Here is a 121,896-nt window from a genome sequence, read left to right as displayed (position 1 = left end):
TGCCAGGAATGCGGGCTGCCCCAGCTTCTCTCCCCCCACCCCACCCCCCCGCCCCGCACCCCCCCTGCATTCCTCAGCAGCTACTCCCACCTGGCAGGGCAAATTATACCCCAGCCTGGCAATAAAAGCCACTTTCCAAAAAAAGAAGCTTTAGGGCCGGGAGAGACGCAGCTAACTCCCTCACCCCATCCATGCCTGACTCAGGAGGCGGTGTCTGGCCCCGAGGCAGCAGGGCCCTGGGTCCCTTTAAGCAGGGAGTACAAATTCCCATCCCAGTCCCTCCCTCCTGCTCTTCCTGACGTCAGGAGGAGGGCGTGTGTGAGTGAGTGAGTGAGGGGCTCGAGGTGCCGCATGCTCACACACACACACACACACACACAGCCGTACACACAACACATCCTCAGACCCGGCCCCTGCTGGCCAGCTCCGAGGGCCAGAGAGAGGCAGAGTGCTGAAGGCGGCTGCGGGAGGCGGTGGCTGGACCTCGGCTGCCCCGGAGAGGTAAGGGACAGGACGGGGCGGCGAGGGCACACCAGCTCGAGAAACTGGCTTTGGCAGGGGCCAAGCGGGGTGGTAGGACACGACGGGGCTGGGAAGGTGGGTCCCTCCTCTGGGGCTGGCCCAGCCCCGTTCAGTTTACAGAGGAGGGTGTTGGAGGGTTTGTGGATGAGCCCACCCGGTCCTCCCTCCTCCCTCCTCCCTCCCTCCTCCAAGCCCCCAAGGGAAGCTGAGGCCGTGTGGCTCCCTGTGAGAGCGTATGTGTGTCTGTGTGTGTGGGTCTGTGTGTGTGGGTCTGTGTCTAGGACTTGTGTCTGGCCCAAGAGGCAGAGAACAGCAGACACCTGCCAAGCCGCAGCCTCCCGTCTGGGAACCGGGGGAAGAGAAATGACTGGGGAATAACTGGGCTCCTACCAGATGCCAAGAGGGGTGCCGCAGCAGGGAGCATGTGTCTGTCCCCCTGGAATTTGGGACTGGGGCCCGGGGACCGACCATTTAGGGCAGGCAGACAGTTGGACCTGGAGCAGCTGTGTCGTCCTGACTCTATTTCGTCCCCAATGCGATGGGGATAATTGTGTTAATGGGCTTGGAGAGGCGGCTCCATGTAATTATCTTCGCCTCGGAGCAGCCCCCACCCAGAGCTCTCGCCTCTCCCGAGGCCACTCCTCTCCCCTGTTTGCTGGTCTCGCTCTGACCTCCACCCTTGCCAGGGTGCAACCCTGGGGCGGCGGGGTGGGGGAGAGGCGAGGGTGCTGAGCCCGGGGCTGCTGGCCCCCAGCTGTGGGATGCGGGGACTCGGGGCAGCCTGGGCTAGCCCCAAGTCCTTGAGTGGCCTGCCCGGGCACAAGGAGTCCGGGCAGAGATAAGGGGTGATGCTGGCACCCGCAAGGGAGACAGCAGGTTCCTGCCAAGCTGCCAGCCTGCAGGCTCTTCCCAGGGAGAGGGGAGGGACGCGGAGCGAGAACAATAATAAATACAGAGTGTGAACTGCTGCATCCGCTGGGGCTGGGGGAGGGGAGGAGGAAGTGCGCCCGGGAGGAGGGTGGGCAACCTCACTGAGAGCCTGGCACCGTGCCCACCTGGATGTGCTCCAGAATTGGGCTCTCGATGGGGAGGGGCAGTCTGCAGCCCCCTGGAGAACGGGGAGCCAGTTCCCCAAAACTGACTCCATCCCAGAGGCCCCTCCAAATTCTGGATGTTTCCTTCACCCAGACTCCCCCCGCCTACCCTCACCATTTCCGTGAAGTCCTTTCCAACATCTATTTCCCATATCTGTCCCACCCCTCTGGATCTGTCTGCCCTCCACTCCAAAAAAAAAAAAAAAAGATCTAAGCAGGAACTGGTCACAGAGAGGCCTGGGAAAGACCGAGGGACAGTTTGGGTCACAGAGTCCCCTCCCAGGCCTGGCAGTGTTCACGGATGCCCACTGGCCATGGAGGGGCTCTGGAGGGAGGAATAGGGGGACCTACACAGCCAGCCTGCGGGGAGGGGACACCCCCAGGCGGGTCTGGAGGCAGGGCCCCAAGATTGGCACCAGCAGAGGGCGCTCCGGGCTTGGGTGAGAGGGTCGCGTCTCGGGGTCGCCACCAGCACAGCCAAGTCCCAGAGCCTGGTGGGAAGGGGGCTTGGGGCAGTTGGGGCCCGGGTCCACGCAGAGCAGCCAGGTAGGGAACAAAAAGTAGTGGGGGGCTTCTCCCCTGCTCCAAAGCCGGTGGAATGATGGTCACTGGGGTAGCGGCTGGCACCCCGGAGAGCTCTGGGCTTTGAGGTCACACTGATTTGAGTTCAGCTACTGTAAGTGTGACTTGACCAATCCTTTCCTCTCTAGGGGGCTCAGAGTGGGAAAGTGACTTGCTCAGGGTCACACAGCCTGGCAGAGATGGGATGTGAGCACGGCTCTTGCGGGGCCCATTCTGGCATCTTTACCCTCACTGGTGCCAAGGAAGCCCGAAGGCCTTCATCAGGGCGGCCCCTCCCCCAGGCAGTAGGGGCATGTGACAAGGAGAGTGAAAAGGTCTCCATGAAGCTCAAATATAGGCTGGGGCAGCCCCTAACCCCCATGCGCGCGCGCGCACACACACACACACACACACACACACACACGCGTGTACGCACGCGCACGCACACGCTGTAGGAGGGGGAAGAACCAGGTTTAATTAGGTCACCTCCAGCTGCTGGAGCAGCTTTGGCACTGAGGTATTTTAAGGACTGTCTGGGTGGCTGGGGGAGGGGAGGGGCTGGGGAAGTGCCAGCTTCTGGCTGGTGGTCCTGAGGCTGTTTCCTCCTGCTCCCAGGACCACCCCAACATTCAGAAAGCCCTCCCACCGCCATCCCGTGCTCCGTGTCCTTTCCCTTTCTACGCCACTGTACCCTCTCCTGCCCCTGGCTGCTCCTGCACGTGGGGGCTCAGGGCTGGGACATAACTCACCGGGGGAGTTGTTTTTAGGCTTGCCAGAGTTGGCAAGTGACTCACCCAAGGTCATAGTCTGAGTCGGCACAAAGCCAGAAATAGAACCCCAAGGCCCGACTCCCCAGTTTTTCCACACCCCCGTTCTTCCTTCAGCAGCGGAGGGCAGGCGATGTTGGAGAGCTTTCCTCCCCCCTCCCACAACCTCAGGTGCGGAAAGCACCGCCCCTGACCAGCTGTGGGACTCCAGGAAGCTTCTTTCCTTCTCTGGGCCTCAGTTTACTCTACTGAAGAATGGGGCTAATAACAGTCATTGTCACGTAGGGGTGTTGTGGGGACCACCTGAGGAAATGGGGCCAAGGACTTGGCAGAGCACGGCCATGTGGCTAACGATCTATATGTGGTCGCCGTGCCTCGTGTCACGTTCGGACTTCCCACGCTGCGCCTGGTCAGTCTGGTCCCCCCCCCCGGAGGCTGGGGCTCTCTCCTCCCGTGCCTGTGGTCCCAGTGCCTGGCATGCAATTTCCTTGCAGTTACGTGTGTGTTTTTGACAACCTCAGAGGACAGTTGGACTGACCTTCGGTAGGCATCTGGGCCAGTGATGATTCAAGCAGCTGAGGAGAAAAGTGAGGCTGAGAGACGGTCAAGGGCGGGCCCCAGGTCACCCAGCACTGAGGGGTTGATCCAGTCGGCTTTCCCTACTCTGCCCCAGACAAGAGAGATTCGCACGGTCAAGAGAGGACTCTGACAGCCATTTCCCGCCCCGTCTTTTTGGGGTATCTGAGAACTGGAGAAGCCCCAGCACCAGGACGATGGTCACCTGCTGACAGGGCTGAGTCACACTGTATCACGGCCTCGCCTCAGGTTACCTCTGCATAGCCCTGATGTTCTGGTTTTACCTCCCCTAGTCCCTCTGTCCGCAGAATGGCCAGGTTTGGCCTTCATGCAGGGAAATGAAGACAAGCGTGGCCGGGAGGGGCAGAGCCGGAACACATGGACAGGGAGACGTGCCCTCCCAGGTGGACCGTGGATACAGCGGCCCCTCAGCCGCTCCCACACGCGGGACAGCTGCTACTAATAGCCCTCGGACAGATAAGGAAACTGAGGCTCAGAAAAGAAGGGTCACTGGCACCCAGCCCAGGCCAGATATGGTCCCGACCTGTCCTCGAGCCTCCAGCGGCCAGTTCTGAAGGGCTTCGTTCTGGGCCACACGTGCTCCCAGACGCTAGGACCGAGTCCCCTGGGGGCTGGGCTTTACCCTGAATTGAAACAAACTTTCTTCAAACTCATGTGTTTCTCTGCTTTTGGAAGTTTATTTTCCCCTTCAGTTCTCAGGGAAAGGTCTTTCAGTAAAAACTCCAGCCGTGTTTTGGCTGAACCAGGAGCAGAATTTAAGAAGAGCACCATTTGCTTTCAGATGAATCTGGGCTCTTCTCACTCACCTGCTGTGTGACCTTGGGTGAGTCACTCCACCTCCCTGGGCCTCGGTTTCCTTAGCTGTAAAATAGAAACGATGGAAATTCCAACCTTTCAGGGCCACTGGGAGATTTCCGAAGGGAAAGTGACCTCTCTAAAGACTCTTGCACTAGATACAGCATTCAGACAATAAAAGCCTGTCTTTACTGGTTCCTTTCTGCGGCAACACCCTGGGGAGAGAGTCTGAACTGGAAGTTTGCTCTGTGTCCCCTTATTCTCTTCTGGCAGGGCCCGGAGAGGGGAAGCCTGTCCAAGGTCGCGCAGCAACTCAGTGGCAACGCAGGGCCTGAACTCAGGGCTCCAGAGTCAGATCACCTCGGTTCGAGTCCTGGCTCAGACATTAATTGCTGTGTGGCCTTGAGTGAATGACTTAGTCTCTCTGAGCCTTAGTTTCCTCCTCGGCAAAATGTAGTCATAATGGCAGCCACTGAAGGGGCGGCTGCAGGAATTAATAAGGGGGAAGCTCTGAGGGGCAGGGCAGGGACCTGGTGGGTGGGCAAGACCTTGGGGAACAGGAAAGAGGAGAGTGGGGATGGGCTTGGCTCAGCTCAGCTGGGGCTCTCGTTCCTCCCACTCCCTCTTCCCCCTAAGCCCAATTTAGCAGCCCTGTCTGGGAGGGGCGACCTCTCGCCTGCGCCTGCTGTTCTCCCCGCAGGGCCTCCCATTTCATCCTTACAGGAGCTCTGGAGGACGGGTTCTGGCACTCCCCGTTTTCCAGAAGAGGAGGGAGATGGGGGAGATCCCAGAGCAGCACCCTCTGCCCACCCCCGGAGGCGTCCTTTTCTGCATTCTCCAGCCCTAACTCCTAAGGACCAACCGTGGGCTGCTTGCACAGAGCCGGTGTTTGGGGTGGGGTTGAAGGGCCGGGAGCAGCCAGTCCTGTGGGGCCAGAGGGCAGGGCAGGAAGGCCTATCCCTGCTCTTATTCCATTTTGGGGAGGGGAAGGAAGAGGGGCCTGCCCTCACCCCTAACCCTGGGTAATTAATCAATGCATCTCTCCCCCTTCCTTACAAGAGGCTTCGGGTCGGGAGGCCCGGCTGGCCTGGCCAGAGCAGGGCCTGGCTCAGCTGTGTCTCCCTGGTAACGGCTGTGGGCTGCCTCTGCCCCTCCTCCCCACGACCTCCCAGCACCGGCTGTCACCACCAAGCACAATACCAGCTCTGGGAAAACTGTGCAGTGGGCAGGCTGGGACTGCCCTGCTTTCTGGACAGAAGGAAGGGGAGCGTCTGTCCACCTGCCACCCCTGCCCAGGTGCGGAGGGGACACCCGAGTGGGCACTGTGGAGCCCCGAAGTCTCTTGCCCTCCTGGCTCTGACATCTTGGGTAGTTTTGCTGCCCGGTTTCCTTTTTGATAACAGTTTTATGGCGATATAACCCACATACCGTATGATTCAACCGTTCAAGGTGGACGAGTCAGTGGTTTTCACTATAGTCACAGAATTGTGCAACAAGGTCATGATCAACCTCAGGACATTTTCATCACTCCGGAAAGAAACTGCACCCATTAGAATTTACTCCCCATGATCCTATCCCCCCCAATTCCTGGCAACCACTGATGTCCTTTCTGTCTCTGTGGACTTGTCCATTCTGGACACGTCACATGAATAGAATCACGCAATGTGCTTTCTTGTGGCTGGCTGGCTTCTTCCACTCGGTGTAAGGGTCTCCAGGCTCGTCTGCGTTGCAGCAGGTGTCAGGACTCCTGTTCCTCTTTACGGCTGAATTATATTCCGCTCTGTGGCTAGACCACGGTTTGTTTATCCGCTCGTCTGTTGATGGACTTCTGGCTCGTTTCCACTTTGGGCCTGTTGTGGACAATGCTGCTGTGAACGCTCAGGCCCAAGTTCTTGTGTGATTGCGTTTTCTTCTCTCTAAAAATGGGAATAAAAATGCCCAACCTGGCCCGGCCTCCTGGAACAGGCTCGGAAAGAAAAACCCCACGTCAGCTTGAGCTGTGAGGGACCAGCTCTCCTGGGTGGAGAGGCGTGTTGGGGGGCGGGGGGGCTGGGGAGGAGGAAGGCGGCCTCTCCACCTGGAGGGCCGGCAGAACCAGCTCATGATCCTGACCCAGATGGGTCCCACTTGCTGTGTGACCTTGAGTGGAGGCCAGGAGACCTGCCCCACTGTTGGATCTTGTGACTCCTCCGCTCTCCCATCCCTTGCCACACTGCGTGTCAGAGCGATTCTGCCCTGGAAATTCTAGGCCGGAGCGGGGGTGGGGCACAAGATGGAGGCCAGAAATAGGGTTGCGGCTCAGGGATTTACCTCCGACACTAGGGTCTTTGGGGGAGGGGGGAGGTAGTGAAGAACAGGGCTGAGGAGGCAGAGAATCCCGTCATGCTCATTCCTGCACAACTGTAGATTATGATGGGGCCTCTGGGAAGGCCTAGGCTTAGCCAGGGCTCACCAGAGCTTGTGAGGGAATGAGGCAGGGTTTATCAGCTGCATTATACAGATGAGGAGACTGAGGCCAGTGGAAGTACTCTCCAAGGTTGGCGGCTGGTACATGGCAGAGCTGGAGGGCTCCTGGTCCAGGTGTCCTGCCTGGCCCCACTGTGGCCCCGGGCTCCATCCACAGCCTGGCTCGGTACACTGCGCTGTCCTCCCCAGGGTTCCACGGCAGCGTCTCTTAGGGTCTGAGACTTCCCAACCCCCGTGGGGAGAGAACTGTGTTCTCTAAACATAGGGTGAATTTTTTCAAGGTCATCCGGGCACTTAGCGGGTGACGAGGGAATTTCTATTGATGAGCATTGACCATAGCCATTCATTGGGTATCTCTGAGATGCCGACGTTATCACACACTCCGTCAGTGACCCCTCAGCAACCTTGCGCAGTAAGTATTCTCAGTCTCACTTCGGAGCAGAGGAAAATAGGGCAAAGGCAAACTCACCAGCGTTCCCAAGGGCTTACCATGCCCTGGTATGGAGAGAGTCACTGAGTCCCGACAGCAACCTCGCCGTGAAGTGAAGACCAGCACCAGCCCCATTTTACAGAGCAGAAAACTGAGTCCAAGATTAAAAGTGTTGACCAGGGCAAGCTGCATAGCCAGTTAGGGGCAGGAGGCAGGATTCAAACCCAGGTCACCTGGCTACAGAGCCTGCACTGCCACCTGGAACTGTGGAAGTCACCAAGTGACAGTGACGAAGCTGAGATTCGATCCCAGGTGTGTGGATGTGAAGCTGCTCACACTTGGGCCAGACTGTGTTCCAGACCGTCGCTGGCCGCTTTCCCCATCCCACCTCCCAGGCCCCTGGAGTTAGAGAACTGAGCCTCAAGCTGGAAGGACTTTGAGGTTAGTTTTAGCTTGGACCATCCCTTGTGACCCAATACCGTGGACGGGGGACTTAAATGACAGTTTAACACTCACAGTTCTGGAGGCTGGTGGCCCAAGATTGGGGAGCCAGCATGGTCTGGTTCTAGTGAGAGCCCCCTTCCTATAGACAACTCCCGTCTCGCTGTGTCCCCGCATGGTGGAGAGGAAGCAAGCTGTCTGGGTCTCTTCTCCCAAGGGCACTAATCCCATCACCCCCACCCCGCACCCCCCTCCCACCTCACCTGCTCCTAATGGCTTCCCAGAGGCCCCATCTCCAAATACCACCACACTGGGGTTAGGACTTCCAGATATGAGTTTTAGGGGGAAATAATTCAGCCCAGAGCAAGGTTATAGGACCATTTTGTCTTTCTGGGAAGGATTCTGAGTCAGTGTGGGGCCGTGAGTGGCCTGAGGTCACTCTGTGAGGGTCGGCGAACAGGCCCGGCCCTCCAGGCTCGGGCCTGGTGTCCAGAAGCCGCTCAGCCCGGCCCACACTCAACTCTGCCTCTTTCTCCCCCTTCCAGACGGAGCCCGTGGCTGGTGCGGCTGCCGAGCAGGGCCAGGCCGGGCCCTGCCCGCAAGGACGCCCAAGCTCTTCACCGGCCCCTGTGCCCGGGAGCCCACCGGGCTCTCTCGCGGGACCTGCCATGACTTCAGAGCCCACGTCGCCCCCGGTAGTGCCCCCACTCCACTCCCCCAAGTCTCCTGTCTGGCCCACCTTCCCCTTCCACCGGGAGGGCAGCAGGGTCTGGGAGCGGGGCGGCGTCTCATCCCGGGACCTGCCCAGTCCTCTGCCCACCAAACGGACCAGGACGTATTCAGCGTGAGTACCTGCCCCTCGCCCAGGCTCCGGGGATCTTTCCCCAGGACAAGGCTCCAGCCCTATCCTTGTCCAACCCCTGTTGTCCTCACTCAAGGACAGGGGAGCTGGGTACGGACCCTCCAGAAACTACTATGTTCATTCATTCATTCTTCACTCCACTAAGATCTACTGAGCATCTGACTAGGGCATCCGGTGATGAATAAGACAGTCTCCGCCTATAAACTGTCTATAATCCAGAAGGAATTTGTCTACAGTTCACCTCCATCCAGCAGGGTTGGGAGAGACGACACAATGTCAGGCATCAGGGGGGATGAGGTCCTAGCGGGTTTGGAATACGTGTTATGTGAAGAAGGAAGTTAGGTGTTCGAGGTACATGGGTCAGCCTGGACCAAAATGGAAGCAAGGACTGACCTCTGGTGAGGGGTGGGCGGGCTAGACAGAGACCAGCCTTGGGCCTCTGGGGTAGGTCGCTGGCTGGGGTCACATGGGGGAGGCGATTTGGAGAGATCACAGAGAGACTGACTTGCCTTGGCCAAAGGAGAGATTTTTTATTTTTGCTTTAAGTTAGCCCTACCCCCAGCATAGGGCTTGAACATACAACCCTGAGAGCAAGAGTCACGTGCTCTACCGACTGAGCCAGCCAGGTGTCCCTAAAGGAGAGGTTTTGGATGGGACTAGTTGTCCCGTGTCCAACCCAAGGCTGGGCACAGAGCAGATGCTTGATAAATGATGAATGAGTGGGTAAGGGACAAATAAGTGAATAGGATACTGTGACCTGAAAGGTAGTGAGCTCCCCATTTTGAGAGGTATTCAAGTTCAGGCTGGGTATTCTTCACTCAGAAGTCTTACAGCAGGAGCCCATGTAAACCTGAATCGTCTCAGGAGGAAAGGGTGCTCTGCACAGAGAGGGGCACTGGCTGGGAGTCAGGAAATTTGCTTGCTGTGTACCCTGGGAGAGCCAGTTCCCCTCTCTGGGCCTCAGTCTCCTTATTGTCCAATGGGACCATAACAGAGCATTACCGTGTGCGGTTTCTGGACTGGGGAGGATTTTCCACAGCCCTGGGACAGGCTCTGCAGGCAGACATGGCCAAGGAGGGCTGTGGGAGTCCAGGGAGGGGAGTCCCCAGACCACAGCTCTAATCCCCCTACTCTTACCTCAGGACAGCCCGGGCCTCGGCTGGCCCCGTGTTCAAAGGCGTCTGTAAGCAGTTCTCACGCTCACAGGGCCACGGCTTCATCACCCCCGAGAATGGATCCGAGGACATCTTTGTGCATGTATCTGAGTGAGTCCCTCCCCCACTACATTCCTGGCTGGGCCCCTACTGCAGGGTCCTGGCAAGGCCTCTAGAAACGCCTCTCCAGGCCTGTACCCTGGCTGGCTGAAGTCTGTGTCCCTGGCATCTTTCTCCTCCTGTCGCAGGGGCTGCTGGTGCGTGGGAGGGGGAGCAGGGGAAGGCTGGGACCAGGTGGGGAGGGGACATCCTGGCCCCAGAAGCCCCGGGAACTACTGGCTGAGCCCTGGGATCCAGCATCACGGGAACTGAGAGGGTGGGGCCAGCCCCTGGCTTTTTCGGTCTGGAAGGTAGATGGGCACGGGAGACATGACCTCGGCCTGGCCCCCAGCCCTGGTGCCAGGCAAGACCTGGGGAGGGCACTGAGCATCTCTAGGCCTCCAGACCACCCTTGCCTTTCGTGTCTCAATCCCCAAACAGCACAGACAGGGAGGGACCATTTCGGAGTCCCATTTTACAAGTTAGAGAGCTAAAGCTCTGAGAAGGGAGGGGAGGCAGCCCTCAGGCCAGCCCGCAGCGGGTGTCTGGGAGTGGGGCCCGCTGCTGGGCTGACGCCGCTCTCCCGCCCGCCAGCATCGAGGGGGAGTACGTGCCCGTGGAAGGCGACGAGGTGACCTACAAGATGTGCCCCATCCCACCCAAGAACCAGAAGTTCCAGGCCGTGGAGGTGGTGCTCACCCAGTTGGCCCCACATACTCCCCACGAGACGTGGTCCGGCCAGGTCGTGGGCTCCTAGGCTGGGGGGCTCACGTGTCAGCCGCCGGGCGGGTGGGGAGCCACACAGGGTAGATGGGCAGCTGGGGGCTCCAGGCCCCGCTGCACTGGCTGGCCCGGTCCCCTGGGCAGCCTCAGCATACACGTCTGTCTGTCTGTGCTTGTGGCCGTGAGCACGTGCCTCCATCCGCCCCCGGTGACCCGTGACTGTTGCGTGAGCTGGACCAAAGGGGAGGCCCCCAGCCCCGCCTCTGTTTGTCCGCTCTCTCCTTCCCCTCCCTGCCACATCCGCACAGGACCCTCTCGCCCTCCTGTCCACTGAGCCCGAGGGCCTGCGTCAGGCCTGGGCCCGGGAGGCGGGGGGCACCGGTGGGCCCCGTCCATACAAGCGTGTCGCCCTTGCCTCTGCTCCAGTTCCGGCCCAGGGACCAGGCTCTGCTTGTGCTCCTTACACCTCCCACCCTGGGCTGGGGCCTCCCACGGTGGCCTGCAGCCCTTCCCTCAGAAGCCAAGCCAGTGAGAGCTCTGGGGGCGCCTCCCAGCCTCTGGCAGGGGAAGAGGGCAACCCTTGGAATCAGACCCCTCCTCACTGCCACAGGCCCAGCCTCCCTTCCTTCCACCTGCCCTCTCCTCTCGGCATCCCGGAGAGGCAGGCAAGCAGGAGCTGAGGGCAGGTGGTGGTTTTGGGGTCTCAGTTTTGCCGGCCATGCTCCCTCTGCCTCCTCAGCCTGGCAGTGGCTCTTTGAGCTCAAGGCTGTGTCCCCTCCCCTGGGCTGCACTGAGCCACACCGCCACCACTCGGAGACACAGATCTGTGGAGGGGTGGGGGCACGTCTCCCCTGGCTTGGACGGAACCATCCCCTTCGCCCTGACCCACAAACTCCACTGATGCTCTGCCCATGCCCAGATGTGGCTGCTGAGGACCCCACCAGGCAGACACGTGTCCCCTCAGACAGGGCCAGGCAGGGGCACCCACAGGCTGGCCCTCAGCCCAAGACCACTAGCCCCGCAGCCCCTTGCTGGACCCTCTCCCTGAAGCTTCAGCCCTTACTGCTGGTCCCCAGTAGGCCAGCGGCTGGGGGGGTATGGTCCTGATCTCGTGCATTGGGTCCCTTAAGGTGTGTGCGTCTGTGTGTGTATGTGTCTGCGTGCATTTGCTCTCGGGTGGGGGGGTTGGTGTGGCCTGGGAGGCCAGAAAGGAGAGGCTTTGCCTCCACTACCCCCGCCATCACCACCACACTCCTTCCCAGAGAACACACCATTTGATGGGACAAGAAATGGGGGTCGAGAGAGGGCCTGCCAGGGACAGTGATCCTTGTGAGACTGGGTCTGTGAGTAAAACAGGCTCAAATGCCCAAGATGAGGGGTATCTGTTTAGAAGGATCGCCAGTACTGCATGTGCCCCGAGGCCCTCGGGGTAGCGATGAGCTGGGGTACGTGCACCACACCTCGGTCCCTACCAGGCTGGGGGGAGATCAGAGCTGCTGAGAAATGAAATGGCCCAGCCTGACAACCTGGTCTGAGCTGGGCTGTTCGGACAAGGCCCGAGGACCTGCCCCAGAGGAACAAGGACTCCCTGGCTTCCTTGGTGGAAGGTTTAGGTACAGGTTTAGGTACAGGTTAACTCCTGGGAGCCCCCTGAGACTCCCTCCTTTGAGCAGATCCCCCGTTTTTAAGCACTAGCCAGGACAGAAGATGTGGTAACATTAGCGCCAGGGCTGCCTGGGAGGCAGGGGGCGGCTGTGCCCCTCCAAACCCATGGTCCCGCAGTGTCCAAACCGCCTGGACCCACCCCCCCCCAACTCCCATCCTTCCTAACACTGGCAATAAACCCTCAACTGTGACTCCGCCTGGCCCAGAGCTGCCTCCGTCTGTCTGAGTCCTGGGGGCGGCGCTTGGGGAGAGTACCCCAAACTTCACCTGTTTTAGGGCTTCAGTGGCCCACGGTCAAGTGGGTTGAAGACTTCCTGTGTGACCCAGCAGGGGGTCAGGGAGTCCCTGCCAGCTCTGCCTCAGCTCCCTCACCTGCCAAGAGGTGGCTGGGACATCGGTGGTTTGTGATGGGGGCCAATTTCGCATTCAGACAGAGCGGACACCATACCTTGTTCCAGGAACTTTAATGTTTGAGAGAGAAAGTTCTGGCAAATACGCACCTTCCCCGGTGCTCTGCACCCTGCCTGGGACAGGCAAGCTGGGCGGGCTCTATCTCGTGCCAACATTAGCACAGACCTACTTGCGGCGTAGACCGAAATCTGTCCTGTTCACAAGTACAAGCAGCAGCTGTGGCCAGGGCCATCAAGGTGGAGGACGGAGCCGGTCCCTCCCGGAGCTGACTAGCTGGGGACGGTTGTCCGTGCAGACCCTGGCCCTGTCAAGGCAGGCCTTGCAGCAGGTCACAGGCAGGCATCCTGAGCCACAGGAGGAGGGGCCCTGGCACCCCCCAACCCCCACCATCAGGGCCGGGGGCTCTCTTTAGGCCTGGGGGGAGCTCTCTGAAGTCCCTAGGAGCAGGCATGGGCCCTGGTCACGCCTCATGCGCGGTCTCTGGGAAAAAGATCTCACGGCATCGCTGTACCGTATCCTGCGGAGAGACCACGCTGTGGCCGACGGTCCGGGGGTCAGCGTAGATCTCGAAGTCATTCCCACCCTGCGCACAAGGGAGGGCGGGAAGGCGCTTATGTATGTGGTGCTTGGAGGAGGTTCCCAGGGCTGAGGCCCAGCGTGTGCCCTGCCATGGGGTCCCCTCCCCACACTGGCTCCTGCAGAGCTGCCTCTCCTCCAGCCCCCCTCAGAACCACCCAGAACCCCACCTTCTCAGCCTTCACCAGATCTGCCCTGACTTGCTGTGTGACATGGGACAAGCGTCCAGCCAGCTCTAGCCCCAGCCTTCCAATCTGTGTAATGGGGCTGAGGACCACTGGCTATTCTCCAGGGCTCTCCCGAGGGAGGTTTCTGTTCCCCCTGTGTCCTGGCCTTGACCTGGGGGTGACTTGGAGTGGAATACACCTTGGCTGAGCCATACTCACGGGGCTGGTCTCGTTCCCAAAGAAGTGGATGGTGTCGAAGCTGTCCTGGTCCAGGCTGTCCAGACAGTAGCGCTTGTCCCAGCCCTCAGGGAAGACGTCAAAGCTGATCATGCCGCCTGTGGGGGGTGGCAGACGAGGCTAACAGTGGGGTGGCCCACGGGGTGGACTTGGCCAAGATCCTGCATTTATGCCTACATAGAGCCAGGCACAGGGCCTGGCAGCCTCAGGCTCCTTACTGAGAGCTGTGATCCTGGCGGGCAGAACAGGCAGTGAACAGGCCAGGCCACCTCAGGGCAGGGGGTGGAGGGCCGGAAGCTCCCCCAGCCAGATCTCTCTGGGAGGGGACACTGAGCTAAGGCCTGAGCCAGAGCGCCAACTGCAGGGAAGCAAGCACAGTCCCCAAGGCAGAGAAGGGCACAGAGTGTCCCAGTACCAGAGGCCAGGGCAGTGCAGGGGCAACGCCATGCAGGTCCTGGGGTCCAGCATGGTCGGCTTTCCCAGGAGCATCCCTGGACACTGGACACTATGACGGTGGTGTTGGACAGCCAGAGCCTGAGAAGAGGCTGCTGGTGGCAGAGGTGTGAGCCGTGGTCAGATTCCAGAAACATTCTGGATGCAGGGCCCTGGGACTTGCTGGGAGACTGCCTTCGGGAAGGGGTGAGGGAGATAAACACTGAACAAGACACTTTGGTTTTTTGACCTGAGCAACTGGGTGAGAGGCAGGGCACGGCCTGGGTTTGGGTGGGGAGGACAATGGGGCAGGAAGGCTTAGGCCGGGGCTGGCTGCCGGGCCAGGCTCTCAGACCCTCCACGCGATGAATGGAAGCACGTACCTCGAGAGAACCTCAGCCCTTTGCCAGCAAACTCTGTTTTCAGGGCTTCCACGAACTTCTCCCGGATCTTCTCCTTCTGCAGGAGGGGAGGGAGCACACTCAGGCTCCCAGGGTTGCCGTGTGCCAGGCCCTGTGCTGGGCACACAACTTGCCGGGGGCTCAGAGGCCTCCAGGTGGATACCATGATCCCCACTTTACAGATGGGGAAACGGAGGCTCAGGGAACGGCTGTGCCTTGTTCAAGGTCAGCCAGCCTCAGTGGCAGGGCCAGGGCCTGAATCCAGAAAGTCAATGACTGAACTCAGGGGGCGGATCCCGTCTGTAGGGGGTGTGGGCAGGGTATCTGAAGGAGGCCTTGGAGCGGGGGCATGAGGAGAAGTTTGAGGGGACGGGCTCTGCCCAGCTCAACAAAGCAAACCAGATGCCAGAAATGAGTGTGAGGAGCCAAGAGCACATGGAGCCCTGTTACTACGTGGCCGTGGCCATGGCCGTGGCCGTGGGTACTCAGAGCAAGGTCAGCAGGATGCCGGGCACAGCCATGGGCCCAACCACATGGCGACGTGCGCCGGCTGGACGCCTCCCATGGGCAGGGGGCTGGGGGCCTCAGCAATGCCCAGGAGCCCCCATTGCCCCCCACTCCTCAGGCAGGATCTTGAAAGTCTGCAGCGTATCTAGAGACTCGGACTAAGGAGACATGCACTCGAGGACCCCTGGCCTGGCCCTGCTGGGGCCACAGATGGCGGAGCCATGTAGGGCCTAGAGGGGCAGCACCTTGGCTGCTGTACTGGGGACCAGCGCCACAGGACGGAAGGTTCATGCAGTGCTGGCTCGCTGTGCCCAAAGCAGCAGCAAGAGCCTGGAGGGACAGTCAGCTCACAGGTGGCCTGGAAGGGAGCCTGCACACATCCTGGGGGACCAAGAGCCACTGAGGATGCTGAAGCCTGGGAGTAGAGTACCTGGGACTGCATTTTAGTCAGTCCACATTGGGTAGGACTGGAACGGAGAGAGGCAGGCAGTGGCCAATGGTCTGGGACCTAAAGTGGGCCAGGGAGGACATGAGCTATAAGGCCAGATATGGCCGAATCTGAGACAAAGGCGGGCCTCCTGGGTTCCAGGCCTGGCTGTGTGACCATGGGCAAGTCGCCTGACTTCTCTGAGCCTATTTCCTGAGCTAAAGGATGGAGAGATAATGAATGAATCCTACCTCTCTTTTTCTCCTAAAAAGCAGAGAGGTGGGATGTGAGCCCCCTGCCCACTGTGGCCTTACTTTCCCAGCAGGCAAGTGGTCCCCCAGGGAGGCCAGAGTCCCCCCACCAGAGGCCACTTTGTGGGCCCACAGTTAGAGTTGATGGGGCCCCAGGCTCAGAATAAATGTCAAATGTCCCCACACAACCCAGGATGGGTGTACTTCCGGTCTCTGGAGAATGAGCCCCCTGTGTCCAGTCTAGCCTTAGCAAGGACCAGCACTGTGACCTTGAGCTAGTCAGCCTATGGCCTCAGTGTCCTCGTCTAAGGAAAGGGGCTACCTGCCCTTGGGATCTGAAGGACTGAAGGAGAAGAAAATAAATGGGATCCTGGCTGGTGTAGGTCACACAGATCAGGGAGTCTGTGCCTTCCCCTCATACCGGAAGGGGGCGAACAAGAGCCAGAGAGACAAGAAAAGACCCTGGAAGCTGCTGGAAGGGTCAGTGTGTGCCAGACTTCCAACTCGCCCAGTCAGTACAGCCCATGGGATGGGAACTGTGCTCACCCCCACTTTACAGATGTGCAAACAGAGGCACACGGTAGCTAGTAAAGCCACTTTCCAGGCTGCTCGGCAAACAGGAGGTGGAGCTGGGATTGGAAACTGGGTGGCCTGAGTAGGGGCCACCTCTCAGTATGTGTGTGGGAGGGGTTCTCTGCCAATGGTCAGTCTTCACCACCCCAAAAGCAAAAGCCTCCGTGCCTGTGGGCAGTGCCTCCCCTAAGCCTTGGGACATGGACTGGGAATGGGGGTGGGGGTCAGTGAGCCTCCCTGAGAGTCCCACCCACCCTCAAGGAAACCTCACCCATTCCCTATGTGACCTTGGCAAGTCATTTCCCCTCTCTGAGCCTCAGTTTCCTCATTCATAAAATGGGACACCACCACCTGTTTCATTCATTCAGAAAATACTTCTCGAGCATTTGCTACGTGTTGGGCACGTGCCAAGCTGGCCCTTAAGGAGCTTACAGCTTCCGCGGGGGAGACAGTAACTGAGATTTGGAAAGTAGGTGAGAGAGTGTACCAGAGGGTGGCGATGGCTGCCTGGGGAGAAGCAGGACAGGAAAGGAGCAGGGGCAGGGGTGCCAGGTTAGATGGAATGAGAAAGGGACACCTGAGCAGAGGTGGAAGGGATGGGGGAGAGGATAAGCACAGCCCTGAAGCTGTCTCCATCTCCACCTGCTACCTCTAGAATCAGCAAGGAGGACGTGGTTGGAGCAGAGACAGCAAAGGCCAGAGAAGGCCAGAGAAGGCCAGAGACGGGCCAGTGGCAAGAGGCTTGGATGGCCTTACTCCTGAAAAGGGGGGGGTGGGCGGTGCGGATGACACACAAAATAGCAGGGGCGCGTGTGCCGGAAGGCGAGAGAAATATTGGTATGTTCTAGAACAGATGCACAGAGAGAAAGCTGAAAGGGTGGGTGTGGGCTGGGCAGACCCCTCAGGGCTCAGGGCACCAGGGGAGGGGCTGGGGCCCTGCTCAGCTGGCAAGGGGAGCGCTGGAAGGACTGTAAGCAGGAAGTGGGGGGAGCTAACATGCTTTAGAAGGTTCTCAGTGGCAAACCAGGCACGTAGGAAAGACGTGGGAATGCCTAGACCATGGCTCGGGATGGGTGTCCCAGAGGGTATTGGTTGAATCAGAACTACCGCCCCCCTCCCCCCCCCCCCGCACTGATCTATCTCGCTGATGCGAAAGAAAGGCTCAGAGAGGCTGAGTGGCCGAGGTCCAAGAGCCTAAGGCAGCGCGGCGGGTGCTACCTTGTCCAGCTCAGAGAACTCGATCCGCTCCTCCAGGGTGCAGCTCCGGCCGATGGGCGAGATGTTCAGCATGCCGTTCCGGAACTCGATGAAGGTTCCGCTGGCGGTACAGGGGCAGGAGGGAGGGCAGGGAGCCAGAGAGAAGGACAGCCCTGAATTCAAATCCAGCCCCATCTGGGACACCACTGCCTCCTCAGACCTCACGCGGGACAAGAATCCACACAGCGATAAGCTGGGGCCCCAGCGCCTGCCGGTGGCATCCGGGAGACCCGGCCCTGTCCTCCCTCAGGCCTGGGACGGGGGTGGCGGGGCCGGATGCAGGCTGGGAGGGCTCACCGCTTCTTGGGCAGTCTGAGCAGGGCCATGTAGCGCAGGCAGAAGTTGATCAAGTCCTGCAGCAGCTCCTCCCCGAGATGGTTCTGGATGGTCTGGGCAAGGAACAACGCAGGGCTCTGAGGGTGGCAGGCATAGTGCCCTCCCCCGGCCCGGGACCGAGGCACCAGAGGCTGTGCCACTATGGAAAAGTGTCACAGGCTGAGGCTCTGGGGGGCACTGACCTGCTTGGAGAGCAGTCGTCCATGCTTATACTGCACGGTCCCATTCTCGGCAAACACATAATCAAACTTCTCAATGACTTCAGGGCACGTGGAAGTCGGGAAGAAAGACAGACTGTGAGACCAAGCGCCCAGAGCCAAGTGGAGAGATAGAGCTCACACTCCTTGGTTTGGCATTCAAAGCCCATTTGTTCTATCCGAAACCTGCTTTTCTCTGCTCTTCACCTTCAACTTTTTTTCTAAACAAGCCAACAAGTCGGTCACACCTCTGGGCCTTTGCACACGCAGGTCCTTCCGCCTGGACCGCCCTCCCCCCTCCAAGATCCCGCTCCCTCCTCTGGCAGCCTCTGGAGACTCCCCAGCAGAGGGCGCCATTTCCGCTGTGCTCCCACAGCCCCCACCGTCCTGGGGCTCCCACTTTGTTTTATAGTTTCCATCACTATTCTGCAAGGGTAGCTGCATGGGGGAGTTTTCAGCTCTGGCAGCCACAGTAAATGGCTGAAGGGGGCAAGAGGAGAGGCTCAGGGAGCACAGCCAGGAGGGAGCCTGGACAATGGAGGGGCCCTCGAGATGCAGAGGTGGGTCCTCAGGGAGATATTTTGAGACTTGCTGATGGGATGCACAAGGGGGTAAGGCAAAAGGTAAAAGTCAGGTAAATTTTCTAGTTCATGAGCTGGTGGGATGTGCCTCAGTTGTGCAGAGACCTGGAACTCAGCTGAGAACAGATGCTCTGGGGCAAAAACAACTTCCCCGGGTGACTTCAGAATCCTTCTCTGTTCAGTGGGATAACCGTGCCCACCCTACAGTGTGGCTGTCAGGATCCAGTGAAAAGAAGTCAACACAGGGTCATTTTCAGTAATGGCAGCCACTACCGACTACGAGCACTTTGAACCTGAGACTCAGCAGAGAGAGCTGAGAATGTCAACTACTCCGGGGCAAGATTCTGCCTGCTTTCTTCCCTGCCCTTTCTCCAAAGCCTGCCACAGTGCCAGGCACAGGGCCAGGACTCCCTGTGAGTCAGTGAGGGAGCTATCTGACTGTTTCCTCTACTCCCTCTGCCCCACAGAAGCGGGGCTGGGTCTTTGAAGGCGCAAGGGTCCTGGGACCTCCCGAACTCCCCCCACCCCCATCCGGACTGTGGAGCCGGCTCTGGGTGCTCCTCCTACCTTCGTCCCCATCTCCCAGCTGCTCAGCAATCTTAGAGTAGTCGGAGCCGCCCACCACACCGATCTGCACCCTACCACGCAGCTTCTGCAGGAAGGCAGCCACCTCAGGGTCAATTTTCTGCAGGGGAGTGGGGAGAGCACAAGATTTCTGGCTGTCAGCAGGTCTGGGACCTCACTCAACCCACACGCAGTGCTCAAGGGGGCCCATGTTCCATCTGAATCCGGGGTAGCTCAAGGTTAGAACTCAGACCTCAAAAGGAGACGTCATAGATTCAAACTCTCGCTCAAGTCCCTCAATTGCAGATGGCTCCCAGGCAACTGACTTTGCTTTCTCTGCCTTAGTGACTGTCCCATCTGTAAAATGGGGATCATAATAGCAACCAGCTGGAGGCGGTCCGTGCTAAGATTAAATGAGATAGTGCATCCTGATCGCTTGGAAACAAACAAGCAATTCACTGGCAATTAATCACATGAAGATTCCCCAAGGAAATGAAAACTAATGAGTTACACTCCATGTTTTCAGGTTTCCAGCTATTTAAAGCCACAATAACTATAGGGAAATGACCTCGTCAAATTCTGCCACTTAGAGTGTAAACTGGTGCAGCCCCTTTGTAGGGTAATTTGGCAAGAGAACTTAAAATGCATTCACGCCATCCCCCAGAATTTCCACTTCTCTTGCCTGGGTGTATATGGAGGTTCACTGAGGTGTGGTTTATCATAGTGAAAACCTGCAAACAACTCCTAAGCTTGTCACCCAGAGAAGAGTAAACACCTGCTCTGAAATAGTGCCCTGTGGTTACAGAGCAAGGCAGGCCTGTGCTTCCAACAGGCGACAGTCCCTAAGACATGCTGTTAACTGTCCAAAACAAGTAGCTCAGCACAGAGTTTACCTGAGACTCTCTCTCTCTGCCCCTCCCCCTGCTCTCTCTCTCTCTCAAATAAATAAACAAATCTTAAAAAAAAAAAAAAAAAGGCAAGTTGCAGGAAGGCACACGCACTATGACACTACTCATAAAAAAAGGCGGGGTGGGGGGTGAGCACCTGGGTGGCTCAGTTGTTAAGCCTCTGACTTTGGCTCAGGTCATGGTCTCAGGGTCCTGGGATCGAGCCCCGCATCAGGTTCCCTGCTCAGCGGTGGCGGTGGTGGGCAGGGGAAACTGCTTCTTCCTCTCCCTCTGCCCCTGCCCCTGCCCCTGCCCCTGGTGGGTAGGGGGGAGGGCTGCTTCTCCCTCTCCCTCTGCCCCTGCTTCTGCACTCTCGGCTCTCTCAAATAAGTAAATAAAACCTTAAAAAAAAAAAAGCCTCACAAAAACTGCTTAATATTTGTTCTGAGCAAACAGAGGTCTAGACAAAGGTCTGGAAGGAAATCACAGGACAGGTAACCTGGGCTGGAGGTGGGTCTGGGATCCTGACGTGGTCAGAAGGGACTTCAGCATCTCTGTTATGTTTTCATTCTTCACAAGAGAATGTGTTTGTGAATATGTGTATAATTAAAAATTAGCTTTTAGGGCACCTGGGTGGCTCAGTCGTTAAGCGTCTGCCTTCAGCTCAGGTCATGATCCCAGAGTCCTGGGATCGAGCCCCACATCGGGCTCCCTGCTCAGCAGGAAGCCTGCTTCTCCCTCTCCCACTCCTCCTGCTTGTGTTCCTTATCTCGCTGTGTCTCTTCTGTCCAATAATAAATAAAATCTTTTTAAAAAATTAGCTTTTATTTATTTATTTAAGTAATCTCTATACCATGTGGGGCTAGAACTTAGGAACCCCAGATCTAGTCACATGATCTTTCGACAGAGTCCGCAGGGTCCCCTGGTAATTAACTTTCAAGAGCACTAAGGACAGGGCTTGGCATTAACTGGTGGACAACAATAACACAGGAACGGGCTGTTGGGTCAGTGGAGCAAAGGGTCAAAGGGAGGGGTTGGGGCTGTGCCTTAGACCTTGCTACCCTCCCTCCACTCTCATCTTTCTCCCATCCCTGAGGACCCTGGAAGCTACTGGAGGCAGAGCAGCCTGACTTCTCCCTGTGCTCCCAGAGCCTAATCCAGGGTCTTCCAGTAGGGAAGGGGGGGAAAGGAGGGGGCATTTAGGACCTAAGAGGGGAGGCTAAGACCTGGCTTCCCATCAGCCTCTGCCTTGCAACCCAGCCCTATGGCTCCCTGCTCTAGGGGATCCCAGGTGTCCCTTAAGGCCCGACTGGAGGGTGGAATAGCCTCAAGCCTGTCCAGAAAGAGGCCTCCTATGTACTATCCAGCCGGTGAGAATCGGTCTAGGGGCTCATCTAGGGTGAGATCCAAAGCTAGAAACACTGAGCGCGGGGCAGAATTTGGAGGATCAACACAGTGACAAGTCTTTAGAAGAGTGGTACTCCCACCCTCCCTGGGCCAGGACACCTTCACAGTGACCAGACCAGGCCCGGTGACTCTCACCTCCGGGTAGGCGGAGCCCAAAACTCCTCCGAGGAGGTACAGAAGCCCTACCTGCCTCCACAACTGGGGGTGGGAGGTGAAGTGGCAGAGGAGCTCGAGAGATCAGACCTAGGCCCGGGCCTGGAAAGGTCAGGTGGGATGGCTTCACGACTCCCGGACTCTCACTAGCCAGCGACTCTGATGCTCGGGTGCGCGCCGAACCCTGTCTAGAACCCTGGGCTCAGATGCCAGTTTCGGCTACAGGTGCGTCCTAGAGGCGGGAGCCCGGGCTGGAGAGGCGGGGGCGTCCGGGGACCAGGCCTCAGCAAGACGAAGCCTGAGCGGGGGGGTAGGGAAGCTAGGTCCCCGCTCGCAGTCTCCTCCCTCCAGAATCCCACCCGCTCCGACGCTCCCGGGCAGAAGGTGGGCGCAGACATCGGGGGCTGCGACATGGGCGGCCCTGGGGCGTCAGGAGCCGGGGACCGCTGCATCCCACACTCCGTCCTGGGGTGTCCAGCGTCCCCGCTTTCGGCCTCTGAGCGTCCGCGTGACACTCCCGACGGCAGCTGCTGAACGTCGGGGCCTTACCTGGCGAGCCGGCGTCAGGGTCCCGTCCACATCAAACAGGCAGAGGACGCGCTCCTTCCTGCGGGCGCCCTCAGCGGAGACCGCCATGGCTGCAACTCCGCCCGCGCGGCCGAGGCCAGGGATGCAGCCGCCAGAGCCGCTTCGAAAAGAGGCTAGACCAGGCGGGGCCTGGGAGGGGCGGGGCCACGCGGCCCGCCGGCGGGTGCCAAACTGGGAGGGGGCGTGGTCAGGGCGTGATCTCGGCTGGAGAGGGACAGCCCGGACGGGGCAGAGGCGGGGCCTGAGCTGACTCAGGAAGGCCGGTTCTGATTGCACCGGGAGGGGAGGGGGCGTGGCTTAGGGCGGAGCTGAGCGCGGCGGGTTGGTCGGACGGTTTCAAACCAAACGGAGGCGGGGCCTCGGCCCAGGCCGGGCGGGAAGTGATACAACCCGGAAGAGAGGAGCGGGGCCAGAGTCGCTCCTTCGCGGGAAGATTCTGATTGCATCTGGTCGAGAAGGGGCTGGACGGGGGCGGAGCCTCAAACCCCGCAGTGCAGTGCAGGGCGGGGCGGAGGCGGGACTCAAAGAACCGGCGCTGTGTCCGACTCGCCCCGCCTGCCATCATCTGTGACTCACCCGCCTGTTGCTAATGCCTTTGCCCTACAAATCTCAAGATTTAGGTAATCACCTGATGTCCTTTGCTCAGGCTCTGGACTTTGCCAGATGGCCTTCGCCGATTCTTACTCCCCTGCTGTCATTGTGTCCACCCCATGAGGCCCCGTTCATGGTCCACCTCCTTCAGGAAACCTTCCTGACCCCTCTGTTCACAACTATTTCACATCACATTGACTTTACGGTTAGCTCTAGGTTTTCTTCCCCCCTTCACCACTACGTGACTTTGGATAAGTCACTTCACCTCTCTGAGGCTCTGCGTCTCCACCTATAAAATAGGAAGACTACCACCTGCTTTGAACGGTTGTTGTAGCACCTGCAAAGAAATAATAAATGAAAAAGAGCCCACATAGTACCTCGCACACAGCAGACCTACTCCAGAGGAGAATTTCTACAGATGTACTTGGTATTGTTCCTGATTAAACAGCTACTGGGACATCAAAAGTCTTAAAAATGGGCAGACCTTTGAGCCAGCAATTTAACTTGTCGAAAATAAGGGAAAATTTGGGGATTGGTTAACTTAATTACGATCCATTTATGAGATGAAGTGCCATGAAGCCATAAAACCTGTGTTGTAGAATATTTAACATGGAAAGAGCATTAAAATGGAAAGTAGCAGGCTGTCTCCAGGAGTGTTATCATGGTGAATTTTAACGTTTTTCTCCCCTCGGAAATGCATCGACTGCAGCTTCCTCTTTTCCAAGACTCTTTTTTTTGGCTGGGGCTTCCTTCCACACTGCCAGAGCCCAGCCCACCCCTGCTTCCCTCTGTGCTCCCCAGGGGTGTCATTCAGCTTGACGGTATGCCTGGATGGGCATCTTTGCTGCACCCGCCATTCTTGTCCTGACGCCTGTGATCAGCCCCGGCAGTTTTGGTCATGCAAAGACACACATCCACACACCTATGAGTGGCACGTCAGTGCACCATCCTTTGATAGTTGGGTTTTGTTTTTCTATTTTTGTCTCAGTAGCTGCAGTGGCCCGGGAAGACCATGGAAAGCAGAGTCAGGAAAAGTGTAATTTGGTCCCTGGTAACTGTAAGGACTTGGACCGGTCACCTTTCCTGACCTGTTTCTTCTTCTGTATAATGGAGATGTAATCGGCACCTGCTATGACTATGAACAGTGAGACAGTAGTGATGGAGTAGTACGCAAGCTGAGGACAAGGCCCAAGCTGACATCCGGCAACCCAACCCCCCCCCCCCAGGAGTGGGGCGGTGGGATTTGTGTGACATTCCTCCAGGAAACTTCCAACTATTTTCATGTTAATGCTTTACTAGAGGGAAAAACAACCTTAGCTTGATAATAGCAAGGACTCCAGTATCCTGAGGGTCCTCTTAAGCAATGAAAATCCTTTTGGACACCTCCCTTTTCTCTCTTTTTCCTTACCCCCAACTTCCAAGTAGAGAATCAGCCGGCCCTCACAACCCTAGTGTAGCCCCTCTTTCTGCCCAAGGGTCCTGTCCCCGTGCGTTAAGAAAATCACCTTTTTGCACCAAAGACATCTCAAGAATTCTTTCTTGGCTGTCGGCTCCCAACCTTGACGACATTCCAAAACTCCATCAACAGTAACTGTTATTTCTTGACCCCTAGACTGTGCGCTAGGCACCACACTGGGCACTAGGCCGCGTATCTTCATTCATTCTCAGAGCAGCTGTAGAAGGTACTATTGGGTTTTTTTTTGTTTGTTTGTTTTTTAAAAGATTTTATTTATTTATTTGACAGAGAGAGATCACAAGTAGGCAGAGAGGCAGGTGGAGAGAGAAGAGGAAGCAGGCTCCCTGCAGCGCAGAGAGCCCGATGTGGGGCTCGATCCCAGGACCCTGAGATCATGACCTGAGCTGAAGGCAGAGGCTTTAACCCGCTGAGCCACCCAGGTGCCCCAGAAGGTACTATTGTTGTTGCAAGATTTATTTTCCTTCGGTGCCCATGGTCCTTGGTCAACACCGCTTTGAAGAATGAAGACGTAGACCAGATGAAGAGTGGTGGGCAGCAACGCAAAGTTTATTGAGCGGTAGTACAAAGCTCCTAAGGAGGGAGGAGACCCAAGAGGGTTGCCACCAGACTTTTTTTTTTTTTTTTAAAGATTTTATTTATTTATTTGACAGACAGAGATCACAAGTAGGCAGAGAGGCAGGCAGAGAGAGAGGAGGAAGCAGGCTCCCCGCTGAGCAGAGAGCCCGATGCGGGGCTCGATCCCAGGACCCTGGGATCATGACCTGAGCCGAAGGCAGAGGCTTTAACCCACTGAGCCACCCAGGCGCCGCGCCACCAGACTTTCTTAAGTCCAGGGGTTTTCATGGGCTTGTTCACGGGCTGGATTTTTTTTTTTTTTTTTTAAGATTTTTATCATTCGCCATGGAGAGAGAGAGAGAGAGAACAAGCAGGCAGAGTGGCAGCCAGAAGCAGAGAGAGAAGCATGTTCCCCGCTGACCAAGGAGCCAGATGGGGGACTGGATCCCAGGACCCTGAGATCTTGACCTGAGCCAAAGGCAGCGCCCTAACCGACTGACCCACCCAGGCATCCACTTGACAGGCTGCCTTAATCTGATTAATCCTCCCCCTGCCTGTCACCCAATCAGGTTTTTGTCATTTATCTGTCATGTGGAAAAGGGTGGAGGGCTCCTTACAGGGTGGGTGTAGAATCCTTTTAAGGGTGGTTTCCTCTTAGGGTAGGGGGTTTGGCGGGGAGCCTTGGCCCTGTGGGCTTTTCTTCCGACAATCCTTCATCACTGTCTCCACTTGGTGTAGAAAAACAAATGGGATGTGTCCAAGGCTTTACAAAAGCACCTGGCAGGCCCCCAGGGCTGAGACCAGCATGGGCAGGTAAGTAAGGTGAGTGACCTGCCACAGGCAAAAAACTTAGGAGAACACCAAAATAAATATAAAAATAAATGGCATTTTAATTTAAAATTTTTTTAAAGATTTTATTTATTTATTTGACAGACAGAGGATCACAAGGAGGCAGAGAGGCAGGCAGAGAAAGAGAGGGGGAAGCAGGCTCCCTGCTGAGCAGAGAGCCCCATGCGGGGCTCGATCCCAGGACGCTGGGATCATGACCTGAGCCGAAGGCAGAGGCTTTAACCCACTGAGCCACCCAGGCGCCCCAGATTTTTAAAAATATTGTTAAAAATTAAATTAAGGGGTGCCTGGGTGGCTCAGTGGGTTAAAGCCTCTGCCTTCGGCTCAGGTCATGATCCCAGCGTCCTGGGATCGAGCCCCGCATCGGGCTCTCTGTTCCTCTCTCTCTGCCTGCCTCTCTGCCTCCTTGTGATCTCTGTCAAATAAATTAAAAAAAAAAAAAAGACTCTCTTTAAAAAAACAATATTTTTAAAAATCAAAATTAATGCAAAAGAATCCATGATGAGCAGAATCTCAGAAAAAAATTTAAAAGACAGGATCTACAGGGGTATCTGGGTGACACAGTTGGTTGTGCATCTGACTCTTGGTTTCCACTCAGGTCGTGATCTTGGATCCGTTAGATCCAGCCCCAAGCTGGACATCGTGCTGAGCGCAGAGCCTGCCTGAGATTCTTTCTCCCTCTCCTTTCCACTTGTGCTTTCTCAAATAAATGCACAAATCTTTAAAAAAAAAAAAAAGACAGGATCAGTAATTGCGCCCTGCCGAGGAGCCATATTCAAGCTGGGCAAAAGAAAAAAAAATCTGCCTTTTTTTCCCAGGCCCTGTGCCAGAGTTTGGTTCATTCATTAAACAAATGCATTGCGCTACATGCTGTCCTGAGTTCTGGGAACACTGTAGAGAACAAAACAAGGGCCCTGCCCTCAAAAAGCTTTTGTTTTCTGTTGGATACAGACAGCAAACAGAATCATCTCCATAGGAAGGGAAACCCAATTCGTTCTCCTCCTGCCCGTCCTGTTCCTCCTGCTCCATCCGGATCTGGTCCCTGGGACTCTGGGCACTGGCAGGACCTGAGACCCCTGCCAGGGTCCAGGAGTGTAGAGCCGGTGGGTGGGGCTGGAGTGGCGTGATTAGTCTCTCATATCTCACAGCCAATACCTGTTCCATTGCCCAAGAATTCCTAAGAACTGATTGAATGCAGATACCCGGGCCCCGCCCCCGCGGTTGGGATCCGGGAGCTGTAGGATGGGGCTTCACAGGGCAGGACAGGGTTTTGCCTCCTGTAGATTGGGTCCACAGCAATAGCACACCTGTGCCTTAGACCTGCAGTGAACTAGTTTCCTAACAAATACCTTCCACAGTTTTTTTCTGAATTCTCATCTCAACCAGAGGGAGTGGCCCTTGTGGCCACCCGTGTGTCCCTTTAAGAGAGAGGCTTGTCCCTGGCAACTGGTACTCAGGTGGGGCCCTGGAGTGGCCCTAGGGAGAGGGAGGAGTAGGACTGGGGGAACTGGGACTAGAAAGACAGGCCAGAAGGCATTTTCAGAGCACCAAAGGAAGCCAGGCCTATAGAGAGGGGGCCTGAGACCCTAACCCAGAAGGTTCCTGTTCAGGAAGGCAGGCTCTGGCTCTGTGGCGCCAGGCATCTGACTGAGGTTTGGAGGTTAGCGCGGCTTCCATATCTGGTTTGGACACTGTGGCTCCTACCCTGGGTGTTTGACTTACTTTTGCCAAAAACCTTGGGAGGTGAGTACCCTTATGTCAATTTCTAGAGGTCAATACTGACACCAGGGAGGTGAAGCTGGCTTTCCAGGATCACAGTGTAACCAGGATTCACATTCCATTCTGTTCCTCTAAAGCTTGTGTGTTTCCCTGCCCCCCCTTGCTGGAAGGTCAACTGTCAAGGCGTGCTGAGTATAGGGGGTATGGACCCTCTTTCTGCCTGCCTGGAGTGTGACTTTTCAGGGGTTGCAGTCCCAGCCAGTGGGGCAGTCCTGGTGTGGTGTGTATACAGTCAGACTGACAGCTGCCGGGGCTCCCCCGACACAGCCCTAGGGTGACCTTGGGCAGGTCTTTCCCACTGTCTGAGCCTGTTCCTCATTTACAAATGGGGCTACCAGTGCCAGCCTCCCCCAAGCAGTCAGGAAGATGAGGGGCACAGGGAAGGAGGTGTGCTACAAGAGGCTTTGCAAAGAACAATCCGGGCTGGTTGCTGGTTCTAATTCCCTCTGGGTTCAGGGGCAGCGGGAGGCTGGGGGAGATTGTGGATGTTGGCTTTTTTCCTCCCTATTTCAAAATGTCTGCTGGGGTTACATTGTTTTCACAACAAACAGTGCATGGAATTAAACAAGTGGAAGGCGCATGCTCAGAGGTGTTTATGGAGGGGGTGGAGGGCTGTGGCTGGGTTGGCACCAGGCCCCCTTGGGGCCAAAGCCAGTGGGGACAGGGATGACACTGCCCCACCTGGAGGTGGGGGGCAGGGGCGGCAGCCCTCCCTACCCCCACACCTGGATCAGGGCCCAGCCCCAGGACTGAGGACTTGGCGATTCACTCGATTCACTCCTCGTCTCTGGAACCAGAGGCAGGGAGATGAGCCCCACTGGGAGGGGTGGCAGAGACTATCTGAGCCACAGTCTTCATTCTACAGATGCAGAAGCTGAGGCCCAGCGAGGGGGAGGCCTTCATTAGGGTTATTTGAGTCAGAGGCCTGTATCCAAGTTCAGGTTTTTTATGACCTAATCTCCCCTTCAATGTTGGCCCCCCCAGGAGATGCTGGCTCTTTGCCAGGTCCTGCACTGGACGCTGTGCTCCCAGGTGATCAGAGCCAGGCCCTACCCCTGGAGGATGCCCTTGCTAGTGGGAGTGTGCCAGGAAGCGGAGAAGAGTCCACTCTGGGGTGGGGAAAAATCAGGAGGGTTTTGTAGAAGAAACGCTGGAGCTGGGCCTTTAGCTCTGAGTAAGGGACAGCTCACCCGATCCAGCAAAGTGTAAGTGAAGGAGGGGTTTGAAAGCGCTTGCAGTGATAGGGCCCTGTACTGGCTGCAGGGTATGGGGGTTGGAGAGGCCCAGGGTCTGAGAAGGGCCTTGATGGGGTACCTGGGTGGCTCAGTGGATTGAACATCAACCTCTGATTTTGGCTCGGTTCATGGTCTTGGTTGTGAGATCAAGGCCTGTGTCGCTGTCTGTGCTGGGTGTAGAGGCGTCTTGGGATTCTCTCTTCGCTTCTCCCTCTGTTCCTCCACAGTGCCACCTGGTGCCCATTTTTCTCCCTGCAGCGTGACCTTGTAGGGGCTCTCTGGGGGCGGGGTGTGGGGTGCAGGGGGAGTCTATGGAGCAGAGATATCTGCAGGGGACTCTGGGCTCCCAGGCAATGCTTCAGACCAAGACCAGTCCCACAACCCCTGCCCCCTTCCAAAGCAGCCGGGCTCCATGGTCAAGGTGCTCACATTCAGAGATGTACCAGGCCCCTCCTGGGTTCTCTGCTGCCCTCTCAGGCCAGAGCCCCTCTGAGCTTGAGGAACCATGGGTCTCACGGTCCAATCCGCCAGCCTGGGCGGACGTCCTCCTACACCATCTTCCCACGCCAGGGCAGGTCCAGCCCCCACGAGCGGCCTACTCTTAACTACTGGTTCCCTCAAGCTTTGGGGAACTTTGCTGGAATGTCCGCTCCTTAGAGCTTCCTCTATCCAATACCACCACCAGGCACCATCTCTCCCTCCTCGATGGTTCTCCTCCCACCTTCCGGGGCCTTACAGGTCCTCACTACATGCTGTGAGAGAACAAAGGCAGGCAGCACAGAGCAGGTCTTCAAACCCACAGCAACATGGGCAGAGATGTTCACAAAATCCAGTACCTCGTAGGATGATGGAATTTCTGATGACTTTTTCCTCTCGTCTTTGTACTTTGTTTTGTTTTTTTTTTAAATTTTTTAATTTTTTAAATTTTTTTTTTAAAGATTTTATTTATTTATTTGACAGACAGAGATCACAAGTTGGCATAGAGGCACACAGAGAGAGAGGAAAGGAAGCAGGCTCTCCGCTGGGCAGAGAGCCCGATGCGGGGCTCCATCCCAGGACCTTGGGATCATGACCTGAGCCGAAGGCAGAGGCTCTAACCCACTGACCACCCAGGTGCCCCCCCCCCCCCCCAGCCCAGACTGTTTTCAAAACAGCAAATCGAGCATGTCGTTTTTTGACCTGCAAGGCCTGGCACCATCTGACCCACCGGCCTCTCCGGCCTCCACACCTTCCACCACCGCCTCGGCTCTCAGGCTCCAGCCACTCCAGTCTCCTTCAGTCCATCCGGTGTTCTTTACACTTGCTGCTCCCTCTGCCCGGAATGTTCTGTCGCATCTGTCCTTTGTCAGTTAGGCCTCAGCTGAAACACCGCCTTGTCACATGGCTTCCCCCCATTCACACACTCTGCTGCCACCTGGTTTTAATTCCTCCCCAGGGCTGTGCGACCTCAGATGACCAAACTTCTCTCCCCTTTTTGTCTCCCAACCTCCCCAGAATAGAATCCCTGCCAGGCAGGGGCCCTGTTGGTCCTGCCCACCCCTGCACCCCCGGCCCAGAGCCCAGGGCTGCTTTATATATGCTCGGGCTACGTGATCTCGGAGCAGGCACTCTTAAGGACTCCTGCCTCGGAACTTGCCAGCAGTCACGGGGTGGGGGGAGAAAACAAGGCCAGCCAAAGCCACCTACCCTGTGTGTCCTCTGGAGAGCCAGAACCGCCTTCTCCAGCTGGCGTGCTGCAAAGACTCAACGCCTCAACAGCGAGGTCTCACGGGTGTGGTGGTGAGAACACATGACCTAGACTCCAGGCAGGGCTCAGCCAGGGGCCACATGGGTAACTTCCTTTCTCTGCACCTGGCTCCCCAGCTGTAACAGGAGACCCGTAACCTCATCTCAAGTCTGTTGCATGTGAAAGCACCTAGCATAGGCTCAGCCTGTGGAAGGTGTTCGCTCAAAGTGGGCGAGTACCGGGGGACGCTTAGAGAGCTCTCCACGCACCCCGACACTTGTTCAGGGAGGTCGCGGTAGCAAGGTAGGGAGAGATCCCTAAGGCCGCAGACCCAGCCGATAGCCAAAATGAAACCAGAAGGGAACACACCTCGGTGAGGTCAGATGTCCTCTGATGGCCCGCGTCCTCGGGGGAGTGCTCTGAAGTTGGGGCCAGCAGATGGGGCTCTGAGTCTTATTCTACCACGGGTCACAAGGTGACACTGGGCAAGTGATATTCTCTCTGGGCCTTTTCCCCATTTTTGTAAACCAATGGTGAAACTCAAGCATTCTTTCCTGCTAGTGTCACTTTTTTTTTTTTTTTTTTTTTTTTGCTAGTGTCACTTCTTATCCATAAGGCTTACGACCAAGCAAAGGCAGACTATCCAGACTCAGCAAGGTTAAGCTCAGAGGCAGACAGGAGCCTGGCTATGTTGGACGCGTACCGTGACCCTGAGGCACTACACAAATGCGGCAGGCAGAAATGAGTTTATTGCATTAGAAAAAACACCAAAGAAACCAGCAAACACCTCCATACGAGACAGTTATTAGTAGTTTGACTTTAAGGGCGAAAAGGAATCTCAAAGGTACAGCTTTATTTTGGGGAGGGGTGATGGTCTCATCCGTCCTCTTTCCCTGTTCCTTTAAACCAATGGACCTCCATGGAGGTGTCCGCTGTATGATACGATTACACACATGGTTCAGTTTTCACTCTGCTCACCTCCGCACACCCGTGTGGAGCTAGCTGGTCACAATGAGCCCGCTCCTGGGGTTCTGGGATTGACCAAGACATGTGAGGATGGGGTTAGGGGTCGTAGCCTGAGCCCAGGCTTCCAAAATGAGTGACAGGGGGACTTGGAAGGGGAGAGAGAGCTTGGCTTCCTGGAGAGCTCTGAGAAGACCCCACAATCCCCAGGGCACAGGCATTGGCACGAGTGGCTGCTGGGCATGTAGGGGGGCTTTCAATGAACCCAGTGACTCAGTCTCTCAGGGTAGCACTTTGGCTAACTTCTCCTGGGCCTGGAGTGACTGCTATTAGGAGTGAAGCCAGCTGAGCCTGGATATGGGGGAGAAGAGGGGAGGAGCCCGTGGTGCCCAGTGCCCTCTGGATAGAGCTGAGAGTTCTGGAGCAGGAGCCTGGAAGAGAGGGCTAGGCGAGGCAAGCCGGAACAGGAGAGAAACTGGGTGGGAGGCAGGGCGAAGGCCTCCACCAACAAGCTGCCCTCCTGGGAGAAATCCAGCCTGAAACCCATTCTCCATGAGCCCAATTCTGCCAGTAGGTCCACATTAAGTACAGTCTCTGCTGGTTTCTGCTCTCCAAAATGACCCTTGACATCAAAGCTGGTCACTGTGGAGGTGCCCCCGGGCAGGTCACAGACCAACACTAAGGGAGAAAACCATCTTTTCCTCTAGCTGAGACCCCAGTGGTGCCAACTGCTAGGACTAATGGCAGAGACAGGAGGGGATGAGGCCAGAGATGAGCAGCAGCTTTCTGAAAAGCAAAGGCACCTGCTATGGGCCAGACCCCAGGAAAGAGAACATAGTTCAAGTCTGAGAAGTGGCAGGAGCTGTGGCGGGAGGAGCCCACAGATGCCAGGGCTGGGACTCAGGGACCCGGCAGTTCTACGACCCTTCGCCACACTCACTGCCCCAAAACTTAAGAGAGGCACGTGAAAAAAAGGAATCAGAGAGCCTCTCCAGAGAAGAAACGTCCAGATTGTTCCTCCCTATAAGCTCCTGCAGCAGCTCATTAGGAAGGTGCCCAGGCAGGCTCTCAACAATGCATCCTTAAAGTCATAACGACAACGGAAATAACATGTGCCTTCAAAACACATTGAGGATAATGTAAAAAATCTCTATTGGAAACAATTCACAATCTTCTTGCCACCTTAATTCTGCATTATTATTCTTTCTACATCAGGGATATTTTCCTAGAGCAGGGAATCCTTCCCCCTTGGTCCCTAGCCGAATATGCATATTGGTTTGGGCACTGGGGCGGGGGGAGGGGGGCGAGTGGGTACAGTGACTGCAAATAACCTACATTATTACTTGTAGACAAAAGGCCTGGGTCTCTGGCGCTCCAGCCTGAACCTCCACCATGACAGGCCAGCTACGCCGAGGAAGAGCAGCCCGCGGGCAGCTAGGCAGGTTCTCCAAAACTGATGTCAGAGGATTGGCAATCGGCAGGTGGAAGGAAGAATGGCTTTATCCTGTACTCTCTGGCCTGACACTTGCTGTCACTCTCCCTCCATCCTGAGGCTTCCGGTCGCGGTCGCTCCAGGCCTGGCCCTGTGGCCTTGCTTGGGGGTAGGGAGGGACGGTAAGAGAGGTTGTGGCTACGGAGTTCACTTGGGTTGGGTCAGTCTTCCTGAAACTGGTCTCAGGTGCACCAAGTCCTTTGGTTCATTTAAAAAACCAGAGTCACTGCTTCCGGGATGTCGCAACTGGTGCTTCACGGATGTCGTAAAACTCACCCGGGTCTCCCAGGTGGTGACAACCTGGGTAGAGCATGGGCGGTCTCTGGAAAGAGGTGCTAGGTCGGGGCTCCCCCAAACTGTGCCTCTTGCCTTCTGCTTAGACAAACCCCCTCCCTTTCTCCAGTGCGGGGGACGCTCAGGAAGCAGTGTCAGAAGTGAACTCACAGACAAGACAGCCTTAATAAATTAGTATAATACTATTAGAAGGGATGGCATTTTGTTCTGTTTCTTAGCAGCATTGTCCTACATGCAGCCTGATGACATCCTTCCCTGGGAAATTTAAAAAGCCGTCCCCTGGTTGTTAGCTCTGATGTAAAATTATAAAATAGAAATCTGGTAGGGTTTGTTTTGTTTAAAAAGGAAAAGCCCCTGTGAGGCAGGGCGGTCCCATGCAGTCCTGTTAGCTTTGGCCGTTGGGTGGGCCCACGGGGCTCCCTTCAGGAGGCTGAATCCTGGGGTCCAGGAAGGTCCGCAGGGCCTGTCCGAAGGGCCTGTGGAGAAAAGAGACCCAGGGGCTGGGGTGGGCTGGGTGCAGACCATCACAGCTGCGCCCACGGGGGCAGGGGTGCCACCAACCAAGAAGGAGGACAGCACAGCCTCATTCAGTTTTGTCACCTGTCCCGCAAGCGACGTTCATCGGGGGGGGGGGGGCTCTCGAGATAGTCTGCTCTGCCCTTTTACCCTTGGGGTCCCCGCCTCAGTAGATGCTGCCATCTTAGTACCTTCACTGCTAGATACTGGTTAGCTTGGTGGCCTGAACAGGCTGGCGACACACAGGGAACTAGAGCTTTCTGACCTTTCTGTACCAGAACATTGCCAATACTGGAGTCTGAGAGATTTTCCAAAATTCCTACAACCTTGCATCAGGGACCCACGACACATCCCAGTTCTGGCCGCCTTTTGCTTCAGTGGACAGTGCCCTTTTTGAAAATCGAGTCCAGATTTGAAGGGAATGAAGCATTCTCGAGCATAAACAGATGAAACCAGGATATATTAGCCCTAATCCAGACAAGTCCTGGAACTCCACGCATCAGATCACAGTAGCAAGAACATTCCAGCTACTTCTACTTGCTTAGGGCCCCATAACCCAGATCCCTTAGCAACGCTTACTACCTCGGACCCTTAGCAAGGCTGTGGGGTTCAACACAGCCACTGAGGAACACGCAGGGAGGGCCAGGCCCGAGAAGGCTCTCCCCACCAGGACACAGCAGTCCTGTTTCCTCTGCGAGTTTTTCCTGAGGGGTTCCCACCCACGTGTGGAAAACACCTCACCTTGCCGAGCCTGCTAAACCTGTCAGGACCTCTGGTGGATAGGGCCCCAGTTCAGGAGAAACTGAGTCAGAGTCAGCAGGTGGGACAGGGTCCTGGAGTGGGTAGAGGCTGCCTTAACATAATCAACAGCCAAGATAGGGAAGGGTATGATGGGTTTGGGTGTGCGTGCCCTTTTAGGGGACATTTGAGACTGGGACGACTACATCAGATGGGAGGGCTGACCGGATGCTGCAAAGGCCAGGAGGAAGTTGTCTTTGAGGGCCTCAAAGAGCTCATGGTACAGAGGAAGCAAGACCAATAAATGACATTTACAGAATAAGCCACCATACCAATGCTCCGATCTATCCTTCGCTTGTCCATCTAAAAGTGTTTTATATTCATGTGCTTCTGGGGAGGGGTCTGCCTCATGAGCAACATGACAGACAGATGCCAGGATGGTGTGTCAATGCCCGAGCTAGATTCAAGCGGGTTCCTAAGTCCTGCGGTTGCACTCAGGCCAGGGCAGAGCGGGTCTGACTCCAGGGAGGGTGAAGGTCGCACAGGCGGGGACCAGGGACTCAGGGAATGGTGGCCTCCCCTGCTGGCAGGTGCCCTCACAACAGGGTGCACCTCCCATGGGAGGACTCCGCTGAGAGCAGGGGAGGGCAGACGTGGGCCAGACACACGCACGGACCGTGAACAGGGGTTTCTAGGGCAGGGCCAGAGACCGAGGCCACTTACGTGGACAGAATTTCAGAGGGAAGGTCGGTGATGTAAGAAGGGATCTTCCGGCCGGTCAGGAACTGCACCACTTCGTTGGTGAAGGTGTTACAGTTGTTTTCAAAGACATTGTAGGACTCACTCCTGTGCGTTGTGGGAAAGGTTCGGAGAACAGATCAGAGGGGCAGCGAGCACGTATGTGCAACAACTCAACCCAAGTAACGGCATGGCGAGCACGGCTGAGTACGAGCCCTGGGATTCTCCTTCTCTCTTACACTCCAGAGGGCTGCTGGATTTGCCACCGTGGACCGTAAGACCCCCATTTTTAAGGGAAGGAGGAAATAAAAATATATGACTCCTCTACCGTTTCAGGAGAATCTTCGTATTCACCAAAGCAGAGCTCAAGCGTTACAGCTGAACGCTTACAACCGCGGGTTAAAGCTTCTTGAAGAGAGAACCTACTCAAGGTTGCATATCATCCCAACCCCTCCACAAACCCCGTTTTTGACTTTTCAGGACAAGGTACTTGCCCAGTATGGGCTGTGAGCAGCAGCTGCTGATTTGAGTTGGGAGGAATAAATAGCCCTTCCTGCCCTCAGAGTTTCGGCAGAAGGTATACTGGGATGGACTACCAGCCTTGGAGCAATGCTGAGCTCTCCCTGGGGGCAGAACTGCCTTCTCTTCAAATGTATTCAGCCAATACTGGGCCAGATCTTGTGCTGAAGTGCTCTAGGGGATGTAAGCTGGTGGCTGCCCTCCAGGGCCTGTTGTCTAGTGGGGGCACAGACCTGACTAACCACCACCCGTGTCTCCACTCACCGGAACAGAGACTCCCTCAGGGAGGAGAGGTACTCCTGAAAGAGTTCTTCTGTGACTTCCGTGCTCCCCACATCAACCACAGAGTCTGGGGGCCCAAGCAACGTCCCTCCCTAAAAGAGCCAACCCAAAGAAAGTCATTAAGTCACCATCTCCACTGAATTTTTTTCATGTGGCTTCCCATGGAAGGCCACCAACGCTCTGTTCCAACAACGTTTAACTTTCAGAGCACCCAGGGCAGACGAAGAGTGTTATTTCCTATTGGATCAAGGCTGCAACGGTTTAGAGCTTCCCGTCAACCCTCCACTGCCACGTGCTGGCCATGGGGCTAAGAAGCTGGGCTGTTGGTTTCTGGCGGGGCCCGGAGAAGCCGAGTCTCTGGCTGGTCAGACCCCTTATGCTGTCTACTCATCTGGCTGATTAAAAAAATAGAAATCCAAAAAAAAAAAAAAAAAGAAAGAAAGAAATCCAGACCCTGAAGTCTCCCTTTGTCTCCAACATGCCTGATCCCAAGGACACAACAGGATAACCAGAAATGGCCAGCACTTGACAGGCCATCTTTCTAGGCCTACATTTAAGGGTCTACAGCCAGTTTTTTTCTTGTGACACACTTGATATCCCTGGGAAGACTGGGAAAATGTGAAGGACTCTGAGAGATCTGGTGGGCTGGCAAATACTTTCACAACTCAGTTCTATTTTCATCTGTGAAGATAATCTAACAATGGTGATAGGGTTCCCCAGGCAAGGGAGTTAATGGGCCACGGAAGGCCTACGGAAAACCCTCTGCCACGGGTTAACAGAGTGCCATAGCAGGCCAAAGGAGAGACTGAGGCCAAGGCGGAAACTGGCCACGGGTGAAGCAACAGATCACTGGGGAGGACAGAGCTGGGGAGGGGCTGGGGAAGTAAGGGAGAGGACTCCTGAGCAGAGTTCCTGGAGAAGATCATTCATTCATGCAACAGCTATTAAGCACCTACTGTGTGCGTGACATTGTTCTAGGCACTGGGGAAAGCGTGGCGAGCAGGGCAACTATGGTGGTCCAAGCATAATGGTCTCAGAATTATAAGAGACTGAAAGGTCACTAGTTGAGTCCCTATTGTTCACTCATATGACAAACGTGCACTGAGAACCTACTAGATGCTGGCCTTACGCTAGGCACTTGGGGTACGATGGGGACAAAACAGATGAGATCCTTGCCCTCATGGAGCTTATAGTCTAGCAGGAAGGCAGACAAAAAAATCCCATAAACCAATGCATAATTATGAGCTGCGATAAGGGTCTTGCTGGAAAAATACAGAACGCCACCAGTGCATACACGACAGGAGACCTTTCCAGTCGGACGGGTTTGGGAAGACTTGCCTGAGAGACTAACACTAGCTCAGATCTGAAGGATGGAGAGGCAGAACCAGGTGAACGATCAGGGAGGTGAGCTGAAGTGAGAGCTTACGTTCCAATGTCCATGGACTGTTCCAGAAATGAGAAGGGGGTGGGGGTGGGGAAAGGCACCACCTGAAAAGGTCATGCAGAGCTGGAGACCGAGACCAGATCAGAGAGGGCCCGGAGGCCAGGCTAAGCTTGCTGAGTTTTATTCGAAGAGCAGTAGGGGGAGTTCTGACAGAAGCAGGGGAATGCCATGATCAGATTTTCATTTTGAAAAGATCACTTCGCCCCCTGGGGGAAGTCCCGATGGAGGAGGAGCAGAGGTACTGCTGTGGTCCAGGCTAGCTGTGAGGGTGGCATGGACGAAGGTGAAAGCTCTGGAAACAGGGGAAGAGATGAAGAGAGAGACTGACTTAAGATACATTTACAAGGTGGAATCAACTGGGCTTCATGAAGGATTTGTTAGAGAAGATGGCGAACCGGTGAGAGGAAGAAATCAGAATGCCTTTCCATTTATAAGTACCAAAATGAATGGTTGCCTGGTCTTTGCTTGACTACCTCCTGTGAAAACCCTTAGACAGCTCGGAGAGGAATTTCTTGGAAAGATGCATGGACTTTAGAGGCAGAGAGTCCTGACTTATACCCTGGTGCCACTTACTGGCCCTCTAACTTGGGCCAACAAACTTTACCTCTCAGAGTCTCATCCTTCAGCTGAACACTGGCTGAGTTCCTACTATGAGCTAGGCACTGAGCTGGTGACGGGGACAGAGGGCGAGACACAGTCTCAGGTCACAAGGAGCTGACACACAGTTCCCTGCAGAAGACTCAGGAAGGGTTCATCTACCATATCACACTCGGTGGGACCCAGAGGGACCCCCAAATGCTGAGGGAGCAGAGAGGAGGCTAGGGAAGGGTGTTCTTTTTTTTTTTTTTTAAATTTTTAAAGATTTCATTCATTTACTTGACAGACAGAGATCAGAAGTCGGCAGAGAGGCAGGCAGAGAGAGGAGGAAGCAGGCTCCCTGCTGAGCAGAGAGCCCAATGCGGGTCTCGATCCCAGGACCCTGGGATCATGACCTGAGTTGAAGGCAGAGGCTTTAACCCACTGAGCCACCCAGGTGCCCCCGGGAAGGGTGTTCTTGAGCTGAGTCTTCAGGTAGTTACGAGGAACTATGTCATAGGCTGACATCCACTGGGCTAGAAGCCAGACATACAGAGCGGGGACCCCAGGGACCTGAGACTGGGGAAGGGTGTGAGGGAAGCCACTCACTGGGGGACAGCTGGAGATGCCGCCAACGCCGAAGTAGAACTCATCCTTGTGCACAACTATGGAGGTGTGCCTGCAATGCGGAGAAGTGAGACGGTAAGCCAGAAAACTTAAAACTGGTCTGAGAAAAAGCAAATACCACACTGGAAGGAGAGTAATTTCTGCCCAAGGATAGGACTTACAAGGTCAACAGCCTTATGTAACTAACCAAAGGCATAAATATCCTGCAGAGTTTCTCATCTTTGGCACTATTAACATTTGGGGCTAGAGAACTCTTGACTGGGGGGCTGTCCTGTGTATTCTAGGAAGTTTAGCAGCATCCTGACCTCCCCCCACTGGATGCCAGTAGCACCCCACCCCCACCAGCTGTGACAACCAAATCCACTTGTCTGGATTGTTCTCGGGGGCAGAACTGTCCTCCTGGAGAACCGTTGCTATAGATCATGTCAGCAGAGGGGAGGCCCTGGATTCATCCTGATACTGAGAAACTGTTAGTGAGATCAAGCTCTGCAGACCAGGTGTGTTCCCAGACTTTTAAAACTAACAGGAGCAGTTAACCTGGACCCTGCTGAGGGCCAGACCAGATGAGAAGTGTGGACCTTTTTCAGGGGAACGCGGTCATATTACTTGGTCTGAGTCAAACAAAACAAAGGATCCTTCTGGTCATTCCAAATGTCAGCAGGCTCTAGGAGTCCAGGTGAAACACTGATCTACGGTTTCCTCCTTCATGGAACTGAGAACCCAGCTACCATCTTGTCCGACAGGGATAGATCGAGTACAGAGGCACCAAAGTGGATGAGTTTCAAGACAGACATGTGGGGCCCTTGAGACTTCTGTAGTTAGAAAGCCTTGGTTGGGGGGGGTGGGCATGACATCATCCTGCCTTTCTTTAGAGCAGGGTTTCTCAACCTCAGCACCACTGCAATTTTTGGGGCTGGAGGTAATTCTTTGTTGTGACACCTGTCCTGTGCATGGTAGGATGTTTACAGCAGCAACTCTGGCCTCCACCCACCCATCAAAAACGTCTCTAGACACTGCCAAATGTCCTTGGGGTGAGAGTCAGGGCACAAGATTACCCCTGGTTGAGAACCACCACTGCTTTAGAAGTTAGAAGTTTGATGACACGGAGTGCTGGGTTTCAAGCTGGAAGCCACAGACAGGGACCTGAAACGCCTAGGTACTGCTTTGTTTCAGAAACTAGCCAATCAATGTAGAGTCCCACCCAACTTACCAGATGCCTTCCAGTTGTTTCCCTGTGGAGAAAAGAAGAGATTTAGCCACTTGGGATCAGACTAAATGTCCTCTCAGCCTGAGTAAATTCAGACCATCACTCTAATCCAGAGTAACCCAGGGGGCACCTGGGTGACGCAGTCGGTTAAGTATCTGACTCTTGGTTTCAGCTCAGGTCATGATCTCAGGGTCACAGGACTGAGCAGGGTTTGCTTAAGACTTTCTCTCCCTTGGGGTGCCTGGGTGGGTCAGTCCTTAAGCCTCTGCCTTCAGCTCAGGTCATGGTCCCAGGGTCCTGGGATCGAGTCCCGCATTGGGCTCCCTGCTCAGCAGGAAGCCTGCTTCTCCCTCTCCACTCCCCCTGCTTGTGTTCCCTCTCTGGCTGTCTCTCTCAAATAAAACAAACAAATAAATAAATAAATCTTTGGGTGGGGGCGCCTGGGTGGCTCAGTCTTTAGGCATCTGCCTTAGGCTTGGGTCATGATCCCAGGGTCATGGGATTGAGACCCGTAGCGGGCTCTCTGCTCTGCGGGAAGCCTGCTTCTCCCTCTCTCTATCTGTCAAATAAGTACAGAAAATCTTAAAAAAAAAAAAAAATCTTTGAGTTGGGGGAAGAATTTCTCTCCCTTGAGGCAAAACAAAACAAAACAAAACAAAACTCCCTCTCTCTCTGAAATAAATAATCTTAAAAACAAAAACACCCAGAATAACCTATTAAAAACCTCTTGGGAGACTTTCTAGGAATGCAGTCCTCCTCCAATAAGGTCCTTAGGTCCTCATACAGGTATGTCGTGTTAACTAGAATGCAAGATAAAAAACACTAGTACAGATGTACCCCAATTTTGTGTCTGCTTTTTTCCCCCCTTCAGGGTCAATTCAACTTTGCCTTTTTATTTTTACTTTTTAAATTTTATTTATTTACTTTTAAAGATTTTATTTATTTATTTGACAGGCAGAGATCACAAGCAGGAAGAAAGGTAGGCAGAGAGTGAGAAGGAGAGGCAGGCTTCCCGCTGAGCAGAGAGCCCAACGCCGGACTCGATCCCAGGATCCTGGGATCATGACCTGAGCCGAAGGCAGAGGCTTTAACCCACGGAGCCACCCAGGCGCCCCAACTTTGTCTTTTTAATTTCTCTGTCTCACATATAGAGACAACAGAACAATGGTATAAAAACGCTATCATCCACTTCTTCCTTGAGCATAGGTGAGGTGAAATCCTTCAGGAAATGACAGAGCAAAACTTGACAAACACCATCCATCTGAATAGTCAATCCAGATGTATTCTATACCTCCACATGGCAGAAATGATGTTAGGTATGGAAATGAAAATATAAACAGATCACTCTCCTGCCTTTAAGGAGCCCAAAGTCGAATGGAAAGAGAGACACACACACAACTAAGTAAAATACAATGTTGATAGGCTCTAATTATAGAGTGGTATAATTACAGAGTGGTAAAAATAAGATGTCATATATAATAAAGATAAGGAAACTTTATAAGGGGCAATTCAACCAGGGAACAAGTAGGGGCAGGAGTGGACCTTTCTGCCGGAGTGATTATGTACAAATGCACAGTTGTGATAAAGACAGGTTAGAGAAAAGAGTGCAATGATGGTGACAGGAGGGAAAGGGGCTAGCAGGGGCGCCGGCAAAGTAGAGTAAGCCCAGACAGAAGGCTGCCCTACACCGTGGGGGCATTCGTGGTTGTTAGGCTGTAGAGTGCTTCGATTGGATCCATGTTTTTATTTTTTTATTTATCTTTTAAAAAGATTTTATTTATTTGACAGACAGAGATCACAAGGAGGCAGAGAGGCAGGCAGATAGAGAGAGGGGGAAGCAGGTTCCCTGCTGAGCAGAGAGCCCGATGCGGGACTCGATCCCAGGACCCTGGGATCATGACCCGAGCCGAAGGCAGAGACTTTAACCCACTGAGCCACCCAGGCACCGCTGGATCCATGTTTTTAAAAGACATCTATGTCTTGTAAGAGAACTGTAGAGGTGCCTGGGTGGCTCAGTGGGTTAAGCGTCCAACTCTTGATTTCAACTCAGGCCATGATCTCAGGGTCATGAGACTGAGCCCTGCAACGGCTCTGTCCTCAGCAGAGAGTCTCTTAAGATCTCTCTCTACACCCTACTCCTCCTCCCCTCTTGAAACAATAAAATAAAACACAGCATCACAGTGTATGGTACCCAGAATTTTGATAAATGGAGATAATACTAGGTACAACGGCCCTGGGGACAAGGGTAAAGACCTCCAAAAGAGAAATTTTACCTTAGGGCTTGTGGTAAGATCTAAGAAGAGATTTCAGTATGTAGGGAATTAATATGAAATACTGTGTCTATTTTCAATAAAAACATTTCATTCCCTGTTAGCGTTGCCAGGCTAAATGCAGTAACAAGGAAAAGAAATGTAGCAGAGTCTGTCTCTCCTTCAGTTAGGAGACCTGTGTGCTTTTCACTAAAAGACCTGCTACTTTGGCCCACAAGGCCCAAACGGACAGAGGGATTCAGGCTGGGGTTTCTGAGGTCGCTCCCTAGACTGTGGGGCAGGCTCTGCCCTTATCCAAACTGAGCTGAAACCCCACAGAGGTGGCTGAGAAACAGACTGGATGCCACACGGCACTGGTAACCCATTTAGGACAAGCGTCTTCAAATGCAGCTTCAGCAGACGTCCATCCTTTCTTATCCTACTCTCAGTTATCCTTATTCTCACAACATCCTTATGCGGTGGAGTAGGGCAAGTATTTACTAACATCATTTTACAAACAGGTAAATAAAGAGGCATGGTTTGTCCGGCATAAAAGCAAGGAGGAGAAACCACGATATGCCAATGTACTCGTTGGAGCAGTTCCGGGAGAAACGTAAGGACAGTTGCTCAGCAGCCTGTTCTTGGGAGGAAAAGAACAAGGGCCACAGTCTCCTCTGTCAAGTGACAGCCATTGGGAAGTGGAACTAAACTGATTTTTTAAAAATTTTGTTGGCCAGGGGCGCCTGGGGGGCTCAGTGGGTTAAACCTCTGCCTTCGGCTCGGGTCATGATCCCAGGGTCCTGGGATCGAGCCCCGCATCGGGCTCTCTGCTCAGCAGGGAGCCTGCTTCCTCCTCTCTCTCTGCCTGTCTCGCTGCCTACTTGTGGTCTTTGTCTGTCAAATAAATAAATAAAATCTTTAAAAAAATTTTTTTTTTTTTTGTTGGCCACACTGGGGCGGGAGTGAGTAGGAGGTGGTGATTTGAGACTGAATTAGGTCAGAGGGCCATTTTGGAACATGAATTAGGCTCAGTGGATATTAGCACACTACAGAAGCAGATTATTTTCCCATTAGGATTTCGTCAGCAGGCCCAAGAGTGCGTGGGTCAGATGCCCGCATGTCTCCAAGCTTGCTGGAACATCTAGGGCACGGATTTCAAGGGCTATGAAGTACGCACATGAAAACAAATGGAAGGCAGGGATATCAGTCCTGTTTCCATCAAGAGTAACAAAGAATGCAGAGTGAGGTCTGCATTAGTCAGCATTCCACTGACTGTGAAAGAGGTGAGTTAGTATACAAAAGCCAAGGAGAAAATACTGCATCCTGGCATGGGTGGCACATAGACATACACGCTGATTGTAGGACAGGCTCGAGATCAGCCCCTGGAATACTGCTGGTGTTCAGCAAATGTCTTTTTGGTGATGGGGCAGCACGGGGCTCTGTGCAAGTAGCATTAGGTCACTGGTATAAATCAAATGCAGCCCTAGCTTACCTCCCAAATTCCTCTAATGATAGTGTTTTTATTTATTTTGTTTTAATTCCAGTTAACATGCAGTGTTATTGATAGTGTATTTATTTTTAAGATTCTAATTTTTAAGTAATCTCTACACCAAATGTAGGGCTTGAACTCACAACCCGGAGATCAAGAGCCACATGCTCTACCTACTGAGCCAGCCAGGCACCCCTTGATAGTGGTTTTAATTGGCAGTGCTTTTTTTTTTTTATTAAAACATTTTTTAGGTTTATTTACTTATTTTTAGTACTCTGCACCCAGTGTGGGGCTCGAACTCACCACCCTGAGATGGAGCGGCATGCTCCTCCCACTGAGCCAGCCAGGCGCCCTTAACTGGCAATGTTTTAATCTGTTGGTTGGCTCAGCATCTGCCAGATTACCAGCAACGTGAAGGGGTTAATGTTAATTTACAAAATCAGCTTGCTCTTCTCTGGGGCCACTGGATAAATATTGAATCTAGGTGGGAAAGAGGTAAAAGGAAACATTTGTATAACATAAGTGGGCCTCTGGGCCAATATTGTAAAGAAAAAAAAAGGCTATTGGCAGGAGGGCTTTCCCTTCCTTTAGGCAGAGAAAGGTTATCACAAAATCAAAGCAGTACATTGTTAAAAACTGAGAGGGTATTTTATTATTATTTTTTTTTAAGATTTTATTTATTTGACGCAGAAAAAGATCACAAGTAGGCAGAGCGGCAGGCAGAGAGAGAAAGGGGAAGCAGGCTCCCTGCTGAGTGGAGAGCCCGATGCGGGGCTTGATCCCAGGACCCTGAGATCACGACCTGAGTCGAAGGCAGAGGCTTAACCCACTGAGCCACCCAGGCGCCCCAAAAAACTGAGAGGGTTTTTTTTTTTTTTAAAGATTTTATTTATTTATTTGACAGACAGAGATCACAAGTGGGCAGAGAGGTAGGCAGAGACAGAGAGAAGCAGGTTCCCTGCTGAGCAGAGAACCTGATGTGGGGCTCGATCCCAGGACCCTGGGATCAGGGCCTGAGCTGAAGGCAGAGGCTTTAACCCACTGAGCCACCCAGGCGCCCCGAGAGGGTATTTTAATGTTTAAAAAAAAGTAGGTTTAAAACTACTTGATATTCCAATGCTAGGATTCCCTGGAGCCAGTACAGGATTCTTTCCTCATAAAAAATAACTGACTTAGGAGTCCTTTTCCTCAGTACTGAGAGAGTTCCCTTTAATCCTTGCTTGTTTTCCTTAGTCAGGCCTTGTAGCAATGCTCTGAGGTAGGTCTGCAACATTCCCCCATTCAGCCAGGCTATATTTACTGAACACCCGTCACTGTGCTAGACTCTGGATAAATCTACAGAGTTCTTGGCCCCCAGTGGAGCTTCCAGTCCAGTTCTGGGGGTGTGTGAACACTGATGAGGAAATAAGCAATTATAGGGGTGCCTGGGTGGTTTAGCCAGTGAAGCATCTGAAATTTTTTTTTTTTTTAAGATTTTATATATTTATCTGACAGAGAGATAGAGAGCACAAGTAGGGAGAGTGGCAGGCAGAGGGAGAGGGAGAAGCAGGTTCCCCGCGGAGCAAGGAGCCCAATGCAGGGCTTGATCCCAGGACCCCTGGGTAGATGGTAGATGCTTAACCGACTGAGCCACCCAGGTGCCCCAGCAACTGACTTGATTTCGGCTCAGGTCATTATCTCAGGGTCATGAGACTGAGCTCCAAGTTGGGCTCTGTGCTGAGTGTGGAGCCTATTTAAGATCCCCCCGACCCCAAACCCACCGCCCTGTCGCCACCGCACCCTGCTTGCATGTGCTCTCTCTCTCTAAAACAAGAAAACAATTATGAAATAGAATAATGAATGCTATTAAAGTGGAGCATAGGATGTTATGAGCACATACTGGGGACACGTGACCAAGATTTGTGGGGTAGGGGTCAGGGAAGTTTTCCTAAAGAAAGAGACATGTTGAGACCTCGAGGATGAGCAGAAGTTAGCCAGGCCAAGCGAAAGTATTATGGCAGACAGCATAGCTTTTGAAGAGCTAAGATGTGCTGAACAGGGGGTGCCTGGGTGGCTCAGTGGGTTAAGCCTCTGCCTATGGCTCAGGTCATGATCTCAGGGTCCTGGGATCGAGCCCCATGTCAGGTTCTCTGCTCAGAGGGGAGCTTGGTTTACCCCACCCCCCCAACTGCCTACTTGTGATCTCTGTCAAATAAATAAACTCTTTTAAAAAAAAGTTTTTATTTATTCATGGGGGGGGCGCATGCACACAAGTGAGAGCAGGAGCTGGGGGAGGGTCAGAAAGAGAGGAAGAGGCAGACTGCCCCTTGAGCAGGGAGCCCTAGGACCCCAGGATTAAGACCCAAGCCAAATGCAGATGCTCAACTGTCTGAGCCACCCAGGCACCCCTCAGAATTCATGTTTTTTACTTCATTACTATTTGTATTACAGAATTAAGCAAAGAACTGGGTATAAAGTAAAATCTCAAATATTCATTAGATTGCATTCTGCCAAGAAATAAATATGTTCTATATCCTTCTGTCTTTAAACCTGAGAACAATTTTGAGATAGGCTTCTGAAAAAAATAAAAAACAAATATAACCCTGGGATACGTGCATGCACACAAAACTTTAGATTAGAAAACAATCAACGAATATAATGTATTCTTATTACAATTAAAAAAAAAAAAAACCAAGCACCTCTGCATTTGTCTCTATGTCCTTTTTTTTTTTTTGTCTCTATGTCCTTTAACACTGAAAAAGGTCATGAAATTTAAAGAACAGCCAAAATTATCAAGACGAGGAACTTAAAGGACAATTATTATAGCTAATTATCTTAGGCAAATGGTACATTACGAAAAAGAGGTATAATCAGCTGTCTGTTAGAATGCTAAGGATAAATCTGGGACCATTTCATGGTGAATGAAGGACAGTCGACCAGAAATACCTTCATGCGAAGCAATTATTCTAGGAGACTGGACATTGGACAGGATAAAACTGTGGAGTCTACACTGTTTGGAGGAGAAGGGAATTACACTAGGCTTTCTCCAGTCCAGTCATGACTGTAATAGAGCTAGATGGGGTCTTTTTTTTTTTTTTTTTAAAGATTTATTTATTTGTTTATTTGACACAGAGAGAGAGAGAGAGAGAGACAGCACACGCACAAGTAGGCAGAGCGGCAGGCAGAGGGAGAGGGAGAAGCAGGTTCCCTGGGCTCCATCCCAGGACTCTGAGATCATGCCTTGAGCTGGAGGCAGCCACCCAGGTACCCCTAGTTGGGGTCTTTTAATGAGGAACCATCATAACAAGAATAAGGTACAACTGATGAGGCCACACTAATTTAATATGGCAAAATGAGTGCGATGAGCAATGATCATAAATTCATGATTATGAATGGCACAGAAACACTGAACCCAGATCCTTTTCTCATCCAAATTTGAAACACTTGACCAAAGATGCTTTTACAAACTTGAAAAATTATAAAGGGACACATTCCACAGTAGAGGTCATATAACAAAATGATTGACAACATGAGTCCTGAAAGTCAGAATGCTTGTGTTTATAACCCAGCCCTGCCACTTACCAGCTGTGTGAGCAGGGACTAGTTTCTTTTTTGGCGGGGGGTGGGGGTGGGGGCAAGTCTCTTAACGCCTTATGTCTCAGGTTCCTCAAATGAAAAATGGAAGTAATCACAGGACCTACCTCACAAAACTATGGTGAGGATTGTAACACACACAAAGTACTCAGAAAAAAAGAGTGTGGCTCATGGGAAGTTCTCAACGAATGCAAGCTATTAATATGCTTCTAGAAGTCATATAGCAAAAATCAGGAAACAAGTGGACTTTTTAAAGGTTCAAATATATTTGGGAATGGGAAATCAATACACTGGGACATACCCAACTTTAAGGTTGGTGATGTCTGGACAGGGTGAACCAATAAGGCAATGTCCATTTTCCAAAAGTTTCCAACTCTAGAAAGTAGTGATTATTAGCTTTGATAATCCTTTCATTACTTTTGCAAAAGGCATAAAAGCAATATGGGGGAAAAGGGATAGAGAAGAGAGAATCAGATTTGCAGGCAAGGTGATGTTCTCAGAAATACCATTGCGGGCAGATGTGCCAAACTGGTGAACTCCCCATTTTTGCCTGTCACGCTTCTAGGATTTCTCATCTATTAAAAAAAGTAGGGGGAGGGGGCCTGTCTGGCCCTCCCCCTTCAGTTATGGCAGCTTTCCCTTCACCCATGATACTCCACAAAGGACTTCTTTCAGTTCCAGGACAAGGCCAGGCTCTATCCTACCTCCGGGCCTTGGCAGATTGATCTTCCTCATGCCTAGAACACTAGAACTCCCTCACCACCCTCCTGTGACTACTACTTGATCCTTGACTTCCCAACTTAAGTCACTCCTTCTGATACCCTTAAAGTCAGGTTTCTCTTGTTACTTTCAATCTCAGCACCCTGTTTGCTTCTTGCACGGCCTAACACTTATCACATCCCTGGTGAGCAGCTCCAAGATGGCAGTGAACATTTTGCTCATTATATTGTCCTCAGTTAAGCTTAACCCATGGACTAGCACCTAGTAGGCACTCAAAAAACAATCTATTGAATAAATCATGTAGCAGTGACTCACTAAGGGCATTTATAGCTATGACCAAAGTAACCAAATAATGGCTCCATTCCAAGAAGTTTAGTTAGAACTTGACTGATGTAATCTGTTAGTGATCAGCACCTTCCTCCATGACTTTGTAAGTTTTGCTTTCAACTTTGCCTTAGTCATTTTAACAATTGGTGACCTGGGCCCAAACTTCTAGCCAACAATGGCCTGGCTACATAACAATGATCTGAAGAGCTTATTAAAAATGCAGATTTTTGGATCAAAACTCCAGAAGATTCTTATTTAGTACCTGTGTAATGAGGCTCTAGAATCCATAAATTTAAAACTTCGCTTATTTTGAATAAATATATGTGTGCAGTACACAATTCGAAAGGTACAAAAAGTTTACAGTGAAGTCTCCCTTCTATTCCTGTCCTCTGGCATCAAGTTCCCCTTCCCATAAGTTACCACTATTTCAATTTCTTATGTATTCTTCCAGATAATTATCTGTCTACAGAAGCATGTATAAATCCTTTGCTTTAAACACACCGAATATTTAAAGAACTGTTCCAACTTTGTTTTCTCTACTTCCATTGAACAAAACTTGTTGAAAGCGAAGTGATCTGTATTTTTAACAAGCATCCCAGGTGATTCTGAGGTAAAGCCAACTATCAGTAACCACTCACTGGCCCAGGGTTAAGAGATTAAGCACAACTCACTATGATACACCAGAAACTCAAGGACATTGAAAAGATGCCTCCCAAGTAGTCTTGTTACTTGACTTCGGTCCTCTTGTCTTACCAAGACGAACTAAAACACTCTCTAATGAGTCCATAAAAGTAAGGAAAAACTAGCCATTCAAATGGATGTTGCCAAAGCTGTTCAATTTTTCAATTCCTGGAATCCTTTCCTGCCCAGAATCAACTGAAATCACAAACGCGACAACTTCTATGTTAGAGGAGACCTTTCGGTATTTGGGTTATAATGAGGTTTGACATGCAGCGAACTAGGTCTGATGTTCTCTCCTGGTCGGTAAGTAGTTTAATGGAGCACAACTGAAATACGTCCTTTACTAATCCTTACTGGCATAACAGTATCCAGTCCACCCCTAGAATTGCTTTCTAACCATCTGGACAAAAGCAATTAACTTAAAAACTGTTGAGAAGACCGCACTGTCACTCGAGTTCGGGCTCCAGGAGCAGACCTGACTTCACCGCCACCTGGGAGCCATGGCTGGGCCCCCGGGCGGCTCTAGCTTCCTACTCCCATCTACCCCAGAGATTGCAGAGAGTGTCCTTTTGGCACGGAGGGAAGGCTCTCTAAGGGCCACCCGGGATCTCCGCAGTGTCCCCTCCACCACGAGGGGCACCGCGCGGTAGGCATCCTCATCTCCCCTACACTGGGCGGAGGAAGGAGTGTAAAGGGTTCCCCAAGTGAGGCAGGGGAGCCGCCGGGCTGCAGCGCCGGCTCACCCCACGGCTCGCAGGGGGCAGGGGGAGGGCGTGACTCCTCCATCCCTTCCTCCTGGATTCAAACGCGAAGTCGGGAAAGTGGCGCTCCAGGCGCCCGAACCTCAGACCTCTCCCTTCTCCACTCGCGCTTTCCTGCATCCTCTGGGCCCCGCGTCCCCACCACGAGCCGTGGTCCAGGCCTCCCTACCTCTGCCGGCCGGCCCGGCACCCTCTTGCCCGCCCCCAGACCCCTCACCCAGCATGATGGGGCTGAGCCGCCGGGCCAGGCCCTTGGACAGGTCGTACACGTAGAGCTTCACCGGATAGAGATTCGGCGGCTCCATCGGGACCCGTGGCGGCGGCGGCCACGAAGTCCCTCACGCACCCGGCAGCGGCTTGGACCTTCCCGTACCCGACGGGGGTGGGGAGCGGAGGGAGCGGGAGGGACCGAGCCCAGGCCCGGCCTGAGGGGCGGGGGAAAGGCGGCCCTGCGCTACACGCGCCCCCGCGCCTGCCACCGGCAACGACTACTGTGAGGTGACAGAGCCGGGACGGGCAGGGTCCGCGCGGAAGAGGGGGCGGGGGCGGGGGCGGGGGCGGAGACGCACTCCTGCGCATGTGCTACCGTCCCGACGGACGGCGGGGGGCGGGGTTTCGCGGAAGGGGGCGGGGCTTCCGCGCACCCGGGTGGATTCGTTCGAGACAGTAGTGGAAAGCGGGTAGGGGGGGAGTGGGCGTGTCAACTTGAGGAGGAATGTGCGCACTGTGCGTGATGACGTAACGGACGTTGATTGGGAGCGCGAACTGGAGCTGGTGCGAGCGTGGCGCCCCGCCTTTTGTCCAAATTGATCTCTTCGTTGTTTCTAAGGTAGGTAGTTCGGGCTTTTCGCTTTGTCCCTTGCTTTCCGCCCGGGGCTGGCCTCAACGTGCTTCGCTCACTTAGTCTTGCGCGCCCCTCTAGCCTCCCCGCGAGGCAGCGTCAGCTCGAAGTGTGCAGACCGGCGGGGTAGAGACAGATTCCGGTCCCCGTCCCCTCCTCCGTGGGAGGCGGCACCTGGCCTTGAGGCCTGCCTGCAGGGAGACCCTCTCGCTCCGCGTGGCTGGCGGAGGAGTTGGGGGAAATTTGGGGGCGGGATGAGCACAGTGGGTCCGCTAGAGGATCTAGTACCCTGGAGCAGGAATTCCGTAGGTCCACATGGTGCTGGAGGCCAGACGGGACCTTCAGGTTGGGCTGCCCCAGCACCCCAGTCAGTCGGAGGGCCGCCACCAGCCCTGAAGCGGCCCTGAGGGATAGCGGAGGTGAGGCTGCCGCTGGAATGATGCCCACGGCCGTATACTAATGCATCTCAGTTACTGAGAGCTCTGGAGGCAGCAGGATCCAGCATCCACATTCCTCACCAGTAACCTTGAGACTTTAGGGCTGATCTCATAGGAGCCTAGAAGTCGATATTTTTTAGGGTTAAATTTGCTTCTTACTGATCATAACTTTCTTTCACCTGAGCAGTAAACAATATGTCAGGTTGGGAGTCTTATTACAAAAACGAGGGCGATGAAGAAGAAGAACAAGAAGAGGGACTTGAAGCGGGTGGTGAGTGACTTTAACGTGTGCGCGGTTCTGTGTATAAGACTTTCCCTGTCTCTGCTGTCTAATGGCTTACCCTGCTCTCCCCAGAGAATCTCAAACGCTTTTCTCCCTTTGAACTTTGCAGAGCTATCCAAGGCTCTTTTACTCAAGTCCTACTCCAGTCTATGAGACATTTGTAGCCTTCAACTTTTACTGGGTTCTGGTAGGTAGACATCTGTTGAGCTCCAGTCAATGACCCTGAACATTGGTATCTTTTGTCACCTTAGGTGGCTCAGGGAAGACCCTTCCTCACCCAGGAGAGTTGTTTTACTCATTGTAGGACCTCGGTATAAAAATGTCTTCACCCTACAGTAACTGCAGCAACCAAAGCGAAAACGTGAGCAACACAGTTACAAGATTCATTCCCTCACCATGGTCTCCATGGTGGAGTCTATGGGAGTCTATGTTCAGGCAAGGTAGTAACACAAAGGATAAAGGAAGAGAAGTAAGGGGTACATGTAGTCTACATACTGGTGAATTTAAGTCCTGGGTAAAAAAACTTTAAAGTGTTTTTACTAAAAGCGAGAAACACAGGAAACATATAACATAAAAGAGAAAATTTGCTATAATCTATATATTCTACTGCCCAAACGCTACTACTGCCAGCATTTTGACGTTTTGCATATTTCCTTCATTGAAGGAAATTTCCTTCATCTTTCATTCTGATATTTCTTAACTATGTATGTCTGCTTCTCTTTGTGTCTGATTTTTTTATAATCATAGTGAATATATGTTTTTTCATTTTAATTTGCACCAGTCTTCTTCCAAAAACAATTTTAAACATAATTTTGTGTTCTGCCTTTTTTTCTTACTATATTTTAGATATATTTTCCCATGTAACTACATATATGTCATCTTTATAACTCATTTTAAAGGTACTGTAGTTTTTTTCAGTCTGCTTCCCATCGGACATTTTAGTTACTTCCAATTTCTTTTTTTTTTTTTTTTAAGATTTTATTTATTTATTTGGCAGAGAGAGAGACACACACAGCAAGAGGGAACAAAGCAGGGGGAGTGGGAGAGGGAGAAGTAGGCTTCCTGCTGAGCAGGCAGCCCAATGTGGGGCTCGATCCCAGGACCCTGGGATCCTGACCTGAGCTGAAGGCAGACGATTAACGACCGAGCCACCCAGGCGCCCTGTTTTCAATTTCTTACTTTAATGAACAACACTATGGAAAATTTCGTATAAGGGGTTTCCCGTATCTTATGTTCTTTAGATTGCTAAGAGGTAGAATTCACTGGGTCATGATAGAATTTTTGTACAAACCTTAAGAGACTCTTAATCTCAGGAAACAAACTGAGGGTGCTGTAGGAGAGGGGGTAGGGATAGGGATAGGGGTAGGGAGGGATGGGATAGCTGGGTGATGAACTTTGGAGAGGGTATGTACTATGGCGAGTGCTGTGAATTGTGTAAGACTGATGAATCACTGCCATGTACCCCTGAAATAAATAATACATTATATGTTGATAAAAATTAATTAAAGTAAAAAAAAATTTTGTTTAGGGCTCTTGACCCATAATCGCCATATTGTTTTATAGGTGGGCAATTACGTTTATTGTATTAAAAACAGCAGTGTGAAAAAAAGGGAGACAACCAGACATTTTATGTGTTTCTTTTTTTTAAAGATTTTATTTATTTATTTGAGAGAGAACATGAGAGAGAGATTGAGCAAGTGAGTGAGCAGGCATGGACAAGCATGGGGGAAGGGCAGAGGGAGAAGCAGGTTCCCCATTGAGCAGAGATCTGGACTGAGGCTCGAGCACCAGGACCCTGAGATCGTGACCTGAGCCAAACGCAGACACTTAACTGACTGAGCCACCCAGGAGCCCCCATTTTATGTGTTTTTATAAAAAACTCAGCATCGCCTATGATTCCAGAAAGGAAAAAAGAACACCTGAATCTGATGATGAACCCTCTCTAGGTCCTCAGTAGGAAAGACAGAGGATTATGTTAGTTTATACCAAAAGAATGCAGTCAGCAAAATCCAGAAGGTGGAAAACTGTATGTAACACAACATTCTGGTTCTTTGGCAAATAAGTTATAAAACACAAAAATGGAGGGGTATCTATAGATTAAGGTTTCAAAAACTTATTTTTTCTAAGTAGGCTCCATGCCTAGTATGGAGCCCAACTGGGGGCTTGAAATCACGACCCTGAGATCAAGACCTGAGCTGAGATCAAGAGTCAGATGCTTAACTGACTGAGCCCCCCAGGTGCCTCCCAAAACGTTTTTTTTTAAGTCAAAACTAGTGTTTAGGAATGTTCACTAGGATGATAAAACTATAAAGGAAATAAGGAAATGATTATTGAAAGTCAGGTTAGTGGTTACTCTTTGGAGGAGGGTGGTCATTGTAATGGGCTTTTTTCTGTTTGTTTTACATGAATAATAAACATGATAAATATGACCACAAGTACAAACATTTTCTTCTGTTTTTCCCCCCATAGGAGAATATACATACTCAGGAAGAGATAGTTTGATTTTTTTGGTTGATGGTTCTAGGGCCATGTTTGAATCTGAGGAAGAAGATGAAATGACTCCTTTTGACATGAGCATCCAGGTAAGACTACCTTCTATTTAATTTTGAAAAAGGAAAGAAGGAGAGGAAGAAAAAAGTATTAATACCACTCTAAAAATTATGGACTCTTTGAAAAATTTGTGAATGATCAGTGTTGGTTAGCCTCTCCCAGGATGGCTGCATGTACTCTGAGCTGAAAAAAAAAAAAAGGTAGCAGCGCCGGAGAACAGACCCATTTTATTTTGTGTTTGAACTTCAGACCCTAGGAATACATTGCTCCCACTTCCTGTGTTAGTTAGCCCTGGTGGTACAGAAGGGCTCCTCCTCCTGTAAAGATGTGTATGTGAAGGAAGAAAGGATGTTCCAACAGTTATGGTGTTAAATGAGTCCTCTTCTCATTGGTATTTGGAAGCTGAGTATTACCCATGGCTGAAAAAAGACTGCAAAAAGACAACCCAATTTAAAAATGGGCATAGGATTTGCAATGACATTTTTCTAGAGATCTACAGATGGTCAAGAAGCCCTCAAAAGGATGCACATCTTTAGTCATGAGAGAAAAGCAATCTAAAAGCAAAGCAAAACCATAGTGAGATATCCCACCCACTAGTATGGCTATATTTTAGAGGGGAAAAAAAAGGATACTAAGAAACGTTGGCAAGGATGCGGAGAAATTGGAAACCTACGTTGCTGGTGGGAATGTGAGATGGGTCGGCTGCTGTGGAAAACAGGATGGCAGTTCCTCAGAGAATTAAACATAGAATTCCCACATGACCCAGCAGTCCCTCTCCTAGCTAATTACCCAATAGAATAAAAAACGGATTCAGGTCCTGATTCTGTCACTTACAAACTATATGAGGTCAGAAGAATTGCTGAACCTTTTGGTATCTACCTCCTCATCTGCGTAATGGAGAAAATAGTAGTACCTGTCCCGTCAAGGCGTAAATATTTGGTTTTGTTCTGTTTTGTTTTAAGATTTTACTTATTTGAGAGGGAGAGAGAGCACAACCCAGGAGAGCAGGCGGCAGAGGGAGAAGCAGGCTCCCCACAGAGCAAGGAGCCCGATGTGGGGCTCGATCCCAGGACCTCGGGATCATGACCTGAGCCGAAGGCAGGCGCCCAACCGACTGAGCTACCCAGGCGCCCCTTGTTCTGTTTTTTTTTTAAGATTTATTTATTTAAGAGAGAGAGTGTTAGCAGTGGGGAGGGGCCGAGAGGGGTAGAGAATCTCAAGCAGACTCCCTGCTGCGTGAGGAGCCCAATGTAGGGTTTGATCTCACGACTTGAGCCAAAACCAAGAGTCTGACACTCAGCCAAAGGCGCTGCCCAGGAGCCTCAATATTTTTTTTCTTAAATTGAGGTATAGTTTACATAACATAAAATTAACCATTTTAAGGTACACATTTCAAAGGTTTTAGTCATTCATAATGTTGTGTAACCACCACCTCTGTGTTATTCCTGAATGTTTTGAATGGATAAACAAAATGTTTATACATACCGCAGAGTACTACTCAGCCCTAAAAAGGAGTGACGTATTGAGACCACAAGGTGGATGAACCTTGAAAACATTATGTTAAGTGAAGGAAGCCAGACAAAAGGTCACACATTTTGGGATTACATTTATATGAAATAAAAAATACATAATCCATGGAGAATGTAGGTTGGTGGTTACCAGGAATGGCGATGGAGGCAGAGGCACGGGGGGAGCAATTACTTAATGGTAAGAGTGGTGCTTGCTTTTGGGGTGATGAAATTATTTTGGAACTAGACAGTGGTGGTGGTTATCCAGCATTGTGAATGTACTAAATACTACTGAATTAATTAATTTTAAAATGGTCAATTTGGGGACATCGGCTGGCTCAGTAAGTAGGGCATGAGACCCTTGATCTTGGGGTTGTGAGTTCAAGTCTCACACTGGGTATGGAGCCTATTGAAAAATAAAATAAAAATGGTTAATTTTGCTATGTGAAGTCCACCTCCAGAAGATTACCATTTCTTTATAGAGAAGAATTATAAATTCTAAAGACTTAACGGCATATATTATGTTTTATATTTTTAGAGTTTGGAGCCAAACAGAAGCCTCTGATGTTCTAATTTGTATACAGACAGTTCTTTGTAGTTGGCAAATCAGAATATCTTGTATCTAGAAAAAGAATTAATGAGAATAGTCCTTAACTTTAAAGCAGCGGTTTTCAGAGTCATCTGTAGGCCTTGTTAGCACGGATGCAGAGCCTTACCCCAGAATCAGAATTTCTGGTTCTGTAGATCTAGAGCTGGGACCAAAAATTTGCATTTCCAGCAAGTTCCCAAGTGATGCTGATGTTGCTGGTTTGGAGATCACTCTTTGAGGAGGACTGCTTTCACCTTTTTGGGATCGTGGCCTTCTTTGAGGATGTGGCAAAAGCTATGTACCCCATCTCCAAAAAAGATACACTCATACTTCTGCATGTAATTTCAAAGGGTTCTTAGAACGCTTGATGCCTAAAGGACCCAAAAGAAAATGTATTACTATGTAGCAAATAAGTGAGACATTCACAGATGAATATAATGTATTTGATAAGCAATGAAAAAATATTTTCTCAAAAAAAATTTTTTTTTAATTTTTAGAACTTAAAAGAAGCCCTCACCAAAGTTTTGTAAATGTTTATAGACTGCTCAAAGTAGATAAAGTTGAGGGGACGGAAAGTACAGCAGAAGGGACATAGTCAGTGGTACGGTAATAGCTTTATAGGGTGACAGGTGGGAGCTACACTTGTGACGAGCAAAGCATAATGTACAGATTTGTCACATCACTATGTCGTACACCTGACACAGGTAATGTTGTGTTACGATATGCTTCAATTAAAAAAAAAAAAGAGTAGGTTAAAATACTTGTAGAAACAATTACTAGACAGGATTTTCCTAGAATACTGACATCTTTAATTGTGTAATTAAGCAAATTTTATTCTAAAAGATGCTGTTAGGGAAAAAAAAGATGCTGTTAGCAGTTAAGGACTTCCGGTTGGGCCACATCTACTTATTGTTAGCTTAAACCTTTCGCGTAGGTAATTATTTTACATAGGTACCTTCTGTTTCTTGGTCTCAGGCTGCTTGAGGGAAGATCAGATGGCCTGTCCAAACTCAGTCAGTTAAGTAAATGACATCAGTGGGACTCACATCCAGGTTTTCTGATTCCAATGCCGGGCTGTTTTCCCTTCTTACAGCAGAATTTCCTCCCTGACTAATAAGTGTTTCCAGTTCTTTGATTTCTTACGGTAGGAACTACTCATACTTCTATATACTTAACACACTCTGCCTTTTGTTATAGCATAATATATATGCCCATCCCTCTCACGGATTCATGACTTTCCTGAAGGTAGGAGTCAGGCCTTAATCTAATGCCATGGACAGATTCAGCAAATATATTAAGCATCTACTATGCCCCAGGCACTTAAGGAGTTTAAGATTTGTGGTAAATTAAATATTAATTGAATTTTTATTTTGATTTTATCAGTGTATCCAGAGTGTGTATACCAATAAGATCATAAGCAGTGATCAAGATCTCTTGGCAGTGGTGTTCTATGGTACTGAGAAGGATAAAAATTCAGTGAATTTCAAAAATATTTACGTCTTGCAGGAGTTGGATAATCCAGGTCAGTAGAGGCGTAAGATCAGCTTTTCCCTTAAACTGGAAGGTCACTGCCCTGAACAGAGAAGGATGTGGAGAAGGAAGTAGATGACATGTTGACTAAGACTATGCTTTTCTGCAGCAGGGGGTTCTTCCTGGGATGTGCACTTTGTGGGTTAAACACTTCTGGGGTGAGAACGGGACCTTGGCTCTTCTGTTTGCCATATAAACGGGGCATTAACTCTGTTCTGATTTTTCTGCCTGTTTGACTCCCTGTCTCTGATCAGGTGCGAAACGAGTGCTCGAGATTGACCAGTTTAAAGGGGAGCAGGGGAAAAAATATTTCCAAGACCTAATTGGCCATGGATCTGACTACTCACTGAGTGAGGTGCTCTGGGTCTGTGCCAACCTCTTTAGCGATGTCCAGGTCAAGATGAGCCATAAGAGGATCATGCTGTTCACCAATGAAGATGACCCCCATGGCCATGACAGTGCCAAAGCCAGCCGGGCCAGGACCAAAGCTGGAGATCTCCGTGACACAGGTTGGCATTTTCTCTGTTCTTTTCTGTTTTTTTATTTTTATTTTTTAATTTTTTTATTATTATTTTTTAAGATTTTATTTATTTATTTGACAGACAGAGATCACAAGTAGGTAGAGAGGCAGGCAGAGAGAGAGGAAAGGAAGCAGGCTCCCTACTGAGCAGAGGGCCCAATGAGGGGCTCGATCCCAGGACCCCGGGATCATGACCCGAGCTGAGGGCGGAGGCTCAACCCACTGAGCCACCCAGGCACCCCTTATTTTTATTTTTTAAAGATTTTATTTATTTATTTGACAGAGAGATCACAAGTAGGCAGAGAGGCAGGCAGAGAGAGAGGGGGAAGCAGGCTCCCCGCCGAGCAGAGAGCCCGATGTGGGGCTCGATCCCAGGACCCTGAGATCATGACCTGAGCTGAAGGCAGAGGCTTTAACCCACTGAGCCACCCAGGCACCCCTATTTTTATTTTTTAAAGATTTTATTTATTTGACAGAGAAAGAGGGAGAGAGTGTGCATAACCGGGGGGAATAGCAGACAGGGGAGAAGCAGGCTCCCTACTGAGCAGGGAGCCCCATGCAGGGCTCTATCCCAGGAACCCAGTATCATGACCTGAGCCGAAGGCAGACAGTCAACTGACTAAGCCACGCAAGCACCCCATACCTGTTCCTTTATTTTTATTTATTTATTTATTAAAAAATTTTTTTTAAAAAAATTTATTTATTTATTTGACAGAGAGAGCTCACAAGTAGGCAGAGAGGCAGGCAGAGAGAGAGGGGGAAGCAGGCTCCCCACTGAGCAGAGAGCCCGAATGCGGGACTTGATCCCAGGACCCTGAGATCATGACCTGAGCCGAAGGCAGAGGCTTTAACCCACTGAGCCACCCAGGCACCCAGCCCCATCCCTGTTCTTTTAAATCAACACTTAATCTTATTGCTTCTTTGTAGTTGATGTCAAACATATGTTTTTTCTCCACTGAGCGTGAACTGAAAGAATAAAATGAAGCTGGGGGAGACACCTACGTAACATTCCTACTGAAAATGATGAAGCCATTTGCTTTCTCTCTCTCTCTCTCTTTTTTTTTTTTTAAAAGATTTATTTGTTTTAGAGAGACAGAGAGTATGTGTGTGTGATCGGCGGGTGGTGGGGAGGGCAGAGGGAACGAATCCCAAACAGACCGCCCTGTGTGTGGAGCCCGACTCCAGGCTCCAGGCTCGAGCTCACGACCCTAAGATCATGACCTGAGCTGAAATCAAGAGTCAGATGCTCACCGCACGGAGCCACCCAGGCGCCCCAGGGCCATGTGCTTACTAAAGGGCTCTACTAGAGCGAGCTTTTCTTGACTTTTCATGCTACCATGCATGGTGATGGTTTAAATAAGTAAGTGCTCAGGGCACCTGGCTGACTCCGTTGGTAGAGCATGTGACTTTTGATCTCGAGGTTGGGAGTTCAATCCCCGCGTTGGGTGTGGGCCCTATTTAAAAATAAAATTAAAATATCGAATAAGTTGCCCTTATAGCAGCTGATTCCCTTAGCGCGTCTATAAGCCCTAAAAATGTTAATAACCCATCTAGTTCTTTGCGTATTTGGCCTTAACTGAAAAAAAATTCTCGCTTGCTGAAAGTTGTTTTCCTTGCCCCAGGTATCTTCCTGGACTTGATGCACCTGAAGAAACGCGGGGGCTTTGACATATCCTTGTTTTACCGAGATATCATCAGCACGGCCGAGGATGAGGACTTAGGGGTTCACTTTGAGGAATCCAGCAAGCTGGAAGACCTGCTAAGGAAGGTCCGCGCCAAGGAGACCAAGAAGCGCGTGCTGTGCAGGTGCGCTCTGAACCTGGGCCAGCCGCCCGTAAGGGCCCTGGCCGGTCGGGAGCACCCAGCTGCTTTGACAAAGCTTCCCTGGCTCCTTACCTCTGGGCGGTGCCAGCCAGTGTGCCTCACTGAAAACTCGCTTTATCTCAGCCTAGCATGTTTGCATATGTGCTTCTCTTCCTCTGGCAAGAGCGGGTAGGCTCGTTCTCCAGAAGAACACAGCTCTCCACTTCCTTGGGGTAAACAGTTGTGGCCTCCTGCTGTCCTCACCTGCAGTCACTAGTATGTCGTCTGCTCGCTTCTCTGTAAATTGGGGATAACAGTAATACCTGGTCTAGAGCAAAAACTCAGGAAGTGCTAGTTATTGTCACTGGTGTTGCGTTATTCTGGTTTCTTACAAACTTGAGATCAACAGGAACCAGCTTATTAAATCACCTTCTCTTTTTAAAAAATTTTATTTTTTTAAAGTATTTTATTTATTTATTTGACAGACAGAGATCACAAGTAGGCAGAGAGGCAGGCAGAGGGGAGGGAGAAGCAGGCTCCCTGCTGAGCAGAGAGCCCGATTCGGGGCTCGATCCCAGGACCCTGAGATCATGACCTGAGCCGAAGGCAGAGGCTTAAACCAGGCGCCCCTAAATTACCTTCTCTTAGAGAACTTTGCCCTGAGAATCGCAAGGGCTCCCCCATGTTGCTTTTGAAAGGTTCACATCAGGCTTTTGTTTTAGCCTAGGTTCCTCAACATAGGGGAACATGACCATTGGTAGTTTTTGAGGAGTTTTCAGGAGTTACTGGACAGTTCTGCTAGAAAACCCATGAAATGATTTTAGGGCAACCACACAGCAGCCCACTGCGAAGCCAAACTTGTGATCTCTCTCTCTCTCTGTCAAATAAATAAATAAAATCTTAAAAAAAAAAAATGTAGGTCCTGGAGCCAGGTCGGCTTGAATTGTAGTCCCGGCCTTTCTGCAGGGCAACCTGGGACAAGTCACGTGACTTCTCTGGACTTCCGTAGAATGGGGCAAACATGGTTCCTCCTCACAGGACAGCTGCATTGATTTTTTTTTAAAGATTTTTCTTTATTTATTTGACAGAGATCATTAATAGGCAGAGAGGCAGGCAGAGAGAGAGAGGGGGAAGCGGGCTCCCTGCTGAGCAGAGAGCCCGATGTGGGGCTCCATCCCAGGACCCTGGGATCGACCTGAGCCGAAGGCAGAGGCTTTAACCCACTGAGCCACCCAGGCGCCCCTGTATTGATTAACCCAGATAATCCAGGCAGAGTGCGTGGCATAGTAATTATTTACAAATGTTAGTATTATTCTTTGGAAGAATGGTTACAGGATACTTGATAGGAATAATACACTGGAACTGTTTGAGAACTAATAACGCCTTAAGGCTAGAAAATGATTAATGTTCTCACTATAATCAAATAATGGAATTATTTTATCGCATGGTTATTGTGTGCCGGCACTGTCCTAAGTTCTTTGTTAACATACTAACTTTTATCTTTATTTTTGAAAAGATTTTATTTATTTAAGAGAGAGAGAGAGAGTACTGGCGAGGGAAGAGGAGGCAGAGGGAGAAGCAGGCTCCCCGCTGATCAAGGAGCCCACACAGGGCTCGATTCCAGGACCCTGAGATCAGGGCCTGAGCCGAAGGCAGATGCTAAACTGACTGAGCCACCCTGGCGCCCTTATTTTTTAAAGACAGAAAGAGAACATGTGTGAGCCTGGTGGGGGAGGCGCAGAAGAACAGGAAGAGAATCTTTTTTTGGTTGTTTGTTTGTTTTAGAGAGAGTGTGTGGTGGGTTTGGGGGGTGGGCAGAGGGAAAGCGAGAGAAGCAGACTCCCCGCTGAGTGTGGAACCCAGTGTACCTGACATAGGTACCTGATCTCACATCCCCTAACCCTGCGACTGTGACCTGAACTGAAATCAAGAGTTGGACACTTAACTGACTGAGCCACCCAGGCACCCTAAAGCAATCATTATTTTTATTACAGTACACTCTTTATCATTATTTTAAGTATTTAACAATTATTCTGAAACTAATTTTTGTGATCTAGACTCTGAGATAGTATTATAGCAAACTCTACTGTATTTTTTTTTTAAGATTTTATTTATTTATTTGACAGAGAGATCACAAGTAGGCAGAGAGGCAGGCAGAGAAGGGGAAGCAGGCTCCCCACTGAGCAGAGAGCCCGATGCGGGGCTTGATCCCAGGACCCTGAGATCATGACCTGAACCAAAGACAGAGGCATAACCCATTGAGCCACCCAGGTGCTCTGCAAACTCTACTGTATTATTTAAACATGTTATATTTATATTTGAGGAATTTGGACTGTTGGGGAGAATAAAACAAGGCTTGGGTACCACAAAAGAATTTTAGCTAGGAAATCATAATCTTCCTGTCTATGGTTTTTTGTTTTTCCCTCCTCCAGGTTGAAGTTTAAGCTCAGCAAAGATATAGCACTCACTGTCGGCATATATAATATGGTCCAGAAGGCTGTCAAACCTTTTCCGGTGAGGCTTTATCGGGAAACCAATGAACTAGTGAAATCCAAGACCCGGACATTTAATGTAAATACGGGCAGTTTGCTTCTGCCTAGTGACACCAAGAGGTCTCAGGTAGGCCTGCCTTCTTACTGAATTTTGTCCCATTGAAGAGTTAACAGGGAGGGAGACAGTGATTAGCCTAACCAGTTAAATATTTTTCTGTGTATGCGTCTTTGTAGCTAGGCTGTTAGAACACAAAACCATTCCTGTTTGGAACTCTGGCATCTAGACCTTTTGTTTTAAAGATTTTATTTATTTATTTCAGAGACAGTGAAAGAGTGAGACAGAGCAGGAGTAGGGGGAGGGGCAGAGGGAGAGGGAGAAACGGACTCCCCGCTGAGCAGGGAGCCCAACACAGGGCTCCATCCCAGGACCATCATGACTTGAGCCGAAGGCAGATGCTTAACTGACTGAGCCACCCAGGCACCCCAATAAATAAAATCTAAAAAAAAAAAAAAGATTTTATTTTTAAGTAATCTCTATAGGCGACGTAGGGCTTGAAGTCACAACCCCAAGATTTAAGAGTTGCATGCTTTTCCAGCTGAACCAGCCAAGCACCCCAGTGTCTAGATCATTGATACTTTGACAGCTAGAGAGTTAGAACCAGCATTTGAAAAAAATGGCAGCAGAAACCTTGGCCCTTGACCCGTCTGCATTCTGCTTTAATAGTCGAATTTCTTGCTTGGGTACAGTAGTAGAAAATGCTTTATCGTTAACTAGGGAGATGAGCTAGGGAAGCTGTTAGGTGTGAAGTGAACTTTTTTTGAGGGGGGAGTTTTTTTCCCCCAAGTCAAATTTTTTCCCATGCTTTGAAATGATATACACGTGCCTTTCTTTTTTCTTTCTTTCTTTTTTTTTTTTTTTTAAGATTTTATTTATTTATTTGACAGGCAGAGATCACAAGTAGGCAGAGAGTCAGGCAGAGAGAGAGGAGGAAGCAGGCTCCCTGCTGAGCAGAGAGCCCGATGCGGGGCTCAATCCCAGGACCCTGAGATCATGACCTGAGCCGAAGGCAGAGGCCTTAACCCACTGAGCCACCCAGGTGCCCCTACATGTGCCTTTCTTAATCCAAAGGACAGACTAAGAATGTAGAACATTATCTTTCTTCGTTCTTTTACCTTTGTTCACTCTGTGGAAGGATTGGATGTCTAAAATTAAAATCAAATGAGTCATCCTTTTTAACTATGCAAAATGTGGGAGAGAATCTGAGATTTTTTTACCTAAGTTCAGGACCTAGAAGGATCAACTAAGTGACTAAAATTAAATATTATTTTGATTCAACTCATGAGATATTTTTTGGAGCACAAATCTCAAGCTGGAGTGTTTTGCCCTACTTTTGGAAGGAGAAGACTAGAAATTTCCTCTTTCATTTTGGAAGTAACTAGGTACTCATGTTGGTTTATTCATAGGCAGTAGCTCTTCTGGTCATGGAGTTTCTTTCTTTTTTTCTTTTTTTTTTTAAGATTTTATTTATTTATTTGGCAGAGAGAGACACAGCGAGAGAGGAAACACAAGCAGGGGGAGTGGGAAAGGGAGAAGCGGGCTTCCTATAAGCAGGGAGCCTGATGTGGGGCTCGATCCCAGGCCCCTGGGATCATGACCTGAGCTGAAGGTAGACGCTTACCGAATGAGCCACCCAGGCGCCCCTTGGAGTTTCTTTCTTGATCCGGTGTGCCTTCGAAAAAACTTGAGGGCTCTGTTTTGTTCATTAAACTCAAATTTGACTCTGTCGCTAAGTTCTGTTACCAGTCATATATCTAGGACCACAATCCAAAATTAAAGTTTGGAAGTAATATTTAATGTGCGTGTTTGCTCAGACCTACCCCAGTATGTGACATAGGTCTTCTCGATCGGTAGGCGTGGTTTGAGCTTCTTTTGTGGGTCAGGGACGATGCTGAGGGTTGGGTATATGTTTACTAAGGGAAGAGATAAATGCCCAAAGAGAACAGCCTTAAGCACCAGAGAGATGGTGGCTTATAGCCCAATTCAGTTATATAACCTGGAGCAAGTTATCAACCATCAAGACTCAGTTCATTCATCTGTAAAGCAGTTTTTAACATCTACTGCCTCGGCTGGACACAGGAGATAAATTGCATGACGAGTGTAAGATGTCTGGCAGGCACTCAGTTACTGTTCATTCCCTGTGGTAGCAGGAAGATGTCCTTGGTGAGCCATCATCCTGTTCCTTAGAAGAAAGTTGATTTTAACTTGCTAGTGTCGTGTGGCAGTCACTTTGCATCTCCGCGTAGCCTGTGTTTGTGGCCTTCGTGTTCCCCTTCCTGTAGAGCTATGGGAGTCGTCAGATTGTACTAGAGAAAGAGGAAACAGAAGAGCTGAAACGCTTTGACGAACCAGGTTTGATTCTCATCGGTTTCAAGCCCTTGATGATGCTGAAGAAACACCATCACCTGAGGCCCTCCCTGTTCGTGTACCCCGAGGAGTCCCTGGTGAATGGTATGTCGTGTGGACCGAGGGTAAATGAATGAGTCACAGAAGGCAGTCCTGCTTGGAGCCTGGATAGGACATATTAAGTCACACGTGCTCACATAAGTGCTCACATAAGTTGTGGAAATTTGGGACTAAACAAAGTTAAAGGTATTTCTTTAGGACCTATAATGCACTAATATGCTTTGTGAATATCCAGGGGGGATATGGAATTAGAACTTTTAAAACTTACTTCCTATGGAAGTCTTCCTTTGAGGCATCAGATGGAGAGTTAAAAAAAAAAAACAAAAACCCAGTTTCTCCCCTAGTGTTGGCAATTAAAGATGCTGTGAACTAGGTCATTGTGTTTGTGCTGTCCAGACCTAAATTCCTCTGTGCTATAGCTAACCGGCCCCTGGATTTGACCTGGCTGGCTTTTATTAGTAACTGGGGCTTATAGCATTAGTCTAAAGATAGTGGAAGTGAACTGATGTTAATAATTCACACTCCGAAATGGGTGTTTGAGGCATTTAATCTCTCATTGCTTTCCTTTCTCTTCCTTTCTGGGCCTCTGCTGCCCCCACTTTCCCTTCAGCTCTGGGCTCATCACACTTTACCTAATGAAGTATCATAAGAAAGTATCATTAAATGAAGTGTCATTTAATCTTAATCATTTAATCTTTTAATCTTAATCATTTAATCTTAAATGAAGTATCATTTAAGAAAATGGAAGAGAAATCGTAGGCTTGTAACATGGGCTACGAGGGAAAAGAGCAGGAGATACCTTTAGGATGCAGACTCCTCGGATGTTTGTTTTCCAGGGAGCTCAACCCTGTTCAGTGCCCTCCTCACCAAGTGTCTGGAGAAGGAGGTCATGGCAGTGTGCCGATACACCGCCCGTCAGAACATCCCTCCTTATTTTGTGGCCTTGTTGCCACAGGAAGAAGAGCTGGATGAGCAGAAAATTCAGGTGACTCCCCCAGGTATGTGGAAGAGATCTTTTCAGTGCTTCTGAACCTTGCTCAGACTTTGGAATCCCTTATAGGCTCCTAACTCAGACCTGCTCAACCAGAGTCTCCAGGAATGGGGTCTGGGAAAGGTATAATTTTAGGGTTTCACAGGTGAATTTGATGCAGAGCCAGGTAAAACTGCCAAATATGGTTGTGCAGTGCACGGCATGAGCAACTATGCAAGGCAGCTCTGCAGCCACCATTAAAGAATTGGCTGCATAGGGACTGTTTGCAGGTTACTGACAAAGTTTATGGCGCAACTGCTGCACCTTTACTAAAAGCCATTGTTTTTGTTTTCGTTTTTGTTTTTTAAAGATTTTATTTATTTATTTGACAGACGGAGATTACAAGTAGGCAGAGAGGCAGGCAGAGAGAGAGGAAGGGAAGCAGGCTCCCCGCTGAGCAGAGCGCCCGATGCGGGGCTCAATCCCAGGACCCTGAGATCATGACCTGAGCCGAGGCTTTAACCCACTGAGCCACCCAGGCGCCCCACTAAAAGCCATTGTCAGACACCTTTGCAATGTTTGGTGTTTGGTTTATCCTCTGCATATACTAAGGCAGTGAGGTATAGCAGAAAGACCATGGGTTTTGAAGTCAGACTTATTCTTACGTGTGGGAAGGTTTACTTTCTCTTATTTCAGGCCCTTCTCTGCCACTCATTACCTGGCCGACTTGGGCAAATCATTTAACCTTTCGACTTACATTCTATCTGCAAAGATGAGAATTCTGGAACATCTTCCTTTTCAGGTTGTTTCCCATTTGAAACAAGTTATTAACTGTGAAAGTGCCTAAGACAATAGGCCACGCTAATAAAAATAAACTATAAAGTAATTCTTCGAAAATGTTATATTTGGGTTTTTTTTTTTTTTTGAGGTTTTATGTATTTATTTGACAGATAGACATCACAAGTAGGCAGAGAGGCAGGCAGAGAGAGAGGGGGAAGCAGGCCCTCCACGGAGCGGAGAGCCCGATGCGGGGCTCGATCCCAGGACCCTGGGATCATGACCTGGGCCGAAGGCAGAGGCTTTAACCCACTGAGCCACCCAGGCACCCGAAAATGTTCTATTTGTAACCCTGGTCATCAGGGTTCTGAGGAAGAGCTCTGTGTGACAGTCCGTAAGCGGCTGTCTCTCAGCTCCAGATCCCCCCCCCGTTACGCTCGGTGCTGCTGAGGCTGATGCTCTCCAGACCCAGTTTCCTCCTCCGCCCCCCTGACTGTCAGGCTGTGTCAGTAGTGGGTGCTCGTGGGAGCCTCGGGCAGAGGAGAGCAAAGGGGCTTGTTCCTTCCTCTTGCTCAGCGCTGTTGGCCTTGCCGGCAAGGGCCCTTCCCCTGGCAGCGGCCGCTGGTTCCAGTCCAGATTTCCGAGTCTCTCAGAACCTGTTACAGGAACAGCCTGATAACCTTTCCTCTTTCCCTCTAGCGTGGGTTGGGGGTGTGGGAGCCGAGGGGAGAGGCTGAAGCGCAGAGGAGGGCCTCCGAAAGGGAGGGGGCGCTGCCCAGCTGGCTCGGGCTGTGTCAAGAGAGCCGGAGGCTGGAACCGACCGCCAGGCGGGTGAAGGGCCCTGGCGAGGAGCCATGGCGGGGGGCGAGGGCGGCAGGGACGGGAGGGCACGGGAAGGGGTTCTCCTCCCTCCCTGTCCGCTCTGCAGGCTCCAGAGGGAATCGGTCGGGCAGATGCTCACAGGGGTCAGTTGATAAAGGGGACGCAGGGATGGCAGGGTCCCAGCCCCAGGGTTACAGGTCGTAGAAGGGCGAACTGGGAGTTGAGAGACAAATAGATGACAGCTCTGTAACTGGAACCTTCCGTAAAGGCAAATCTCAGAAAACCTTTCCCCCTTCCTCAGGCTTCCAGCTCGTCTTCTTGCCCTACGCGGACGATAAGCGGAAGGTGCCCTTTACTGAGAAAGTCACGGCGAACCCAGAGCAGATAGATAAGATGAAGGCTATCGTTCAGAAGCTCCGTTTCAACTACAGGTGAGCGGTGGGTCCCTCTCAGGCTTTCTTCTGGAACTGTCTCCTGAGGTGAGAGGATTCTTTTACTCCCAGACTGCTGCTGAGTATGGGGAGAAAGAACGTTCAGGTCCTTTCCTCTCCCTATGTCCCACCTCCTCTCCTTCATCTTGTTTTCATACTTCCACGGCCCTGCCTCCTCTCTGTCTCTCTCTGCCCTCTGCTTCGCGGGACAGATGGGCAGGTGGTGTTTGCCTTTATTTTATTTTACTTTTTTAAAGATTTTATTTATTTTGTTTGACAGACAGAGAGAGAGATCACAAGTAGGCAGAGAGAGAGGGGGAAGCAGGCTCCCCGCCGAGCAGAGAGCCCGATGCGGGGCTCGATCCCAGGACTCTGGGATCATGCCCTGAGCCAAAGGCAGAGGCTTAACCCACTGAGCCATCCAGGCGTCCCGGTGTTTGCCTTTAAATTAGCTTTTGGATTCCCAATAAACTGAAAATTGGAGAGAGAAAAGTTGGTTCAAGAGACAAGATTCCCCGCTGTTTGATTTGGGCTGTTTGCCTCAGCCAGCCCCAGGCCTGAGCCGCCTCAGTCGGGTTTATTGAATAATTTTAAATTATTTTCAATGTTTTAATGTATTTATGCTATTATGACTATTTCACTAGAAGTGACAGCTTCGAGAACCCGGTGCTGCAGCAACACTTCAGGAACCTGGAGGCGCTGGCTTTGGACCTCATGGAGCCCGAGCAGGTGGTGGATCTGACACGTAAGAAGGGTCGTGGCGGAGCCCCGTGGGAGGTTCTCGTAGCGCTCTCACTCCAGACCAGAAAGGTGGCTGCATTTCCTAGCACCCTCTCCAGACCTAGCCTCCTTGTTCCGGCCATGTCCGAGAGATGTTCTAGAGCAGCGTAAGCTGCTGCAGAGCTGATTCGGCTGGTTCTGTCAGGAGAGGAGAGGAAAGTACCAGGCTTCTGAGACCTGCCTTTGAACGAGGCCACCTCATGACTCCGTGTTGGTAAAAGTAAAAAAAAAAAAAATAACAATCTGTAACATTTATTGAGCGCGCAGTGTGTGCGCTGTTGTCCTGTGTGTCGTTGGCTCATTGAGTTCTTGTAACTGTGACGTAGGTGCTGCTGTCGAAGGAAGTGGTGGGCCGAGGCCCCGAGTGGTGGGCAGTGGATCCAGGTTTAGAGTCCGGGGAGTCTGGCCCGGAGCCCTTGCTCGGCCCTGCGGTGCCCGAGAGGATCCCCCTCATTACCCTGCGGCGGGGAGATCGGCCGGGCCCCCTCAGTCGAGCCCTGAGCTCGCTGCCCATCCCTTTCTTGATCGTGATTCTCTTACCTATTTCCCAAGAGCGCATGCGCGGTTTAGGGATGTCAGTACATGCCCAGCGGGAAACAGACGGGATTTAATGAAGGCTTTTGACAGGGCTTGAAAAGATCCGAACAATTCGTGCGACCCGCTTAGCTCCCCACTTACTAATGATCTGTCTTACACGAGACCAAGCATCCCAGCTGTGAGAGCTGGGAGAGCCAGTGCCCCCCCCATGCGGGGGTGGGACTGTGAGCCGGATCTGGCAGGAGGGCAAGGCTGGGGTGACGTGGCCCGTCTTCTTGGTGGCCTTGAGGTGGCTCAGGAAGTAAGCGGCCTGCTCTCCAGCAAGGTGGTGAAGGACGCGGGCTTTGGAAAGAGCTGATACAGATTTGAATCCCAGGTCTGCCACGTACCAGCTCGAGTAGGCTTGGGATCTCATTCATCTCCCTGAAACTCAGTTTCTTTATAGGGAAAATGGGGACAGTGTGATTCCTGTAAGGGATTAAGCACATCTCGGTCCCAGGGCTCAGGAAGTGCTCAGGACACAGCAGTCCCCCATTCCTCCGTAGCATTTTCAAAACCCTTTCAGCCGCGCTGATGTTTCCTCTGACTCCTCAGCTGTTGGTTATCTGGTCTGCTCCCACAGCCTCCAGCGTCCCCTCAGTTCCCTGACTCCCGAGCCGTGTCCCCAGCCCTGTCCTTTCTGCGAGGCTCTGGCCGGGACCGCAGCCGCCCTGCCCAGCGGCCGTCATGCCCTGGGACCCGGCTCTCCTACCGCTCAGACATCCCACAGCTTCGACTCTGTGCCCTTTTATGTTCTTTACTCACTTCTAATCTGGAGCGTCTCTGCTTCCCTCTGGCGCAGTGAGAGTGGTTTTCTCTTCATATATCACTTACTGAAGACTTAAGATTGTTTCGTCACTTTCTCCTGTTGGCTTTGGGACGCCGTGCCATCTTGGTTTTTCTCCTGGGCCCACGGTGACCCAGGACTCCATTGCTGGGCCTGCTTCCCTTTTTCCTCCTCCAGACAAGGGAGCACTCTAGATGGACCTTGGGCCCCATCTTTCTCTGTCACTTCACGTCTCCCTAGGTGGCCTCCGCAGGCTACCGCAGTGGTTCTGAGGGTGCTCCTCGGACCAGCAGCACTGGCATCGCCTGGGAACTTGTCAGAATTCCACTATTGAGCCCTTTCCCAAGACCCAGCAATCTGTGTTTTACAACAAGCCTTCCAGGTGATTCTGAGTCATTCCCCCACCTCTAGCACGCTGGTTCTCAACGTTGGCCATACAACAGGATCGTCTGGGGGACTTAAAAAAATCTGGCTCGTTAGGCCTCACCTGAAGACCAGTTAAATCAGAATCTCTGGGGGGAAGGGTTTGGGCATCAGTGGTTGTTTTTTTGTTTTTTGTTTTTTAATTTGACACAGAGATCACAAGTAGGCAGAGAGGCAGGCAGAGAGAGAGGGGGAAGCAGCATCAGTGTTTTTAAAAGTCCTAGCTGGGGTGCCTGGGCAGCTCAGTGGGTTAAGCAACTATCTTCGGCTCAGGTCGTGATCCCAGGGTCCTGGGATTGAGCCCCACATCGGGCTCTCTGCTCAGTGGGGAGCCTGCTTCCTCCTTTCCCTCTGCCACTCCCCCTGCTTGTGCTCTTTCTGTCTCTCTCTCTCAGATCCTTAAAAAGAAGTTCTAGGTGGTTCCCAGGCTGAGAACCAGAGTTCTCACAGATGCTTGTGTAGTCTGGGACACGGGGCTTCTGACTTGGCCGGTTTGGCTGTGACGTTGTGCCAGGAGCTCCCCTCAGTACTTAGCAAACGTGGCCACGTGAGGAGATGATGAGACTCGATCTCATGTCTGCCTTTGATGTGACACAGCTTACGTCACAAGCCCCACAAACCATCTCTAATGGTAAGGTAACACCAATACTGTCTTTCCCCCAGAGCTGTCTTGTTCCTTTGTAGCGGTCTTGGGGAAGGCCCCTGCCTTCCCAGCCGGCCACCACCTCCGCCCGGCTGCCCCCACCCCTCACGTTCCGTCTGTATGTCCATCAGTTCTGCAGCTTCTAAGGTTTATGGGCCCTGCTTCCTGCCTTCTGTCTCACCCTCATTCGGTTCATACTCCACAAACAGCTCCAGGGGAATCTTTCTAAAATACTAATGGGATTCTGTCGCCGCCCTGCCCATATTCCTTCGGAGTTTCCCCACTGTTCGCAGGATAGTGTCAAAGCCCCGGGCAGGCATTCAAGGCTTCCATGACCTCGCCGTGAATGCCTTTCCGGCCTCCTCGCTGGTCCTCCCCTCCTGACCTTCTGCCTCTAAGCTCTATGTCATCTGCCCTTTCTTGCCCCTATGCCTTCTGCTTGGAATAATATCTGCCCAAGGAAGAGCACTCAGCTTTCTAGACCCGGCTGCGAAAGTTGTTCCTGACCCCTCCCGTGTTCCAGTGTTTCTCGTTCGGTCCCTTCATGGCATTGCCACCTACTGCATTTCTGTTTTCACCACCTCCTTACCCTGACCAGACTGTAAGCCCACTGCGGGCGCAGACTCTTGTTTGAAACCCCACAATCCAGCCCCGTTCGTGACTCTTACCACTCCCAGCTCTATGGCCTTGGACAAGTCCTTCAACCTCTTGGCTTTCCTCTGTAAAACGGGGAGACACATGTACCTACCCTCTAGAGGATTAAATTAAAAAACAAGTTTAAAGCATGTAGAAGGGTACCTGGCTGTAGTACGTGCTCATTAAATGCGGTTGTTACAAGGTACTTGATCAATATTAGAGAGGCTTCACGAACGTAGTCATGGCCAGATCAGGTGGCTCCTCCTGGACCCTTCCCTGACTACCCCCAGCCCCAGCAGTCAGGTGCTTTCTCCTCCAGTCCCCGTAGGCTTGGAACTGGACAGAAAACCAGGGCTTGTGACTCACCTGGCCACTCTTCCTGTGTTTGGATTTTCTAGTGCCTAAAATTGAAGCAATAGACAAAAGACTGGGCTTCCTGGTGAGTGAGTTTAAGGAGCTTGTCTACCCACCAGATTACAATCCTGAAGGAAAAGTTTCCAAGAGGAAGCAAGGTGAGGAGCTGGGTTGTTTTTTAAAGTTGCCTTTATGGTCCTATCACAGAGGGTCATGTCCCTTCGGAAATTTCTATACAGGCCTACGCATTTCACACAAACGTACGTATTTCTGTTCACATTGTTTTCTAGTTTATTTTGTTACGTAGGTACATACGGTCGGTACGTCACTGGATAGATGTTCACAGTTTATTCAGCTGAAGGGCAATGCCATTCAGCTTTTCTTGATGGATATGCTGCAGTGAACATGAACCCTTGTTGCGTTCCGGTGTGAGCGGACCCACCACTTACCCAGGATAAACTCCTAGCAGTGGTATTGCTGGGTCAAGGTGTCGCCATTTAAAATTCTGATCGGAATTGCCAGTTGGCCTCTGAAAAAGTGATGCAGTTTATACCCTGTTCGAGAAAGGGTGCATGTATCTCCCTACATTTCTCACCAGAACTGGACCTGATACACTATTTCTTTTTTTCACAAAGAACACTAGAGGGAAAACTATATCCTGTGTTCATTTGTAATTCTCCAGTTAGAAATAGTTTTGTTTTGTTTTTTTAATTTTAATTAAAAAGAATTTTTTTTTTCATCTTAAATAAACTCCATGCCCAGCATGGAGCTCAGTGCGGGGCTTGAACTCACGACCCTGAGATCAAGACCTGCGCAGAGATCAAGAGTCGGACACTTAACTGACTGAGCCACCTAGACATCCCAGATGAGATGTGATTTTCTTGGACTTTTTTTTTCTGTGAACTTCCAGGGATTGGCTCTAACCATTTTTTCTATTGGACTATCCTTTTTCTTACCACGAGACCCAAAATACTCTTCACTGTGACTGTCACCTTTTTCAGGACAGCATGTTGTGAGTTCCTCAGCATGTGACAATAGTTCTGGCTTAGGCTATAATTTGGGGGGCTATTTTTGGTCTAGTAAAGCCAAGTGTGGGCCTTGCTTGCCTAGCAGCCCTACAAGGAAGTGGAGCGGTGAGAGCCTAGGTTGGTGGCCATGGAGCGTTCTCTCTTTTGCATCAGAAGTGACTCGTATAGTGTCGTATAGTGTATAGTGCCCTGTGTGAACTGCTGTCCTCGCTCTTCACACTTGTGCACACCTTTGTGATTTACTTGTTGATCTACTGCCGTGCGCACTTTGAGATCACCTAGCATGATGTCTAAGTACTTTACACAGCCCTTGGTAAGTGCTTTTTGAATGAAGGAAGGAATGAATGACTTACTCAGAGTGAGCACCAATTTTGGGTAAATTGTGGCACTTAAACTACTTTGAACTCCCTTCTTGGTGTGGGACAGTTTTGACTTTATGCTTAAATGAAGCTGCTTTATCAGAACACCCTCCAGGGGCGACTCGGTGGTGCAGTTGGTTAACCGTCCAAATCTTGGTTTCAGCTCAGGTCCTGATGTTGGGGTTATGGGATCGAGCCCCATGTTGGGCTCAGTGTGGAGTCTGCTTAGGACTCTCTCCCTTTCGCTCTGCCCTTCCCTCCCGCATTCTCTCTCCCTCTTAGATAAGTAAATCTTTAAAAAACCAAAAACCACCCTTCTGTGGTGTTCTCGGTGGACATCACAGCCTTATGGAACATGGTTAACTGCAGCCCAGATCATAGGAGGGTCCCTGTGCAGTGTAGCTGGGATGCTGCTGGTGGCATTAACAAGTCACTCCCTCCTGACCTTTTCCCCCAGATGATGAAGGTTCTGGAAGCAAAAGGCCCAAGATGGAGTTATCTGAAGAGGATCTGAAGGCCCACGTGAACAAGGGCACGCTGGGTAAGCTCACTGTACCCGTGCTGAAGGAAGCCTGCAGGGTGTACGGGTTGAGGGGCGGATTAAAGAAGCAGGAGCTGCTGGACGCACTTACTAAGCGCTTCCAGAACTGACCAGCCAGCCAGCCCCCCTCCTCCTGCACTCTAGCCAGGCTGCCTGGTTTTGTTCTCATCGAGTTGAAACCTGTTTCTCTTGAGCCAGGAAGAGTCTGCCTGTTATAAGCCAAGGACTTTACATTTATGAGACGTTCCGTTGCCATGGAAACAGCATGGCCTTCTCACTTTGCTGTGCTTTATTGTCTGAATAAAGAGCCTTAACTTTGTACTATATACTGTTCTTTAGCGTGACGCGGAAGCATGTGTCTGCCTCACATCCAAAGATCACTTGCCTCTGGCTTGTTAGCTTAATTTTCTCTCCCATTAGGAACATATCATCATGATAATGGAAGCAAATATCAGTGAAGGTAGGGGACAGCGTGACAATTAAGGACAGGTGGATATCCTTGAGGGATGACAAGCCCTAGCAATATTCATCCATGCTCTGGCCTCCCACCTGTTTTCCCTTTCATTGCGTCTCAATATAGATCTAAAGATCAGATTTCTGGAAGCAGTAAGTATGTAACATTTCTAATCCTGGTACCACTTGCTTCATCAGTAAATAGCCCCCTTCATGCTGCTTTAAGATGTTAATGTGACATTCAGGTATATGAAGATACGTACATTTTCTTTCTTTCTTTCTTTTTTTTTTTTAAAGATTTTATTTATTTATTTGACGGAGATCCCAAGTAGGCAGAGAGGCAGGCAGAGAGAGAGGAGGAGGCAGGCTCCCTGCTGAGCAGAGAGCCCAATGTGGGGCCCGATCCCAGGGCCCTGGGATCATGACCCGAGCCGAAGGCAGAGGCTTTATTTAACCCACTGAGCCAGCCAGGTGCCTCTATATGTACATTTTCTGTTGCCCTGAGGATTTGGGTACCAACATAAGTGAAGTGAGTTATTTCTCCTATATTTCAGGGGAGCTGTAGTAAGATGAGGAGAGGTCCCAGGAAGAGGAGCAGGGTAGGGTGTCTTTCTCTTTGTGTCCCCTGTCCCCCTCACATGCCATCCCTCTTCTATCCTCCCTGTCCCTTTCCTGCTCTTTCCGCTCTACTGCTTTTGAAGAATTAGCCTGAGAGAAGGAAGGAAAGCATCTGGAAGGGTTTGCATACTTCAAGGATGGCTTGAGATTCAGAGTTCGTAGGTCCTGTGTCACTGTCACTCTGTCAGTCTGTGTCAGAGTGAGCATCTCATGAGACATTGGAGGGGTCAAATACTCTTGTAAGAGATTTTTTGGTTTTAGATGCTTTGGTCTCTGAGGATTATAAGGTTTGTTTTGTTTTGTTTTTACTTGGAAAGCAGATGTTACGTTCTTGTTTGCCTTTCTCTCTGCGGGAGAGAGAACTTAATTCTCCAGTTAGAAGAGATGCTTTTGAAGACACAGCAGGATGATGCAAAGTCATTTAATATAGTCAGTGCTTGTTCTTGTTGAGAAATTAGACCAGCCCTCTTAAATGCAGTATGCTTGGAAACCCTAAGTTTAGAGGATGTTACTAATACTACAAAGATAGATTTGAATCTAGGCTAGTCACAAGTAGGAGAGTAAGAACGAGTACCATTGCTGGGCCTTTGTTTTAAACCCTGGATTTCCTGGCTAGTGAGGAGGAGCCCTAGAGTGAAATCCAGGCTTTTCTATGCACTCCTGAGGGACCTTACTCAAGTCCAGGCTCCTTTCCCTCAGTTCTGTTTTCAAAGTGTTGAGAAGGAAAGAGCTCAAGGTAGTGTGATGTTAGAAAAATAACCATCCGAGGTCTGTGATACACAGCAATGGTATGATCTCTCTGAGTGAATTAACCACCTTGCCTTCCCTGCTCTTGATCCTCCAGGAGAGAAGAAATACAACCAAAGCGTAATTTGGTGGGGCTTCTGTAAGCTCCTAAATCAGATTTAGTGAATGTGCATCTTGGCTCCCTCCCATACATACAAGTGAGCGGGAGCAATTTCTCTGGCATTTTCGAGCCGCAGTTTCCTCACATTTATTATAAGAATGATACCGCGGAATAGTGAAAATGAGAAAACATGGAACACACGCTGCTTAGGTACTAGCTCTGAGCCTTCTAACCCCTTTGGCTGCAAACACGCTTCAGTCCACCAGGGGGTGGTGACGTGCCGGGGTTGGGGGGTGGGGCGGAAAGCCCAGTGGCGATTGGCCGCGCATGCGCGTCCCCGGCGGGAAGGGTGGGGTCACCACGTCCTGGTGGATTGGCCGGCAGCCTGGGCCGGTGATGGAGCCGCGGTGGGCCCCAGCTGGAGAGCACAATACCTCTGGCCAAAGCTACAGCAAGCGAAGGTACGCGCATGTGCACTTATACTTCCAGGCCAGATGCGAGGGAACATCTTCTGGTATGTGTTTTAATGTCTTATTAAAATATCGGAAGAAAAGGCAGGACCACAAACTCGGGGGAGAGATTAGTCATCCAGAAATTCCAACCTCAGTTCCGTGCAGGGGGCGGGAACACACCCCGGCTATACTCGGACGACTATCCAGCCTTTCTAGTTTGAGCGCAAACTGTCCCTGAATGTGGAATAATTCTTACTGTAACTGATTGCACCACCTGTGAAAGGCAGTCCCACGTGGGATTTACTTCTGGCCACTCTGAAGCAGCCGGGGACATTGCCCGTGTGGGCCCTGCCAGCACCTCTGGTGTTCTGCACGACGCTGCAGTTTTGACATGGCCATATTCATCTCTGTGTTGACGGGACAGCCTCACCCTCTCAGAGTCACCAACCCCCACAACCTTAGTTGTCTGTTGCTGTGTAACAGATCAACCCAAAACTTGGCTTAAAAACAATGAATACTTACTGTTTCTTAGCATTTCTGTGTGTGAGGAATCTGGGGAGCGGGTAGGCTGGCTTGAAGTCAATCATGAGGTTGCATTCAAGGTGTTGGTCAGGCCTGCAGGCCTCTGAAAGCTTCGCCGAGGCTGGAGGATCCACTTACAGGAAGGCTGATCAATCTTTTTAATTTTCTGTATCTTGTTTTGACATCTGGGACGGGAGGGTGCTTATAGGCTGGGGGAGAGACTGCCCCTCCCAAAGCTAGCTAGTTTCTGAACACAGTAAATGATGTATTTACCAGCATGTGCCTCGTGCAAGCCAGACACCTTACCAACATTGTCCCTGCCCTCAATCATCCCAGAGCCAGCTCCCAGGCAACTCAAAACCACTCTTAGAGCTCAAAGCCCACCGGCATTGTTCAGACGGGCGAATCCCAAGCTGTTTACTCGGTCCTGCCTTGCCTTTGCCACAGAAGCCCAAACAAAGCCTGGCTTCAGCTTTCCCCTTGCTCTTCTACCACCCGACCAGATCCTGGATGCTTCCCCTGTGGCTCTGTGTGGTGTGGCATGCCCCCCTTCTCCTGGGAAATGTGAGTGGTAAATTCTTCCAACGGCATCAACCTCTTCTCCTCTTTAATTTGTACTCACCTCTGTAAATTAAGATCCTGTGAGTACAGATGAGACAGAAGGTCATTGCCATGGCGGGCAGTTAATGCTGGCTGTTGGCTGGAAGCCTTTGGACCCTTCACAGGTTGCTTAAAGGACTTTGTAACACGACTATGACTTCCCTCATAGCCAGGGATCCAAAGACATGAAGGCAGAAGCTGTAATGTCTTATGGAACCTTGGAAGTCACATCAGTCTGCCATGTTGGTCATGCAGTCCAACTTGGGGTGGGCTGAGGGCCCACAATTCACAAGGGAATGAATTCCAGGAGGTGAGGATGACTGGGGCCCATCTGAGAGGCTGGCTGCTATAGGATATCGTGGGAAATATTGACTGGCTACTCTCTTTTTCTTCCTTTGGAAGAGGACAGGCAGTGATACCCACCCACCCAACCCCCATCATAAACAGATACATCTGCTAAGTCAGAGGTGCATACCTGATTTTTCAAAATGTAGCTTAGCTGACACTGAGAGGGACTCAGGGATACCAAGTGTCTAGAACAAGCTCCCCTTCCTTCCTCATCAGTTTGGGATTAAAAATAATGGAAATTTATTGTTTAGTACTTAACATGCTACAAATGACCTTTAGCAAGGTCATTATTGCAAATGTAAAAAACATTCCTTAATCATGGGTCCTCTCAGGAAACTTAGGCTAAAACAGGAGTTACTAACCAGTGTTCGTTTGGGGTCAGAAGACCCTTTCGGACCTGATGAAAGCCACTGGATTCTCTCCAGAATGTTTATATGCAAAATTCTGCTACCAACTTCATAGATGGCTGGATGGAAATTACTAGATGTCTTTGCTTGCATGTCTGGCTTTAGGAATTACTCGTTCTCCACTTTTGGAGCATCTGTGTTAGGGCATCACCATGGGTGCTAGGGCATCACACAACTTCCTGCTCTCTCATGAGGGTAATAATCAGAAAACAAACCCGATACTAGTTAAGGACAAGTTAAAAATCGAATGTTGCAGCGCCGGGGGAAAGAGGAGAGATGAGGTAGTTTGTACCTCAGGTCCTCCATAAGTGATACTTGAATCAAGACTGGCATGAGGAGAAAGCCACCAGTGCAGTAAAGGAACACCAAATACGAGAAGAAAGTAGGTTTGGAGTGTTCGAGAAACCAAATGTGAAACACTGAGGGAAGACAGAACATGGCGAAGTGGCAGGCACAGGACAGGCAGCAGAGGCCACTAGGAGCAGGGGAAAAGAGCCACTTTTTTCCCAGGATCGCAGATGAACGCCCTGCCCTTTGAAGGTTTCCGTTGTGGCTGTGGCAACTGGGTTAACACTCAAGGGTCAACTGGGCACTAGGGGTGAAGATCCTAGGAGTCCCTGCCCCACCCCACTCCTTAGGGCTCTAGTGGAGATGGCTGTTTCCACCTAGGTGGAGATCCAGACTTCCTGATTTTTTTTGCATCCCCTGAATTACTTCCGTCTTTTAAAGTATAATTATAAATGTATGGGCACAACAAAAGACAGTAAGCATCTCAGACCCCACCATCCACAGATATAAAACTGCTTGGGATGGGATAGGGGTATGTAAACATTGGAGTGAGCCGGGACAAAGGACTAGCCCAGTAGGCACAGAACAGGCCTTCGCAGGATGGGGTGGTTTCCAGGTTTCCTGCATATGCGCCCAACCTGGTCAAAAAGACATTAAATAAAATCCTCACTTGTCCGACCATTATGGTATCCAGTAGAAGAGGTAGAAGAGGCAGGTGAGGTGGCAGGGGCTTCGATCATCACCTATCCCTCCCCCCATTTAACATATGCCAAAGGCTACTAGGAGCCCTCATTCTGCAACAGTTCTCAACTAGGGTGACTTTGCCACCGGGGGACATCTGACACTGTCTTAGAGGTGGGAGACTGGTCCTGACTGCTGGTGGGTAAAGGCCAGAGATGCTGCTGAAAGTTCAGCAGACAGGGCAGCCCCCTATCTTGAAGAATTCTCCAGCTCCAAAACGTCAGCGGTGCTGTGGCTGAGAAACCCTTTGTAGCCTGAGAGCAGCACCTCAGTGACCAAGTCTGTACAAGACACTTGGAGCGACTAGAGATCAACCGAGATGCTGGCTTTTCCACACCTTCTTGGTACAAAGTTTACGAAGCCGTGACCATTCTGATGATGCTAAGCAGTCCTTTGTTCAGGCATTAGCTGGATACATACCAAGACTCACACTTATCTTTAAATTGGAATATGAATATACTTCTTTATTAGGATGCCCACAAGAATGACACGCTAGCACTGTCCTTCTGAAGTGGTAAAGAATACATACATCTGACCTACGTCGTGGCAGGAAACCGGAGTCAGGGCTCTCAGAGCTGGTACCAAGTGTCCGCTGCAGACATCTCCATTCACCAGAGAGGATGTTTCCTTGATTCCAACGTCTGCTGTAGCTTCCAGTCAGGTCTCTGTGACTTGCCCAGACTTCTTCATTCCAGCATCAGCTGACCCTCTTTTTTCTAGCCCCTCTGGACTCCTTCAAGACCGAGGTCAGCTGCCTCATGTCTACCTGGCCCAGGCAGCCTCTGGAACTCTGCAGCACATCTCTTTGGTATGCTGCTGCCCCGCCACCCTCCGGGGCATGGCTGGGAGTTGGGGAAGAAGGGGAGTAACATCACGTGACCAAAGCAGACAGCAGGGGTATACTGGCAAATGACTCTTGGACATACACCTAAGAACCTCACGGAGTACATGCTTTCTCCCCAAATGATACATAACTCCCCGAGGGCAAACACATATGGAATGATTCCGTACTCCAGGCACAAGGGATACAAAGTGAATGGTGTGTACATCCATCATGCCCTACACACAACAGGAAGTTAGCGCCTGAATGTTGGAACCAGATCTCTATCCTGGCTCTTCCCTGCCTTTGAATGGTGTCATCACTCTGTTTCCGCCCGTTTTCGGCATTAGTTCATTTTTCAAAAGAGAGGACGGGACGGCAGAGAGAGTAGAATGAGAGACCGGGGGTGAGGTGAGGGATTAATATATGAAAAACAACCTATAAAACAAAACAAAAATAATACAAAAATGCAGACCCCAGATTTAGTACTAGAATACAATGAGAAGGGAGTTGGAGAAACCACACGCGGACGCAGACAGTATGATACACAACCCCAGGGGGAGGATTCAGTGAGGAGTGGGGCAGAGGCCAGGGGTTTAGACTAAGAGCCTTTCGATGGACTGCTGAATGGACTGGATCTGCTGCTTCAGCTGGGAGCCTTCTTTGATGGTGACAGAACAGGCGATGACAGGCCTGGACACCCCGCAGGCCCGCCCCAGGGCCTGCTTGGAGCGCACAAACACGTAGGGCACGTTCTTATCCTCACACAGTAGCGGAAGGTGCAGGATGATCTCCAGGGGCTCAGCGTCTGCAGCCATCACGATGAACTCAGAGATGCCTCTGTTGAGGGTTTTGGTAGCTGAGGAGAGGAGGACAGGAGGTCAGTAAATGATTGAGGGGGTGTGGGGGGTGGGCACGAAAGCTATAACAAAGCAATTTCCAAGAAAAAGAAACACAGGTGCAAGAAAACTGGGCAAAAATCCCTAGGCACAAGCAATTCTGTGTGTCCTGTAGCGGCCCTGGGAAGTGATAAGGGATTTAAGCATCAATTAGCCATCCTCCATGCCTTTCTCAAACCCTACATTAAACCCATCAGTTCTGTGAACACACATCCTGAGACAGACCACTTTTCTCCTCTCCTTGGCTACCACACTTGCCCAAGCCACCACCATCTCTTGCCTGGTAGACAAGAACAGCTCTCACACAAGCTCTGTAGTACAGCACTTCTCACGCTCTGCGATCAAGGAAGGATCCAGGGTTTTACCATCCCAGTTTGTCATGAGCAATATTTCTGGAAAGCTCACACCACATGCAACTTACCAAGCAAAATCAGCACCCCACAGCATTGTTTAACCACTGCAGCCCAGTGCTAGGGCACAGTTTTTGTTAATGCTGGAGTACTGATGAGACCAGAGAGTCTGGAGTCACAATGGCCATGTCCAAATCCTGACTCTCCTACTCATCAGAAGGTAAATGCTGCAAAATGTTACCAACTGGTGGAACTAAAATAGTTCTTAGTCCATTAACTTTTAGCATCTACTGCCAAAATGCTGCTCTTAAGTCCTTCCACTGGTTCCAATTAGGAGTATCCAGCCCTCTTTCCAAACTGGAAATCTAAGCCAGAGACAGGGTCTTTATCACTCTACCTGAAGCATTCTCCAGCTGCCTTACCTTCATTGGCTCCTTTCCGAAGCTGCTTGTAGTTACATGATTGCTGAACAAGGTCCAGTAGTTTCTTGGTAAGGTGGGCGTCTGCGAGGGGGTAGGCCTTCGGATTCACATCAGCCTCAGTCTGTGGGATGCGAATTGGGGGTGGGGGAAGTCATTAAAGCATCAGTTAAACTGAACCAGAAGTTGTTCCAGACAAGTCACAAAACACTTCAGTTAACAACTGAGAGAGACAATGATTAGCTTGAAAAAATTTTAGCAATTACCCAGTCCAATGATGTACACTAAAGCTTATATACTTTTATGTGCCTCTCTTTTCCTTGGTAATATTAAAGCAAATGGATTACAAATAGGTTCTCTTGGTTCAGTATCCACTTGAGTCATACATATTTACTGAATCAAAATGAAAGTATAATTTATACAAATGTAGCACAGAATTTTCTCTCTCCATTCCCCATTCAATATTCAAACCTTCCTCTGTCCTAAGAATCCTGGTTTCCAAAACATCTTCTCTCCTTTATCTGACCTGTTAATACATACAAAATGGCTGGTGCCAACAAAATGGTTGGTACCTCTACCAACAAGCTCACCAAGGTTGAAATTTCCTTTTGTTCTTAGAATATATCTGACTAGGGCCGTCTATATTATATATATTCATCCATACAGACAGTATTATATTCAAGTTATTCCATTTTTTCCCTGTGGTTATCAATCTGATATACAAATTGGGTTCCTTTGTATTCAGCTTGCTTAAAGAACTAAGATCTTACTTTTCAAATCTGTAAAATACCTACATGTTTTCAAAGTAAAAGCTATGTTAGTGAGCTAAAAGTGTTCTGAAAACTGGTAAACGGTAAAGCATATATTATTCCCACCTTTCCTACACAGACTGTATCACAGGGTAACAAATAGAAGCCAACATTCTCTTGTATCATTATTCCACCTAATAAAGAAGGACTGATTCAATCAAATCCCACCATCCTGCAACCCATATTCACCAGGTAATTAACTCAGACATAAATTAATGGATCCAGACACTGATTAACAGCCACCAACATCGTAAGATGCCATGTGATCAGTACCCCCCTTGAAGAACGAAATATCTATGTTCAGGTAATCTTGCGGGGGGCGGGGGGGGGGGGAATACAAATGAGAAGAAAAAAATCTGATCAAGCCTTTGATTCTAATATTAGATATTTACTGTTACGGAATTATTAAATTCAGGGGAATTATAATGGCGTTGCAGTTGCTAAAACTTACTACACATACTTTAAAATCCATGAATAAAACGCTACGTCATTGGCTTTGCTTCAAAATAACCCACGTACGGAACGAACTGGGGGGCTGCTTATACCATTCCTTCCTCCTCACCCCTACCTCTCGAGCTTAACAATTTTCATGAATTTCTCATTTGTTTTCCCTAGGAGTCTTTTTACAACTATTTTGCACATAAAATTCGGCAGCACTCCACGCTATCATCACGAGCAACAAGCGGTTCGCCCCGGCGGTCCGGTCTAACCCTGGTTCTGGAGGCTGGACCGCGGCACGCGACACGCGGCACGCGGCACCGCAGTTCTAGGTGGTGACCCCATGGGTGACGGCCCGGTGGGAACACTCACCATCGCGTCCGTCTCGGTGGTCTCCTGCTCGATACCGCAAGGACACAGAAATGACCCACCCGCAGGGAAGCCGGAAGTGATGTAGGGATGACGTCAGCGGAAGTGACATTAAGAGCGAGACTGCACCAAAACGCCGGGTCCCTAAACCACTGCAGTGGTCCGAGGATGAAGTGGTACTGAGTGAGGGTTGGAGATCCCGGAAGATGTGGGGAAAAGGTCTTATAACTGGTCCGGTGTTCTCCATACACTCTAGAATCAGCTTCTCAAGGCCCATAAAAATCTGCTGGGATAATCTGATTTGTAGATTTGCTATAATCCCAATTGCGGTAAAACTTTTAGGATGCACAATCTGTCAATCACTTTATATATACTCAGTACCTACCTTTCCTTTCCTCCCTCCCTCTTTTTTTTTTTTTTTTTAAAAGATTTTATTTATTTGGCAGTGAGAGAGGAAACAAGCAGGGGAGTGGGAAAGGGAGAGAAGCAGGCTCCCTGCAGAGCAGGGAGCTCCATTTGGGGCTCGATCCCAGGACTCTGGGATCATAACCTGAGCGGATGGCAGACGCTTAACGACTGAGCCACCCAGGCACCCTAACTCAGCACCTTTCAATAAGGCTTTACGATTTTCCCAGAAGGCTTAACATCTTTTAGATTTACTCCTAGATATTTCAGGCTAAGAAAATTTACTTTATTAAGAAAAAAATTCCCTTTATTTCCTACTGTATTAAGAATGTCTCTGAAACTAATGATGTACTATCAGTTGGATAACTGAATTTAAATAAAAAATTTTTTAAAAAGAATTTCTTCTTTGTTAAACGAATTGGTGTTAAATTCTATCAGATTATTTTTTGTGCTGAGCTGACGCAGATGAAAAAGCCTTTTTTCCTTTAATTTTTTGAGTTTTTCTAATGTTAAACCAATGTTGCATTCCTGAGATAAAACCAACTTAAATAGGCTTTCTTATTTTATTTTATATCCATTAGCTAATGGACTTAAGGTTTCTTGGTGGGGAGGAATGATAAAAATGTTCTAAAATTCTACAGCAATGGTTGCACAACTCTGTCAGTATATGAAAAACCACTGAATATACACTTCAAACAGATGATGAACTTTTTATAGTACATAAATTACCTCAATAAAGCTGTTTTCAAAACTAGATATAGGATTTTTCTGCATGAAAAAAACTTTAAATGTTTCTTTACTCTTCAGTTTTATTTTGAGTTTATTTATGTATAAAAGATTTTATTATTTATTTGACAGAGAGAAGTGAGAGAGTGCGTACAAGTAGGGGGGGTGGGAGAGGGAGAGGAAGGATTCCATGCTGAGCAGGGAGCCCAATGTGGGGCTCAATCCCAGGATCCTGGGATCAAGACCTGGGCTGAAGGCAGATACTTAACGGACTGAGGCACCCCTTAAGTTTTATTTCTACTTAAATTGTTTTGTTTTTTTTAAGATTTTATTTATTTATTTGACAGAGATCACAAGTAGACAGAGGCAGGCAGAGGAAGCAGGTTCCCTGCTGAGCAGAGAGTCCGATGTGGGGCTCAATCCCAGGACCCTGGGATCATGACCTGAGCTGAGGCTTTAACCCACTGAGCCATCCCAGCGCCCCTAAATTGGTTTTTGATACAATTTTTTCAGGCATTTATTCACTTCATCTCAGTTTCTATATTTATATGTATCAAAGTGTTCATAATATCCTTTTTAATATCTGTAGATTATGTCTCCTTCATGTTCGCTACCGCATACTTACACCTCTTGTGCTTCTTTTCTTTCTTTTTTTAAAAGATTTTATTTATTTATTTGACTGGCAGAGATCACAGGTAGGCAGAGAGGGAGGCAGAGAGAGAGGGGGAAGCAGGCTCCCTGCTGAGCAGAGAGCCCGATGTGGGGCTCGATCCCAGGATCCTGAGATCATGACCTGAGCCGAAGGCAGAGGCTTTAACCCACTGAGCCACCCAGGCTCCCCTTGTGCTTATTTTCTGGATTAACCTCACCTGAGGGGACTTTTCAAAGAAAATCTTCTGATTCTGTCTTCCCAGTAACAATTGGATCTATTTGCTTTTTCAATAATTTCTGCTTTTGTTTTGTATTTTGTCCTTTTATTCTTTTCCTACCTTTTACAGTTCCTTTCCCTCCAACTTAAGCATTTTAAGTTTCAGGTAATATTTTAGCTAATTCCTACATGCTCTGGTGTGTGGTATTCTCATTCTTTGTAAGTTGTTTTCAAATTTCCATTACAATTTTATTCTTTAGATTCACTATGACCACTAGATTGAGTTTATTGATGGTGTTGTTCAAATCCTCTATTATCATACTGATGTTCTGGCTTTACCATCTATCATTCATATACTTAAATGCTATATAATTGCATTTTTATCTATTTCTTCTTGTAATTATGTCATTTTTATTCACTTTATTTATTTTTTAAGATTTTTATTTATTTGACAGAGAGATCACAAGTAGGCAGAGAGGCAAGCAGAGAGAGAGGAAGGGAAGCAGGCTCCCCGCTGAGCAGAGAGCCCGCCGGGGGGCTCGATCCCAGGACCCTGGGATCATGACCCGAGCCGAAGGCAGAGGCTTTAACCCACTGAGCCACCCAGGCGCCCCCACACTTTATTTTTTAAGCCACTTTATCTTCACAGATGCTTTTTTTTCTTTAAGAATTTTATTTACTTGGGGCGCCTGGGTGTCTCAGTCATTAGATGTCTGCCTTCAACTCAGGTCATGGTCCAGCCCTCATTGGGCTCCTTACTCAGAGGGAAGCCTCCTTCTCCCTCTCCCACTCCCCTGCTTGTGTTCCCTCTCTCTCTCTCTGTCAAATAAATAAATAAAATCTTAAAAAAAAAATTTTTAGGGGCGCCTGGGTGGCTCAGTGGGTTAAAGCCTCTGCCTTCAGCTCAGGTCATGATCTCAGGGTCCTGGGATCGAGCCCTGCATCGGGCTCTCCGCTCAGCAGGGAGCCTGCTTCCTCCTCTCTCTGCCTGCCTCTCTGCCTACTTGTGATCTCTATCAAATAAATAAATAAAATCTTAAAAAAAAATTTTTTTTTTAAATTTACTTGAAAGAGAGGAAGAGGGAGAGAGCAAGCAAGCATCAGCAGGGGAAGGAGAGGGAAACAGATACCTCACCAATCCCAGGCGCTGGGCCTGATCCCAGAACCCCATGATCTTGACCTGAGCCGAAGGCAGATGCTTAACCAACTGAGCCACCCAGGTGTCCCTGCCTTTCACCTTAAACCCCTATTCTATATGTTTACAGAGGCTACGCCACACCTTTTAACTTGGCAAACATTTACCATTCTTTTTACTTTAATGTGTCTTACTGGAGCACTTGGTCTCTTTCTATATTTATATAAGTACTGATATGTTCGGTTCAAATACTTCTTTTGTGCCTTCTATTTGTTCCGATTGATATGTTTCTTTTTCTTTCCTTCCTTTGGGTTTATTATTTTTCACACTACTATTCCATTTACTGGTTTGGACATTTTTTTTTTTAAAAAGATTTTATTTATTTATTTGACAGACAGATCACAGGTAGGCAGAGAGGCAGGCAGAGAGAGAAGGGAGGAAGCAGGCTCCCTGCCAAGCAGAGAGCCCGATGCGGGGCTCGATCCCAGGATGCTAGGATCATGACCTGAGCGGAAGGCAGCGACTTTAACCCACTGAGCCACCCAGGCGCCCCATGGTTTGGATTTTTAGATCTGTATTCTTTTAGTGGCTACCTGAGAGATTACAACACATGTCTTTGACTTCTCAAAATCTAATGTTCATCAACAATAAAGGATCCAGTACTTTAATTCAACTCCAAAAAGTGCTCGCTTCAGCAGCATATATACTAAAATTGGAACGATACAGAGAAGATTAGCATGGCCCCTGCGCAAGGATGACATGCAAATTCGTGAAGCGTTCCATATTTTTATAAGAGACTCTTAATCTCACAAAACAAACTGAGGGTTGCCGGGGGGAGGGGGGTAGGGAGAGGGTGGAGGGGTTATGGACATTAGGGAGGGTATGTGCTATGGTGAGTGCTGTGACGTGTGTAAACCTGGCGATTCACAGACCTGTACCCCTGGGGCTAATAATACATTATATGTTTATAAAAAATAAAAAAATTATCTTAAAAAATCATTCCGAAAAATATACTTCAAAAAACTGTTACGTATTTTTTTAAGATTAATTGATTGATCGATCTATCTGTCAAAAAGAAAGCACAAGCAGAGGGAGTGGCAGGCAGAGGGAGAAAACAGGCTCCCTGCCAGAGTAAGGAGCTGGTTGCAGGACTTGATCCCAGGACCCTGGAATCAAGACCTGAGCTGAAGGCAGATGCTTAACCAAATGAGCTACTCAGGCATCCCTATCAGGTATTTCCAATACAGTTCCAACAACCTATCTCCGGAATTTAGGATTCTCAACTCTTAACAAAATATTAAATGCATAAAAAGGGAAGAATCAGGAGCCCCCCAAACCATCAATCAACAATAAAAGGTCAGCTCATACATAGTAACTGAAATTTGCTTGGTGTGTATTTATTCACCTTTTAATTTTTTCTGAAGGTTATTTAAATGGACTGAAGGAATAAAATCATACTGCTAGCTAATTTTCATCCCTAACACGATCCCTTTGGTCTCCCTGTACACCAGAGAGCCAAAAATAACCCGCAAAGTTTTGATTTAACAATAAACACTGCATTCTCATTAATACCCTACCAAATATTAGGAATAGCTGTTTAACATGCATTATCTCATTTAATTTTTTTAAAAAAGTTTTCTTATTTGAGAGAGAGAGAGCACGAGTGCGCGAGCAGAGTGGAGGGGCAGAGAGAGAGAATCCCAAACAGATACTACCCTGGGCATGGAGCCAGACACGCTGCCTATCCCAAGATCCTGAGATCAGTACCTGAGCAGAAATCAGTAGTCGAAGGTTCAAAGCACCGAGCCACCCAAGCGCCCCTGCGTTATATCATTTAATCATGAAAACATGCTCATGCATCGTTATCCCCCTTTTACAGTTTAGGGAAACTTCTCTTAAGTTCAGGTAGAGACCACCCTATATCAAAACTTTTCATGGAATTGCATAAGATGAGTTGGTTTCAAGTTCTAACCTCAGCCACGTCCTAGCTTCACAAAATAGGGGGTGGGGAGAAAGCGAGGGGGAAGATGCCCACGGGATCCAAGCTCCGTTGGAAGGATTAAACCTCACCACGGAAGTGGAAGCTCTTTGCAAGCTGTTCCTTCCTTACCAAGTGCTAAACAAAACTAGCTACCAAGCTACAGGAGTTGATTAAAACGTGGAGATCACCAACAGCTTAGAAAAGTTGCACGTGGTAATACCAGGACCTCTGACTTGGGAGACGACCGCCCCAGTGAAGCCTTTTCTCAACCCAGGCCGAGGTTCGGGGTCACTCCACATTTCCCGCAGCCCCCAAGCGCCAAAGGCTCCTCCTCTAAGTCCCTGGCACGTGTAACTCGCGGCGGGCGCAGACCCACGGAGACCTAGATCTCCCCCTCCTGAACATCACAAATGGGGAAGTGGTGTAGAGCAGACTGATTCGAATCCCGGGTTCCACACCATCCTTAGCGATTCCCCCCTTCCCCCGCCAAAAAGGAGCCACGTTTTCTCACCCTACTTCCTACTCTGCCCCACGTGGGTAGGTCTCTCTCCCACGTTGGGCCAGGACTCCTCCACTTCTCCGACGCTTTCGGCCACGCGCACTGAGTGTTGTCAAGTACCCCCGACCACAGCAGTCGCGACCCTGAGGCTTCCCGAGTTCTAACCTCGAGCGGGGCTGTTGGGGACCCCGGGACTGCCGAGTTCTAACTAGGGGGCCGGGAGGCTGGGACTCCGCGGCCGTCGGAGATCTAACCCCGGACCGTACTGTCTAGACAGCGTAAGTTCTAAGCCCTCGCAGTCCAGTGAGTGACCCGAACCCAGAGTCTCCCGCTTCCCAGCCCCGGCGCCAGGAGCACGCACTCACCATAGCTGCGATTCCGCGGTCCCGCCACCCCTTGGAGCGCAGGCGACGTCAGAGCGGGAGCGCGCGCGCCTCTGCCGGAAAGTCGCGCCGGAGGAGTGGAAATGGCCGCGAGTGGCAGGAAGCGGAAGTGACGCCACTAAAGCGGGCGGATCTCGTCCTCTAAGGTCGCCCTATTATCGCGTAGGTTCTGGGAGAGGGGCTGTAATTTGCTATTTTTGTTTTCGTTATACTGTAACTCTTTGGCAGGAACAATGAATTAAACTTGCGTACACACACGCACACACACCAACGGGTTTCAATGGTGTCATCGTTCCATTGCCTGTTTATCCTTGAGCACATTCTTGTGCTTTTAAAATCATCTTTTTGACTCTACACTGGTGAGGGAATGGTATGGAGATAAGATGGGTAATCCTAAACGTTTTCCTGCATATGTAGATATCCTTTTTCTCTTTTTAAAGATTTTATTTATTTGAGAGAGAGAGAGATAGCAAGAGAGCATAAGCAACGGGGAGAGGGAGAACCAGGCACCTTGCTCCTGAAGTGGGTCTGGATCCGGGTTGGATCCAGGACCCTGGGATCATGGCCTGAGTGGAAAGCAGATGCTTAACCAACTAAGCCACCCAGCCACCCCCCTATTTAGATATCCTTGTTAAAATACTGGTGAGAAATGTGAAGTCCACCAGAAATGGTATCCATTGAGTAGGGAATTCAGGAAGAAGAGCAGGTTTGGGGGTGATGGTTGAGTTTCCATCAGGTTGAGCTTGGAGATGTCATAGGACACCCACTTTCTTCTGCCCAGCATACTGCTCTTTTCTCTATGCTGCTCCAAATCTCCATTATTTAAAGCTAGACTCCTCCCTCACCACCTCCAAGAAGTCTTTAGGGCCCTTACTCATTTCTCTCCTACATGATGCCAAGCACATCTTGGGACTATTTGGATCTAGCCAAAACTAGACCATTATAGGCTAGTTCCAGTTAATCATTTTGGAAACCTAGAGGTAGAGCCCTAGCAGGATCTTTTGGGAATCATGCAGCAATCTCTTCACTTTACAGCTACCAAGGCTCTGAGAAGGGAAGCTACTTGCCCACAGTTAGAGAGTGAGGCAGTGGCTGAATCAGAACTGGGCCTTGGGATTTGGGCTATTGTGCCGGATTACTTCCACCACATCTGGCTGCTTTGCCTGAGACAAGTTGTGGTACGGGGCAACAGAATGGGTTTGAACTGCCTCCAGGACGGAACATGAATTACGTAAAAAATGGCTCCATTGAACTTCACCTCATGCAAATCCTAGAAAAATTGTCAAAGAACAAAATTTGTCTCCAAATTAAGAAGATGATTCCTGTGTAAGAGCAGAACCTGTGGTTTGGATTGTGCTGCTCACTTTTCAGATCCTGTTTATGTTTCCATATTAATGGAAGATACCAACCACCATTATTGGGGAATTAAACATTATTCCAATTTATAGTCATAGATGTGTCCTTATCATTTGCTTTTTAGATATCCTTTATAAACAATTTCCAGTTGTTACTTGGCTTACCTGGCATCTAGGACCATCATATCACAGGTCTCCTCAGTAAAGACTAATGGGGATGTGAAGTTTTTAGTACTATGAGTAAAGAGACAGCACATCTCACCTAATTGTTTCCCAACTATATAATGACTCAGTTTCCAAATTCTCTTAAAGCTAGGTCACACTTTTGATTTTGTTGTTTCTCTTGCTAGTAAGTTCATAAATGTCGACATATGCTCAGTATCAATCTGTCTTATAAATTTGTCCTTTACCACACTTCTGTGCTTAAAAACCCAAGTCCTTTTCATGGCTTACTAGGCTCCTCTCCACCAGTCCCCACCTGCATCCCAATGATAACAGCTCTACCCACCTTCTTCTTCTACCCTGAGAACACCCCAATTTCTCTAACCCCGTCCATCAACCTTTGTTGAGAGGAATGTGCTCCACTGTTTTGCTAAGCTAACTCCAATTCATCACCTCTTCAGTGAAGCCTCCCTGATCACCCAGACCATGTAACTGCCCCTGCTGGGTGGATCCACAGTCCTGTGTCCTTACCCGTTACAGCACCTGTCAACCTTGCCTTTATTCAGTGCCCACCTTTCCAACCACACCAAGAGCTCCATGAGAGCAGGTCTTGTAGATGCCTTGGGTACTTTGGATACCTATCTGCTAGCACTATGCCTGGCCCAAAGGCAGTGCCTGTTTCACTTAGGGATTTTTGCTGGCAAGAAACCAAAAAGGAGTTTGAGAAAAATTCTGTTGTGGAGCCCATAGATTCCACAGGAGTTGGTTGTGAGAGCAGAAGCAGCCCTACAGTCTCACTCCACTGTCGGTGCCCTCCAGCCAAGGACTAGCAGGAACACACCTTATAATGTTATTACTTATTGCATCAAGGGAGAATGCACATTGTGGGCAATGATAAGCCTTCTCAACAAGAGGGTGTTAGGAAGGATTTACTGTAGGATTTGTGTTGTAGTAGGTGGTTTTAGGGAGGGTTCAAGAAATTGAGGAGTTTGCTCTGGGTTAGACGCCATCAGGCAGTGTGAATAATTCTGTGATTGGGCATCTTTTTTTTTTTTTTTATAAGATAGGTAGATTTATTTATTTATTTATTTATTTTCGAGAAAGAGAGTGCACAAGCAGGGGGAGGGGCAGAGAGAGAGGAAGAGAATTTCAAGCAGACTCTCTGCTGGATTTGGTGTCCAATGCAGTGCTCAATCTCACGACCCTGAGATCATGACCAGAGCCAAAATCAAAAGTTGGCCACTTAACCAACTCAGCCACCCAAGTACCCGTATGATTGGGCATCTTAATAATCTTATCTACAAGGTGGAAGGAATAAAGTGGGGCTAAAGCTGTAATTGGCAAAGAAATAACAGTCACTCATGTTAGCCAGAAGAAGGGGAATTTGGTGATTTTTGTGGTTCCAATACTGTTCATGTTTTCATCTTTGTTCAAATGGGATTAAAGAGTGGTCTTGTTTTTTCGTCTTGATTATCACAGAGTGGTTTTGTCTGATGTTGATAATCTAAGAAATTGTTTATGTTGAGCAGGAGAATACCAAGACCCAGCTGTGAGTGTCAAGGCATCTCCCACCAATACCAAGTCTTAACTGATAGAAACGGGCCAGTTCCTAGCTGTCATGGCTGCTTTTCTTTCTCTTTTTTCACCAACTTCCTTTCCCCACCTTGAATCTCTGATCTTGATATTTAGAGCCCTGGCAGAGAAAGCCTCATTGGCCAAGCTTAGGTCACACCTCCATTCCTTGACTGTCCTGGATCTATGAGAGAGTATCAGATATATGCTGGGGTGACATTCAGCCAGAATACATCATGTGGGATACTGGGTTCTTAAAATAGAGAAATACATCCCAACTGGTTGGCAAGTAGGTGATGCCCCTCTCCTGGGATGCTCAGGAACACTTACAATGCAGCTATTAAAGGGCTAAGGCCTGGCCCATCCAATTGGCTGATGCCCTTTCCTACTCCACTATTCAATATTTTGAATACAACCTTTGGGCGAAAGACAGTCTTCAGGGTAGCATTTATTTCTCTACCAACATTGATTTATTCCTCTACCAATCCTGAGATGGGAAAAGTAACCCCCAACAGAAAACCAGAATACTGTGAGCAAAGAGGAAGGAATGCTGGGTGTTCAAACAAGAATACACATGTTCAATACAGTGTTCATTACTAAATGTTTGGCATTGGATAGACAGATGGACACATGGATGAAAGTATCTGATGGGAAGAAAGAAATCATACAAACCGCAAGTTACATCACCCCATCACATAGGGAGAAATGTAATCTCTTCCCTCCAGAGGATGGGATATCTAAAACAAATTCTTCCTTTTAATTCCTTCTGGGCAGTTCCCCAACGCTGTCCTTACCTGCACTAAGGGCATGTTAGCTCTGGTGCCAGGTTCAGGGGCTGGAACGGAGGCTGAGGCTCCTTTGTGAGGTAGCCTCAGTGACAGGAGTGCTGTGAGGCAGGGGCTACCTCACCCCAAACTGGCTGAGTCAGCCACGCCAGTCCTGCCCTCCAACTCCCCAACACCACCTGCTCACCTAGGCTTCGTCATGTTGCTGCCACTGCTGGGAGCCTGTGCTGTGGTGGGGCCATTCCAGGGCCCTGAATGGGAGCCAGTGCAGGGCCTGCTCTCTGAGGGTCGCAGCTGCAGGGACCCTCGGTGCTGTGGCAACCTGCTTGTGCTCTGCCTCTTTCTGATCTGGCAGGTCCAGCACTATTGGCACCAAGTCACAAGGACCCACCCCAGCACGCGGAAGGTCATCAAGGTGAGCAGACCCCACACACCTCCTCCCCTCGGCACCAAGACTGTCTCATTCACTTGTTATGAGGACTCTGTTCTATGCCCTATACCAGAGATAAATCACAAGGAGGAGCTTAAGGCTGGTCAGGGAGAGCATCACCAGACCCCAAAACCCACCAGTCACCCTGGTCTCTCTCCCTCATTCCACACATTCAATCCATCTACAAGTCCTATGGGCTCTTCTTGCAAACCACATCTCAAATCTGATCACTTCTAGAAACCTCACTACTGCCCCCTGGGCAAACCCTCCCTCATATCTCCCCTACACTGTATGTAGCACTGTCTTCTGCAGTTCTGGTGGCCTCTCTCATCTAAGCACAGACAATGTTCCACTCAGCCAACAGGATTATCTTCTTTCTTTCTCTTTCTTTTCTTTTCTTCTCTTTTCTCTTTCTTTCTTTTTCTTTCTCTTTCTCCCTTAAAATTTTAATTCAGGGATAATACATGTACATAGAGCGCATGTGTATAGATCAATGAATTTTCACAAACTGAATACATCCATGTGCAGCATCCAGCCCAGAAGCGTGCAGTCACAACTATGCTGATTCCTAATAACATGGACTAGTTTTGCCTGTATGATGATGCCATATGGTAGCTATTCCTTTGCACCTGACTTAAAATCATGCTTATGAGCAAGAACCAACTTTTCAAAATAGATCATACCACTTTGCCCCTCAAAACCCTGCAACAGTTCCTACAGATACACTCCCTGTCAAACTCAGGAAAACAATTCAAACTCCTAACCTTAAGTCCAAGGCCCAACATGATCTGTCCTACATTTCTCTCTGACCCCATCTCCCAGCACACTTTTCATTACCTGTTCCATTCTGGGCATAGGGCCCCTTGGTGTTCTTATACACATGACCTTGTTCTGATCTCAGGACCTTTGCACTAACATCTTGCCTATCGTTTCATTCAGGTTTCCAGTCAAATGTCACCTTCTCTGAGAGGTCTTCTATGACCACTCTGTCTAAGGGAGCTAGTCCCATACCCAGTCAACTTTTATTTCCACCAGAACACTTTTCAATACCTAACATGTTGTATACTTGGTTATTGTGTCTTCCATGTCTGGAAGATAACTCCCAACAAGGACTTTGTCTTGTTCATGCTGGTAACCCCAGGATCTAGAATAGTGCCTGGTCTGGAGTAAACTCTTTGTCTTTCTTAAATGAATGCCCTAAGGGAAGTGATTCCCTCCTTTCTGAACCCAGTATCCTCATCTGGATAATGGACATTGTAATTCTGATCTGTGAGAATTACATGAGACAATGTGTGAGCAAAGATTTTGCTTCTCCATTCTAAACTACAGGTGACGCAGCAGAAGTGGACAGTGCCCCCCGTGAGACATGACACTTGCTTCAGGATGACCCCTGAATTCTTCTTCAGTCCTAATAATTTCAACGACCTGGATGCTCATGTCCAACAATGGGTACAAAAGAAGAGACAGGAATACCGGAGGGGCCTCCAGGAATCATGGACCCAATACCTGCTCTCTCGGCAACATCCATTTCAGGGCCCACCTTGGGATTTCCACACACCTACTGAGCCCTTCTTTTGCACCACCTCCCTTTCAAGCACCTGTATGCTCCCCCAGGACAGTTCTTGGGAAGCATGGCAGGTACCCTGGTGTCTCGGTGATGAGTGGACTCACCTGATTTGCAAGTCACTATCCCCTGCCCTGGACTGGTACCAAAGGATGGAGCAGCTGCTGGTCCAATCCCAAGAAGAGCTGGTGTCACTGGAGCCTGTTGTCAGCCTGAGATCTCCCCTCACACCCATGACTTTAGCTACCTCTCTCTCAAATTTCCCTTCATCTCAGAGGCTACAGTTCTGCTCCAGAGACTTCTTGCCTGATCCTTCCATCCAACAAGTGGGAATGTCCACCTGGAAGTCCTGGGGATGCCCACAAGAGACCTGGGTACCAGGGAGGGAAAACCAGATGCTAGGCAGGGAGGCTCTAGGGTGGGTGAACCAGACAGAGAGCAGTGGGGAGGATGCTTGGGAGATTCAGGCAACTGGAAGGCAACCCCCAGTGAATTCTGAGATGGAGGATGGTGCAGAGACTAAGGTCCTGGCATGGAGAAGTCAAAGACTAGTAATAAGTAAAACCGATGGAGATATCCTGACACCAGGGTCAAAGAACCGGGACCAGATGGGAATTGGGAACAGAGCCGAAATTCAGGAACTAGGGAATAGAAACGAGAGGGAGGCTGAAGGTGAGAATCCTCCTGGAATCCAGGCACATATGGTAGAGCACCAGGAACAGTTAAGATGTAAAACTGATGCAGAGACTCAGACACCAGAATGGGGGAGCCAGGATAAGAGTAGAGATGAGGATGCTGTAGCCACCCAGGCACTTGAGAAGAACAAGAAAGAGGCCAGAGGAGAGGATGAAGGAGAGACCAAGGCCCAAGAATTGGAGAAGCAGGACCAGAGTGGAAGTGAGGATGGTGAGGAAAGCCAGGTGCCAGGATGGGGAAAACAAGACGAGATTCAAGATGATACTGGCATAGAAATTCAGGCACAGGAGAGGAGAGACAAGGCCCAGGTTGGAGGTGAGAGTGATGTGCAAACCCAGGTATTGGGGAGGGAGAACCTGGGAGAAGTAACACAAGAGAAAGGTGTGGAGACCCAGGTCCTGGGGTGGGAAAAACAGGAATGTGTTAGACGTGAGAATGTTATAGGGACCCAGACCCCAGGGCGGGAAGAGCAGGATCAGGGTGGAAGTGAGAAATCTGGCAAGATCCAAGCATCTAAGGAAGAGATCTGGAAACAACTAAGACACGAACTTCTAGCGGGGTGGAGAAACCAAGGCCTGAGAAGAGGGGAGGATGCTGGAAAGACCCAGATCTCTAGAAGGAAGAACTTCAGGGAGATAAGAGAGGAAGACTGGGTGGTGATTCGGGCGCCCTGGTGGGGAAACAAGAGACTAGTAGCAAGTAAAATTGACAAAGACTTTGAGATACCATGTTGGGGGCATCTGGACCAGAGTGGAAGTGAAATAGACAGAGAATGCAAGATACCATGTTGGGGGAATCAGAGTGGAGGTGAACTTAGGGCAGAAACTCAGGCAACAGAGAAGAGAGATCAGAGAAAAGATGGAGAAGAAGATGGTACAAATACCCTGGCTCCTGAGGCAGAGGACCAGGGACAATTAAGACATGAAACTCTTGTAGACACCCATCCACCAGAGAGGAGGAACGAGGAGGAGTTTGGAGATGATAATAGAATAGACATTCAGGCACTAGGGAAGAGAAATCTGAGAGGGGTTAAAGGTGAAGTTGGTAAAGAGACCCAGGAACTTGGGGAAGAAGACCAGGGTCAGTCAAGCAGTAAAATTAATGGCAAGATTCATACATCTGAGTGTAAGAATCAGGAATACATTAGAGGCAAAGATGGTGCAAACAACCAGGCACCTGAGCCTGAAAAGAGGAGAGAATTAACAAGTAAAATTGATGGAGAAACTCATTCAGCAGAATGGAAGAGAGAGGAACAGGTTAGAGGCAAGATAGGTGGAAACACCCAGGCATCTGAGACCGAAAAGAGAGGAGAATTAACAAATCAAATTGATGGAGAAGCTCATTCAGCAGAATGGAAGAAAGAGAAGCAGGTTGGAGATGAGAATGGTACAGGAATTCAAGCTCCAATAAAGACAAGCCAGAGAGAAGCTGTAGTTGAAAATGATACAGAGACCTGGGAACATGGAGAAGACGACCAGAGCCAGGTAAAAGGTGTTATTGATAGAAAGATCCATTTACCAGAGTGGAAGAACCAGGAGCAGACAGGAGGTGAGAATGGAACAAAAATTCAGGCTGGAAGTGAGGATGCTGTAGAGACCCAGAGGCCTGAGAGAGAGAACCAGCAACAGTTAGATAGTGGAACTGGGGAGAGTCACTCACCAGGGAGGAGCAATTGGGAGAAGAGGGGAAAGGAGGAGGAAAATCAGACATTGGGGAAGAGACATCAGAGAGAAGCTAGGAGTGAGGGTAGTGGAAAGACCCAGGGACTTAGCGGAGGTTCCCAGAGACTGATAGAAAGCAAAGCTGATGAAAAGAGCTGTTCATCAGAGTGGATGAACCAGGAGCAGATGGGAGGTGAGAATGGTGCAGACACTGAAATACAAGGGAAGAGAAACCTGAGAGAGACCACAGGTGATGATGGTACAGAGGCCCAGGCTCCAGGGGGCGATTACCAGGGACAGGTAAGAAGTGAAGTCGATGGAAAGATCCAGATACAAGAGCTGGGGAACCAGGACAAGGTTGGAGATAAGGACGCTGCAGAAATCCAAGATGCTGGGAGCCAGAGAGAGTGCAGAGCTGAAGAGGCTGGAGGACCTCACATTCCAAAAGGAGGAAACGAGGAGCAGGTCAGAGGAAAAGATGCCGCTAAAGACGGTCTCCCAGTTGACTCTTCTGGGGGCGAGGGGCCTGGATATGCGGCCATGGAACGGCAACAGGCAGTGGCCTCTGCTCCCCGTCCTGAGATGAAGCCTCTCCCCAGCTGCAGTCAACTTTCCCTGCACGCCAGTGCGGAGGGAGAGCATATGGTCAGCCAGAGCATGGCCTCTGCCAAGAAGCACAGAGTGAGGGTCAGGCTAGCCTCCCAGCAGGCCCCACCTGAAGCCCTGACAAGCCGACAAAAGGACAAAAGGGTGGATCCAGGGAGCACTTCTGGCCGGATGCGGCAGCTCCAGAACTTACATTCTGGAGAACTTCTGGCTGCTCCCCTGGGCCTGCCCTCTGCCCGCCCCTCTGTCTCATGTCGCCAAACCTCCCAAGCTGCCGCAGCTCTGGTGGGTGCTCCCGCTGCCCTCACTGTCCTGCCCAAGTGGCCAGTCCTCAAAAAGAGCCAACAGCTCCTCTTGGAGTCCCTCATGCGACGGAAGATTGCACACCTGAAGTGGGGCCTCCCCAAGCGGATCCTGGAGTCCCATTTGCTCTTTAACAAGTTAGGACCATGCCCACTACCCCGTGCTGGGATGAGGCTCCCTGGATTATACACAGCCTGTGAGCTCCAACGACAGCAGGGAATGCACTGTGAGGCCCAGGGCTGCAGGTCAGGCCTCAAGTCAAGTGAGAGATCCCGGAGAGTTCAGCCCCCAGAAAGAAAAAGCTCAAAACTTCCTACACGGGCCAGGGCTCTAGAGAAATGTGGGTCGTATGGGTGCAAGCCCATGCGCATTTCCATCCATTCTGAGAAGCCTGGGAGAGTCAGGCCACCAGGAGGCACTAGAGAACCACGGGACATCCCAGAAAAGGCTCCTAGAGCCAAGGCTGCTGCCGCTTACAGGAACTCCAGGCCCGCGGCACAGTCTAGGAGCTGGTGTGGCCAAGAGCCTTCCAGTGAGAACAGCAGGGACAGGAAAGTGGCCAGGCCAGGAGTCTCCCAGACGGCAGAGAAGGCTTCCTGCAAAGTGAGAACCTCATATTCCAGGACAGGCCATGACGCCTGGAGGAAGGAGCGCATACCCCAGGAGGCCCCTAAGCCCCCCAGACTTAAACGTCAGCAGCCCACACATGGGAGAAGAGAAAGCCTGGAGGCTGCAGAGGGCAGAGGGGCTGGGCAGCAGCCTTCCTTCCGCTTCACAAATACCTCCAGCTTCAAACATAATTTCCACTCTGCTGCAGCAAGGTTGAGCGCGACCCTTTTAAACAAGGTATCCTGGTCCCCACACCGGGCCAAGCCTCAGCACTCAGCCCCCAACCTGACTCTGCAGGATCCTGATCCCACCCTGCTTTCCAAAGTGAGTGACCAACATACAAGGAAGGATAGCCCTGGGGTCTATATTTCTCTGAAGACAGACCTTCAGTCACCAAGTCATTCCTGTGCCGAGGCTGTTCTTCCCAAGACAAAGTGCTTCCAGGGTCAGGGGGAACCTGAGAACCTACATGGATCCCTGAAGAATCCATCAGCCCCCCAAAAGTTTGGTTTAGTGAAGCATTTGAGATGTTTTCTGCTCCAGCATGGCTTTAGAAAGTAGGGTGCAGGCCCAGGGTCCTCAGAACACATAAGAGAAGGCATGAGTTGTCTGCTCACCCTCAAAGCTTCTAATAAAATTGGTTATTTGGGCCCTGTGGGGTTCTGCTATTTCTGACACATGTTTTCTGAGTATCCGCTTTTGGAGATTGGAATACTTTGTAGGTGGGGTAGAAGCCAGTCTACTCTGTGGTATTGAAGGTTTTGGGAATGTGGGTCAACCCAATGTCATCATCTCCTAAACACATTCCTTTCCCTAGCTCCTCCCAATAGGGTATACTGAGGTTTCTATCATGGCTCTGTCCTGCCCTGGTCCAGGCTAATTCTGATTGAGGTGGGATGCTCAAACTGTTTGTGGGAGGGGGGCTGCTCTGCACTGGACACTGATATGCAAGTCTTTTGGTCACAAGGAAGGAAACTGATTATGGCGCATTCCCCCAGCTGGAACTCTGCTGTCCATGAACATACTTCATGGAAAAGCCATCCCCCCTCCACTTCTCAAGCACTGTCAATCATAATTACTTATTGTCTTGCTTGTCTCACCAATGGGACATCCTGGTGATTATTTGTTTTAATCAAGCCTGAAGCTTCTGAGTCAAAAGACACGTCTTATGATACTTCTATAGGCAGCTTCAACATGTGGAAGTAGATCCTATATCCTATATCCATGAATGCTGGAGTTAGGAATTTAATCCAGGTTTTCTCCCTCCCTCTTCTTTATCCTCCCTCCCTCCTTTTTTTCTTCCTTCTTTTCCTACCTTTCATTTAGTTTTCCTATTCATTGTAAAACCCATACATGCTCATTGAAGGAGGTTTAAAAAATTCAGAAAAGGAAAAATAATCCATAATCTTATTACCCAGTTACTGTGTGGATGGTTTTCTTGCTACACATTGCTACCTGTATGGTGTTTCTTTTTTTTTTTTTAAGATTTTTTTATTTATTTGACAGAGAGAGATCACAAGTAGGTAGAGAGGCAGGCAGAGAGAGAGGAGGAAGCATGCCTCCCGCCGAGCAGAGAGCCCGATGCGGGGCTCAATCCCAGGACCCTGGGATCATGACCTGAGCCGAAGGCAGAGGCTTTAACCCGCTGAGCCACCCAGGTGCCCCATATGGTGTTTCTTATAGCAATTCATGCCTACCTCTACTACAGCATTTACACTGTGATAGGCAGGCTTTTTAAGAAAGCTCCCAATGCTCCCTACCTCCCAGTATCCTTGCCCTTGTATATTCTCTCCTTGAGTGTGGATTGGATCTAGTGGGTCACTTCTGACAGCTAGGATACAGCAGACATGATGAAATGTCATTTCTGAGAAAAGGTTGTAAAGTCTGTATCTCCATCTTGGGCATTTCTCTTGTTCCCTTGTTTGCTCCCTAAGGGAACTCACCCTCCATGTTGTGAACTTCCTATGGAAAGGCACATATGGCAAAGCACCGAGGAGAACACTGGAAAACAGTTTTCAAGAAAGGGAGGTCCTCACTTAGCCTTCGAGGAGCTGAATCCTGCCACCAAGCATGCGAATGAGTTTAGAAGCAGATCGTTCAGCCTTAGAGATGACTACAACCTTGTGAGAGACCAGGGTCACTTAGCTAAGCTGTTCCTGGATTGCTGGTGCACCCAAACTATGAGGTCATCCAGGCTTCTTATTTTAAGCTGCTAAATTTGGGGGGCATATTAGTTTTCTACGGCTATTATAATGAGTTACCACAAACCTGATGGCCTAAAACAACTTCTGGAGGCCAGAAGTGTGAAATCAAGATATCAGAAGGCCCTCCAAAGGCCTTGAGGACAATCAGTTCTTGCTTCTTTCTAGCTTCTGGTGGTTGGTTCAAGTATTGGTTGGCTTGCTGCCTCTGTGGTCACACTGCCTCTTCCTTTTACTCTGTTGGGTCTCTTCTCAAGACACTTGTCATTGGATTTAGGGTCCACTCTATACTCCAGGATGATCTCTCAAGATCCTTGACTTAATCACAACTGTGAAGATAACTTTTCCAAACAAGGTAACATTTACAAATTCTGAGGATTAGGATGTTTTGTAAATCTGCTCTGGCTGCTATAACAAAATACTACAGACTGGGTGGTTTAAACAACAGAAATTTCTCTTCTCACAGTTCTGGAGGCTAGAAGTCCAAGAATCAAGGTTCTGGTTGATTCACTTTCTGGTAAGAATTTTCTTCCTGGTTTGCAGATGGTTGCTTTCTCACTGTGTCTTCACATGGCCTTTCCTTGGCACATGTAAACTGAGAGAGGCGAGAGATCTCTCTTTTAAAAGAAAAAAATTATTTTTAAGTAATCTTTACACCCAACGTGGGGCTCAAACTCACAGCCCTGAGACCAAAGTTCACATGCTCTAATGACTGAGACAGCCAGGTGTCCCTCTCCCTCTTCTTGTCACCAATCCTATGGTATTAGAACCCCACCCTTAACAATGTCTTTTAACTTTAAATACCTCTTAAAGGCCCTCTTTCCAAATACAGTCACATCAGGGGTTAGGGTTTCGACATCTGAATTTGGAGGACACAATTCAGTCCAGAGCAGATACGGAGATATATTTTTTAAGGTCACCATTCAACCCATCACAGGGGGTCATTTGTTACACAGCAATAGATAACTAACACTCTATTGCAATAATTTGATCATCTGTCTCCTTGACTAAACTTGAGGACAAGAATTGTCTTGTTCACTTTTGAATCCTCTAGCTCCTAGTCCAGTTTCTAGATCAAAACTCTGTCAAAAAGAATAGTTTGTTGACATTTTTAAAATATAAAGGATAATATTTAATGATTTGGAAGATACATATGATATCTTTTTCTCTGGAGGAAGCAGTTCACAAACTTTGTATGCTACTGTTGTAAAAATGTGTAGACTTGGGGCTCCTGGGTGGCTCAGTGGGTTAAGGCCTCTACCTTTGGCTCAGGTCATGATCCCAGGGTCCTGGGATTGAGCCCGCATCAGGCTCTCTGCTCGGAGGGGAGCCTGCTTCCTCCTCTCTCTCTTCCTTCCTCTCTGCCTACTTGTGATCTCTCTCTGTGTTAAATGAATAAATAAAATCTTTTAAAAAATACATTTAAAAATGTGTAGACTAAAAGAAAATACACCAAAATATTATTTTTTTATTGCCTTCACTGAATATGTACTACTGCTATAATGTACTTAAAATATGTTGAATAAATGTTGTTTGCTTATTTATTTTACATATTTTATGTATAATTCTGCATCTTTTGTGCACAGAATTTTAATGAGAACTAGTCCATGTTAAACACCTACTTTTCTCAAACATTTCATAACACTACATTGAACAATAAACCCTTGTTTTCTGAACTATTTTGCTATGAAATAATTTTTTTGCACGCAGTCACACTCCTTCTGAATGTAGAAAACACCTCGTGAACTTACCTCCTTCACCATTAGCCAGTTGCTGGACACTCAGGTGCTAGATAAATCCTTGTAGATGGATAGACTGTTACTGCTAATACATGCCACGATGAACGATTTTTCCTTCTGCAGTGTTCCTTGCGCGCTCACAAAGTCTCAAGGGCCGTGCAGCCGTCTGTGAAAGGGCATCTTAAGGGAAACGTCTTAGACTCGAGAAAGGGGTCACGTTAGAGTTAAAAGAATACTAACAGCTTTTAGATCCCTGAGATTGTTTAAGTTTTTAATAGTAGAAAGAGATTCCTTCCTTTCCTTCCTTTCGCAAGGCTAATGATAGCTTCTTTATAAATATGTTTCAACCTATAGCGCGGTAAAGGCAAACGCCTACGAACTCAAGGAGCAAACTGCTTTGTCCTTTGCGGGACACTCGTGAGTCCTCGCACCTACCACACGTTCTCAAGGGCCGCTGCTCGCGCGAGATTGCTCGCGCGAGATTGCGTAGCACTCGGGTTGCGGTTGCGCACGCGCATTACTCCCCCTTCCCCAGCGAAGGGAAAGGGGCTCTTTCAAGTGCGCTTGCGCACACGCTGCGCGGGAAAAGGTGGTGGAGACATGTCTGTGAGGGACGCGGCGGCAGGCCTTCCCGGGCCTGGGAGGGACGAGGACACGACGCTGCTCTTCGAGAGGGCCCATTACAGGCATGACCCGTGCTGGCTGCTGCCCGTGCCCCCACGCGTCTGTCTGGCCTGCATGGTGGAGCTGCTGCCGGAGCCCTGCGTATCGGTACGAACAGAGGCAGAGGCTCCGGCATCTCCCTCACCAAACAGCCTTCCCTCGCCAGACCCACTCCCTAGAACCTGACGCACCTTCCCTACACCGGGCCCAGCCGCTTCGTTAACTTGACCCCGTAAGCGGGCCTGCTCCCTCGCTAGGCCGGAGCTGCCTTCTTTGCTGTACTATCCCAGCCTCAGTTTACCCCGCAGGCCGTGCTGCTCGGAGCAGAGTGCCGCTTTCCAGACTAGCCCCTGCGCCTGGCTCTGGACCACAGCTGGGCCTATTCCTGTCCCCTAAGCCCGTCACCCCTCCAGGATGCGCTGGCTCGCATGCCCGCCTTCCCTTCCCTTCTCTGTAGCTGCCCTGCTCTTAGTTGCCGTCGCCATGTCCCACGGGCCAGGTGCACGCACAGTGGAGGCTCCTCATTCCCTTCCGATGTCTTAGGGTGTAAATGTGGGGGCTGCCTTGGTCTCTGTGATGGCAGGGGTGACAGGCAGAAGTTACAGCCAGGCAGAGTGGGGTGAAGGGGAAGAACTTTCTAATAAGCAGAGCTGGCTGAAAAATGGGCTTTTCCCCTCACTGCCTGCCCACATCTGTAGTGAGTTTTTTTGGGTCCGTGGAGGCATCCAAGAAGAGCTTGGGAGATCACTTTTCTCTCAAATTCATGAGAGGGGAATTCGTGCCTTGGAGGGAAGAGGGGTGGGCTAGATCACTGGTTCTCAAGTTGTCTTCTTCTCAGGATGCCTTTACACTTTTGAAATGTGTTGAGGACCCCAAAGAGCTTTTGTTTATGTGGGTTGTATCCACTGATATTTACTGTATTAGAAGTAAAAACAATTTTAAAATACTAATTTAAAAATACTGCTAAGTCCATTACATATTAGCATAATTGGTTTTATTGTGGCAAAATACACATGACACAAAATCTACCATTTTAAGTGTACAGTTCTGTAGCATAAGTAATTTTTTTAAAAAGATTTTATTTATTTATTTGGCAGAGACAGAGAGAGGGAACACAGCAGAGGGAGTAGGAGAGGGGGAAGCAGGCCTCCTGTGGAGCAGGGAGCCCGATGTGGGGCTCGATCCCAGGACCCCAGGATCATGACCCGAGCCGAAGGCAGACGCCCAACGACTGAGCCACCCAGGCATCCCTGTAGCATAAGTAATTTAAGTAAAAATAATGATATTTTCCAAAACAAAAAGGTAGTGAAAGGAATGGCTCATTTTTGCAAGTGTCTTTAATGTCTAGCTTAATAGAAGGTAGCTGGATTCTCATATATTTCTGCATTTAATCTGTTGTGTATTATTTGTCATATAATCTTTGAAAAATTTCACTGTATGCTTGTGAGAGAATAAGAGTGAAAAAACAAACTGCATCTTAGTATTATATGAAAATAATTTTGATCTTTTGGATTCTCTGTAAGGGTTCTGGGCACCCTCTGGGGTTCCTAGGCTACCCTCTGAGAACTGATAGTTCTAGCTGATAATATTTGAGATTTCATTGAGACCAGGAGTTCTGAGGCTGCCATTCCTTGATAGCGAGTCAGACATAAAGAGATAAATAAGACTGTTAATAGAGGAAAATATGAGAAGGCTAAAAATTACTAGGATTTTAGTAGCTAGATATATTTATGGTCAAGAGCTGTTGGGATAAGGAGGGAAACTGGGAAAAAGGTTTTTTAGAGGAGGAAGCATTTGAATTAGGCTGGAGAAGATGAGTGAGATTTGTACCAGAGGCAATGGGGGAGCTTATCCCAGGAGGTAGGTATTAGCAAGGATGAGTTTGGGGAGGTAATCAGTGTTCGAAAGGAAGTTGAGGGAAGTGGGATTGAAAAGCCAGGTTAAGATGAGTTCCTCCAAGCGTTTGAATCCAAGCTAGAGTGTGGACTTAATCCCACAGGTAAAAGAGAGTCCTGGAGATTTTTAGATCACTAGCTTAATGAATTATGTAGGCGGATCTGGTGAAGGAATACATGAGATTTGCAATAGCACAGGTTAGAGGCACCAAGAAAATGCACTTTACTTTTTTTTTTTTTTAAGATTTTATTTATTTGACAGAGATCACAAGTAGGCAGAGAGGCAGGCAGAGAGAGGAGGAAGCAGGCTCCATGCTGAGCAGAGAGCCCAATTCGGGGCTTGATCCCAGGACCCTGGGATCATGACCTGAGCCAAAGGCAGAGGCTTTAATCCACTGAGCCACCCAGGCAACCCTGCACGTTACTTTTTACTGAATTCACTTTTTTTTTTTTTTTTTTTTAGCTTCGGCTCTCACCAATTGAAAAGGGGGATGCTGTTAGTTTACCCATGTTCCTGCTCTATCCTCGGGGCATACTCCCTTTCTTTTCCTAACTTTTGCTACTATCTTGAGCACTTTACACAGCTACTATCCAGTTCCTTGTACAGGGAGGTGAATTGAGCATGAAGATTTATGTCATTTATGAATGGAAGGATGCGTTTCTCTACCGACCTCTTTGAGGCTTATGCAGGGTCTCCAGAATCACTCTCCTGGACCGTTGAAGTGGAAAGGGCACTGACCTTGCATAAGACCTGCTTGGCGACAGATTTGGGTCCTGGGCTTCTGTTTTCTCATCTATAAAACGGTGACAATAATACCTATTTTTCCTTGCTTCACCAACTTGTTAGGTTTAAACGAGCTAGTAGACAGAAGAGTGATTTGTGAATAGTAAAGTGCTCTGTAAATATAGGGTGGTGGGAACCTTAGCTCATGTATAATCCTCTGTATGAACACATGGATTCCTGTGTGTAATCGATGCCCTTTTTCCTACTCCCTTTAGGGATATATGACCTTACTATTGTTTAGATGAACCCTTTGGTATCACTTTGCGATTATATTTAGAAATTACAGTTTTTTGGGTTCAGAATGGCTGAGACTTGGTTGTTACTGAATTTTTTTTTTCATCTGTCCCAAGCTGGTGCGCAAGAAGCATGTGCTGTCCTGCTTTCGAGATGCTCTCTTGAGGCATGCCTCCCTGGTCATGCAGCTGGTGGCTCAGGATCAGAGAATCTGTATTCACTTCATAAGCATGCTTTTCGGTGAGATTAGAAGGGGAACTTGGCATGAATTTTGTATCTATAGCATGTATATTTGTTTTGGGGTTTGGAGAAGTGGTCTTGGAAAGACAATTTAGGTTTTTTGTCATTTATCAGTTTAATGTATTAGTAAATTATTTTGTCATATTATGAAGAAATGATCCCCTTTCTAAGACACATGATGCATTGGATGGTAAATGGCTTTGCTACAGCCAAGAGGGTTGTAAAAGTGTGAATATGAGTACGGGAAATGTGTGATCTTCAAAAAGTCCACTCTGCCCCTCAATAGGGTCAGAAGGTCCAGACTAGACTCCACTGACCTGGTGTGACCTGATTGAATTACTTTCCCTCTTCTGTGCCTGAGATGGATTAAAAGGTCCCTTCTTTTAATGTAATTATAATGTCCTATGGAAAGAGCCCTTTCAGGGAGGAGGGGAGCTAACTCATATTGGGTATTTTTCTCTGCTAGAGGCTTTTCAGGCTTTTAACTGCCAAGACAGTTCTTTAAGGGAGAGAAGATGGTCCCCAAGGCTAAAGGAAGACATGGTTAACAATGGGAAGAACTGGGATTTTACCCCAGGTCTGTTACAGACCTCAGAACACTTAGTTTTTATGCTGTGCCACACTGACTGTTTTTATCCTTTTAAAGCCAGAGTGGGTCACTGAAAGTCTAGGTGTTTGGTGTTGAGGATAGCATTTATCTGGGACATTGCTTAAAGCTGCTATTAGTCTAGAATTTATAGCTTGCCTCTGTGGGTTTGTTTCTCTTTTAACTATTTACCGTCCCCATCTCTTATCTCTCGGCTCCAAGGGCTGTTATGCAATGTGGAAGATGGGAGTGTAACAGACCTCTGTATTGAAGGTAAGATGAAACTGTGTACCTAGCGTTTGAAGCTGAGGATATTAACCTCAATTGCAGCTCTGGTTATTTGAGATCTTGATGAAATAACTGCTTCATTTTAGAGACATATCAAGAAAAGTCAGTTGTCAATCTGTGTCAGAAACCAGGGATACATGGATGGGTAAGACATGGTTCCTGCCCTCTAAGAGTTTGCAATCTAGAGGAGAGATTGGATGGCAAATAATGAGAGCTGAAGAACACTGTTAGAAAGGCGTGTACAAATTCTCTTTTTATTCCATCCACATTTGTTGGTTAAAAGTTGTCTGCACATAGGCGACGGTAAGAGCTGTGGAAGTGTAGAAAGGGTGTGAGGAGTGGCGTGCCTGTCTGGCTCAATCAGAAGAGCATATGACTCTTGATCTTGGGGTCTTGAGTTCTAGCTTCATGTTGGGGGTAGAAATACTAAAATAACTTTAAAGGGCTCGAGGAGAAAGAAGACAAGAGAATTGGGATAGGAGGATTCTTGCAGAAAGAGCAAGAATTGTATCAGTTAGGGGCTAGTCAAGAAACAGAAACCACACGAGTTATTTAAACAGGGAAAACTTAGGGGCACCTGGGTGGCTCAGTCGGTTAAGCATCTGCCTTTGGCTCAGGTCATGATCCCAGGGTCCTGGGATTGGGCCCTGCCTCGGGCTCCTTTCTCAGCAGGAGCCTGCTTCCCCCTCTCCCTCTGCCAGCTGCCCCCCTTGCTTGTACTCTCTCTCTCTGTCAAATAAATAAAGTCTTCTAAAAAATAAACAGGGAAAACTTTAATATAAAAATTATTAGCTGGGTAACTGAAGGCAAAAAGAGAACACCCAAGTTTTCACAGAGGTAGCAATATCATAAAGCAACTCCCACCCTTAGGGCTGGGGAAACAAAAGGAGGTTGGAATTACTAAAACATAAATTTTCTCTGAGGAGGGGATGCTGCTTGACTGCTCCTGGGTCTCTGACCATTCAGCCTCGCAGTTAGCAGCTGTAACAGATCACAAGTTAATATGATCTGTATATCCCTTTGTCCATCTCTCGGTCTAGATAATGTGGACAAGTATACCACTTGAAGTTCTGACCACTGGCAGGAATGGGGAGATTTCCGTTCACCATTCATCCACTCTTGGGTGGGGCTATAATTCTAAAGCCATCCACTTCTGATTGGTGCCAGGGTAACTTGCAGACCTTCCTCAGAACCCAAGAACTTTACTGAAGTGGTAGGCAATAGAGACCGCAAAGCCAGAGAGAGAAGAAGAATTTGCTCCTTCCTCATTGTTTCCTGTTTGCTGCCTACCTTCTTCCTGTTTCTATTATCCTAGAATGTTTCTTTACCTTGGAAATGGCAGAGCCTTTCTGCAGTAGCCTCTAAATCTAATTTGTAGCTTTTTCCAGACTTGCAGAGCCAGCCTCTTCTTCACTGCTCCTCAAACATCCCAGCAGAAGCATCACAAATGATTGTATAGAAGGATGGGTTTGGGGTTGAGAGATAATATTATAGGCAATTATAGGTGGTTTACGTGCAGTAGCTCATTTAGTCCTAACAACCCTATGAAGTTGATACTATTAATTATTTCCCACTGAGGAATTAAGAGTCTTACTTAAGATGCTATAGTTAGTTGCTAGAAAAGGGAAATCTATAGTATTGAGTCTGCCATAATTCTGTTTTCTAGTATATAAAGGAGCAAATTGTGAGGAGGAAAAAAGTAGAGAGAGTATAAAATAGCAGTTTTCAACCTTAGCTTCACAATAGACTCATCTGGGTAGCTTAAAAAATATCCAAATGCTTAGGCTCTTTCTCTAGAGATTCTGATTTAATTTGTCTAGACTGGGAGTTGGGCATTAATATATTTTTTGAAACTTCCTAAGTAATTCTAATGTGCAGCCTAATTGTGAACCACTTATATAAAATGATGAAGAAGCCAGGAATCCTTTGGTTTAGATATATACACACAGTTTAATTGGGGTGATAGAAAAGACTATACTGGTAACACAAACAAATGACTTTGAGTAGAAGGGCTGTGAAAGGCGACGTGTGGGCCAGGGGTTGTCTTCTGGTTACTAATGCTACCGTGTCTGCTCAGTCCTTATCCAGCTTACAACTCAGCTGAAATTAGAGCAGATCATTCATTGCCTGCTGGATGAGTGCCACAAAGAGGTCAGTAAATATCTGTGGGTTCTCGAGTACCCCTCAGAATCCTCAGAAATCAGAGCTGGGTGCAACCCTCTTTGGATAGATAGTTGGGGAGGTTGGAATACATCGAGAAAGGGATATGCGTGATCAGTGAGTCAGCGGCAGAACCAGAGCTCAGGCTTGGGCCTTCTGATCCTGGTCTGCTACTGTTTGTAGCTTCCCTCCTTCCCCTTTCAGTCTTCCAAATGCTGCTTTTGTGCAGTGAAGTCCCATCTTTCTGACATAAGCACCCCATGGCTATTCTCCATGTCCAAGTACAACATAGATTTTCTTGATCAATTTAAGGAAATAGGCTTACTATGTCTTGGCTTGCTTGGTGTTTTTATTTGGTTTGAATAGTATACAGTATTTTATACTGAAGTAATTTGCTTTTATCAGCATGTAAGGCAGGCACTGAGTAGGTATATTTAACCTGCCTTCTTCTTCAAGATAATCAAAGATACCAATTTAATAAGTAGTTTTTGCATTGTGTTTAAAATTTAGGAATAATATCAGAGTCACTTTTTATTTTTTATAAAAGGAAGACAGATGTTTATTTTAAAACCGAGAGCAACATGCAATTATAAATTACACCAAATTATCATATCATTATAATTACTCTGCCTATGATTAATATATCAGGTTGAATTTATAATTATATATATCAATACTTATCATTATGACAGTGCCATTTAACCCTTTTGAGCACTTTCCATATGCTAGGCACTGTGTTAGGTGGTTTACGTGCAGTATCTCATTTAGTCCTAACAACACTATGAAGTTGGTACTATTATTATTTCCCACCAGAGTAAATAAGAGTCTTACTTAAGATGTTATAGTTATTCACTAGAAAAGGGAGATATATACTATCAACTCTGCCTATAAACCATTAAGCATAGGGACTGGCAAATAGTGTTCAGTAATGGTTATGATAATGATAATATATTTTTAAATTAAACTAAATTTAATTTTATTTTTTACTTTAATTTTATTTTATTTTTTTTGCACTTAGTCAGAATTCTGTCCTTATGATGTTCCCAACTCTCACCCCCCAGTTTCTGGCTCTATAGGAGACAAAATATGCTAATTTTAATTCAGTTTAAATGTCATGTACTGAGCTAGATACTGAGCACTCAGAGAGGAATCTGACTCAGAGCCTTTCTCCACGGAGATAGACACTTAGTTAAAAAGGCTGATTACTGATTGTGTTGAGAGACACATACTATATAGGCTTTGGTCTGGATAGAGCAAGATACATTTTGGTGGGAGATCTGTCCTGATCCTAATTTATGGAGTGGAATGTGTTCACTTTCTATAGCTGTGTAACATGCCCTCCATGAGAGGCAGCCTGGCCACCTTGATCCTTCTCGGCAAGTTGGTGGATGCCATCCCTCCCTTGGCAGACAAACTTGTAATGGAGCACAGTGAGTGACCTCTGGGGAGGAGCCGCTACTACCGTTTTACCGGGTTTGATCACACTTCCATCTGGGTGGTCTGTTCAGTATATACACCTGGGAAATCATTACTTTCCTTCTCTAGGATTTAATTTTCCCATCTGCAAAATGTACTCTATGTTGGCCAAGTCGAAAAAAGTATTTCTTGACTCTGATCTTGAGCCATTTTGATTCACTATGTTAGTACAAACTAATTAAATACTTATTTTGAACCTTCCTTTGGGTGAAAGGAGGAATTAGTTCTGCAATATAGAAGTATTTTTTTCTATCAGTAAAAAGCAAATAAATATCTTACAGATTGTTTACCCCAGGGTAAGTCACTGCACTTCTCTAAGCTTTGGTTTTCCCTTCTAATTAAGTGCCCAGAAATCATTTATTATGGGGGATTATAGGGGCTTTCTATTACTACCCTACTGGGCACAGTAGTCTGGAGTGTCATACAGCAGTGGACATACAGCTGGTATACTTTTGACATACAGCAGTTTCATACTGTTTTATGGACAGGTGACCTGACGGAGCATCTGTTGAGAGGTTTAGTGTACCCCAATGAGGGGGTGCAAGCTTCTGTCTGTTACCTCTATGGGAAGCTGTACTCCTCACCAGTGGCTGCTGAGATACTTTCGGGCCATTTCCGGGAGAAGCTGTGTCCTCTCTTCCTTTCTACCCTGGATGGTGCCCAGACAAAGGAGCTACAGATCAACTGTTTGGGTAAGATGTAGGTTTGGAGAGAAAAGAGAGAAAGCTTTTGAGGTTTTGCTTGAGGACTTGAGGTGCTGGCTCTTTAGTGGTGGGGAAGTTTGGTGCCTTGCAAAGGGTAGAAGTCATGGGTTTGGAACGTAAGATGCACAGACTGTGACAGATGACTAGAGTTGGTGTGGCATCTTAAAAATTTTTGCCTTTGGGCGCATGGGTAACTCAGTTGATTAACGATCTGCCTTCTGCTCAGGTCATAATCTCAGGGTCCTGGGATAGGCTCCATGTTGGCTCCCTGCTCAGTGGGGAGTCTGCTTCTTCCTCTCCCTCTGCCCCTCCCCCCACTCATTCTATCTCCCTCACACTCCCTCTCTCAAATACATAAATAGAATCTTACAAAAAGAAAAAAAGAATGTTGCCTTTGGAAGGAAAAGAAGAAAGAAAGTGGCACAACAATTTTCTACCTCTGGTTTTTACTGCCTGTCCTAGTGTGTCCTGTTTTTTGCTGCCAAGTTATTCTTCATACTGCACAGCTCGCATTCTCTCAGTTTCCTATTTGAAAAATCTTCTATGGTATCTCTGGCCTCCAGGGTGATGTGCGGGTATTTCTACTTGTTATTTGAGGCTCCTTAGGAGCCCCAGTATAACCATTCAGCCTCTTCTGCTGCTTCCTTACATATGTTCACAAGATCTATCAAATGCTTCTGAGTAGGGAGCTTTCACTTTTTGGACAGAGCACATGGCCACTATGATTGGAGACTGGGCGAGGGCCTGTTCCAAAGCAGGATCTATAGGGAAAAACATAGTCTAAGTGACAATAGTTTCTTTTCACAGTTTAGGCCAAGAGCTCTGTTATGAACAGTCCAGTCACACATAGTGAGTATTCATTTTGGCCCAGGCCCTGGGCCAGGCTCTAGGGTCATAAAGATGACCAAACCCAAGATCTGTTCTGAAGCAGCTCATAGTCTAGTATAGAAAACAGATGTGGACAATTAGAGCCCAGTGTGGTAAGTGTTGTCATGGTGGTGGTACATAAAAGTGTGGGATTCTGTTCAACATTGGGTTAGAGGTCCTTGCCAGAACAATGACGCAAGAAAAAGAAATAAAAGGCATCAAAATTAGGAAGGAAGAAATATAACTGTCTCTGCAGATGCCATCATTTTATATATAGAAACCCTAAAAACTTTACCAAAAGACTGTTAAAAACTAATAAATGAATTTAGTAAAGTCACAGGATATAAAATCAGTTGTTTTTCTAAGTGCTAATAGTGAATTATCTGAAAAAGAAGTTAAAACAATCCCATTTATAACAGCATTAAAAATAACAAAGTACTGGGGCACCTGGGTGACTCAGTATGTTAAGTGTCTGACATTGTCTTGGGTCGTGATCTCAGGGTCCTAGGAGCCTACAGGCTCTGTGCTCAGTGGGGAGTTTGTTTCTCCCTCTCCCTCTGCCTCCCTGGCCCCCACCACTTGTCCTCTCTCAAATAAGTAAAATCTTAAAAACAACAACAACAACAACAAACAACCCACAAAATACTTAGGAATGTTTAAGGAGACATGAAGAAGTTTCCAGAAGATGTCTGAGGGGCTACCTTGGGTGTACTCTGGTACCTATACTCCTCTTGCCTCACCTCCCAAAACTTTTGTTTTCTAGGTTTGCTGAGGCAGCTGCTGAAGTATGATCTCTTTGTGTCCGTGATCATGAACAAGTCTGCGCTGGCGGAAAGTACTGAGGGTGTTGAGGGGCCGCCGGGAAAGACCTCATTGCCTTTGGTGCTCAAAAAGGTGATTGTCCTGTGATTCCTGGTCTCTAGATTCAAAAACAAGGGAACCCAAATGGCTCCTGGCCCTTGTATTACTACTATCTAAGGTTTCTAAGGTGTTTTCTTCCTGGCCCAAGCAATATGCTATTAGAGTACTGGATGTACAGTTGACCCTTAAACAACTCAGGGGATGGGACACTGACTACCCTTCCATGCAGTTGAAAATCCACATAAAACTTCGAACTCCCCCAAAACTTAATTACTAGTAGCCTGCTGTTGACCAGAACCCTTACTGATAACAATCAATTAACACATATTTTGTATGCTATATCTATTATATTCTTTATTTTTACAATAAGGTAAGCTAGAGGAAAGAAAATATTACTAAGAAATTCATAAGGAGGGGTGCCTGGGTGGCTCAGTGGGTTAAGCCTCTGCCTTCGGCTCAGGTCATGATCTCAGGGTCCTGGGATGGAGCCCCACATCGGGCTCTCTGCTCAGCAGGGAGCCTGCTTCTCCCTCTCTCTCTGCCTGCCTCTCTGCCTGCTTGTGATCTCTCTCTCTGTCTCTGTCAAATAAATAAAATCTTTTAAAAAAATAAAGAAATTCATAAGGAGGAGAAAATATTTATAGTACTATACTATATTTATTGAAAAAAATCCATGTGTAAGTGGCCTGTGCAGTTCAAACCCATATTGCTCAGGGGTCAACTGTAGGTCTTATTTCAGTTGTGAGTCCTTATATGCACATCTTCTCCTTAACATCTAGGCTGACTGATAATGCAGAATACAGGCATCAACAGAAACAAAGCTATCTCAGTTATTTTAGGGATAAAACAACTTGCTAGAGCCCTCTTTCTCTGGACCCTGCATCCCTTCAGCCTTATTAATCTGTCTCTTCCACCCCATTACAACCCAGTGCTCCAGCAGTATATAACTTCTCCCTGGCCTTGCATGTGTCAGGACATCCTGTTTCTGTGCCTGTGTAGATGCTCTTCCCCTTTGCCTTGAAACCTTTCCCCTCTCCTTTGTCTGTTGATTCTTCAAGGCCTGTAGGGTTCCCTTGTCCTCTTGGTCCTTTAGGTAGAATGTGCCCTATGTCACAGCCCTCACTTCACCGTATTGTGGTTGTTCTACTGGGAGTTTCTTTAAGGCAGAACCTGATTTGGCTGTATCTCTCTGCAGTGCTCAGCACAGGGCTTGTCAGAACTACTTATCCTCATCTGATAGTGGGGATATCACTGATTGGCCAGACTGTGGGACTCCTTCTGCAGGAAGGAGGAGGAGCTCTGATCGGAAGTGGGAAAGGCCAGTTGGGGATAGATAAGGTAGGTATTAAAAAGCCAGTGAAAATTGATCCTCCTTGTTTCTCTGGGATGCCTCTAGAAAGGTCCACTCAGGGCCTGTGAACTCTGAGGAGCAAGTCCTATGTCTCTGAACCAGAAGATCTCATATTGGGTTCTTTTCTGTGCTCATTTTGTTGCTGACATCAGGGAGTCCAAGGTACCATCTAGTTAAAACATTTGATCTCAGGCTCAACAGGGCACAAGCTCTTATGCCCTCACAGTGCACCAACAAAGCACCATGGTGGCAGGGACAGAGATTAGAGCACTTCTCTAGGGGACAGGACTTTGTAGAGATAGGAATCTTGGTTTAGGGGTCCTGTCCTCCATTCACATATGGAGACTGTTCTTCTCTTGACAATTTTGGATGATCAACATATTTTACTACAGCAACCGGCAAGGTTGTGGCTACAGTGAGATAAGTGAGGCACTTGCCTCAGGTGCAAAATTTAAAGGGATGCTAAAAAACTCAGCAATCAAGATAGATAGTATTTCAGTGCAGTATTTTTTTTTTAAATCAATGCAAAAAATTCATAATGAACAAAATACCAAAATTTTAAATAAAGAGAAGACTGACATGTGTTCTTTTACATCTGTTCTGGCATTTTTGTCAGAGTCTAATGCTACTCCTTCCTGCTTTGGCTGATAATCAACTTATTCTTCCAAAATTCAGGTCCCTAGAAATATATTGTCAATGTTTGTGTCCCTGCTGTTGTAATGTTGATTCATTCATTCAGTCAGATATATACTGAGCACCAATGTGATATGTCAGTCACTGTGTTAGGCACTGGGAATATCGTGGTATATAAATAGATGAGTTCCTTGTCCTTGCATGGTCTAGTGGGGAAGACAGGTTGTGATCAAGTAAATGAAAAAGCAAAGTAACTCTTATTTTGCTACAAAGGAAATAAAGAGGAAATGAGATAGTGAGGAACGCCAGGCAGGTATAGGCTGAGTGGTCAGACAGGGCCTCTCTGAAGGGTTGATGCTTGAGCTGACACTTGAAGAATTAAAGTAAGCCAGTGATCAATTATACCTCAGTGAAACTGAAAATAAACAAACTAACAAATGAATAAATAAAATAAGCAAGTAAGCCAGTGATATGAAGAACAGGTAGAAAAGCATTTCAGGCAGATAGAATAACAAATATAGGCCAGAGGAAGGGGGCCATTTGATGTGTTCCAGAAGCAGATGGAGGCCAATGGGATGCATGGTGGGTAGAAAGTGAAGTGGCCAGAGATGAGTCTAGAGATTAAGCAGGGAAAATCGTGCAGGTCCTGATGAGTTATGGTAAATAATTAGGACCGGGGCGCCTGGGTGGCTCAGTGGGTTAAAGCCGCTGCCTTCGGCTCGGGTCATGATCCCGGCGTCCTGGGATCGAGCCCCGCATCAGGCTCTCTGCTCAGCAGGGAGCCTGCTTCCTCCCTTCTCCTCTGCCTGCCTCTCTGCCTACTTGTGATCTGTCTGTCAAATAAATAAATAAAATCTTTAATAAAAAAAAAAAATAATTAGGACTTTTTAAAAAAAAAGATTTTATTTATTTTACAGCGAGAGAGGGGATACAAGCAGGGGAAGTGAGAGAGGGCGAAGCAGGCTTCCCCCTGAGAAGGGATCCCAATGCAGAGCTGGATCCCAGGACCCTGGGATCACGACCCGAGCCAAAGACAGATGCTTAACAACTGAGCTACCCAGGCACCCTAGGCCTTTTTTCTTTTTGAAGATTTTATTTATTTATTTGACAAGGTGGTGGGGAGCAGACAAGACAAGCAGAGGGAGCAGGAGAGGAAGAAGCAGGCTCTCTGCTGAGCAGGGAGACTGACTGACATAGGGCTCAGTCCCAGGACCCTGGGATCATGACCTGAGCTGAAAGCAGATGCTTAATCGACTGAGCCACCCAGGTGCCCCAATTAGGACTTTTTAGTTTATTTTAATTTATTTTAATTTTTACTTTTTAAAATACTTTATTTATTCATGTGAGAGGGAGAGAGAACACAAGCAGGGGGAGAGGCAGAGGGAGAGGGAGAAACAGACACCCCACTGAGCAGGGAGCCTGACACAGGGCTTGATCCCAAGACCCTGGGACCATAACCTTAGCCAAAGGCAGACACTCAACCATGGGAGCCACCCAGATGCCCATAGGATTTATTTATTTATTTATTTTTAAGATTTTATTTATTTATTTGACAGACAGAGATTACAAGTAGACAGAGAGGCAGGCAGAGAGAGAGAGAGGAGGAGGAAGCAGGCTCTCCACTGAGCTGAGAGCCCAATGTGGGGCTCGACCCCAGGACCCTGGGATCATGACCTGAGCTGAAGGCAGAGGCTTAACCCACTGAGCCACCCAGGCGCCCCCTAGGATTTTTTTTTTTTTTAAGATTTTATTTATTTATTTGACAGAGGGAGAGACAGAGAGAGAAGGAACACAAGCAGGGCGAGCAGGAGAGGGAGCAGGCTTCCCGCCGAGCAGGGAGTCCGATGCGGGGCTCGATCCCAGGACCCTGGGATCATGACATGAGCCAAGGGCAGAGGCTTTAACCCACTGAGCCCCCCAGGCGCCCTAGGATTTTTTTTAAAGATAAATTTTCATAGTTAAGTTTGTGTATGATGAAAAAGTAGGGTTGGAGTGTTTTTTTTTCTCAACATAAAAAGGAATATGCACTTTAAACCAGAATCATTGTTTTACTCAAGAGTTGAAGAGCATTTTTCTAAGATTTTTTTTTCACATTTTAGCAGCTCTGAAATTGGAAGACATTTTACCATCAATAGTGTGTCATAGTTTAATTATAGCTCTTTTTCTTTTAGTGGCATATAAAATAATGGTTTGCCTTACATCAATAGCATCTTGAAATACATGTCATTTCCTATATAAAAGAGAACAAGATAAAAATTAAGACTATTTAGAAACTCTTTCACATACTAATAGAAAAGCTGGTCAATTGTGTTCTTTTTTAAGCCTGACATGACTGAGATGGGTTTATTTAAGTTTACAGCCCTCAGATGGGTCTCTACCAGGTATGAGCGTGACTTGGTCCTTTTCTTCTGAAGCTCTAAAACCAGACATACTCTCTTTTGTCTCATGTTATATGTTCTACTCACCATTTTCCCATAGGAGGCCAGTTTCTCCTACACTTGAAGTCCGCAGTTGCAGTTAACTCTTTACCTGATTTTTTTTAAAGAAGGTTTTATTTTTTAAAAAAAGATTTTATCTATTTATTAGAGAGCAAGTGCCCGGGAGGGAGAGGGAGAGAGAATCTGCAGCAGACTGTACATTGAATGCAGAGCCCAGTGTGGGACTCAGTCCCATCCCATGAGATCATGACCTGAGCCAAAACCAAGTCGGATGCTTACCTGACTGAGGCACCCAGGTGTCCCCTTTCCTTGATTTCTGAAAGTGTCATGGGACTCCTAATAGGTATGGTGTCCAGTAGGAGTTTGGATGTTACTCAGAGTATAATGGAAATTCACTGAAGTATTTTTTTAAAGATTTTATTTATTTATTTGACAGAGAGAGAGATCACAAGTAGGCAGAGGCAGGCAGAGAGAGAGAGAGAGAGGAGGAAGCAGGCTCCCTGCTGAGCAGAGAGCCCCATGCGGGACTCGATCCTAGGACCCTGAGACCATGACCTGAGCCGAAGGCAGAGGCTCAACCACTGAGCCACCCAGGTGCCCCAACACTGAAATATTTTGAGTAGAGAAATAACCTAATCTAAAACTTTAGTGGAGGAGGTATCTCTCCTGTAGGAAGACTCCTAGATTTGGACGTGGCTGACCTCGGTTTTTGCCTTAGCTTTGCCGCTTATTAACTGTGTGGCCTGGAGCAAGTGACTTAAGCTCCATGAGCTCTAATTCCTTCTTCTGTGGGTTGAGAGTCTCCAAGACCACCCCTAGTTTCAGTGATTGCTAGGAGGACTCAATAGATAGTCATTCTCATGGCTCTTATTTAATATAGATGCAAAGCAAAATGGATACAAAGCAAAATCAGCCAAGGGAAAAGGCATATGTGGTAAAGTTCAGGAAAACTAGGCACAGGATTCTGAGTCCTCTCCCAGTGGAGTCAGACAAGGATGCACTTTCTTCCTTTAGCAATGAATTGTGGCAACACATGTAAGATGGTGCCTGGCAGGGAAGCTCATTAGAGTCTCAGTGCCCAAAAATTCTATTGGGGGCTGACTAGTCACCTTGGCACCCTCTACCTAGCACATACCAAAATTCCAGACTCACAGAAGGGTGGTAGGTATTCGGCACGTAGACTACATTGTTTGTACAGAGAGTAGTCACAGAGTCACTATTACTGGTTCTGGGAGTGGCGGGAGCTCTCCTGAGATCCAGTTTCCCAAATCCAGTCAATGACGAACTTTGCAGACAGGCATTTCTAAGGATAACAGCCTCATGCCTGCATTGTTAGTTCTTTTCAGCAGACTCTGTAAAGTGAGACTCATGGTAGAACGGTCCCTTGTTATCTTTCAGGCTTGTTGCAAGCATTAAAACCAGATGAGGGCTGTGAAAATACTTTTGTCAATAAAGGCCCAAACCCTTCTTGGTGATGGCTTTAGTGTTCTTTGATGCCATTATGTTCTTTTGTTCTGTTTCCCACCCACTGTTCTTCATAGAGACCCCTTTTCGTAATCTGTAGCTCTCCCTGAGCACCACCCTTGTGCCTGATGCTGGATGGGCCCTCTGTTACTATAGCACTTTTTGTTGCCTGTTTCTCCAGCTTCTCCTCTCTAGAGATGAGACTCTGCAGGTGGCCAGTGCCCACTGTATGACTGCAGTGCTGGTCCACTCCCCGCTAAAGCATGCCCCAGCCTTCATCCATGCCGACATCCCAGGTAGGGAGATCCTTCTAATCTTCTCTTCTGAGGACCCCAGAGTTCTGACTGGAGACTCTGGAGTCACAGCAGCAGCAGCTGTCCTATTGGGGTTTTTTTGATAATGCGTACTGGAGAGATAGGTCGATGGCAAGCTCAGTTGTACAGGATAGATTCTTAGAATAAGGCCTCATTAAGTGAATCCTCTTGCTACAGATTCCTTATAATGACCTTGACCATCTAGGGGGTAACACCTAGTGTGGGGTGATAGAAAGATGCCATATTTAGGTCCTCAATTTGGCTGTTTCATGGATAAGGAAATGAGGATCAGAGAAGGGAATTAACTGGTATAAACTTGTAAGGCTAGTCATTGGCAGAGAAGGCTATGCAGTCAAGCCTCTCTGGCTCTAAAACCTTCTCTCTGTATCATGCTGTTACCCACCCTGGGTTTTAAGAGACCTGAATTCCAGTCGAAACTCTGCCATTAACAATAGCTCTTTCTGGGTCTCAGTTTCCTCACCTGTTAAAAAGATGATGTTAGACCATAATCCTGAGGTTATTTTCCAGGTTTATCTGTGAATTCATGATCACATCTCATGGAGGAAGTGTGTGAACAGATGTAATAGGTGTGACATGCTGAGTAGTCCAAGCCCCTAGCTTTAGTGAAGGGATCGTGGTCACACAACTGTCATTTATTGTTTTCTCCCCTCTCCCGGCCAGAGTTCCTCTTTGAGCACCTTTCCTCTTCCAGCGAAGTGCTTGTCTGGTCCAGCTACAACTGCTTGATACTCCTGGCAGAAGAGCCACTCTTCTTTTCCAAGTGCCACACGGTGTATGGTTGGTAGTGGGAATCCTACACTAGCTCTGGTAGGGTGGTGGTCAGCACTTTTTTTTTTAAGTGGGCTCCATGCCCAGTATGGAGCCCAGTGCAGGACTTGAACTCATAACCCGGAGATCAAGACCTGAGCTGAGATTAAGAGTCAGATGTTTAACTAACTGAGCCACCCCACACACCCTCAGGGTGGTTAGTACTTTGAAGGTGAGTAGCAGTAAGAATGATGGGGGGCTAGTTTACACCTTGGAGGGAGTGCTGGGTCTAGTCATTTCCATCAGCCCAAACTCATTACCAGATTCCATATGCAAGCAGGGACATCCAGACAGTTCCCATCGCTGATTAGCAGAAGTCTATTTGCTTGGCAAGAGAAAAGTACTCCTATTAGCTCCTGAATGAATTCCTCCTGTACCTTAAGAATAACTTTACTCAGCCTTGGATTCAGTCTTTTCCTGTCTCCCAGATATGTGTCCATCTAGTTAGTCCCTAAGTTTAGCTGATTCATTCTTTCATAGTTTTTTGAAACTGTCCCTTCTTCCTTCCTGGTGGTATTTTTTTTGTCTGGGACTTTTTATATCATGTCTGGATTTTTAACCTGGACACATTTGGTCATTCATTTTATATTCTATGTTCCTCTTCTGTGCCAGGCACCATGCTGGGACTTAGAGATTTAGTGATACCTAGAACGTGGTCCCTGTCCCCTGGAAGGGGAGAGAAATGCAAATGAACCAATTAGGGCTCTGCCAAAGGGAAGTATAGGAGGTGTGGGAGTTCACTGGAGGCCCATAGCTCTGCCTGAATGGATTAGGGAAGGCTTCCAGGAGGAGTGGAGGTCTGACCCGATTCTTTGAGAAGGAATGTGAGTGTGTCTAGTGGAAAAGGCACAACTCAGTCAGTAGACATTTACTAAATACTTCAAGTACCAGGGCCTGTGCTATGGCTTGTGCTGAGTTTCAGGGAGACAGAGATGAATCAGAGAATGGCCTGCCCTTGAAGATCTCACAGTCCCATCCCCTCCGTTCAGTCGTGTCAGGGCCCCTCCATGGGGGGCCACCAGCAAATATGTGCTGTCCAAAGCCTCTCACTTCTCCTGGGCAGGCAGTGAAGGAGCTACCAAGCACTGATCCCTGGCCTCTGTCATGTCATTTTGAGATAGGGATCGAGTCAGTGGTGAGGAGCCTACAGGGAAGCCTCCGGATGAACAACACAGAGCTGCATAAGCAGGGCCTGCTGCTTTTTGCCGAGATCCTGACTCGGTGAGCAAAGTGATAGGGTATCAGGCCTGTAGGGGCCAGACTGGAGAAGGAAAGAAGTGTTTGTTCCTGGCTGTGTCCATGATAGGCATTAACTTATTCATTGATCATTTACCATTTCTCAGGCAGCCAGAGGAGATTAAGCTGTTTAC

General features: G+C 49.0%; 6 protein-coding genes across 7 annotated transcripts in view; 3 read left to right on the top strand and 3 right to left on the bottom strand.

The window, feature by feature from the left end:
* Positions 1-297: 297 nt before the first annotated feature.
* On the top strand, positions 298-12,374 carry CSDC2 (cold shock domain containing C2). The gene is made up of 4 exons (XM_080812169.1): positions 298-501; positions 8,219-8,517; positions 9,678-9,800; positions 10,383-12,374. The coding sequence occupies exons 1-4, from the start codon at positions 352-354 to the stop codon at positions 10,543-10,545; spliced, it is 735 nt and encodes a 244-aa protein (XP_080668295.1). The 5' UTR covers positions 298-351; the 3' UTR covers positions 10,546-12,374.
* Positions 12,375-12,622: 248 nt separating this feature from the next.
* Positions 12,623-22,262, bottom strand: PMM1 (phosphomannomutase 1). The gene is made up of 8 exons (XM_080811823.1): positions 22,090-22,262; positions 19,097-19,214; positions 17,934-18,010; positions 17,713-17,804; positions 17,377-17,476; positions 14,383-14,458; positions 13,550-13,665; positions 12,623-13,170 (listed from the first exon to the last, which is right to left on the bottom strand). Exons 1-8 carry the CDS (start codon positions 22,174-22,176, stop codon positions 13,048-13,050), a joined length of 789 nt encoding a protein of 262 aa, XP_080667949.1. The 5' UTR covers positions 22,177-22,262; the 3' UTR covers positions 12,623-13,047.
* An 8,808-nt stretch (positions 22,263-31,070) lies between these two features.
* DESI1 (desumoylating isopeptidase 1) lies at positions 31,071-50,031 on the bottom strand. The gene is made up of 6 exons (XM_080811253.1): positions 49,754-50,031; positions 39,740-39,761; positions 38,512-38,581; positions 35,865-35,974; positions 35,067-35,189; positions 31,071-33,565 (listed from the first exon to the last, which is right to left on the bottom strand). Exons 1-6 carry the CDS (start codon positions 49,839-49,841, stop codon positions 33,475-33,477), a joined length of 504 nt encoding a protein of 167 aa, XP_080667379.1. The 5' UTR covers positions 49,842-50,031; the 3' UTR covers positions 31,071-33,474.
* Positions 50,032-50,277: 246 nt separating this feature from the next.
* Positions 50,278-73,999, top strand: XRCC6 (X-ray repair cross complementing 6). Its single transcript, XM_080810420.1, has 13 exons — positions 50,278-50,365; positions 51,002-51,085; positions 53,567-53,679; positions 57,128-57,266; positions 57,529-57,783; positions 59,417-59,600; positions 62,030-62,216; positions 64,430-64,598; positions 65,390-65,551; positions 67,424-67,553; positions 68,198-68,298; positions 71,797-71,910; positions 73,597-73,999. Exons 2-13 carry the CDS (start codon positions 51,010-51,012, stop codon positions 73,788-73,790), a joined length of 1,824 nt encoding a protein of 607 aa, XP_080666546.1. The 5' UTR covers positions 50,278-50,365; positions 51,002-51,009; the 3' UTR covers positions 73,791-73,999.
* Positions 74,000-79,396: 5,397 nt separating this feature from the next.
* On the bottom strand, positions 79,397-89,152 carry SNU13 (small nuclear ribonucleoprotein 13). 2 transcript variants are annotated; one of them, XM_080810418.1, is made up of 3 exons: positions 89,040-89,152; positions 81,448-81,568; positions 79,397-80,635 (listed from the first exon to the last, which is right to left on the bottom strand). In XM_080810418.1, the coding sequence occupies exons 1-3, from the start codon at positions 89,040-89,042 to the stop codon at positions 80,373-80,375; spliced, it is 387 nt and encodes a 128-aa protein (XP_080666544.1). In that variant the 5' UTR covers positions 89,043-89,152; the 3' UTR covers positions 79,397-80,372. The 2 variants fall into 2 exon arrangements, with proteins under 2 accessions (XP_080666544.1, XP_080666545.1); XM_080810419.1 differs by lacking the exon at positions 89,040-89,152 and adding an exon at positions 83,064-83,140.
* Positions 89,153-103,340: 14,188 nt separating this feature from the next.
* MEI1 (meiotic double-stranded break formation protein 1) overlaps positions 103,341-121,896 on the top strand; it is a gene marked incomplete at both ends in the record, with an annotated part of 78,368 nt that continues 59,812 nt past the window's right edge. The window contains 11 exons of the mRNA XM_080811363.1: positions 103,341-103,511; positions 106,433-106,556; positions 107,365-107,415; positions 109,508-109,581; positions 110,915-111,020; positions 111,555-111,758; positions 113,401-113,531; positions 119,566-119,680; positions 120,380-120,496; positions 121,648-121,747; positions 121,870-121,896. The exon at positions 121,870-121,896 is cut by the window's right edge and continues 108 nt beyond it. Coding sequence (XP_080667489.1) covers positions 103,341-103,511; positions 106,433-106,556; positions 107,365-107,415; positions 109,508-109,581; positions 110,915-111,020; positions 111,555-111,758; positions 113,401-113,531; positions 119,566-119,680; positions 120,380-120,496; positions 121,648-121,747; positions 121,870-121,896 — 1,220 coding nt within the window. The remainder of the gene's footprint in view (positions 103,512-106,432; positions 106,557-107,364; positions 107,416-109,507; positions 109,582-110,914; positions 111,021-111,554; positions 111,759-113,400; positions 113,532-119,565; positions 119,681-120,379; positions 120,497-121,647; positions 121,748-121,869) is intronic.

This window comes from Martes martes, assembly GCF_963455335.1.
Source record: "Martes martes genome assembly, chromosome: 8".
NCBI lineage: Eukaryota > Metazoa > Chordata > Mammalia > Carnivora > Mustelidae > Martes > Martes martes.
This window is presented reverse-complemented; position numbering and strand designations above follow the sequence as displayed.

What these genes read in the sequence shown, in the direction of transcription:
- XRCC6 (XM_080810420.1), top strand. Translation starts at nt 51,010, where the DNA reads ATGTCAGGTTGGGAGTCTTATTACAAAAACGAGGGCGATGAAGAAGAA. An exon ending in AGAGGGACTTGAAGCGGGTG is followed by an intron (nt 51,086 to 53,566) that starts GTGAGTGACTTT and finishes TTCCCCCCATAG; the next exon opens with GAGAATATACATACTCAGGA. An exon ending in AGTTTCCAAGAGGAAGCAAG is followed by an intron (nt 71,911 to 73,596) that starts GTGAGGAGCTGG and finishes CTTTTCCCCCAG; the next exon opens with ATGATGAAGGTTCTGGAAGC.
- CSDC2 (XM_080812169.1), top strand. Translation starts at nt 352, where the DNA reads ATGCTCACACACACACACACACACACACAGCCGTACACACAACACATC. An exon ending in ACCTCGGCTGCCCCGGAGAG is followed by an intron (nt 502 to 8,218) that starts GTAAGGGACAGG and finishes TCCCCCTTCCAG; the next exon opens with ACGGAGCCCGTGGCTGGTGC. An exon ending in CGGACCAGGACGTATTCAGC is followed by an intron (nt 8,518 to 9,677) that starts GTGAGTACCTGC and finishes CTCTTACCTCAG; the next exon opens with GACAGCCCGGGCCTCGGCTG.
- SNU13 (XM_080810418.1), bottom strand. An exon ending in TCGGAAAGGAGCCAATGAAG is followed by an intron (nt 80,636 to 81,447) that starts GTAAGGCAGCTG and finishes TCCTCTCCTCAG; the next exon opens with CTACCAAAACCCTCAACAGA.
- DESI1 (XM_080811253.1), bottom strand. Translation starts at nt 49,841, where the DNA reads ATGGAGCCGCCGAATCTCTATCCGGTGAAGCTCTACGTGTACGACCTG. An exon ending in GCTCAGCCCCATCATGCTGG is followed by an intron (nt 39,762 to 49,753) that starts GTGAGGGGTCTG and finishes TTTTCTCCACAG; the next exon opens with GGAAACAACTGGAAGGCATC. An exon ending in CTGAGGGAGTCTCTGTTCCG is followed by an intron (nt 35,190 to 35,864) that starts GTGAGTGGAGAC and finishes CACAACGCACAG; the next exon opens with GAGTGAGTCCTACAATGTCT.
- PMM1 (XM_080811823.1), bottom strand. Translation starts at nt 22,176, where the DNA reads ATGGCGGTCTCCGCTGAGGGCGCCCGCAGGAAGGAGCGCGTCCTCTGC. An exon ending in AGTTCTCTGAGCTGGACAAG is followed by an intron (nt 14,459 to 17,376) that starts GTAGCACCCGCC and finishes CCCCTCCTGCAG; the next exon opens with AAGGAGAAGATCCGGGAGAA. An exon ending in TTGGGAACGAGACCAGCCCC is followed by an intron (nt 13,171 to 13,549) that starts GTGAGTATGGCT and finishes CCTTGTGCGCAG; the next exon opens with GGTGGGAATGACTTCGAGAT.